The sequence below is a fragment of the Hyla sarda genome, chromosome 5 (genome assembly GCF_029499605.1).
Source record: "Hyla sarda isolate aHylSar1 chromosome 5, aHylSar1.hap1, whole genome shotgun sequence".
Lineage (NCBI taxonomy): Eukaryota > Metazoa > Chordata > Amphibia > Anura > Hylidae > Hyla > Hyla sarda.
Window position 1 is genome coordinate 291,573,709 of NC_079193.1, and position 144,179 is coordinate 291,717,887.

At 44.2% G+C, this 144,179-nt stretch overlaps 2 protein-coding genes and 1 non-coding gene across 5 annotated transcripts; all 3 read right to left on the reverse strand.

The window, feature by feature from the left end:
* Positions 1 to 16,067: 16,067 nt before the first annotated feature.
* On the reverse strand, positions 16,068 to 112,217 carry LOC130272700 (kinesin-like protein KIF20A). 3 transcript variants are annotated; one of them, XM_056518564.1, is made up of 19 exons: positions 112,007 to 112,217; positions 108,193 to 108,319; positions 92,902 to 92,985; positions 92,219 to 92,338; positions 91,996 to 92,134; positions 68,190 to 68,374; positions 67,748 to 67,823; positions 67,474 to 67,632; positions 62,351 to 62,462; positions 61,999 to 62,070; positions 61,706 to 61,852; positions 60,962 to 61,124; positions 55,480 to 55,641; positions 46,863 to 47,002; positions 34,396 to 34,561; positions 31,353 to 31,431; positions 17,901 to 17,956; positions 17,096 to 17,206; positions 16,068 to 16,399 (listed from the first exon to the last, which is right to left on the reverse strand). In XM_056518564.1, exons 2-19 carry the CDS (start codon positions 108,301 to 108,303, stop codon positions 16,142 to 16,144), a joined length of 2,340 nt encoding a protein of 779 aa, XP_056374539.1. In that variant the 5' UTR covers positions 108,304 to 108,319; positions 112,007 to 112,217; the 3' UTR covers positions 16,068 to 16,141. The 3 variants fall into 3 exon arrangements, with proteins under 3 accessions (XP_056374539.1, XP_056374540.1, XP_056374541.1); XM_056518565.1 differs by lacking the exon at positions 112,007 to 112,217 and adding an exon at positions 111,844 to 111,973; XM_056518566.1 differs by lacking the exon at positions 112,007 to 112,217 and adding an exon at positions 110,005 to 110,041.
* Positions 112,218 to 117,461: 5,244 nt separating this feature from the next.
* RPS20 (ribosomal protein S20) lies at positions 117,462 to 122,593 on the reverse strand. The gene is made up of 4 exons (XM_056518567.1): positions 122,437 to 122,593; positions 120,409 to 120,508; positions 119,184 to 119,257; positions 117,462 to 117,679 (listed from the first exon to the last, which is right to left on the reverse strand). Exons 1-4 carry the CDS (start codon positions 122,437 to 122,439, stop codon positions 117,497 to 117,499), a joined length of 360 nt encoding a protein of 119 aa, XP_056374542.1. The 5' UTR covers positions 122,440 to 122,593; the 3' UTR covers positions 117,462 to 117,496.
* LOC130274770 (small nucleolar RNA U54) lies at positions 119,328 to 119,394 on the reverse strand. The gene has a single exon (XR_008844483.1). It is a non-coding gene; the product is annotated as a small nucleolar RNA U54 (small nucleolar RNA).
* Positions 122,594 to 144,179: the final 21,586 nt, after the last annotated feature.

Consider the following 144,179-nt stretch of genomic DNA (forward strand, 5'->3'; position numbering starts at 1 on the left):
CTCTATTGCTTCAGGCTGCCATGGCTTTCTGGGGCATTGGAGCACAGATAGGATGGATGGTGATGAGGCAGGTAAGAGCCCTCCCATAGTCTGCTCTGCTGCAATTTCAACGCGGGTGTGCCAATCAGTTCTGCTGAACAGCCGGGATAAAAATTTTCACATTTTAGACCCAGCAATCTAAAAAGGAGATTTTTTAATGCTTACCGTAAAATCTCTCTCTCGAAGGATCCATTGGGGGACACAGACCATGGGTGTATGCTGCTGTCACTAGGAGACTTGACACTATGGCAATAGAAAAGTCTGCTCCTCCCAGCAGGATATACCCACCTCCAGGTCACTGAGCTAATCAGTTTTAGTACCAGAGCAATAGGAGGAGGAGACCGACATGTCAAGAAAAAAAAAACCTCGAACTGTCCGAGAGCCAGAAGAAAAAAATATAACTGAACACACCCTCGGACAGATAACCAAAGAGAAACCCCAGAAAAGGGTGGGAGCTGAGTCCCCCAATGGATCCTTCGAGAAAGAGATTTTACGGTAAGCATAAAAAAAAAATCTCCTTTTCTCTATCGGCTCCATTGGGGGACACAGACCATGGGACGTACCAAAGCCATCCCTTGGGTGGGCAGAAAAACTGGTTAGGCAGACGGCTGAACCACCACCGCCTGCAGCACTTTACGGCCCAGACCAGCATTGGCTCATGCGAAGGTATGAACCTGGTAGAATCTCGAGAAAGTGTGCAAAGAAGACCAAGTGGCCGCTTTACAGATCTGCGAGGCCGAGGCCTTATTACGGAGAGTCCAGGATGCCCCAACAGAACGGGTAGAATGAGACAAAACCCTGAAGGGAGGGGTCCTCTTCCCCCCAACCCCCACCCACAGCGATAAGCTTCCGCAATGGCAGATCAGATCCACCGAGAAATGGTGGCCTTGGAAGCAGGTTGACCTTTACGACGACCCTCCGTAAGGATGAAAAAGGAATCGCACTGACGAAAGGAAGAGGTAACAGAGAGGTAGGTCCGAACGGCCCACACCACATCCAGCTTGTGGAGCAAACGCTCCCTGGGATGAAAAGGAGCGGGACAAAAAGGAAGGAAGGACAATGTCCTCATTGAGATGAAAGGCCGAAACGACCTTAGGCAAGAAAGAAGGATCTGGTCGGGAAACAACCTTGTCCTGATGAATCACCAGAAAGGGAGAACGGCAGGAGAGAGAGCTGCCAGTTCAGAAACCCTCCTAATGGAGGTGATAGCTATAAGAAATGCCACCTTCCAGGAAAGGAGGCGAAGGGAAACCTCCCTAAGAGGTTCAAAGGGTGCAACTTGGAGGGCACCCAGAACTAGATTCAGGTCCCATGGGGGAGAAGGGGACCGATAAGGAGGGGCAGCATGTGCCACGCCTTGAAGGAAAGTCCGGACATGGGAAATGGATGCTAAAGGACGCTGAAAAAAAATCGCCAGGGACGAAACCTGACCCTTAAGGGAGCTGAGAGCCAGCCCCTGTTCCAACCCCGACTGCAAGAAAGAGAGAAGGCGGGGAACGGAAAAAATAACAGGAGAAAAATCCTGAGATTCGCACCAACGAAAATAAGACCGCCAGGTATGGTGATAAATTTTCGCAGAGGAGGGCTTGCGGGCCCTTAGCATGGTACGAATCACTTGGGAAGAAAAATCGGGGGCTCTTTAAACCGTGGTCTCAACCGCCACGCCGTCAAATGCAGTGACTGTAAATTGGGGTGGCAAAGGGGAACCGAGACAGGAGGTCCGGACGAAGTGGAAGGCACAACGGCACGTCGTCCAGAAGCCTGACCACATCAGTGTACCACGGCCTTCGAGGCCAGTCTGGAGTCACTAGAATGGTGGGGAAGTCCTCCGCTTTGAGCTTCCTCAGAACCCTGGGAAGGATTGGAAGGGGGAGGGAATAGATAGGGCAGAGCAAAGCCCGACCACGGGATCACCAGAGCATCGACCGCTAAAGCCAGAGGGTCCCGGGACTTCGACACAAACGGAGGAATCTTCAGATTGAACCGAGACACGAAAAGGTCCACGTCTGGAACTCCCCAGAGGTCGCAAATCTGTGCAAAGACCTCTGGGTGTAGAGACCACCCGCCGGGGTCTGCTGAGGAAGTCCGCCTTCCAGTTGACCACACCTGGAATGTGAATCGCTGAGATGGCCACAACCTTGCGTTCCGCCCACAGGAGAATCTTTGTCACCTCGGCCATGGCCGCTGAGCTGCGAGTGCCGCCCTGCCGATTGATGTATGCCACGGCCGTGGCGTTGTCTGACTGGACGCGGACAGGGTGGGCCTGAAGTAGGGATTCCCAATGAAGGAGACAAAGATGGATCGCCCTCAGTTCCAAGATGTTTATGGGAAGACGAGCTTCCCGGGGAGACCAGAGGCCTTGAACCGTCCGGTCCCTGAAAACATCCCCTAAAGAAGTAGAGGGGAGCGGAGCCACCAGAGAAGAGGCCGACGGGTCTGAAGAGGGAGAACAATCTTGCGGCCGAGAGACAGGGGAGACCTGTCCCACTGGGAGACAATCTCCAGTTGAAGAGGGCAGTAGTGCTGGGCGATATGACCAAAAATGAGTATCACAGTATTTTTCTAAAGTATCACGGTATTTCACGGTATTTATTTATTTTTTTTACATTGAGACTTGCATAGAGGTGGCGTATCGGAACTAAATGGGCTTTTGGAACTAAATGATCTGAACACTGGGGCAGTGGAGTACCCTTTTAAATAGATGTAACAAACAACCCTACAGCCTCCAGCTGTTGCAAAACTACAACTCCCAGCATGTTGGACTATAGAGTAGTGTATAGTATAGGTCAGTGTTTCCCAACTAGGGGTGCCTCCAGCCGTTGGCTGTCCGGGCATGCTGGGAGTTGTAGTTTTGCAACAGCTGGAGGGCCTATTGTAGGTATACTATATTATACAGATCCCTGTCCATCCCAGAACCCTGACTCACCTTCCCAGTTGCTGCAGGGACAGTCCGGGGAGGGTGGTCCGGGCCATCCATCCTTCCTGTAGTGTCCGGCGGCATTCTGGGTGGAGGGTGAACCGGTCCGGGCTGTCCTTCTCCGGGGGTCCTCTTCTCCACTCCGGGCAGGCTCCGGCCTAGTAACGCTGCATAGACGCCACTGCGCAGTGACGCCCGTGCGCAGCGACGCACCTGACATCACTGCGCAGCGGTATCTATGCAGTGTACTAGGCCGGAGCCTGCCCGGAGTGGAGAAAAGGACCCCCGGAGAAGAAGGACAGCCCGGACCGGTTCACCCTCCACCAAAAACCCATACAGTGGGAGAAAAAAAAACACGGTATCCGATTCATACCGGTATACCGCCCAGCACTAGAGGGCGGTAATGAAACTGGGTGAAGGGCATGGCCTCCATGGCCGCCACCATCCGACCCAGGACTTCCATGCAAAAGCGGATGGAGACTGGGACCTGTGCCCGAAGGGAGTGGACTCCTGACAGGAGAATCAGTCGTTTGTCCGACGGCAGGCAAATCCAAGCAGAGGCAGTGTCGAATTGAAGCCCCAGGAAGACCAGAGATTGGGTGGGGAAGAGGACGGACTTGTCCTGGTTGACCATCCACCCAAAACGGTGCAAGGTCTGGAGAGTGAGAGTCTCATTCTCCAGATTCTGAGCCCTGGTGGGAGCCTTGATGAGAAGGTCGTCCAAGTAAGGGATCACCGAGACCCCTCTTGACCGTAACAGGGCTATCACGGCCGCAAGGATCTTGGTAAAGACCCGAGGAGCCGTGGCCAGACCGAAAAGGGAGGTCTACGAATTGGAAATGCCCCTCCGGAACCGCAAAGTGGAGGTACCGCTGATGGGCGGGAAATATTGGAACATGGAGGTACGCATCCTTGATGTCAACCGAGGAAAGAAACTCCCCTGGATCCATAGATGCCACTACCGAACGAAGTGATTCCATTCGGAAATGGTGGATGAGAAGATGTCGGTTGAGACATTTGAGATCCAAGATTGGCCGCACAGAACAGCCTTTCTTGGGGACCACAAAAAGATTGGAATAGAAACCCCAAAAGCGTTCCTTGTAAGGAACGGGGATAATGACTCCCTGGACAAGAAGGGACTGGAGAGCTTCCCGAAATCCCTTTGCCAGTGAATGAGACCGGGGGGCCCGGGACTGAAAAAATAAAATAGAATAAAAAAAAAATATATAAAAAAATAAAAATCGAATTCGATCTGGTATCCGTTTGATACCACATCCCTGACCCAGGAGTCCTGAATGTACATGGTCCAGATGTTCTGATAGAACAAGAGACGACCTCCCACCCAAGAAAAATCTGCGAGTGGGTGCGCTCCTTCATGCGGAAGTGGGTTTGCGGTTACCCGATTTGGCCGCAAAACAACCGGAGCGGTTGTTATTCGACTTCCAAGAGGGGCGCGCCTGGAATGAGGGAACCTTCTTGTCCCTCGAGGGCTCCTGCCCATACCCTTTATTCTAACCGAAAGTCCGAAAGGAGGAGGACTTCCTATGGGAAGTAGTGCGAGCCTTATTTTGAGGTAACAAGGAACTCTTACCCCCTGTGGCCTCAGAGATAATCTCATCAAGGCGCTTACCAAAGTCGGGAATCGGCAAATGGAAGTTCGGTGAGAGACTTCTTTGAGGCGGCGTCTGCATCCCATGCCTTAAGCCACATGGAGCGACGGAGAGCCGCTAAGTTACCAATGGCAAAAGCAGCACAACAGGCTGATTGCATAGAAGCCGTGCATAGAAAGTCTCCAGCTTTGGAGGGCAAATGCGTAGTAGCTTTAGAGAGGCGGGAAACAGGTGGATCCCCCCCGAAGGAGGGGAAGTCACCTTAGAGACAAAGGTCCTTGGCGAAGGGGTACCGCGCCTGAACTTTCTTTATGCCGGAAACCTTTTTCAGGATGTCTTCAGGCAGTCTCCAGAAGGGTGTTAAATTCAGCGTGAGAGCTGAACATCTGGGGTGCCGGTTTGGCACGATGAAAGGATACTTCAGGAGTCACGTCCGAAGTTCCTGGGTCCTCTAGATGAAAGGTGTCTCTTATTGCCGCAACCAATGAGTTCACTGTGTCCACTGAATCTGAGCGGTCCTCTGAGTCAGATGCCGATTCAGAAACCTCATCCGCAGGTTCTCCTGGAGAGTGTGAACGAGGAGGCAGCCCTGGAAGAAGGAGACATCGATCGGGCACGCAGCTCTGGCGAGGCAGAGTGGCGACCCCTGTGACTAGATGGAGCGGGGGGGCGGGACCTACGAGTAGAGCGCCCATGCCTGCCTGAAGACTTAAGGGAAGAGTCAGAGGAGGCACTCCTAGCACGCTTGTGAGAGCATGAGGCATGAGAAGAGGAGCGGTTCCTTCTAGAGGGCCGGCGTCTTATGGCAGACTTCTCGCAGGCAGACACCACGCCACGGGAGGCCTCAGCCACCGAGCGGGAGACCTGAGTTAATTCAGACATATACTGGGAGAGGGAAGAAACCCAGGCTGGAGGGGCGGCCAAACCCACCGGGTCTGGAGGAGCAATAACAGGGGGTTCTGGGGGAGCAGGCAGAGCAAGAGCCGGGCTTTTTTTAGTTACAGCTGATACAAAAGTAATGAGTAACCAACCCCTTAGCTATCTGTTTAGAGGAAGGAACAGCACTGGGCACGGACATAGACTGGGGTGAGATTGTTCTATTTTTTTTGCCTGTGTCCCCGGCAGCTTCTTTGAGGAGAACTCCGCGCTAGAAACAGAAATGCCGGTCCCAGGAAGAAGAGGGGTGGGCTAGAGTCAGGGACATGTGTGATTGGCTCCTGCTACCATGTGCGCACGCACCACGCTGATTGGAGGTCAGTTAGCGCCCCACAGAAGCTCCGGCGGCCCTAGGTGGGCGGATCTAACGTGCACTGGGCCGCCGCGAACAGCAGACGCTGCCCAAAGTGGAAGTAACAGCGGGCGCTCAGTCCACCCGCAGCGCAGACAAGCCGCGGCTGTCAGCCGCGTTAAGTGTATGAGGCACAAATGGCAAGTGTAAAGGCTAATAATTTAGCCTGTATTTGTGGAAGGGGCGGGGATTCCCTATAAGAACCCGCGGCAGTACCTCTCTCTGACGCCACGGGTTCGTCACGTGACTGGGGATCAGCTGATACACGAGTCAGCTGATGCACAGGAGTTCCGGTTTTCAATGCAATGGTAAGCGGCCAGGGCAGGCCGGGGTGGCGGCGTCCGCTGCAGCCCTCTCTCCGGAGGTAAGCCGGAGCACGGAGGGCACCCTCGGTCAGCCCCGGCTTCAGCACGGGATCCCACGTTCCACGTCAGCTGACCGGATGTTGTGGACGGCGTCGTTGAGGCCGGTGAGTATGCTGTCCTGGTCCTGATTCCCGCAGCCTCGTGGAACGGCGCTCCGAGGCTTGGTTAGTAAAGATGGCGGGGACCGGGAGCAGCCCGGCCTTCTATCTGTACTCTGCTCTGGGTATAGCATACTGCATTTAATCTCGGGGATAGCGGAGGATTACGGGCAGTAACATATTACGGTACCGCAACAGTGAAGGGTAGCGCGGTTTCCCTCAGTTCATGCGGGTCTTGCAGCTCTATGTGCATTTATACCAGGGAGCTGTAAGTAGTATGACGATACCTTTGGTGTTTTTTGCCGCCGGGCATATCGGGTATCTGCAGCATTTCAGCAGTGCATCGTATATGCAGGGTCTGTCTCATGTTATGGGCAGCACGGCACCTAGCACATGGATAAATCAATGGCTGGTGCCATAGCTCAGTAGGGACTTACACAGCATGGATCCCTGCATTTTCAATTTCAGGCATTTATGTTAAGTTCGCTAGTGCAATGCACTGATTTGTCAATAGTTATGGGTTGTGTAAGATATCAAGATAGTTTAGGAGTGTCACCGTCGTGATACGGTCCTCGCTTTTGTCATTTGGTGGTGCAGATAGGTTAGGTTAATCTTATTCACAGTGGGCGTTATTGGCATGCTGGTAGCATTCATTTTGTGCACACGCTCTTGGCGTTTGTGCTGTATACACGTTTGTGGCATTTATACTGTACACACGCTCGTGGCGTTTATACTGTACAGACGCTCGTGGCATTATACTGTACAAACGCTTGTAGCATTTATACTGTTCGTGGCATTTATACTGTACACGCGCTTGTAGCATTTATACTGTTCGTGGCATTTGTGCTGTACACACACTCGTGGCGTTTATACTGTACAGACGTTCATGGCATTTATACTGTACACACGCTTGTAGCATTTATACTGTTCATGGCATTTATACTGTACACACGCTCGTGGCATTTATACTGTACACACGCTTGTAGCATTATACTGTACACACGTTCCTGGCATGTATACTGTAACACAGGCTCGTAGCATTTATACTGGAGCAGGATTTGCTGTATGTACACTCACATAATTTATACTGTACACGCTCGTAGGATTTATACTGCATTTACGCTTGCAAGATTATACTGTACACACGTTTGCAGGATTTATACTGTACACACGTTCATAATATTTATACTGCATTTACGCTCGCAGGGGTACACATGCTTGTAAGATTATACTGTATACACGCTTGTAGGAGTCATAATGAACACATGCTTGTAGGATTCATACTGTACATGCTCGCAGGGTTATATTGTACATACGCTCAGAGTGTTATACTGCACACTCGCTGGTAGTATTTACACGGTACACACGCTTGTAGGATTCACATCGTACATACGCTGGTGGCTTATGGGAGTTGTGCGGTGCTTGTGCTCGTGGCATGTGTGCTGTACTCACGCTTGCAGTGTAGTGCTGGGCACACGCTTGGGGTGCCGCATATGCTTGTACGGCGCATGGAGTGTTCTGTGCGTAGTCATATGATTACTACATGCATGCATATTGTTTGTTCTTTGCAGAAGTTTTTCAGATTTGTTTGGTGCAGACGTTCATATAGTTGTTGGCCATACGAGCATGCACTTGTTGTGCATACGCGCATACAGTTGTCTTGAGTATAGGTTCATCTAGTTTATTGGTACAGTCACTCATAGCTTGTTATACGGCATAGTTCTATACATGCACTTAGTTTGCTCTCTTCCTATGTGCATGTAGTTATCCCGAGCTTACACACATAGTTTGTCTTCATTTCTTCCAGGTTAACTCCGTTGTAGCTTTATAGGGCATATGGTCTCGTAACTTCAGATTACATTATATAGGTTAGGCAGTATGTTATTGTTCATACACTTGTAGCACACTCATACATACGTTCATAAATTCATTGTACTTAAGCTTGTAATTTACATATGCTAGTATTAATTACACTGTTCTTACGCTTGTGCTGTTATATCTTACATCCGCTTGTTACTTTGATACTGTGGATAAGTGTTTATTGCCATGGTAGCATTTACAGTGGGCATTTGTTCATGTAGTTCGCTTGTGTATACGCACACCTAGTTCATTTGGTCTATACGTTTAGGGTTTTATGCTAATGTCAATTCCTATAGTTCTCACATGTTATAGTGTTTAAAGAGCACTTCTCTAGATTCATTGTAGTATCTGCAGTGTATATAATTGCATAGCATTAGGGCTCATGCGTTCTTCACTTAGTGTTTATACAGCTGTTGCGATCGGGGCATCGTATCTACCATGTCAGCAGGGGATGGTACTCAGTTATTACTGACATGTATTCAGAGGTACAGCCTCACGACACATAGGTGGTTTATACCCGTTATACCTGCCACGTCTACAAGGGGATATATTGCAATTGTTATTGACACGCCTTCAGTGCGACAACATCACGACACACAGGTGGTGGTATACCCATTATACCTGCCCCATGTATACATGTATGTATAAAAAAAAAAAATTATAAATAAATAATTTGTGTATAGAAAAGGAAAAATCACTTCAGGTCAGTACTTCTAGTTATTGTACAGTGGGACAGACGTCGTAGGTAGAATTTCATGTGTTGTATCATACATCAGTGCTTAATGTAATTATATAGTCGTACTGGGCATATGTGTTGATAAATTGCTCGGTGCATCTGCTTATATGGTTTGTTCAGTGCATATGTTCGTTCATGCAGTTCATTCTAGCTATACGTTCATAGGTTGTTCGGTGCACGCGCTCAAAGTTTTGTACATATGCCCCATAGTTTGTCTATGTATACGGTCGTGGGTTGTTTGACTCAGTAGTTATTACGGGCATGCTTTAAGAGTATCAGCCTCACAACCCATAGATGGTTTATACCCTTCATACCTACCAAGTCTGCAGGGAGATGCATGGCGTAGTTGTTAATGACATGTCTTCAAAATAACAACGCGATACATACGTGGTGTTGTATACCCATTATGCCTGCCATGTCCAGGGGGGTACGTTGCATAACTGTAGTTACCGACACGTCTTCAGAACTACTATAACACGACACATAGGTGGTGTATACCCATTATACCCGCCACGTCTGCAGGGGGGGTACATTGCATAGTTGTTACTGACACGTCTTCAGTGCAACAATAACACGACACATGGGCAGTGTATACCCATTATACCTGCCACGTCTGCAGGGGGATACATTGGATAATTGTTGTTACTAACACGCCTTTCAAAGCAACAACATTATGACACATAGGAGGTGGTGTAGTTTAAAGTCATGTGTTGTCTTATATCAGTGCTTAATGCAGTTATTTAAGACGTACGGGGCATATGTGTGGTGTATCTGCTTATATAGTTGATTCAGTGCATATGTTCACTCAAGCAGTTCATTCTAGCCATGCGTTCATAAGTTGTTTGGTGCACGCACTCAAAGTTCGTACATACGCCCATATAGTTGTCTGTGTATTACATTGGCTGAGGTTTTAAATTTGGCTGAACCAGTTATGTCTACAGGTTAATCCAGATACAACCTGACACTATTTCAGGTTGGCGACAATATCATCATACGTTATGTTATTCAGCTGTTGAGTTATGCACAGGGATATAGCTTGTTTTCCGTTATTTGCCACATCCATAGGTCTATCATGGTTACAACCTGGTTGGTTCAGGTTGACGGTCATATTATTAGTTACAGATTTGGTTGAGTCTTTCATTTATTTCGACCTGTCACGTCTACAGGTTTATTCAGTTGCAACCTGACACGACTTCTGGTTGGGGGAAAAGTCGTTATATGTCCATATGTTTACTTAGCATTTGGGTTGTGCGTACAGGGACTTAACTTGGCTCTGGGTGGTTTGTTTTGTTGTCTCGGCTTTAGGAATCAGATATTGGTCGAGTCTCATCGTCATGTTTGCTGCATTAGTGGTTTCATTGCCAGTCACGTCCACAGGTTGGTTACAGTGGTAACCTGACACAAGTTAAGGTTGGTGACTAGGTAGTCACATGTGTATACATGTTGGTAGCACTTGGAATTGTGCATACGGGCATAGGGTTGTTCTCTGTTGAGACTTTTTCACGTCTACAGCTCACAGATCTTCCAGCACGCAGACTGGTATACGTTCACAATGTTTACGTCAAATATCCAGAGGAGGTCTCACGTGCAATTTGCATTTATCGGGTTTTGCCACTCTTATTGCATCTAGTATAATACTATCAGAGTATCTGTCAGGTATCCAGCATAGTTTACGTGGTTTAGCCTTGACGGGGCGTCATTGTTTGCATCCCATGCCATCAATCTGCCCTGAAGAGTGCGCGCAGAGGGAGGTTTGCAAGCCCTCCAGCTATCAGCCCTGGCAGCTGGCTTAGTCAGTTGGTTAGTTGACGTTTTAGGTATTTCCCAGTGGGACATCAGCACAGCTTAAATGTCAGAGGCTACGCTGTTCTTGCGTTGTCGTGGTTTCTAAGGTTTAGGGGTATCATATTTAGATGTATGGCCGTAGTTACATTAGTTTTGTTGGGATACAGATAGTTACGCATTGAAATTGTGTAGCAGAAGAAGGTCATTGTCTGGTCAGGTTATCATACAGCATTTTTCCAAGTCACGAGCGATGTTCAGCTTGAGTGTTGCAAGCTTTGCTTCCGCACATCAAGGTTCCAATGGGATCAGCCACGGCCGTTGTTTAGGTGGTAGTACTTACTACGTTGTTTGTCAAACATGTGCGTATTATTGTCAAATACTATTATAGCGAACTGTATTATATCCAGTCTTTCTCTAAGCGTTGGGGCAGCTGCACAGACGTCACAACTTGGAGTGCTAGCATATGTAGTAAGGTAATCGGGTGCTGGGAATTCAGTGTTACATGCACTGTACCCTCATTCCATAGTCAGTAATGCACGATGCATTTCAGTCACTGGTGTGTGTTAATCGCGCTTTGTTCTCATTATGAGTTTTGCCCTCTATTTTTCAGGTGTACTCCTACGCAGCAGTATGTGGCATAACTGCATAGATAGGTTACAGGATTGTGTAGGGATTACGAGCTTAGTAATAGGTTTCGTTAGGTAGGCTCGCTATACGAATGAGCACCGAGCACAAGTGTAAAGGCTAATAATTTAGCCTGTATTTGTGGGAGGGGCGGGGATTCCCTATAAGAACCCGCGGCAGTACCGCTCTGACACTGCGGGTTCGTCACGTCCCACCCAACCCTCCCTTAATATCATTTTCATGACTATCATTATACATCAGGGTATGCCCTCTATTTTTCAAGTGTACTCCTACGTGGCAGTATGTGGCATAACTCTAACTGCATAGATAGGTTACAGGATTGAGTAGGGATTACGAGCTTAGTAAGAGGTTTAGTTAGGTAGGCTCGCTATACGAATGAGCACCGACCACAAGTGTGATAAACTGTACCCTGACCCCACAATAAAAGTAATTTCCACTGCTCACCCCATTAACCCCTTCAGGACGGAGCCCATTTTGGCCTTAAGGACCGGAGCGTTTTTTGCACATCTGACCACTGTCACTTTAAACATTAATAACTCTGGAATGCTTTTAGTTATCATTCTGATTCCGAGATTGTTTTTTCGTGACATATTCTACTTTAACATAGTGGTAAATTTTTGTCGATACTTGCATCTTTTCTTGGTGAAAAATCCGTAAATTTGATGAAAAATTAGAAAATTTAGCATTTTTCTAACTTTGAAGCTCTCTGCTTGTAAGGAAAATGGATATTACGAATACATTTTTTTTTGATTCACATATACAATATGTCTACTTTATGTTTGCATCATAAAATTGACGTGTTTTTACTTTTGGAAGACCCCAGAGGGCTTCAACGGTCAGCAGCAATTTTCCGATTTTTCACAAAATTTTCAAACTCAGTATTTTTCAGGGACCAGTTCAGGTTTGAAGTGGATTTGAAGGGTCTTCATATTAGAAATACCCCATAAATGACCCCATTATAAAAACTACACCCCCCAAAGTATTCAAAATGACATTCAGTCAGCGTTTTAACCCTTTAGGTGTTTCACACGAATAGCAGCAAAGTGAAGGAGAAAATTCACAATCTTAATTTTTTACACTCACATGTTCTTGTAGACCCAATTTTTGCATTTTTACAAGGGGTAAAAGGACAAAATTTTTACTTGTATTTGTAGCCCAAATTCTCTCGAGTAAGGACATACCTCATATGTCTATGTAAAGTGTTCGGCGGGCGCAGTAGAGGGCTCAGAAGGGAAGGAGCGACAAGGGGATTTTGGAGAGTACGTTTTTCTGAAATGGTTTTTGGGGGGCATGTTACCTTTAGGAAGCCCTTATGGTGCCAGAACAGCAAAAAAAAAAACACATGGCATACCATTTTGGAAACTAGACCCCTCGGGGAATGTAACATGGGATAAAGTGAACCTTAATACCCCACAGGTGTTTCACAACTTTTGCAAATGTAAAAAAAAATAAAAAATTTTTACCTAAAATGCTTGTTTTCCCCAAAAAAATTTATTTTTAAAAAGGGTAATAGCAGAAAATACCCCTAAAAATTTGAAGCCCAATTTCTCCCGATTCAGAAAACACCCCATATGGGGGTGAGAAGTGCTCTGCTGGCGCACTACAGGTCTCGGAAGAGAAGGAGTCACATTTGGCTTTTTGAACGCAAATTTTTCTCTTGGGGCATGCCGCATTTAGGAAGCCCCTATGGTGCCAGGACAGCAAAAAAAAAAACCATATGGCATACCATTTTGGAAACTAGACCCCTCGGGGAACGTAACAGGGGGTTAAGTGAACCTTTATACCCCACAGGTGTTTCACGACTTTTGCATATGTAAAAAAAAAAAATTTTTTTTTTTTACCTAAAATGCTTGTTTTCCCCAAAATTTTTAATTTTTAAAAAGGGTAAAAGCAGAAAATACCCCCCAAAATTTGTAACACAATTTCTCCCGAGTACGGCGATACCCCATATGTGACCCTAAACTGTTGCCTTGAAATACGACAGGGCTCCAAAGTGAGAGCGCCATGCGCATTTGAGGCCTAAATTAGGGATTGCATAGGGGTGGACATAGGGGTATTCTACGCCAGTGATTCCCAAACAGGGTGCCTCCAGCTGTTGCAAAACTCCCAGCATGCCTGGACAGTCAACGGCTGTCCGACAATACTGGGAGTTGTTTTGCAACAGCTGGAGGCTCCGTTCTGGAAACAGTGGCGTACCAGACTTTTTCATTTTTATTGGGGAGGGGAGGGGGGCTGTGTAGGGGTATGTGTATATGTAGTGTTTTTTTACTTTTATTTTATTTTTTGTGTTAGTGTAGTGTAGTGTTTTTAGGGTACAGTCGCACGGGCGGGGGGGTTCACAGTAGTTTCTCGCTGGCAATTTGAGCTGCAGCAGAAAGTTTGCGGCAGCTCAAATTTGCAGCCAGATACTTACTGTAATCCTCCGCCAATGTGAGTGTACCCTGTACGTTCACATTGGGGGGGGGGGGGGACATCCAGCTGTTGCATAACTACAACTCCCAGCATGCCCGTTGGCTGTCGGTGACTGCTGAGAGTTGCAGTTTTGCAACAACTGTAGGCACACTGGTTATGTATCACTGAGTTTGTGACCTAACTCAGTGTTTCACAACCAGTGTGCCTCCAGCTGTTGCAAAACTACAACTCCCAGCATGTACGGTGCATGGTGTACGGTGACTGCTGAGAGTTGTAGTTTGCAACAGCTGGAGGCACACCGGTCGTGAAACACTGAGTTAGGTAAAAAAACTGAGTTTCACAACCAGTGTGCCTTCAGCTGTTGCAAAACTACAACTCTCAGCAGTCACCGACAGCCAACGGGCATGCTGGGAGTTGTAGTTATGCAACCAGCAGATGCACCACTACAACTCCCAGCGTGCACTTTAGCTGTTTGTGCAAGCTGGGAGTTGTAGTTATACAACAGCTGAAGGTACACTTTTCCATAGAAAGAATGTGCCTCCAGCTGTTGCAAAACCATAAGTCCCAGCATGCCCATAAGGGAATGCTGGGAGTTGTGGTGGTCTGCCTCCTGCTGTTGCATAACTACAGCTCCCAGCATGCCCTTTTTGCATGCTGGGAGCTGTTGCTAAGCAACAGCAGGAGGCTGTCACTCACCTCCAACGATCCAGACGCTGCAGGTCAGTCCCTCGTCGTCTCCGCCGCCGCAGCTGCTCCTGGGGCCCCGATCCCAACAGGGGCGCCGGGGATCGGGGTCCCCAGCACCCGGGGTGCACGTCCCGCACCCGCTCACGTCCTCCAGAAGAGGGGCGGAGCGGGTGCGGGAGTGACACCCGCAGCAGGCGCCCTGATTGGTCGGCCGGTAATCCGGCCGACGAATCAGGGCGATCGTGAGGTGGCACCAGTGCCACCTCACCCCTGCAGGCTCTGGCTGTTCGGGGCCGTCAGAGACGGCCCCGAACAGCCAGTAATTCCGGGTCATCGGGTCACTGGAGACCCGATTGACCCGGAATCGCCGCAGATCGCTGGACTGAATTGTCCAGCGATCTGCGGTGATCGCTGATATGGGGGGGGCATAATGACCCCCCTGGGCGATATGCCGGGATGCCTGCTGAACGATTTCAGCAGGCATCCGGCTCCGGTCCCCAACCGGCTAGCGGGGGTGGAATTATGGATACGCCCTCGGTCCTTAAGGACTCGGGATGCAGGGCGTATCCATACGCCCTATGTCCTGAAGAGGTTAAAGAAATAAAACCCTGACCAGGCCAGCCCCACTTCCCTGATAACAGTGGGCCAAAACTGAGGGTCTCCAGATGTTGCAAATCTGTACCTGAGGGAAAATACTCACCTCAGTCAGTGGAACTTACCTCATGAAGTCTTCTTATGAAGTCTTCAGTCAGCTTTTGTCACCTGCATCATGCCGGGCTACCATGTGCGAGCGAGGCGAGCAGGGAGGTAGGGGGACCCGGACTCATGAGGTACAACCCCAGGTGCTGACCGTTGGCGAGAGGGGGTCGACAGTACATGACACGATGTCTGTGCCCCCTCAAATCACAATGGGGAAAACAGTGAGCCGCAGTTCCTGAGTCCCCACCTGAAAACGAAATAAAAAAACATCTAACACATCCCTATATCTAGGAAAATAATAAAACAGAAGACCAGGTCTGGGGAGAACACCAGACTGTGTCTACCTCCTTAGACACTAAGCTAAAATGAATTAGCTCAGTGACCTGGAGGCAGGTATATCCTGCTGGGAGGAGCTGACTTTACTGTTGCCATAGCGTCAAGCCTCCTAGTGACAGCAGCATACACCCATGGTCTGTGTCCCCCAATGGAGCCGATAGAGAAAGAGTTAACCACGCGTCCCCGCTGAGTGCATGTGAACAGGAGCAGAGGGTACATTTTCGCTCTGCGGCCTTAAGTGGTTAAGGGTTAATAGCCAGGAATGGAGATCGCCGCATGCTGGCTTTTAGAAGCAGCCCCTGCCTACAATGGAGGGTATTGCATCAGAAGCCCCTCTATAGGTCCTTATTGGCCCCATTAAGTAATAATCTGATCTGTGGGTGCATAGTGCTGCCGATTCTTAATGGGTTAAACACTCTGATAGACAAAGGATTTCACCTTCTTACACTGTTATGGTCATTCAGATCATAGTTAACGGATTTTTTTTTCCCCTCGCATTTTTTAATTTATGTACCCACAGTAATCAGAAGTGCTGTATATTTGCAATGTAAAATGAAGGCAATGATGAGGGTTCAGCAAAGTAGTAAGAAGTAGAAGTGTTTTATTTAAGTTACATAAAATAAATATCCTATTTTTACATACAAATAGTAAAAGTTTTTGCTTCTCACTTACGAAGCAAAGGTTTTTTCCTAGCCAAGCCAGTAGTTTCTTCAATTTTCTCCACACCTTTAGATTTCTTTGGAGTACCAGTCATAGTATTTTTAATACTTGAGAACAAGCCCTTTTTGGGTTTTGGTTCACCGATGGCAACAGAAGACACACGCTTCTTACTTTCATCAAGTTGCACCTGCAGTTCTGTCACTGAAGCCTCCAGCTGTATAGCTCGCTCTGCCAGGTTCTGGAGACCTCGGATTTCCTGTTCCTGTAAAAGGCAATTTGTTTGTTCCCTTATCCTAGCCAAGAACATTTAAATGGATTTTCCAGCAATAGCAAAACTGAGCTAATTTCTTTAAAAAACAGCACCACTCCTGTCTCCAGGTTGTGTGTGGAATTACAACATGGCTGTATTCACTTCAGTGCAACTGAGCTGCAAAACTACACCCAACCTGCAGACAAACATGGTGACTAGAGATGAGCAAACTTACAGTAAATTCGATTCGTCACGAACTTCTCGGCTCAACAGTTTATGACTTTTCCTGCATAAATTAGTTCAGCTTTCAGGTGCTCCCGTGGGCTGGAAAAGGTTGATACAGTCCTAGGAGACTCTTTCCTAGGAATGTATCCACCTTTTCCAGTCCACCGGAGCACCTGAAAGCTGAACTAATTTATGCAGGATAAGTGATCAACTGCCGAGCCGAGAAGTTTGTGACGAATCAAATTTACTGTAAGTTCGCTCATCTCTAATGGTGACGTTTCTTGAAGACATCAGCTCAGGTTTTTTCTAATGTGATTACACCTTAAAGGGGTTATCACACAAGTACAGTATACTGTACATATTTGATGTGCAGGATTTTATACTGCAGATTTCAATGTAACCAAAATGACAACACAGCTTGAACCCTGCACATCAAATCTGCCAAGACTACTGTACGTGTGAATAGCCCCTTAATGTACATACCTTGATTTTTAAATGCTGCTTCAACATGTCATTTTCTTCAGTCAACCTCCTTCCATTCAGATCAGCTTCATCCTTAATGTTCTGTATCTGCACCTTCAAGCCAATTATGATCTGTCAGAAGAAAATGGAAGTGTATTACCTTTACTACTCTAATAGATCCAGTCTTACAATATTGGCTGCTATAAACAGGGCAAGAACAGCAACATCACAGCCATTGTACTGCTCCATTATCCTAGTCTCTCCCACATGGATAGAGAGATTTCTTCAAGATTCTGGTATTTCTTATAATGCCATAAAGCTAAATATTTAGTATAAGTGGAAAAAAAAGTTAAAGCATTCATTTAGGTTCTCTCTTGCTGTGCGGCAGGAATCTAGTTTACAACTTTAGTCAACAACATATAATTCAGTTATGGCTTCAGTTAAATATCCTATAACCTCCCGTTAACCCTTTATGATCCTCCCCCGATCACTAGTTTCAAAAATACATCAGAAGGGCATTGTATGAAGGAACTCCAGTAGTTCACAAAGCTGACATATTGTTAGTGCTTTAGTGAAGGAAACTAACTGTACAGCTGATATGGATGCTTCTGTGCCTGAATGGGATGTTCAAAGAGTCTTTAAGTACTTAATTCTTACAGGAGCATTGTAGAACTAGTAGCAATGCCAAAACAGTACACCTAATTTGTTTTCCACTCCATGTTACATGTAGGCACAGGGAGGGCACAACAGGGATCCAGACAGCCAAGCTGAGGTACTACCAAAAGTTTGAATTTTGAGGATAGAATTTTACTAAAGAGATCTTTACCTTTTCTTTATCTTGACATCGTTTGGTCAATGCCTCCAGGGCTCCAGAGGTAGAATCTAATGAGGGGGAATGGAACAAACCGCATTAGCAAGTCACTCCTGATAATTATACAATGTAATACTATAAAAAAATATATATGTTTTTTCTTCAAATAATTTTTTTTTTTTTAGAGCTTGATCCCTAGAAAATGCAGAGGGCCTCTAGTTGCAGCTTAAAATGTACCCTAACTGGCTAACAATTTCAGAGCTGCCAACGCTGCTGCTTTTTCCAGATTTTGTGCCATGCTGTCCTAACAGATGAGTGACTGATGCAGGACACCTCTGCGGTCACAGATTGTCTGAGTGGGTAGGGGACTGAACAGTACAAAACTTGGAAAGAGCAGAGACAGGAGCATTGGCGCAGCAGCTAGTAAGGGAAGTATAGCATAATTTTATATCAGGCAGGAGGCCTCGCATTATATTGTAATTCCTTGACTGCACATGCTTAGCAGCAAAAATAGTAAAACGTTTCATACATTTAAAGAAAAACTTTTAGATACATAGGCATAACAGTTAGCCAATGAGAGAAAAGCCCAGGTGGTAAAAGGTCCTGAATAACGGTTATAATCTTTCTTTGCTGCTGCTTCGCAGCTTAAGATGAGTATTTAGTCCTCTGTTTTCCTCATTCATTGAGTAAAATATAAATCCCATTCTTATTCATACAAGTATTCTTATATTTTCTGCTATTATATGTTCATTGTCTTATACTCCATATATTTCTTTTCACACTCTTACATCTTTTTACCTTTACCAAGGCTTTCCATTATATACTGTATTTATTTATACCCTTCCGATAATATATTTACCCGTTCTGTCTCCTCTTATCCCCGTTACCTTCGGTGTTTCCTCCTGTGTGTTCCGTCTCTCGCCGCTACCGCCGCCATTGCTGTGACACAGAAATCTTTTCCCCTTCCTCTCCCATGTCACGTGACTTAGTTGGTCATCAACTAAGCCGTTCCCGCCTTCTCCTTTCACTCGTTCTGAGCGCCATCAGCCAGCACTACCTCTAGCTATTAGTCCTCAGTTTTTCTGACTAAAATTCTCTATTACACGGTATTGTACTGCCCTAGTGTTCTTTTTAAGACAGCAGTTTATACTACAATATATTTCTGTTTTAACCTTCCGTGATATATTTTTTTACCTCATAACTCCCTCACATAACGGAGGGAAGTCCTTGCTCTATAAATATTCCTTCTAAATTGATTTTCTTTTATTTATTTATTTATTTAATTTATTTTTACACATACATACATATTATATACATACACAAATACCTAAATTATATATATATACACATACATACACACACATACCTAAATTACACACACACACACTATATAAATTCTATACACACACACACACAAAATTATATAAATTCTATACACACAATTATATATACACATACACACTATAAATTATATATACACACACACACATACTATATAAATAATTATATACACACACACACTATATAATATAAATATTATATATATATATATATATATATATATATATATATATATATACACATATATACATATATACACACACACACACACATACATTATATAATATAATTATATATGCACAATATATAAATATATTTTATGTATACACACACACAATTATATATACACACATATACATAATATAATATAGGAAGGAATATCCGCAGCACACAGGTGTCCGTAAAAATAAATAAAAAAGTGATTTATTTCATCAAAGCAAATGAGTGTCACAGAACTTAAAATATTAGATCTCTCTCGATCTCGCTCTCCTAATTTTATTACTGGTGATCAAATCCATGACCTGGTTGATCAGTAGCCAGATTGGTCAACTCAGCAGTATCATCTGCTATGATCTCCATGTAGGAGACAATTGCCATGTCGGTTGCCCAGACTAACACGCAACTTTCTTCTCAACAAGGGCAAACCGCGCATAAATCTCAGAGTCACTCCAAAAAGAGGCCATATAATAGACGACCCTATTCATAATATTTGGGTCAAGACAATTTTGAAGACGTGCATCCATCATGCAGTCACCATTCAGATGCCCAACTGTTGCATCCTCGACTCTCTACCCGTGAGGAGGAAATAGATATACGGTGTGAAAAAGCCTGTAAACGTGCTAAACCTAACTTTTCATGAATTTTCTGCAGATGACTGAGGAATACTTTGATTTCTCAGAAGTAGATGACCCTTCCTATAATCCAATGGAATCGGAAGGAAGTGATACCAATTTTAAAGAAACCAATGTTTGACTCAGCTGTCCTTGACAGCCCTTTCTTCAATCTATCCCTTATACAAACACCCCAGGTCAGGTGAATGGGCTCCAAGCCCTGAGGTTAAGAAATTTATATTTCATTGGATTAGAAAAGGCCAGAAATAAGCTACGGGCAGAATGCACAATGCCTTCACTCTCCCTCAATGCTTGCTGCTCAGACACCAGAAGTGGGCCCTATTTTGTTAAGATACATACAAACGTCCAGCAAAAAAAAATAAAAAAAAAATAAAAAATCATGCCTGCCAGGACATTTTTATTGTCTAAAATTTTAGATATTACGGAAGCAGCCAACACTTCTAACACACCAATTGATGTTCCTACCCATAGAGGGTGGGCACACAGAGCCATGTGCTTATTTGGCAATGTTAACCAAGCTTTTTATACAGAAAGGAGTTGTTCCATACTCCTGAAACTTGAGCCTCAGCTGACACATTTGGCAGCTTCTGAACCATCAACCCCATCTGAAGGGTTTTTGTTTGGAGAGAGTTTCATAAAAAGGAAATCTCTAAGTATGTTGGATTATTTTCAGGCTCAAACCGTTTAAAAAAAAAAAGTATTTTCTAATCAGGTTTTTGGATGGGCTGAGAAAAGTCAGGGCAGTTTTCCCAGCCGGGCCCCTCAATATAGAAACCAGTATAGAGGCGCCCCCCCAACAACAACAGGACAGACCTGTCTATGTCCCTCCACCACTTTTCTTCCCCTATCGGGGATGCCTTTGGAGGGCAAGATGTTAGAGGGGCGCACCAAGATCCAGACCATCAGGTAAGTCAACTTTCCAGTGGGAGGAAGACTCCTTCATTTTCCCTGAATTGGGAAATAATATCTACCGATCACTGGATTCTTTCTACAGTAAGGGGTTGTCAAATAGAGTTTATGTTCAACCCTATACAAACTCACCTACCCCATCCGATTCAACTTTCAAAAGGAAGACCAATCCTTAGTAAACTCTGAAATAGAAGACCTTTACTCAAAAAATGCCATAATCCAGGTTTTATCAGCAACCTCTTTTTGGTAAAAACAATGGCGGTCACAGACCACTCATAAATTTAGCCCCTTAAGGACTGGGGTTTTTTCCATTTTAGTTTTTTGCTCCTTGCCTTTAAAAAATCATAACTCTCAATTTTGCACCAAAAAATCCATATGAGGGCTTATTTTTTGCACCACCAATTCTACTTTGTAATGAGGTCAGTCATTTTGCCCAAAAATCTATGGTGAAACGCAAAAAAAAAAAAAAATCATTGTGAAACAAAACTGAAAAAAAAACAACAACCCAGTTTTGTAACTTTTGGGGGCTTCCGTTTCTACGTAGTACATTTTTCGGTAAAAAGGACACCTTATTTTAATCGTATGAACCTACAGAATAAAGAGGATACCCTACTTCTACAGTTTTGATTTGGTCGTACTTCTGGAAAAAAAAATCATAACTTCATGCAGGAAAATTAATATGTTTAAAATTGTAATTTCTGATCCCTATAAAAAACTTAATTTTTCCGCGTATGGGGCGGTATGAGAGCAAATTTTTGGCGCCGTGATCTGAAGTTTTTAACGGTACCACTTTTGCATTGATGGGACTTATTGATCGCTTTTTATTCATTTTTTCATGATATAAAATGTGACCAAAAATGCACTATTTTGTACTTTGGAATTTTTTTGCACGTACGCCATTGACCGTGCGGTTTAATTAACGATATATTTTTATAATTCGGACATTTTCGCACGCGGCGCTACCACATGTTTATTTTTATTTACACTTTTTTTATGGGAAAAGGGGGGTGATTCAAACATTTAATAGGGGAGGCGTTAAATGATCTTTATTCACTTTTTTTCCACTTTTGTTTGCAGTGTTATAGATCCCATAGGGACCTATAACACTGCACACACTGATCTTTTACATTGATCACTGGTTTCTCATAAGAAATCAGTGATTGATGATTCTGCCACTTGACTGCTCATGCCTGGATCTCAGGCACTGAGCAGTCATTCGGCGATCGGACAGCGAGGAGGCAGGTAGGGACCCTCCTGCTGTCCTGTAAGCTGTTCGGGATGCCGCCATTTCGCCGCGGCTATCCTGAACAGCCCACTGAGCTAACCAGCATACTTTCACTTTAGACGCGGCGTTCAACTTTAAACGCCTCGTCTAAAGGGTTAATAGCGCGAGGCACCACAATCAATGCCGCGCGCTATTAGCCACGGGTCCCGGCCGTTGTTAGAGGCAGGGCCCGACCTGCTATGACGAGGGGCCACGCCGTGGCCCCGCATTATAGATCGGGAGCGGACACATGACTTTCTAGTAAGTCATGTGTCCTTAAGGGGTTAAGGATTCTGAACAACTTTGCTAATTATCGCCATTTCAAGATGGAAGGCCTCCATCTCCTCAGAGATCTTCTATAACAAGAAGATTGGTTGATCAAGGATGCCTGATCAAGGATGCCTACGGCTCACTGTTCCCATCCACCCATCACAACAACCCTTTCTCCAATTCTATTGGAGAAAAAAAAAAAAAAGTTATATAGATAGAGCTAGAGATATCTATATACCTTTATTTTCTCCAATTGAATTGGAGAAAGGGATCTCTCTCGATCTCTCTATCTGTTCCAAAGAAGAAAGTGGCACTCCTAGAGCTGTGTATAGGTGCTCACTAGCTAGGGTCCCGGCTCCGGATCCTCCACAGATATTCCAAAGATGCAGTGGCACTCAAATAGTGAAAAAAGGTGAATTATTCATCTTGAATGTGCAATAAAGGTGACGTTTCGGCTGCCATTATCAAGCAACTAGTGTTACAGCTTCTGGCTTTTTATGGTCACGCAGGACCTTGTGATCAATTAACCAATTAGATATAAACATTGTAGAAAAGTGCATAAAAATACATAGATGTGAACTACGACATACATGGGTGCTAAAGATGCATACATATGAACCCTGGCATATTCTCAGATAGTCAATGCATGCAATAAATATATAAAAATTACAGTGCATACCATATACAATCTCCGGTGCATGGTGCATGACGTGTAATGAGGTGGGCGGAGGGAGGCGGGACACTCGCCGTAGATAGTTTCGGAATCCATTAGCTGTTCAGCGTGGACGCTAGGATGCTTCCCGGGTCCGTCCGCAGGACTGGAAGTGACGTTACGCTCTGTGTAGTCAGATGACAAGTCATGTGATGCCCGTTACTGTGGAGCAGAGAAGCTCTCCTCAGCGCATGCGCTCTGCGTACCTAGAGGGTCATGGTGCCATCTTAGAAGTGGGAAAACAGTGCCCTTTTCTCAATGCTTATCCCCACAGCATTCTTCTTGCAAGGTGTATTGCACAGCTGGTCCGGGGGGGGGGGGGGGGGGGGATGCTGACTGGTTACTGGAGACCCCTCAAGAGTCCAAAAAACCAGCCATCTCTGTCGTTACCATAGGCAACACACAGAGAATGGCTTTGGTGCTAACCTTATTTCCGAAGAAGTGGTCTTTTGTGGCAAATTAACGGTCAAATTAGGCGGTGTGTTCTTCCATCACCTGGCCCATCTCTATATAAAAGAGAAAGAGAAAAATTTTAAAAACCTTGTTGGTTATAACAATCCTTACACATAAATGACGCTATACCAGAGTCTTATACTTTACAGATTTCATGTGATATCTTGAAAGCCACATTGAGCCCTCGTGGCTTCAAGGTGGTAGATCCACCATAATTCCTTGCGTTTCAATTTGGCAATACGACTGCCACCATGTTTTAATGGTGGTACGTGGTCAACGATCGTAAATTTTAAATCCTTTTCACTGTGCCCCTTTTCTAGAAAATGTTTAGGTACGGGCAGATCAGCACGGCCTTTACGGATAGTGTAGCGGTGCTGATTTATCCGTGTTTTTGCACCATTACTAGTCTCCCCAACATATAATAAATTACATGGACATTGGAGTACATATACAATGAAATCAGTGTTGCACGTAAGATAGAACTTGATAGGGAATCGTTTTTTTTTGTAATAGGATGTACAAATTCGTTACTCTTGTTCATAGAAGAACAATTTATACAAACTCGGCAAGGAAAGGAACCCTTATTCACAGTTGATAAAAATCCTTGTGTTGACTTCTGGACACTGACATCTGCCTTCACTAGGCGGTCTCGTAAATTAGGAGATCTCTTATATGACATAATAGGGGGATTATTAAACTCAGGTATGTAGTTCATCCCTGTACTCAAGATATGCCAATGTTTCCTCATGATATTTGATATGTTGGTAGATCTGTCTGAAAAGGTGGATATGAATGCAAGTGGCCTGTCATCCCTACCCTTTTCTTTCAGTCATAGTAGCGTTTGTCTATCAAGGGTTAAAGCCTTGTCTTTTGCTTGCGTCACCAATTTCTTTGGATAACCTCTATGTCTGAAATTTTCCATCATGTTTTGCAGTGCTGGCAGTACCCGCTCATCCAAGCTGATAATGAGTTTGGCCCTAACCATCTGACTCACGGGTAAGGCTTTAACCATGCTGCGAGGATGGTTACTATCGAATCGCAGCATGGAGTTGCAATCTGTTTGCTTGACAAATAAATCAGTCTCTAAATGATTGTCACTAATGTACACCCTGGTATTCAAAAATTGTATACTGTCACTAGAAGATGTGATGGTGAAATGTATATTGGTGGTCATAGAATTCAGAACAAGGGTGTACATTAGTGACAATCATTAAGAGACCGATTTGTCAAGCAAAATAGATTGCAACAGATTGCAACTCCATGCTGCGATTCGATAGTAGCCATCCTTGCAGCATGGTTAAAGCCTTACCCGCGAGTCAGATGGCTAGGGCCAAACGCATTATCAGCTCGGACAAGCGGGTACTGCCAGCACTGCAAAACATGATGGAAAATTTTAGACAGAGGTTATCCAAAGAAATTGGTGACGCAAGCAAAAGACAAGGTTTTAACCCTTGATAGACAAACCGTACTACGACCGAAAGAAAAAGGGTGGGGATGACAGGCGACTTGCATTCATATCCACCGTTTCAGACAGATCTACCAACATATCAAATATCATGAGGAAACATTGGCATTTTTGGAGTACAGGGATGAGCTACATACCCGAGTTTAATAATCTCCCTATTAGGTCATATAAGAGATCTCCTAATTTATGCGACCGCCTAGTGAAGGCAGATGTCAGTGTCCAGAAGTCAACACAAGGATTTTTATCAACTGTGAATAAGGGTTCCTTTCCTTGCCGAGTTTGTATAAATTGTTCTTCTATGAACAAGAGTAACGAATTTGTACATCCTATTACAAAAAAAAAAACGATTCCCTATCAAGTTCTTACGTGCAACACTGATTTCATTGTATATGTACTCCAATGTCCATGTAATTTATTATATGTTGGGGAGACTATTAATGATGCAAAAACACGGATAAATCAGCACCGCTACACTATCCGTAAAGGCCGTGCTGATCTGCCCGTCCCTAAACATTTTCTAGAAAAGGGGCAAAGTGAAAAGGATTTAAAATTAACGATTGTTGACCACATACCACCATTAAAATGTGGTGACAATCGAATTGCCAAATTGAAAACGCAATGAATTATGGTGGATCTACCACCTCGATACCTTGACGCCATGAGGGCTCAAATGTGGATTTCAAGATATCACATGAAATCTGTAAAGTATAAGACTCCGGTATAGCGTCATTTATGTGTAAGGATTGTTATAACCAATAACAAATTTTTTCTCTTTTATAGAGATGGGCCAGGTGATTGAAGAACACTCCGCCTAATTTGACCGTAAGGAATCCATGTGGACTTTTTCTTCTCCAGTCTAGTGTTGGACCTAATCTGTGGAGCGTTGTACCTGTATCAACAGATGCCCTCTGCCACAAAAAAAACACTTCTTCGGAAATAAGGTTAGCACCAAAGCCACTCTGTGTGTTGCCTATGGTAATGACAGATTGGACTCTGGAGGGGTCCCTGGTAACCAGTCAGCCCCCCCCCCCCGGACCAGCTGTGCAATACACCTTGCAAGAAGAATGCTGTGGGGATAAGCATTGAGAAAAGGGCACTGTTTTCCCACTTCTAAGATGGCGCCATGACCCTCTAGGTACGCAGAGTGCATGCGCTGAGGAGAGCGTCTCTGCTCCACAATAACGGCCATCACATGACTTGTCATCTGATTACACAGAGCGTAACGTCACTTCCGGTCCTGCTGACGGACCCCAGAAGCATCCTAGCATCCACGCTGAACAGCTAATGGATTCCGAAACTATCTACGGCGAGTGTACCGCCTCCCTCCGCCCACCTCATTACACCTCATGCACCTGAGATTGTATATGGTATGCACTGTAATTTTTATATATTTATTGCATGCATTGACGATCGGAGAATATGCCAGGGTTCATATGTATGCATCTTTAGCACCAATGTATGTCGTAGTTCACATATCTGTATTTTTATGCACTTTTCTACAATGTTTATATCTAATTGGTTAATTGATCACAAGGTCCTGCGTGACCATAAAAAGCCAGAAGCTGTAACACTAGTTGCTTGATAATGGCTGAGCGAGTCAGCCGAAACGTCGCCTTTATTGCACATTCAAGATGAATAAATAATTCACCTTTTTTCACCATCTGAGTGCTACTGCATCTTTGGAATATCTCTATCTATCTCTATTCACTCGCCTTCCCTTTGGCCTTTCCTCAGCCCCATGGTGTTTCACAAAATTGATGAAACCCGTAGTGGCTCTTCTTCGCTCTCAAGGAGTTTGTTTAATAATTTAGACAACATACTCATTATGGCCTCCTCAAGTAGTCAAGCTTACCTACATATGATTTGGACGTTATCCCTGTTGACCGATCCCTGTTTTATCGTCAATTACGACAAATCTATCCTAATTCCGTCCCAAGAACTAGAATTCTTGGGATTCCTGGTCAATACCTTCGAAGAAACTAAAAAACTATTCCCAAAGAGATTCGATCCATATTCAAGGATCGGATATCTTTTTGCTATAGCTCAAGTCGTAGGTCTCCTTTCGGCCTCTATTCAGGCCTCTATTTCAGGCTCTTTCCAGCCCCATTGCATTACAGGGCTCCACAATGAATGAAGATTTAACACCTATGAGAAGGTCTAGGATATTCAGAAGAGATAGTCTTTGGTGGCTTCAACATATTCAAGAATGGAATGATCTTCTCCTGTCCAGATGTTATTCTGCAATCAGACGCCAGTCTTTCCGGCTGGGGAGCTCACTACGGTTCCCTCTCCAAGGGGGGGGGGGTCAAATGATCCCCTTCAGAATCATTACTCCACATCAATTGTCTCAAACTCTTAGCAGATTTCTTCGCTCTAAAGAGCTTTTTTTACGAGGGCCATGTCACAATGTCGCATTCTACTTCGCATGGACAACATTTCTGCTGTCCAATATAAATTGCCTGGGAGGAACCAAATCAGAAGTTCTTGCCAACATGACAAAATGTCTAGGCAGAAATGCCAAATATCGAGACATTATTCTAAAGGTAGAATATCTTCCTGGTTTATCCAACATTGTTGCAGACTGGAATTCTTGCTATCGTGTAGATTCCAGCGATTGGAAACTAGATCCTCTAGTTTTCCCAACAAAGATTTCCTCTGGTGTCCCCTACATCTGGACTTATTCACTTTGACTCAATCGTCAACTCCCTCTATTTTTCAGTTGGCGCCCGGATCCGGAAGCCATGGGAATGGACGCTCTTTAATCTTTACCTCCTTAGACGCTGTATGCATTCCCTCCTTTCAATCTCCTTCCCAAAGTCCTACTTGAAACTCTTCCACAGAAATCAACCATTGTTCTCATCACTCCTTGGTGGCCAACCCAATCTTGGTTTCCCCAAGTACTCAGCATAGTCAGATTTTCAGAGAATCCTTCCTCATTCTCCATATCTTCTTCTAGGCCCATTGAACAATACTCACTCTTACTGTCTCGCTTCAACTTCCTTTTTTTAAACTGTAGTTTTTATTAAAGATTTTTCATGTATACAAATCCAAGCATAAACCATGGAAAAAGAACACTACAAGGGTCGAGGCCAAGGAATATTCAGCAGAACAAGTAAAATCAACCAACAAGGAAGGCCAAAACTGTCTAGCAAGGTAGCAGGACAATCCACTTAAACTATGAACGTCAAGAGCATAACATGTAAGCGTCAATCAGTAAAATTGAACATGTCGTCATCTGCTGACTGCAATGCACCAGGAAAGAAACAAAATATAAAACCTGACAGACCACAAACACTGGAAGGGGGAAGACACACAAGGACAAACCGTTTACAATGACACAAGGAGGATTAGGGAAAAGGAGGGAAGAAAAGGAGAAGAAGAAAAAGGCAGAAAACCAGGGCAGCTGCCTATCAGAGAAACTATCCTAGGGTTCCCAGACCAACTGGAAATGAGGGAGAGAGTTATTCAAGGAGGCCGTTAGGAATTCCAGAGAACGGATCTCTCGTATCCTGACAAGCAAATCAGACTCAGGAGGAAGGGTCTTCCAACCCTTAGCGACAAGGGTCTTAGCTGCTAAAACCATATGCATGAAGAGTTTAAATGGCCGCTTAGAGTAGGGTGAGTGATTGAGAAGATAAACTAGAGGATCGAAAGGAACCAATTGACCCAGAACTTAATGCACTAGCCTTTGCACCATAGTCCAGTAAGCCCATATGAGAGGACAGGACCAGAATATATGAAGGACCGTACCCAACTCCACAGCGCCAGCACTGAGGGGGGATATCTGGATTCAGCCTATTCAACAACTCCGGAGTATGATACCAACCCATGAGCAGCTTATATTGGGTTTCTTTGTAAGCAGTACATATAGAGGCCTTAGAGGCTCGGTCCCAAATAACCTTCCACTGAGGAAGGGAGATGGTCGTATTAAGAGCAGTCTCCGAGCGGCCCATGTAACCCTGTGACACATGGACACCCTCAGGGGGCTGGAGTAGTAAAGCATATGTATCAGAGAGTAGGCCCCTCGTCTGAGGTCCACCCTGGCACAATCTCTCGAACCCAGTAGGTTAGGAGACCACTACAGAGCCCAATGTAGTCAACATAAAATGCTGCAACTGCATGTAATGAAGACTCAGACAAGGGGAGCTCCCAGCGAGTGTGCAACTGCTCAAAAAAAAGACAGGAGAGAGCGTGAGAGAGGGTCCACAATGTCAGCCCAATAAAACAACCCCTGTGAGCCCCACTCCCGTACCATAGACAGACCGGAGGGAAAATCAGGATGATAAAGAAAAGAGCGTAGGGGAGAAGAAACAGAAGGCAAGAGGAATTTCACTGAACAATAGCCCCATACATACTTAGAGAAGGCCATTGGACCCAATAAAGGAGGTAAGGCAGGGACAGAAGCAAAAGGGGACCATAGAAAAGTGTTAGTCTCACTTCAACTTCCTCTGGTTGCATGGCTAATTTCGGGTCAATCACACTTTACTCTGAATTTTCTTCAACTAGTGCAATCCTCTCGGAAGCCTGCTCCGATCAGCCTGGAAACTTTGGGTTGATTGGTGCACACAACGGAATTTGGATCCCGTTCTTGCATCTATCCCACACATCTTAAATTATCTCTTAAGCATTACCAGAATCAAGAGAATACCGTACTTTAAACCTCTATCATTCCGCTATCTTTATCATGCTCCTATTAATTTTATCCTTATTGGCAAACATCCATTGGTTTGTAAACTCCTTAAATGAATTCGATTGAAATGCCCACCTTTACCCAGGTATTCTACTTGGCATGTCAATCTTCTCCTTAATTTATTAATTTCTTGGGATAATGATTTATTATCCCTCAAATTACTCTTTTAAACTTACTACCCTTTGTTTAATTTCCATTAAAAGAGTTTCTGATGTCAGAGCTCAAGACATCTCGTAGACACCATTTCCCTTAGGGTGTTTTATTTTCTATTCATAGACGTACTAAAACTAATTTACATGAGGTTTTCTATACCCTGCTTTTCCTAATCATGAAAAGTTATGCATTGTTGGTTGTCTTAAATCTTCTGAAGCCAAACCAGAATCTTAGACTTTCCCCTTTTTCTCAGTTACTTCTTACTGTAAACCTCATTTACCCGTTTCTTCTGCTACTCTGGCTAGATGGCTCAGAAAAGTTGTGTCACACTCTACTAGTGGGGCAGTTTCTACCAAACTTATTCAAGCAGGAGGATCTCTAGCAGACCTTCTTAAAGCTGCTTACTGGTCTTCTGAATCAACCTTTAAGACCTTTTACTTTAGACCTGAATCTCATGTCTGTAGTTGTATTAATTGTCATAATTGTATTAGTTAGTTGTATTATATATATTTAATATTTTGTTTTGATTATGGCATTATTAGCTTTAAACTTGCAATATAATGCAAGGCCTCCTGTCCGATATAAAATTGGAGATTTTCCTAACTGACGGAAAATATAGATTTTATGTAAGACAGGAGGTGAGCATTATCCCTCCCTTTCACCCATCCCTCATCTTAATTTTCTGATTTTCTTTTTCAGCATACTAATTATTCTGGGATGTTATTCATCTTCAATCAGTTTCATCCGGATCTGAATGCTTCATGTTCTTCAGTGACCTGTTCTTCTCTTCATTCACCTCCAGTTTGATTGAAATTATCCTCATCGTCGATTCCAGTTTTCTCCAGTTTAATATCTACCTACTAGAATGGATTCCTCAAAACAGCTTGTTAGCCTATTTTGAGACTTGTTATTGTTATTATTTCTCCTCATCTTATTATTCTACACTAAGAAAGATTATAACCGTTATTCAGGACCTTTTACCACCTAGGCTTCTCTCTCATTGGCTAATTGTTATGCACAGCATGTTTGGTTGTCACTGTACCTGTATACCCATGTATATAAAAGTTTTTCTTTAAATGTATGAAAAGACGTTTTACTATTTTTGCTGCTAAGCATGGGCAGTAAAGAAGGAATTGCAATATAATGTGAGGCCTCCTGTCTTTCTTAAAATCTATATTTTCAGTCACCAAGGATAGTAAAATCTCCAATTATTTTGACAACCCCCAGTCCTAGAGTTTTTGTTTTTTAAAAGGAACTCTAAATTTTTGAGACTAGGATGCACTTTTTGAATGATTCTATACCACCAGGTACACATGGTTATGGCACACAACCCTTTATGGATCCAAGTTATCCACATACCTGTGCCACTTTCAATATCACCTGACTGCTTGTGCAGACCAAGCGCAATCTCCAGTTCTTCTATTCTTCGGTCTCTCTCCTGTAGATATATATAATAGTTTCAGTAATTTTCAGGTTCCCAAACCGGGAAACTCACACCTCTTGTTGCAAAGATAGCCCTGATGTTACAACTAATGTTAAACTGAATAGTCATTGTACCCACTATGGTAGAATATAAAAAATAAAAATAATGCCGTTTTGCAGGTAGACACTCACACTAAAATACATTGAACAGTCTACTAATCAGTGTTTAATCAGGGTTTATTTTGTTGACTGGATTTTCGTGACTAATATGCATTATGAAGAAAACTTGTTTCATTAGAGAGACCACACATTATGACTACTGCAACAAAAAAGTCCTCCCCTGACAACTGGATTACCCACCAATTGCTCTGGGGCAGTTTAAACCACAGGTTACTTGCTGAGACTTGCAGTGCAAGCATCAATTCTTTCCTCCAGCTGTGTGCCCCAAAGTAAGAGGGCCGGAGCTTGAGGAGAATGTTGAAAAGCAGTGTGCCAGGTGAGTATTTTTTGGTTTTAGGTTAGCACTAGAGATGAGCGAAGTTAGTGATTTGATTCGTCAGGAACTTCTCGGCTCAGCAGTTGCTGACTTTTGCCTGCATAAATTAGTTCAGCTTTCAGGTGCTCCGGTGGTCTGGAAAAGGTGGATACAGTCCTAGGAGAGAGTCTCCAGCCCACCCGAGCACCTGAAAGCTGAACAAATTTATGCAGGCTAAAGTCAGCAAACGCCAAGCCGAAAAGTTCGTGGCGAATCGAATCACTAAGTTTGCTCATCTCTAGTTAGCACATATTCGGGACAGTATGGAGGTTCTAACTACAGAATTGAAACAGTGTGGGGGATTTAACTACTATATAAGGAAAACAAAGAGACCACTGTGTAGGACAATACACATGGGGAGTTTGTACAGAGGTGGGAGTTGTGCCAAAGTGAGGAGCCCAACATGTTTGTCTGGCACATTCTGTAAAGACATGTGGCTGGAAAAGGGTCTTTAACCCCTTAAGGACTCAGCGTTTTTCCGTTTTTTTGCATTTTCGTTTTTTCCTCCTTACCTTTAAAAAAATCATAACTCTTTCAATTTTGCACCTAAAAACCCATATGCTGGCTTATTTTTTGCGCCATCAATTCTACTTTGTAATTACATCAGTCACTTTACCCAAAAATCTACGGCGAAACGGAAAAAAAAAAAATCAGTGAGACAAAATTGCTGAAAACCCGCCATTTTGTAACTTTTTGGGGGCTTCCGTTTCTACACAGTACATTTTTCGGTAAAAATGACACCTTATCTTTATTCTGTAGGTCCATACGATTAAAATGATACCCTACTTATATAGGTTTGATTTTGTCGTACTTCTGGAAAAAAATCATAACTACACGCAGGAAAATTTATACGTTTAAAATTGTCCTCTTCTGACCCCTATAACAATTTTTCTGCGAATGGGGCGGTATGAGGGCTAATTTTTTGCGCTGTGATCTGAAAATTTTAGCAGTACCATTTTTGCATTGATAGGACTTATTGATTTTTTCTTGATATAAAAAGGTGACCAAAAATGCACTATTTTGGACTTTGGAATTTTTTTGCGCGCACGCCATTGCCCGTGCGGTTTAATTAACAATATATTTTTAGAATTCGGACATTTCTGCACGCAGCGATACCACATATGTTTATTTTTATTAACACTTTTTTTATGGGAAAAGGGGGGTGATTCAAACTTTTAATAGGGAAGGGGTTAAATGATCTTTATTCACTTTTTTTGCAGTGCTATAGCTCCCATAGGGACCTATAACACTGCACACACTGATCTTTCACATTGATCACTGGTTTCTCATAGGAAACCAGTGATAGATTATTCTGCTGCTTGACTGCTCATGCCTGGATCTCAGGCACTGAGCAGTCATTCGGCGATCGGACAGCGAGGAGGCAGGTAGGGACCCTCCGGCTGTCCTGTAAGCTGTTCGGGATGCCGCGATTTCACCGCAGCTATCCTGAACAGCTCCCTGATCTAACCGGCATGCTTTCACTTTAGACGCGGCGTTCAACTTTGAACGCCGCGTCTAAAGGGTTAATAGCACGTGGCCGCGCGATCAATGCCGCGCGCTATTAGCCGTTAGAAGCCGGGCCCGACCCGCCGTGGCCCCGCGTTATAGATCGGGAGCGGACTCATGACGTACCGGTACGTCATGAATGCTTAAAGGGTTAAGATCCCCAAGCCGGATAGGAAAGGAAAACAAATGGGAACCAGCTAAACAAAGACATCGGGGGAGATTTATCAAAGGATTTAGACTGGTTTTTCCTGTCTAACTTTGTCGCACAGAAAGTCGCAGTCTAAATCTGTGCGACTTTTCTGCGACTTTAGCTGTAGAGGATTTTTAGAACATGATGCATGCAAGTCTATTTTAGATGGAAATGCATTGGAAAATGCATTGGTGCTGAATTTATCAAGTGCGACTTTTGTGCGACAAGTCGCATCTGCCCAAAATACGCTGAAATGTCAGACCATGTTGGAGCAGGTCTAAATGCAGTTTAAGCTGTAGACCCTGAAGTCTGAGCACAGAATTTATCAAGGGCTGTGAGACCTTTGATAAATTAGGAGCACAATAGACAGGAGACTACCACATACGCTGGTCTATAAGCATACCCAGAATAGACTAGATTAGTAAATGTCCCCCATCAACTGTGAATCACTGAATATAAATAATCACTTATACTGTTCTGTAGCACCTGTGTACAGCTGGTATTGATCTCAGTATACAGGATTTGGTCAGTAACAGTATGATGGTAATGCGTATGTGACATTACTCCTTAATTATGGTACCAATGTGTTTTTTTTTTCTAAGTCAAAGGGCCTGCTGCATATACAACAACATATCTTCCCCTTTACAAGTGCTTCAGAACTACTTTGTTTGGACAAAACAAATCCACTTCTGATGCTTGAGATTTGGACGGAAGACTCATTTCTACCTATACCGCCAAGATAGACCAACCTCAACTTTTTCTTGCTCAGCCTGAAATTCCTCTAGAGTAACATAATCCTCTTCAAGTTCTTCCATTGCTTGACGATGCGCATGGTTTTTTATGGCTTTCCTGTACATTTCCAGGCGGCCCTCCAGCTGCTCTTCTGTTGTTTCTCTATAGTCCTCAAATCGCTTACTAGGAACACAGATAAAAATAAAAGATTAAAACAAACTACTAAAGAGCAGGTGTCAGATTTATTGCAGAAGTTTTATACAGTATTAAATGAGCACTCATTAAAACAAATTTTTGCTATTGCACTCCTTATGGTAAGATTTTTAAAATACTTTAGTTAAGAAAAAATAAATAAATGATGTCTTATTTGTGCTTAAAAAAGCTCAAGAGCACATCTTACAGACTTCGGACCAAGGTCCAAACACAAAGTGCAGCCTGGAGTGCTGGGGGGGGGGGGGGGGGGGGGGTCTAACCAACAGCATATTGTAGTTAAGTGTGAGAGGAGCTATGATTGGATTAGGCTGGACACACCCCCTCAGCACTCCAGGCTGCACTTTCTGTGTTTGAACCTAGGTCCTAAGTCTGTGTATAAGATGTGGGAAATGTTCTCTTGAGCTTTTTTAAGCACAAATAAAACATAGAAAACTTCATTTTTTTTTTAAACAAAGTATATTAGAAATATTTTTTATTTACCATAAGGAGTGCAATAGCAAAAAATTTTTTTAATGAGTTACCCGTTAAGTGTTTTCATTAACCTCTTAAGGACCAATGACGTTGTGGAACGTCATGGCACCCTGGGCTTTAAGGACCAATGACGTTCCACAACGTCATGGCTTTTTCCGGTCCCTGCCGCTCGCCGGGCAGAGATCGGAACGGCATGCCTGCTGAAATCCTTCAGCAGGCATGCCGTGCAAATGCCGAGGGGGGTCCCGGGACCCCCGCATGTCGGCGATCGCCGGAGATGGCTTGCGAAATCACGCAAGCGATCTTCGGCGATTCGGGTCACTTGTGACCCGATGACCCGGTAATAAATTGTGATCGGCGGTGTACAATTCACCGCCAATCACCTACCGGTCCTGGGGAGCGGTGACAATTCTGTCACCGCCCCAGCAATGCTGCTATTGGCCGGCGATTGTCCGGCCAATAGCAGAGCGGCAGAGGAGGGGTTAACGGCTCCTTCCCGCTGCTGGACCCGCTGTTTTCATTCAGTCAGCGGGTGCAGCAGTGAGAAGAAGACGTTGATCCACCCTCGGAGCCGGAGCCCCCTCAGGAGCCTTAGATTAGGGAAAGCTGAGTGCAGGGACAGGTAGGAGTCTAAAAGTTACATAAGTTAAAAAAAAGGGAAAAAAAAAAAAAAGTACCCCCCCTCTGACCCCCTAATAGGTCCCCAGGGTCCTATTATGGTCTGATCCCTGACCCCGGGACCTATTAGGGGTTCGGGAGCTGCGTGTGCCCTCCCCTTGTTTTTGGCCACAGCTTTTTTTATTTATTTTTTTATAAAAAAAAAAAAAAATCCCCCCCCTGACCCCCTAATAGGTCCCCCAGGGTCCTATTAGGGTCTGATCCTTTACCCCGGGTCCTATTAGGGGTTCAGGGAGCTGCGTTTGCCACCCCTTTTTTTTGTCCGCAGCTTTTTTCTCTCTTTTTTACTGTTGTACACTTTTTACACCAAGCACCACAGTACATACTTCACCGCCCCCGCCCCCCCCGTCACCGTAGAATAAAGGCGATGGCCCGCCGGACATTTTCGGCAGCGGAGGCTTTGGCTTTTTTAGCCTCCGACTCCGAATCGGTCAGTGAGGACGATGAAGATCCTACATTTTTGTGTTCTTAATCGTCCTCCTCATCATCCAGTAGTGATGATGAGTCCCCTGTACGGCGGCGTTGACGCCGCCAGGCGAGGCCACGCACCCCCCATGAGAGTGACCCAGTGGCCGACACTAGTACGAGTGGCAATGCCGCTCGTAATAGGAGTCTGGCCCCCCAGACAAGTGCACCGGAGCCCCCTTCCGATGACCCTGTCTGGAGCCCCCCAGAGGGTTATCAGCCACGGATTCCTGAGTTTATTGGCGACTCAGGAATCCGGATTGACATGGCTGGGTTCACTGATCTGGACTTTTTAAAGTTTTTTTTCAGTGACAGCCTGGTCAATCTAATGGTGGAGCAAACGAACTTGTACACCCAGCAGTTCATTGCCCACCACCCAGATTCGCTTTTGGCCAGGCCCAATGAATGGCGCGCCATTGATGCAGCGGAAATGAGGACATTTTGGGGCCTCTCGCTGCATATGGGCCTGGTCAAAAAACCAAGTGCTCGTCAGTACTGGAGCGGGGACATCCTCTACCAGACCCCACTTTACAGTATGGCGATGACACGGAGGCGGTTCGAGGCCATTCGGAAATGCCTGCATTATGCAGATAATGCGGCATGTCCACCCCGAGGTGATCCCGCCCATGACCGGCTTTACAAAGTGAGGCCAGTCATCGATCACTTTGGGGCCAAATTTTTGGAGGCCTACATACCCCTCAGGGACCTCTCGGTAGATGAGTCTCATCAGTTTTAAGGGGAGACTCATCTTCCGCCAGTATATTCCTTCAAAGCGGGCGCGGTATGGCGTGAAGCTCTATAAACTTTGTGAGAGTACCTCCGGGTACACTTGCAAGCTTAGAGTATATGAGGGACGAGATTCCCGTATTGAACCCCCAGATTGTTCCCCCACTCTGGGTGTTAGCGGGAAAATCGTTTGGGACCTTATGCACCCATTGCTGGATAAGGGTTACCACGTGTACGTGGACAACTTTTATACCAGCATCCCTCTCTTCACATCCCTTTCCGCCAGATCCACGTCTGCTTGTGGGACCGTGCGGAAAAACCAGAGAGGCCTCCCTCTAAATTTGGTCCAGACGCCTATCCCCAAGGGTGAGTCCCGTGCCCTGACCCATGATAACCTGTTGTTGGTGAAGTATAAGGACAAGAGGGATGTCCTTATACTCCCCACTATTCATGGGAACTGCAGCACCCCTGTCCCTGTGCGAGGTACCGTGGGACCGGTCCTCAAGCCCGATTGTATTCTGGACTACAATCGGTATATGGGGGGAGTTGATCTCTCAGATCAAGTCCTCAAGCCATACAACGCCATGCGGAAAACACGGGCATGGTACAAAAAAGTTGCGGTCTACTTGGTACAGGTTGCCATGTACAACGCTTTTGTACTATCCCAGTGCGCTGGCAACACAGGGACATTCCTTCAGTACCAAGAAGAAGTCCTAAGGTTCCTGATCTTTGTTGACCGGGAAAGATCAGGCCGGACTTCCCAAGGGTCTGTAGTTATAGACGCCAGGATCGTCCCAGGCCAGCACTTTCCAGGTGAGGTCCCCCACAGTGGAAAGAAGGGACGATCCCAGAAAAGATGCAGAGTGTGTTACAGGAGGGGGATTCGGAGGGACACCAGGTATCAATGTGACACTTGCCCAGATAATCCGGGCCTCTGCATAGGCTGCTTCAGGGAGTATCACACTTCCATGGAGCCCTAAATTTTCCCTTTTTATTAGAATTTTCCATAATTTGACCACTGTACCAAGTCCAGAGTACATTCCAAAATATAACCCCCATAAATCACTAAATTGCCCAAAAAAACCTGAAAAAAAAAAAACCTGATAAGACCTCTGGGGGTGTTTTTTCAAAAATGGGTCATAGGTCACTGAGTCACTCTCATCGGGGACTTTTTATGTTGCCTGAAATGTGCAGCGCTCTCTCTCCACCTGAGCGGGTGCGCATTTTAGGCAACAGGTTAGGGACGGCCACACACATTACATTCCCAGAATGATGATTCAGAGCATAGGGTTTGGGGCGGGCATATTTTTTTTTTAGTTTTGGCTGTGCTCTGGGTCATCATTCTGGGAACATATCCTGTTTTATTATGTTTTATAATTTTCTTGCCCACTGTATCCCATATTACGGGCCTCTGTACCCCACCTGTCTAACCCAGTTACGGCCCGTTGTCCCCCATAGTGTTCCCCTATTTTAGGGCTCAGTGCTCGCCCCATTAGCGCTCCTTGAGGGGGGGTCCCACATCCTGGCTCCATATCAGGCTCAAGGTCCCTGACTGCGCTCCCACTCAAGCAAGACCTGCTGTGCACCCGCCAAGCCAAAATCATCAAAAAATAAGGTATGTCCTTACTCCAAAGAAATTTATTTACAAATTGTGGGGGGTCTTTTCTGCTATTAACCCTTGTAAAAATGTAAAATTTGGGGGGAAACACATTTTAGTGAAAAAAATATATATATTTTTTACATATGCAAAAGTTGTGAAACCCCTGTGGGGTATTAAGGTTCACTTTACCCCTTGTTACGTTTCCCAAGGGGTCTAGTTTCCAAAATATAATGCCATGTGTTTTTTTTTTTGCTGTCCTGGCACCATATGGGCTTCCTAAATGCGACATGCCCCCAGAGCAAAATTTGCTTCCAAAAAGCCAAATGTGACTACTCCTCTTCTGAGACCTGTAGTGCGCCAGCAGAGCACTTTTCACCCCCACATGGGGTGTTTTCTGAATCGGGAGAAATTGGGCTTCAAATTTTGGGGGGTATTTTCTGCTTTAACCCTTTGTAAAAATGTAAAATTTTTTGGAAACCAAGCATTTTCGTAAATTATTATAATTTTTTTTTACATATGCAAAAGTCGTGAAACCCCTGTGGGGTATTAAGGTTCACTTTACCCCTTGTTACGTTCCCCAAGGGGTCTAGTTTCCAAAATATAATGCCATGTGTTTTTTTTTTGCTGTCCTGGCACCATATGGGCTTCCTAAATGCGGCATGCCCCCAGAGAAAAATTTGCTTCCAAAAAGCCAAATGTGACTACTCCTCTTCTGAGACCTGTAGTGCGCCAGCAGAGCACTTTTCACCCCCACATGGCGTGTTTTCTGAATCGGTAGAAATTGGGCTTCAAATTTTGGGGGGCATTTTCTGCTTTAACCCTTTGTAAAAATGTAAAATTTTTAGGAAAACAAGCATTTTATGTAAAATTATAATTTTTTTTTTACATTTGCAAAAGTCATGAAACACCTGTGGGGTATTAAGGCTCACTTATTTCCTTGTTACGTTCCTCGAGGGGTCTAGTTTCCAAAATGGTATGCCATGTTTTTTTTTTTTTGCTGTTTTGGCACCCTAGGGGCTTCCTAAAGGTGACATGCCCCCCAAAAACCATTTCAGGAAAATGTTCTCTCCAAAATCCCCTTGTCGCTCCTTCCCTTCTGAGCCCTCTACTGCGCCCACTGAACACTTTACACAGACATATGAGGTATGTGCTTACTCGAGAGAAATTGGGCTAAAAATACCAGTAAAAATTTTCTCCTTTTACTCCTTGCAAATATTCAAAAATTGGGTCTACAAGAACATGCGAATGTAAAAAATGAAGATTTAGAATTTTCTCCTTCACTTTGCTGCTATTCCTGTGAAACACCAAAAGGGTTAAAACACTTACTGAATGTCACTTTGAATACTTTGAGGGGTGCAGTTTTTATAATGGGGTCATTTATGGGGTATTTCTAATATGAAGACCCTTCAAATCCACTTCAAAACTGAACTGGTCACTGAAAAATAGTGAGTGAAAATTTTGTGAAAAATTTGAAAATTGCTGCTGAACTTTGAAGCCCTCTGGTGTCTTCCAAAAGTAAAAACTCATACATTTTATGATGCAAACATAAAGTAGACATATTGTATATGTGATCCAAAAATTTTATTTTGAATATCCATTTTCCTTACAAGCAGAGAGCTTCAAAGTTAGAAAAATGCAAAATTTTCATTTTCTTCATCAAATTTTGGGATTTTTCACCATGAAAGGATGCAAGTTACCACAAAATTTTACCACTATGTTAAAGTGGAATATGTCACGAAAAAACAATCTCGGAATCAGAATGATAAGTAAAAGCATCCCAGAGTTATTAATGCTTAAAGTGACAGTGGTCAGATGTGCAAAAAACGCTCTGGTCCTAAGGTGTAAAATGGCCTGGTCCTTAAGGGGTTAAACAAACTGACAAGCGGGGTTCAGAGTTTCAGTGCTCATTTGGGCATGCATTACATGCCAAAATGAACATTGAGAAAGGCTTTTTTTTTTTTTTAGGAATAGACGCCAAAGTTAACACTGAATTGTAGCATTTCTCTTTTTGGATTGGACTATATAAATATGCGGCTATAAAGGGATTTTTGTCTTACCGTGAAATCCTTTTCTCAGAGGATCCATTGGGGACACCGACCTTGGGTGTATGCTGTTGTTGCTAGGAGACTTGACACTAAGGAAATCAAAAAGTCTGCTCCTCCCAGCAAGATATACCCGCCTACAGAGCCTGAGGTAATCAGTTTAGTCCCCAAGCAGTAGGAGAGGACCAAGAAGGCAGAAAACCAAAACCAGTCCGAAGTAACCAGAACAAAAAACTGAACACACCCTCGGACAGGTAACCAAAACCGGAACACCAAAGAAAGGGCGGGAGCTGTGTCCCCCAATGGATCCTCTGAGAAAAAGATTTTACGCTAAGACAAAAATCCCTTTTTCTCTATTGGCTCCATTGGGGGACACAGACCTTGGGACGTACCAAAGCAGTCCCTAGGGTGGGCACAGAAAACAATCAAGGGGCAGGCTGGGCCACCGCCGCCTGCAACACCTTACGGCCCAGACTAGCAGACTAGCGGATGCAAAAAGTATGAACCTGGTAGAATTTAGTATAAGTGTGCAAGGACGACCAGGTAGCCGCCTTACAGACTTGAGAGGCTGAAGCCCTGTTATGGAGAGCCCAGGAAGCTCCGACAGAACACGTGGAGTGAGCTGAAACCCTGAAAGGAGGAGTCTTCCCCCTGCAACGGTAAGCCTCTGAAATGGCAGACTTGATCCACCGCGAAATGGTTGGCTTGGAAGCAGGTAAACCCTTAGGGTGACCGTCTGTAAGAACAAAAAAGGAATCACATTGACGAAAGGGAGACGTAACAGAGAGGTAGGTACACACTGCCCGTACCACATCAAGCTTATGAAGCAAACGCTCCCCGGAATGAGATGGAGTGGGACAAAAGGACGATATCCTCATTAAAAGGTGGAAAGCAGAAACCACCCTTAAGGTAAAAAAGAAGGAACCGGACAAAACAAAAACTTTGTCCTGATGGACAATTAGAAAGGGAGAGCATCAAGAAAGAGCCGCCAACTCCGAAACCCATCTGATGGAGGTAATTGCCATAAGGAACGCCACCTTCCAGGAAAGGAGACGAAGGGAAACCTCCCTGAAGGGTTCAAAGGGCGCGCCCTGCAGTGTGCCAAGGACCAAATTAATATCACAAGGAGGAGTTGTAAGGAGGAACCTCGTGGGCCACTCCTTGAAGGAAGGCCTGAACATGAGAATCAGATGCCAGAGGGCGTTGGAAAAGAATGGAAAGGGCAGACACTTGACCCTTTAAAGAAGGCTTGCGTGCCTTGAGCGTGGTGCGAATCACCTGTGTTGAGAAGCCACGAGCCTTTAGTACCGCGGTCTCAACCACCACGCCGTCAAATGCAGACACGGTAATTTGGGGTGGCCCATGGGACCCGAGAGAGAAGGTCTGGACGAAGCGGAAGGCGCAGCAGAACGTCGTCCAGGAGCCGGACGACCTTGGCGTACCACACCCTCCGAGGCCAATCTGGAGCCACGAGAATGGCGGGAATGCCCTCCGCTTTGAGCTTCCTCAGGACCCTGGGAAGGCGAGGAAGAGGAGGGAACAGATAAGGTAGGGCGAACCCCGACCAAGGAATTACCAGTGCATCCGCTGCCAGAGCACGGGAGTCCTGCGACTTCGACACAAAGAGGGGAACCTTCTGGTTGTGGCGGGATGCAAAGAGATCCACATCTGGAGTTCCCCAGAGGCCGCAGGTCTCGGCAAACACTTCCGGATGAAGGGACCACTCACCGGGGTCAGGAGAGGACCAGCTTAGGAAGTCCGCTTCCCAATTGTTTACGCCTGGGACGTGAATTGCCGAGATGGCTGGAACCCTGAGCTCTGCTAAGAGAAGGATCTTGGAAACTTCGGCCATCGCCACCAGACTGTGGGAGCCACCCTGGCGATTGATGTATGCCACCGCAGTGGAGTTGTCCGACTGGACACGAACTGGGCGGTCCTGGAGAAGGATCTCCCAATGTAACAGGCAAAGGTAGATTGCCCTCAGCTCTTAGCTGTTGATCAGGAAGTGTCTCCCCCTGGGAGACCAAAAGCTCTGGACTGTCCAGTCTCGGAAGACACCCCTCCAACCCGAAAGGCTGGCATCCATTGTGACAATCAGCCAATGGAGGGGCAGGAAGGAGCAGGGGGGAGCGGAGCCACCGAAGAAGGGAGCGACGAGAAGACCGAGGAAGTACGATCTTGCTATCGAGGGACAATGGAGGAGACCTGTCCCACCGGGATAGAATTGCAAGTTGAAGGAGTCGAAAATGAAATTGAGCGAAGGGAACGGCCTCCATGGCCGGCACCATCCGACCCAGGACTTCCATGCAAAACCGAATGGATACTGGGGATGGGTTCCTGAGTATACGAACCCCCGACAGAAGGGTCAACCGCTTGCCCGGTGGAAGGTGAACCCGGGCGGACCAGGCGTCGAATCGAAGACCTAGAAAAACAAGGGACTGAGTGGGGGATAGGTTGGACTTTTCCCGATTGACCAACCAACCGAAGAGAGACAGGGCCTGAAGTGGGAGACTCTAGATTCTGGTCCTTGGACAGAGCCTTGATCAGAAGGTTGTCCAAGTAAGGGATCACTGAGACCCCCCCCCCCCCCCTTGTCCGTAGCAGACCGATCACCGGTGCAAGGACCTTGGTGAACACCCTTGGAGCTGTGGCTAGGCCGAAGGGGGAGAGCTACAAACTGAAAATGTCCCTCCGGGACAGCAAAGCGGAGGAACCGCTGATGTGCCGGAAAATTCGGAACATAGAGGTAGGCGTCCCTGATGTCCACTGAGGAAAGAATCTCCCCCTGATCCATGGTTGCCACAACCAAATGGAGAGACTCCATTCGGAAGTGGCGCAAGAGGAGATGCCGGTTGAGGAGCTTTAGATCCAAGATGGGGATTACTGGACCCCCTTTTCTTGGGAACTACAAAGACGTTGGAATAAAAACCCAGAAAGCGTTGCCTGGGAGGAACCGGAACAATGACCCCCTGAATGAGGAGGGACTGAAGCGCACCCCGGAAGGCCTAAGCCAGAGATAGAGATCACGGAGCTCGGGAAAGGAAAAAGTGATCCTTTGGAAGAGAGGCAAACTCGATCCGGTAACCGTTGGACACCACATCCCTGACCCAGGAGTCCTGCACATGCGTGGTCCAGACGTCCCGGAAGTGTAACAGACGACCTCCCACCCGAGAAAAATCCACGGGTGGGGCTTCCCTTCAGGCGGAGGTGGGTTTGCGGTTACCCGCCTTGGCGCAAAGCGGCCCGAACGGTTATCCGAATTCCAGGATGTGCGAGTCTGGAAGAAGGGAGCCTTTTTGTCCCGAGAAGGCGCCTGCCTGGTCCCCTTTGTGACTCCGAAGGTCCGAAAGGAGGTAGATGTACAGCGGGAGGTAGTTCTACAGGCCTTATTTTGAGGTAATAAGGAACTCTTCCCTCCCGTGGCTTCAGAGATGATCTCTTCTAGGCGCTTGCTAAAAAAGCCGAGAACCAGTAAAAGGAAGCTCAGTGAGAGACTTCTTAGAGGCTGCGTCCGCATCCCAGGCTTTGAGCCACGCGGATCTACAGAGAGCCACAAGGTTACCCGTGGCAAAAGCAGCACAGCGGGCCGACTGCATGGAAGCAGAACATAGAAAATCTCCTGCTTTAGAAAGCAGGAGAATTAAGTCGGCCAGTTCTTCCGGGGAAGCTCCAGAAGAATTGCCCTGGCGGAGTGAGGAAACCCAGATCGTAAGGGCCCTGGAAACCCAGGCAGAGACAAAGGCAGGGAGAAGAGATGAACCCGCAGCCTCACAGGCAAATTTAGCCAAGGCCTCCCCTTTTTGTCTACTGGATCCATAAAAGATGCAGCATCGGGCAAAGGTAGAGTAGTAGTCTTAGATAGACAGGAGACTGGTAGGTCCAGCGTAGGAGGTGAGGACCACCGGGCAATGAGGTCCGTAGAAAAAAGGGATAACTTGCTTGAACCTTCTTGTCAGGGTGCCTCCAGGCAGACTCTAGCAAGGCTTCAAATTCAGCATGGGAGCTGTGTGCCGGACGGGCACGATGAAAGGAAACTTCGGGGACAGCGTCCGAAGTTACTGGGTCCTCTAGGTGAAAGGTGTCTCTTAAGGCCAAAAGCAATGAGTCCTCCGTATCTGTTATGTCTGCGTGGTCTTCTGAGTCTTGAAACAGAAGCAGCCTCATCAACTAGTTCACCAGGGGAGTGGGAACAGGTGGAGGCAACCTTAGAAAAGGGAGACCCTGCCCTGGCTCGCCGTTCAGCAGACTCAGAACGGTGACTCGGGGAGAGTCTTCTGGAAGAAAGACACTTGCTGGAAGACGTAGCAGAGGGATGATCCCTCTGCTACGTCTTCCAGCAAGTGTCTTTCTTCCAGAAGACGCTCCCCGAGTCGCCGTTCTGAGTCTCCAGAACGGCGAGCCAGGGCAGGGTCTCCCTCTTCTAAGGCTACCTCCACCCGTTCCCACTCCCCTGGTGAACTAGTTGATGAGGCTGCTTCTGTTTCAAGACTCTGAACAGACGTAGGCATGCGTTATGTCTGCGTGGTCTTCTAAGACTCCAGAGAGGAGTCAGAGGAATGGCCACTATTACGCTTGTGAGAGCGTTTAAAATAGGGTGAGAGAGAGCGAGGCTCTATTGGGGAACGGTGTAAGGAGGACCTCTCCAAGGCAGTCACCATGGAACAGGAGACCTGCGCCAAGTCAGAAATAGAGGGGGAAGACGCCCACATTGGAGGGGCAGCAGAGCCCACTGGGTCTGGGAGAGCATCCTGAATAGGAATACCAGGAGGGTCAGGGGGTGCAGGCGGAACAAGTGGGTTCAACAGACCCAGGCATTTTGCATTGCAGCCCTTACAAGTATAGTAGGTGACCAGGGCCCCAGGTACCTGCTTAGAGGGAGGGACAGCAGACGTGGAAAAAATAGGGTAATCTCACCAGCATCCATGTCCCCCACCAGGCAGCTGCTGTGAGAAAAGCAGGGACAGCAGGACCAATCAGAAGAGAGGGGCCGGGTTAGACTGGAGCGCCTCTGATTGGCCTCCAGTCCCCCGCACAGCTCTGATTGGCTGAAGAGATTCAGCCAGCTTTTTGTCACCTGCATCATGCCGGGCTTGAAAAGTGAGACGAGCAGGGAAAAGTGAGGGACCCGGACCCATAAGGTACAACCCCAAGCGCTGGCCGTTGGCGAGAGGGGCTTGACAGTACATCCACGATGTCTGTGCCCCCTGAATCGCAATTGGGGAAACAGTGAACACTTTGTTCCTGAGTCCCCACCTGAAAACAGGAAAACAAAAAGGGAATAAGAAAAACTAAACGTCCCTATTCTGCAAAAAATAAAAAAAATGTTAGACCAAGTCTGGGGAGAACCCCAGACTAGTGTCCATCTCCTGCGACACTAAGCTTAAACTGATTACCTCAGGCTCTGTAGGCGGGTATATCCTGCTGGGAGGAGCAGACTTTTTGATTTCCTTAGTGTCAAGTCTCCTAGCAACAACAGCATACACCTAAGGTCTGTTTCCCCCAATGGAGCAGATAGAGAAAAGTGCCATTAAACTTATTTCAAGCCACAAAAGAAAGAATGGAGGATGGCACTCACTTGCTCTCAGTGTACACTGAACTTTATTAAAACAGACGAGTCACTGATCCAGAGATGGATCGGTGACCAGACTGTTTTAATAACCTTCACTGTACGTGGAGAAAAAGTGAGTGCCAACCTCCATTCATGTGTGGCTTGGATAAATGTTTTATGGATTGAGCACCACATTGGTACAGCACAGCTGAAATTTACAAGGTGTGTTAGCTGTGGACTTATTGTATCTCCATTGAATGCAGGGCAGTGCCAACTTCTCTTTGGACTGTGTTCACATTTAAAGTGTCTTTAGAAAGACCACTGATAATTCCCATTAAATGGTGCTTACCTGTGTCCACAACAGCATGTAAAATACTTGGCAGAATTCTGAGGCTATGCCTGAAACATGTGAAGTTATCTTAGCTTAGAATACTAAAGGTATTTTCCAGAGAAGAGAGCAGCAGAGGCTCTTTAGTTTTACATACAGTGTAAGGCACTTTAACTGATACCTAGCTACTATTCGACTTGCCTACCTGACTACTCTGGCAGGGCAGTATCTTATCAGAAAGGAACACATACAGTAGGTATTGCCTCAACAATGCAATACATCTTTATTCATGTTCACATAACCACCTTTGTCTCATTGCATGTATCATTGTGAAAAAAAAAAAAAATAATTTTGAGGGGGGCTGCAACACACACACACACACACACACACACACACACACACACACAAAGTACCTCCAAGTCTCATCAAGTTGAACCATCTGCTGATACATTGCTTCCCCCATCTCTTTTCTTATCTGCATTTCAAGTAGTAGTTTGTTTTGCCTTTCAGACATCAGCTTTTCTTTAAGCTCTTCAATTTTTCTCAATAGATCCTATGAGATCAACAGGAATGTACAAAATACAAATTTATAGACCTTAGACTGATTTCTGAACCTAGGAGCTAGAGATGAGCAAAGTTACAGCGATTCGATTTGTCGGCGGTTGCTGACTTTAGCCTGCATGAATTAGTTCAGCTTTCATGAGCTCCGGTGGGCTGGAAAAGGTGGATACAGGCTAAAGTCAGCAACAGCCGAGCCCAGAAGATTGTGACAAATTGCTGTAACTTCCCTCATCTCTACTAGAAGCATACCCTTAGGAGATTACCCAGACAGAAAGGTCTACAGCAAATCTGACATGTACCTGTAGAAAATTAACAATTCTACTGTGAGCAGCACACTAATGTCACTAGGCTATAGAAAAGTATTAATACTGAGGTCACACACACAAAAAAAAAAAAAAAACTACAACCATGGATGAAAATTTTTGGGGAAAAAAAAAGTTCTCATTTATGTCAAGGAAAATTTTAATTAGAATAAATCAAACTAATTTATTTAAAATTAACAAAATTGCCAGTTAATATAATAAGGGTAAACGAAAAACTTTACTGCCCTTGCAGCTACAGAAATCTTCCCTGCCGGGGAAGAAGATGAAGATGCCGGCTCATAAGGATTTCCTCGCTACAGAAATCTTAACAATTGCCAGTTTAAATAAAACCTCTATAAAATATGTAGAGGAAATCTCTAAAACGATACTAGGTCCTGTTGTAAGAAATAGGCACAGAAGTGATAGAAAGTGTACTAGAAGAGAAGCTAATGCTTGTCCGTTGCTCAACTTCTAAAAGCCCATATAGCAACACAGATTGCGCTCGATAAAGAGCAGTTTTATGTGACAATATGCTCAGTAGATAGGTGTTTTGTATGCTAAGATTTACAGAATGTAACTTTTAATGGAATCTTGATTTATGGAGGAGGTATATGTCCATATAAGTATTCATTAGTTCCAATGTTTAGAGATTAGCAAGATAGTTCTAGTTGTGCTGTCCCGATGTGTTTATTTCAATTAGAAAACGGAAACAGTCTGTAGTGATGTGAAGCAATTGTCTCAAATGTGTGCCACAAGCCACTAAATCCAAAAAGTCCTGTGTTAAGAGTACAGTACACAGAGTTATTCTCCAAAATGTAGTCTAGATGGCGACTCTGGGCAAGAGTGAAGGTATATAGAGCACATTTGAGGGTTTGATCTGTCTGAGGCAGAGGGTTTGTATCAGTAGTTAGATGCCGACAAGACCTGTTGAACTATCCCAATATGGCTTTTGCGGTGTAAGAACCTCTGTATGAGATCTCTGTCACTAACCACAGATAAAAACCCTCTACACAGACCGATCAAACCTCAAAAAAGCTCCATGTACCTTCACTATTGCAGGAATCAGAAGATTTGAGTCAGAGTCACCACCAACTTTCAGAAAATACCGTACTGTAGTTGGTTAAGGGGTGTACTTACCAACTGATCCTATTCCTATATAACTTTTTTAGATTAAAGGGTAACTCATCAAAAAAAAAACTTTTGATATATTTAGATTAATGTATGAAGAATAACTGTACAATTGCATGTTAAAAAATATGCTTTTCTCTATTTAATTTTCCACTTTGAAGAAATGACCACTAGGGGTCTCCCTACCAGTCCTGGCAGCAAGCATTTCAGACTCCTGCTGGAGTCCTAAACACTACCAGCTGCCAGTCTGCTTTGTTCACAAAGGAGAACACTCAGAGCTGCCAGCCTGCTTTGTTCACAGCCTGTTTGGCTGTGAACAAAGCAGTCTGGCAGCTCTGAGTGTTTAGGACTCCAGCATGAGTCAGAAATGCTTGCTGACAGGACTGATCGGGAAAAATACAATAGAAAGAAGCATATTTTTCATTAACATGCTATTGGAAAGTTATTCAACATTCATTAATCTAAAATATATCAAAAGTTTATTTGATGAGAGGTACCCTTTAAGTTGCTTGTGGCAAACATTTCAGACCAGTGCTGACTATACATACACAAAAATCACAAAATGCAGACTGTTGCCAGTTACTTATCAAAGATTCGATACATACAATCAGGACAACACAATTGGAATCTTAGTCATCTCTACACATTGGGACTAATCCTTGTATGTACTTACCTCCTCCAAAAATAAAGATTCCATTTACAGTGATCCCTTGATGGCCCCAACATATGATCATTTCAACATATGATGGCCTCTCAGAGCCCATCGTATGTTGAAGGCAGCCTCGACATATGATGCTGCTGTGTGTCGGGGCCATCGTACAAACAGCTATCTGACAGCGCTGACAACTTCAGCAAATGACAGATAGTTGTATAATGTGCCCAGTTCTGCCTCCTGTTACTCACATGCTGTCCTGCTAGCTCACGCAGGCTTCCACTGTGAGCTGTGTAAGCCCCGCCCCCCCAGTGCAGCCATAGCCAATAGCCTGCAGCATCTTGCTGCAGGCATCCAATGAGCTGCTCCCCTTCCTTTCCTATAGAGCTGTAGTCGGCAGGATCGTAATGGAGGACATTCTGTCCCCCCCTGAAGGTATTTAAAGAACTGTACAGTACTGTATGCAATGTTGCACATCACATACAATACATAGACACACAATACACCCCATACATCAATGTTTCCCTATCAGTGTGCCTCCAGCTGTTGCAAAACTATAACTCCCAGCATGCCCAGACAGTCAATGGCTGTACATGCATGCTGGGAGTTGTAGTTGTGCAACAGCTGGCGGCACCCTGGTTTGTTTAACACTCCCCATACACTCCACATACAATGGTCATCCCAGAACCAATTGGCAGTTTCCCATAGAGATATGTATTCAACATACAATGGTTCCGAGGCCCCAGAACCAATTACTATTTTTACATAGACATATGTACTCGACATATGATGGTTTCAACATATGATGGTTCTCCTGGAACCAATTAATATCATATGTTGAGGGACCACTGTATATGGTCATTTGCCTTAGATCGTAGCATACAAAACACTCTTGATAGAGCTCAACTTGTGTTGCTATATCTGTTTTTTTTAAGTTAAACAACTTGCTCAATTTACTCATGATTAATGTGAGTAATTGCTAATTTCATTAACTATGCTTTTCTTTTAGCACACACATATACATATACACACATATATATAATCAGTGCTGTGTCCGTTCCTTACAACAGAACCTGGTCTCTAGATATTAAATTTTTTTTTTTTAGATGTTGCCTTATATTAACAAGTAAACATCTTAGAAATCGAGGGGGGGGGGGGGGCGTGGCTAGCGCCGGACATGAGCGGTCGCATAGAGCTGTAGCTCCCGCTCCTACGCCCGTAGTTGGATAAATCCTGCAGATATTTCGGCCCGCTTTCTACTCTGGAACTGACCCTAGTGCCCCGGGATATCTCCCAGACAGTATCCTTCTTGGAACAAGGGCGGCGTGGCTGCTGAGAAACTCTGCGAGTTTGCACGAGCCTCAGCCCAAGATGGTGCCCGCACCTCACACATACCCACAAGGCTGCACCCTGCTTCCTCTCCTCACAGCCCTGAGTCATCGGCGGACGGAGAGCCTGTACCGGAGCTAACCCTGAGAGGTATCTGCACAGCTGCTGGCCGCCATAACCTCCTGCCAGACGGCTCTCACGGGCAAGATTGAGGTGGTAAAGATTGATGTGGGACTACTCCGACAGGATATGCAGGCCCTGCGAGAGAGGGTTACTAACACTGAGGGGAGAATTTCTGCCATTGAAGATACCCTGGCCCCAGTTCTTACCTCTATTTCTGATCTAACTTCTCAACTTGAACTGTGCAGGCAGAAAAATGATGATTTGGAAAATAGACTGAGGAGAAATAATATCCGCATTATTGGTATGCCAGAAAGATCTGAGGGCTCGGTGCCCGGGGATTTTGTGGAGCAATGGCTCAAGGACATTTTTCCTGATGCTTCCTACTCAGTTGCTTTTACTGTGGAGAGAGCGCACACTGTCCCTGCTAAGCCTCCTCCTCCAGGGGCCCCTCCACGGCCCTTGCTTGCCAGAATATTGAATTGCAATGACCGGGACCTTATTCTCCGTTTGGCCAGGAGGGCTCCTGACATCACCTATGACAACGCCAAGATTTCTATTTTCCCCCCGATTTTTCGGCGGACCTCCAACGACGCAGGGCTACATTTGTGGAGGTCAAACGCAAGCTGAGAGACCTGGGAGTCGTTTACTCTATGGCTTACCCTGCATGTCTCAGGGTTGTGGATGGTGATCGTGCAATATTTTTCACAGATCATGGGGAAGCTGCTGAATGGGCCAGACGCCGCAGAGGATCTCCTAGACGTTGAATCTCCCTTTTGTTGCTCCGTGTTTGAATCTGGACCTGGACACTATTTCTCTGGGACTGATGAGTATTACTTCTCCACCTTGCCGGGACTATGTCTTCTTCCACCTGCAGTTTGCTAGTCTTTTCCATTTTTCCTGAGGCTTCCCCTTTAAATATTCTTCACCCCCCCCCTTTTTTTGTGTTTTTCTTTTCTCTTGCCCCTCTTTTTCCCTTCCCCTCCCTCCTATACTCGATTTATTTTTGTTTTTCCTCCTTTGATTGTATCTTAGAGTATTGAGAGCTGCTGCGGACTCTGGGGCTGACATCCCATGGTTTTCCGTTTCCCTTGTTTGATATGGTGGGGGCCGGAGGGTCAGCGGGCCTTCATTTCATAGAACTTACACGGGCTCCCCCCACATGGCCTAGAGCCACTATGCTGATTCAACCATATCCACTGTTGGACTCGTTTGCTTTCTTTATGTTTATGTGTTCTTTGCGCCTTTGATTGTGTGGGTGCCCTATTATACTTACTGTTAGTGGGACACACTTTATTCTATGTTTTCAGGTACAAGCGCTCTTTTATTTACTTCATAGTCTGTTGCCTCCTCCTCCTGCGTGCCCATGTTTCTATTCTATATGTATGGCTAACATAAGGTTTCTTACTTGGAATGTCAGGGGATTGGGGACGCCGAAAAAGAGAGCCCTGGTCTTCTCACATTTACGGGATCATAACCCCCATATTATATGCCTCCAAGAAACCCATATAGTTCCTGATAATTTGAGTATTTTTAATAAGTCATGGGTTCAGTGGGCGAGCCACTCTTGCTATTCCACATACTCAAGGGGTGTTTCTCTGCTGGTACATAGATCGTTGAGGTGGGAGGTGGACCATGTCCGCGTGGACGCAGCGGGCAGATATGTTTTTGTGCACAAATTTATTAACAATACCCCGTTCGTCCGGATTGGTGTGTATATTCCAACCCCCCCCCCCCCGCGCTACACTGGAGGTGCTGCATTTGGCAGCTGTTTGCTGCAGGCTTCCCCCATGCCCGAGTGTTCTACTTGGGCGATTTTAAATATTGCCCCTGACCCTCTTATGGACCGTTTCCATGCAACACCTCCATTGTCCAGGCCACATACTCCTACTCCTTTAGCCTCCTTCTTGCTAGAGGTGGGCTGGCTGGATGTTTTTAGATGCAGGTTTCCCCGTCTAATCCAACATTCCTGTTACTCTATTGGTAGTAATGCCCTGTCACGGATAGATTTGGCCTGTTGCAACTCCTTATTTTACACCCTGGTGCAAAATGTGTCTTTTGGGCCACGTGCCATCTCTGACCACTCCCCTTTGGTGGTGGATATCGGGCTGTCCCAGGAGATTGGTGCTCGGAGGTGGAAGGTGCATTCTTTCTGGTTGCAGCTTTTAGGCCCTAAGGACATAATACCTGATCAGCTACAGACATTCTTTGCTGTGCATCATCAGGTATCTGATGCTTTATTGTTATGGGAGACTCTCAAGGCCTACCTGAGAGGCTGTTTGAAATCCTCCATTTCTTCTATTAAAAGGGAGTAGTCTATCAGGGAGGTGGAGCTGGCACGCTCGTGTATGGAACTGGAGGCCACCTATATAGCGGACCCTACTGAATTGAATAAGCATGCATGGCTATCCACTAGCAGGCAATACAGGCTTCACCTTAATGAAAAGCACAACCGTAAATTATTTTTCACTAAACAATTCTATTTTGAACACGGAAACCAATCTAGCAAGTTATTGGCTCACCTGGTTAATCAAAACCGGGCCATGCCCCCTATTCTTAAAATTGCTTCTGAGTCAGGCCAATTGTTCATGTCTAACGAGCTTATAGCTCAGCGGTTTGAGCCATATTACGCCTCTCTGTATGCATCTCGGGTGACATACTCGGATGCTGACCTCATCTCCTACTTTAACGCTATACAGTTCCCTGCACTGTCCTCTGACTGTTTCCCTGCTGGACGCTCCCATGAGATGAGATGAGATTTCGGAGGCTTTGTCTGACATGCAGAGGGGTAAGGCGCCTGGGCATGATGGCCTCCCTGTAGAGGTGTTTGTTAAATATGCTGAGCTGGTGAAGGCCCCTTTGAAAGCTATGTACGACTCAGCATATGATTTGGGTCACCTCCCTCCCTCTTTGTATGATGCTAACATAGTGGTTTTGCTTAAGCCTGATAAAGATCCCTTCCTGTGTAGTTCATATCGACCCATTTCCCTGGTCAATGTTGACTATAAAATACTGACGAAAATTCTTGCCAATTGATTGAACAGGGCGATACTGTCCATTGTCCATAAGGACCAATCAGGTTTCATGCCCAGTAAATGTACCTCTGAAAACATCAGACGTCTGCAGGTAGCGATTCAATTGGGGGTGGCACTGCAGGAGAATTGGGCCTTGGTCTCACTAGATGCAGCCAAGGCGTTCGATTCGGTGGAGTGGGGGTATTTGCTAGCAGTTCTGGGCCGTTTCGGCTTTGGCCCAGGATTTACTCGTTGGGTGTCTATTTTATATTCTTCCCCTACTGCCCGTGTGATGGTGAATGGTTTTAGGTCTGGCTCCTTTGTTTTGGGTAGGGGCACACGTCCCTTGCATAAACTTGCTTTGCAGGTGTGGCGACAATCGCAGTCAACTGTTTCCTATTCCGACATCAAGGCCGATCTCCCTTTATGGCATAATCCCCACTTTACGAACTTGGCTGATGCCGTAGACCCCCCCTTTCAGGACTGCACACTGGGTTAGTAGACTGGGTGACTTGTATAGTGAGGATACTCTTAAGACCTTTTCTCAGGTACAGCAAGACTTTCAGGTACCTCGCACTGCATTCTATAAGTATCTTCAAATCTGCCACGCACTGAATGCAGTTTCCATCCCCTAGACCTATTTCTGACTATCCACTTATAGGTGTTCTACGATTGCAAGGCCCGAGGGGTTTGATCTCTATTCTTTACACCCACCTCACTAGAACTAAAATTGCCAAACTTCGTGACACCTCTGAGGAGTATTAGAGGGAGCATATTCCCTCTTTGACTGCGGAGGACTGGACGGAGGTGCTGTCCTCCCATATCTCTGTATCTTCGGCTGCCAATAATAAGCTTATTCAGTTGTATATACATCATTGTTACCTTACTCCGGTAAGATTATGTAGAATGGGGCGTGTACCCTCTCTGGTGAATGCCTTAGGTGCCATGCCCTGGATGCGGACTTTTGGCATATGTTGTGGCAGTGTCCCTTCCTTCAATCGTTTTGGCAAGAGGTTATCAGTTTTTTATCCTCCCTTATCTCTATTCCGGTACCCTTGGAGCCCCTGATTTGCCGCTTTGGAGTGTTACCAGAGGAGTCCTGGCAGCATCACGTGAGAATATTCCTTCGTGAGGTGCTGTTCCTTGTAGGAAAGCCACTGCCTTGCGGTGGATGGCTCCTAGACCCCCCATCTCTTTCACAATGGAAGAACTTGGTTAATAACATTATCCCCTATGAACAGTTGGTCTATAAGCATAGAAACTGCCCTGAAAAGTTTAATAAGGTGTGGGGCCTTTGGTGTGGATCCCCTCTTACCCGTTATTCTCCCTCGGCATATACATCTATGATGACCTCTGGTTCCTTTGGCTCCCCCTTTTAAATACTGTACCTTCGCTCTAAGTGTCTCATAATAACTTTATGCCATACCGACCTGGTCACGCTGGCCGGTTGGTTATTATAGAGTGCTTGCCTGATGTTTTTGATTACTCATTTGATTTCTATCCCACGTGCAGTCAAGTATATTGCTATGCTACAGTGCTTGAGAAGGAGTATGTTCCGGTTAGTCTATACAAGTTTGTATTGTTTGGTATGCTTTATCCAGTGACATTTTCTTTTGTCTGCTACACACTCCGATGTTCCATTTGGATGAAATTGTACTATATTGCCGTACGTGGAATAATTTTGCGACTGTGCTGTTTTTGTAAATTTGTAATTCCTTTTCAATAAAAACGAGTTTAAAAAAAAAAAAAAACATTTCTTAGAAATCTGTATCTGGCACTTAGATTCCTTAGATGAATATTTACTTGTATTGTAATTAATTAGCAAATTTTATAAGGACTAAGGCATAGAATCCTTGTCATAAGGAACTTGTGAGAGGGGCATAAAAAGAGACATGTTGGAGACATTATTCCACAGAATGGTTACCTCGGCACTTGCAACTGAAATATCCATTTCCTCATCTTCATCCTCAGAAAGAAGATCCTCCATCGACAGATTTGCATCAATTTCTGTTATAATCTTGCCATCTTTCCCAACAATTCTTGGGTTTATGAAATCAAAGTTCCGTGGCTGAATTGTCTGAACAACCTAAAAATTGAACACAAAATTGTAGCTCCAGGAACACAAAAAGCATTCTAATCATTCACAACATTAATGTTTTGGCCAAAGCTTCTTAAATGTTTGTATACATCAAGTTAACCCTTTTCAAGCAAATTATCTTTTTGCTAAGAAAACACAGACTGTGGCACTATCCAGAGCACCACATACCCCTTTAAAGGGGTACTCCACTGGAAAGATTTTTTTTACTCACCGTAAAATCTCTCGTAGCCATCATTGGGGGGGGGGGGACACCTATACTGATGGGTATATGTTCTTCCCACTAGGAAAAAAAAAAAAAAAAAAAAAAAGTCGGCTCCTCCCTGGCAGGATATACCCGCCCACTGGAAGTGAGGTAATCAGTTGTCACAAAGCAGTAGGAGAAGCCTTGTCCCAAGGAAAAGAATCCCGGATTATAAATAAAGAAATGGGTGGGTGCGGTGTCCCCCAATGAAGGCTACGAGAAATATTTTACGTTGAGCACAAAAAAAAAAAATATATAGATATCTCCTTTTCTTGGGCACACACCTATACTGATTGGATGTACCAAAGCAGTCCCGTAGGGTGGGAAGAACCACCACTAGCAAGGGGGGGGGGGCGGGGGAAAATCAGTCCCGAGACAGAACCCACTTGTCCATAAGGCCTGCGGATGAGACCCCAGGCCAGAGATAACCAAGGCCCAGAAACTGAGCTCCCGGAAGATCCCCCGCCATGGAGATTGACTAGGACGCCAAGGAAGGGACCGTGCTTCGCAGAGACTCTAAACCTACTGTCCATATAGGATAGACAAGAAGATGTCGATTCGGAAGCCAGATGGGCCAGAACAACCCTGGAGGAAGTAGGAACACAATGCCAAGGAAAAAAGAACCAGACAAAGGTCTAGCCCGACTGGAAATCAAAGATGGAAGAGGGCACAACAAGAGAACCCCATCCATAGTCAGATTCCAAGGAACATGGCAAAAAAATAAAAATAAATAAAAATAAAAAAAACGCCAGAGAGCAGAGTACACCTGAGCAGAAGGAGAGCACAGAAGGTGGAGACCAGAAAACCACTTGAAAAAAAGAAAGACAAACCAGCTCTAGGGAAGCCTGGTGCAGAAGATCAATGACCGGAACATCTGCAGACTCAAAACCCCTATCCCAGGGGCCCGCCGCGAGCACCCGGGAGACTAAAAAGTCGCTCCACTGGTAGAATCCGGATGACCGGAACACTCTTCATCTAGGGAGTACAAGGACCCCAAAGCAGGCGGAAGGAAGAATCCTAGGATAGTGTCCACGACAAGGAGACTAACTGGCCTTGGAGTCTAGGGGTCCGAGTGGACCAGAGCACTCTGAAGGAACATCCAGTCATGATGGGAACTGAGGGGGAAACTAAAAGGGAACCCAGCTGGAACTCCCAGTTTATGGGCACTGGAAGGTTATTCCAAAAGACTGTGCATAGAAAATGAATTTGAGCAATCACCCAGTCACTTCTGGTTCTGGTAACTTCCGAGATGTTGTCCTCTTCGGATGTTAGCGGGGAAGCAGTAGATGGCCCGTTACCATGTACCACCTCTCAGTTACCATCCAAAGACAACAACATCTTGGAAGTTACCGGAACCAGGAGTGATTGGGCGAGTGCTCCGATTCATATTCTATGCACAGTATTACTACCTCAATGGACTTTTTTTCACGTGAGCACCATGCATTGTTCCAGTTGCGATTATACTAGTGCATCCCAGGTGCGTGGACATTTCTCTTAGTGCAGTTTTTGCAGTGCCGGTTTTCTTGCTGTCTTTGGATTGTTTATTCCAAAAGACTGTGGTGTCAGTGCAGCACAACAGACAATGTCAAGGGGAAGGATGAACACAGCTTCCAGGGAGATTGCACCGAGTGAGGAGGAGAGTAAAGGCAGGGCCCAAAAAAGGTGGTGCTAGATAGGCACTGACCAGCCAAACTCCCTGATCCCCGTACCCCGAGGAAGGGGGATGTCAAAGTGTGCCAAGCACTGAAGGAACAAGGTAAATGACACCCTACGGCAATGGAACAAAAGGAACAAAAGCCCCCAGGAACTCCGACCACACATCAAGGTATGGAGGAGCCAATGAGCATCCAGAGGGATTGGAATTCTGGACACCGGAGCTGGGCAAAGATACAAAGAAGTGACTACGAATGCAAGGTAGGAGCACGCACAGATACACAGCAACCAACAGCATTGAGAAACACCCCCTCAGGGTGAAACCCTGGACCAGAAGGGCACCAATGGAGCCAACACTGCCGTCTAAGGCAACAGAACAGGCGCCTGAGCCAGCCTGAGCAGGAACCCAGGGAAGAGACATGGAGGGGGGCCCCCACCAGGCCCCATGCCAGAACAGAGGTACTCAACTACCGCAGAGCTACGGAAACAAGACCACAGGAAGGCCTGAGGCACATCCCACGAACAGAAGGGAAGGTTGGCTGAACACGTGCAGGGGGCCTTAGACGCAGGGACACAGTTACCTCATGAGTAGTGGGGTACCAAGACTGCAGACCACCAAAAATCCGTCAGTACGGGAGACAGGCTCAGTACCCTATGGTAGGTCACAACCATGTCCCTAGCAGACCAACGTTGCACCCATAGAAAGGGGAACAGAGTACTGCTGTTTCTGTGAAAGGCCATGAAACCTGCAGGAGATGCCCACACCCCATTTCCTAAAGGTATTACACACCAAGACTGCCATCGCAGATGCAAGATATGAAGCATGTATGTGGAGCAGGAACAATGCAGACAGTCTGACATATGGCCCAATGAACCGACAGAGACACTATGTGAAGCTTCACATTGAAGGGAGTCACCGGATTGCAGTCACAGGAGCGGCAGGAATGGGGAAGAGGCCATGGGAGCAGCAGGCATGTAAAGTGGGACCTGGTAAGGTAGGGAACCTCACCAACCAGCCTTTGGCACGATCTATAGGGCCCTTGGAGCAACAAGGGGTGACTCACTCAGAACTACTCCTTGGCAGTGGGATACCTGAACTTCTGACTAGCTGACTGGAGAGGATTCCTGAACAAATAGTCACTCCTTCAAACCCTCCCCCAGAAAGTGGGGCACAGGAGTGTGGCCGATCTGATGGGCGACCCGGTGGAATAGGAGACCATGCAGACAATGTCTGGCTTACTGGCATCAGTAACTCCTACAGATTCCTAACACCAACAGTGAGGTATGGGGAAAAAAAAACAGCCAAGCAAGCGGTAGCCCTGAGATGGGAGACTGAGGGTGGCAAGACAGTGCAGACAGCGGTCTGATGGGATGAGTGCCCCTTCAGGTGCTGGAGATAAGGGACAGTCAGATAGGCAATAACTGTGCCCCTTTGACACATGTGGAAGGGCAGGAAACCCCATTATCCTGAGAGATTGGGGGGAGGCTAAGGAGCCGTGGATTGTATCCGCTTCACCCTGCAGAGGGTCCATGAGAACACGCCAGGTTACCCCTCCAGACACCGCTCATTAGCAGTGAGCTACCGGAACTCCAGCCGCAGATATATCAGCTCCTTGGATAAGTGACAGGTTGTAGAAAAAAAACCATACAGACCACTGTCTGGCCTACTGGTATGGGTCCATAGTAGACAACGGGTCAGTCCAGCAGACACCTTGCACTAGTAGTGGGGTACTGCAACCAGCCGCGGAGGTGGCAGCTGCGAAATTAGAGACAGATGAGACTACTGTCCGTCATCATATTAGGTCCAGTCCCTGCCCACGCAGGAATACTTCCAGGGAGACCACACACACTGAACGTGGGGATCCGAGGCGCTAGCCACAGATGTGAAAGAGAGAAAATGGTATGCACAAGCCAAGAAACCCAGATGGGTCACCGGACATGACAGATATGTCATGGTGCTCAGTGGTACAGGACAGTCACTGACCGTAACCCAGGTGAAATCCCTGGCAAGGACCCGCCACGGCGGGTCAAATACACAGCCTGACAGTGAGAACCCTTCTGAAATTAGGTATGCCAGAGGCATACCTCAACCGACTCAAAGTAAATTGCCATGTCAGAGCCCATACAGGGCGACAGAAAACAAAAACAACCCCCCCGAACAGATATTAAGCTGAAAACAACCCCCCCCAATAGATATTAAGCTGAAAAGGCCAAGGCTGTAATAGTGAATGGATGTCACAAGTAGAAATGGAAAATAAGAGCAGAATTTACTCATTGGCCACAAGAAGGCGTCAGACGCAGAAGGAGTTTTTTTTTTTTTTTTTTTTAATCAAAAACAGTGAATGGCCTAGCTCCCCACGTTTCCCTTAGATATTACACCTGGCACTGATACAGTCCGCAAGATCTCCCAAGTTAGAAGGGCGAGGATGCCAGCACCACGCACCTTCTGCAGGGACACAGGAAAATGGACGCACTGGAGCCCGAGAAGCAGTGACTGCCAGGAATAGCGCGCAAAGAAGCACAGCGCCACTCAGCTCAGATACCAAGGAACAAGAGCGGGAGGGAGCTCAGGGAGACCACGGAGCCACCAACCCTCGCCATGGTGGAGGGGTGGAGCTAATGCCGCTGGAGGCGTACCTCAGCATGGCCGCGGGTAAGCACCCGCCGGTCGCAGCAAGATCCGTGGGGCGTGCAAACCTGGAGAGGGGGAGCTGCCTGACCTCCCGGTCAGTGCGCTGTTCAGAGGGAGAAGGACATCGCTACTGCTGCCACAACCCCCTGAATATTAGGAGGTGCTGCTTGGCCTCCGGTTAGCGCAGTGGTTCAGGGGGAGAAAAAGGGCGGAGCCATGTGCCGCCATAACCCCCAGAACTCTGTCGGCTGAACACCCAGCGAGCTGCCGACCCCCACAGTGGGGAAAGTACAGAACGGAGTGACAGAAAGGCTGTTAGAGGTGAGCCAGAAAGGAACTCCTGCAGAGGCAGCCGCTACCAATGAAGAGTGACCGAGAATTTATTTTTTTTTTTTTAATCAACTGGTTCCAGAAAATTAAAACAGATTTGTAAATTAATTCTATTAAAAAATCTTTATCCTTACAGTACTTAGCTGCTGTATACTACAGAGGAAGTTTTCTGTCACCTCTCTCCATGTCAGGAACTATGCAGAGCAGGAGCAAATCCCCACAGAAAACCTATCCTGCTCTGGACAGTTCCCGACATGGATAGGGGTGTCCGAGAGCAGTGTGGTCAGACAAATTAAAAAAGAAAAGAACTTTGTAGTATACAGCAGCTAATAAGTACTGGAAGGATTAAAAAAAAGTTCTCTAGTGGAGTACCCCTTAAAAACAGTTGATTTTTTTTTTTTTTTTAAACAATTGCTACATTAAGTAATCCACGCTTCTGCCATTATACTTACTTGTTTAGCAACAGCAGAGAACTTCATGACATGCAGTGTTTCATCATAAGTAGAAGCACACTGGTTAATGTTCACAATCATACAGGCTTTTCCCTTTCCACAGAAAAAGGGCTGAAATAGCCTGGTGAGTTTGCTTTCCCTGAATGGAACATAGCTAGCTTTCCTGGAGGTAAGAAAACACTGTATTTATAGAAGATCCCAAGCTTACAGATAAACACAACAAACAATTGTATAGTTCTTTAATCACAGAGAAAGAATGTTTTTCCCCGCACCAGCTCACGTAGTACCTATGTATATAGGATGAACCGAGACCGAATCCAGCAATCCCGTGCTCAGCAGAAAGCAGCAACAGCTAATAATTCTTAAAGGAAGAAGAAGACTCCGCGGCACTGGAATGTGATGCAATAAAAGGGTTCTTTATTGCGGCATAGCAGTAACAGAGGTGTATATAAGCAGCCAAGCGCAAGTTTTGCGTCAGAAGACACTTTCTCGAGGCATGCCACACAAGAAAGCGTCTGACACGAAACTTGCGCTTGGCTGCTTGTATACACCTCTGTTACTGCTATGCCACAATAAAGAACCCTTTAATTGCATCACATTCCAGTGCCGCGGAGTCTTCTTCCTTTAAGAATTGTATAGTTCTGTTCACACATCACATCAATAGACACAGCTGCCAAGAGGCTACCTACTGCCAAGCATATGCACCTTGCAATACTGTGCAGCCAGGTATGTTCATAAACTCACTTTGGGTTCTGGCTCTGCTTCAGAGCTGCAATGCATTTGCCAAGGATGAGCAGAGAGTTATTTATGTTTCCAGCCTCCTTCAGACGGTCGCCAACAGTTTGTGTTTTATTACAACGTTCTGATCCAGCCAAATCACACAAAGACATCCTGCACAAAAACACAGGAAGGCATGATGTCAATAGTGTCAGCTGAAGCTGTTACAATACTGATCCTGAAATACTACTAAAAAGATTGTGGGTAATACGTAGTAAAACTAAGAAAGATCAAAGAGTAACCTCCGATTTATTACTTACTCTGACACACCAAGAACACTGGGGTCATCACCAGGGCCTAATTTGAGAAGTCGAATGGTAAAAATACTGTGACTAAAAATACAAAGAAATATTAGAGCAAAAACCAGAGCAATTTCCGTAGTTAACCATCACAGGGACTGCAAAACAAAAACCAGGAGCACGTACTCCCCTGCTGACAATGCATTCAGAGACAGTGTAAAAATATATTCAAAGAAAAAAAAGGGGGGGGGGGGGAAACAGCAAACACACAAAGCTCTGTAAGTAGGAGATTTGTCCAATATACAGTAGGAGACTGACCATGAATGCAACATAACTATAAAGCGCACAGCCACAAGTCTTGGTAACTTCTTACCTTCTACTAGACTGTTGATTCATTTTAGTAGATGCTAAACTTCTATTCTTGTTGCCAATCTGCAGTATCTTGCACGCTTCCTCTGTGCTAGTGATATTAAACCACTTCAAATCTAAAGACATGCAAGATATTTTACCATATGTAAAAACAGCTATACTACTAAATCTGCATCTATATACAGTTAATCAAAATGACACGATGTTATGTGAAGCAGGTATTGTGTTGTCTGTACAAATAACTGAACAAAAACAACTTAAAGGAAACAAAGGAAGGAAGGTAACCCAAACTAACCTGAATATACAGGTAGATCATGCAGGTGAGCCCCATTTCTTACGCTTCTTACTGGGTGAATATAGAATCCATCTTACTTTGTACAGCTTGCTCCATGTTTGTGTTATGGGCATGGAGCCGACTCTCACCACACCAGACAGGTTCTTGATTTTTATCTTTACTATACAAGGCACAGCATATTGCACACCTTTACACCTCTGAGAAAGTCACATGAAGTGTGTGATGCATATACCCTTACCACACACAGTCCCATTTTTAGACTGGTTTGATCTATATTCCTTTAATTGCCACTGCACCTTCACCATTGTAACTTTTTACCTGGTTCATTTTACTTTTACTATGTATGTGCAACTGTAGACTTTTGCTATATGATCCTATGCTGGGGTATCCCTCATTAAAAGGTTATTCTGCATTTTTGTACATCAGTTTTTTTTTGTATTTCAGCATTTGGATTACCAGGTCATTGCAGATTCATAGTGATTATAGTTCACATCTGAGTTGAGGGTCATCACTTGGTAGTGTAAGGACGTGTACAATGGTATATAGAATAGTCTGAGGAAGACCATTATTTGCTCCCCTCTTGTTATAGTGTGGTTCCTTTGAGCCTTTTAAGTGTTTTTATTCTTGTGTTTTGGTGTCTTTTTTTCAATTATCTGGGTGTGCATTATCTTCGTGATTAGTCTGTTTCTGTCTTACATTGTTACATTCTGGCACTTGATAGGAGTCTATCATTAAGGGTGCGTTCCCACAGGGCATATACGCAGCGTATTTGATGCTGCGCAAAATTTATGACAGCAGCGGGAAATACGCTGCGTATTCCTTGCTCACTATACACACAGGGCTTTCCGGCGGCAGCCCTATGTGTGTAGTGAGTTTTAGAGGCGGGGCCGTGTGCCGGCGTGTCTGACGCGCGGCTCCGCCTCCAAAACTCACTGCACACATAGGGCTGCTGCCGGAAAGCCCTGTGTGTATAGTGAGCAAGGAATACGCAGCGCATTTCCCGCTGCTGCCGTAAATTTTATGCAGCGTTAAATACGCTGCGTATACAACCTGTGGGAACGCACCCTAAATCACATTTTTGCTAAGCCCCTTTGTGGTTTTGTTCCAGAGATTAGTCATCTTGTTGCTAATATGGTTAAAAAAAAAAAAAATGTTATTAAGTGCAATTGTTTTCCACCAACATCACTCCTCACTTTTCTGCAGGATAGGTGACTGATTGAACCACTGGGACCCCCCCCACAATTTTAAGAACAAGGAGTCCCTTGTCACTGTTTTACTGAAGTGGCAGTAAGACTTTCACATTGCTGCTCTAATTCAACTATGGACCTGATATCAGAATTAGAGATGAGCGAACTTACAGTAAATTCGATTTGTCACGAACTTCTCGGCTCGGCAGTTGATTACTTTTCCTGCGTAAATTAGTTCAGCCTTCAGGTGCTCCGGTGGGCTGGAAAAGGTGGATACATTCCTAGGAAAGAGTCTCCTAGGACTGTATCCACCTTTTCCAGCCCACCGGAAAGCTGAACTAATTTATGCAGGAAAAGTCATCAACTGCCGAGCAGTTCGTGATGAATCGAATTTACTGTAAGTTCGCTCATCTCTAATCAGAATGCTGTATTTATAGCCATCTTCAGCCCTATACAGTTGCCTAGAGCAACAGCGCACATGTCCGACTCCATTAATTCAAATGGTGAATACAGGACCGTTATTGTGGTAAGTGGGGGTCCCATAAGTTATACCCACATAGATTACATGGTCATCACCTATCCTGCAGATAGATGACAAGTGTTTATGATGGGAAAACCCCTTTAACCCCTTAAGGACCGAGCCCTTTTTCACCTTAAGGACCGGAGCGTTTTTTGCAATTCTGACCACTGTCACTTTAAACATTTATAACTCTGGAATGCTTTTAGTTATCATTCTGATTCAGAGATTGTTTTTTCGTGACATATTCTACTTTAACTTGGTGGTAAAATTTTATGGTAACTTGCATCCTTTCTTGGTGAAAAATCCCCAAATTTGATGAAAAAAAATGAAAATTTAGCATTTTTCTAACTTTGAAGCTCTCTGCTTGTAAGGAAAATGGATATTCAAAATAATTTTTTTTTGGGTTCACATATACAATATGTCTACTTTATGTTTGCATCATAAAATTTATGAGTTTTTACTTTTGGAAGACACCAGAGGGCTTCAAAGTTCAGCAGCAATTTTGAAATTTTTCACAAAATTTTCAAACTCGCTATTTTTCATGGACCAGTTCAGGTTTGAAGTGGATTTGAAGGGTCTTCATATTAGAAATACCCCATTATAAAAACTACACCCCCCCAAAGTATTCAAAATGACATTCAGTAAGTGTAGTAACCCTTTAGGTGTTTCACAGGAATAGCAGCAAAGTGAAGGAGAAAATTCAAAATCTTCATTTTTTACACTCGCATGTTCTTGTAGACCCAATTTTTGAATTTTTGCAATTGGTAGAAAGGAGAAAATTTTTACTTTTATTTGAAACCCAATTTCTCTCGAGTAAGCACATACCTCATATGTCTATGTTAATTGTTCGGCGGGCGCAGTAGAGGGCTCAGAAGGGAAGGAGCGACAAATTTTTTTGGGGGGCATGTCACCTTTAGGAAGCCCCTATGGTGCCAGGACAGCAAAAAAAACACACATGGCATACCATTTTGGAAACTAGACCCCTCAGGGAACGTAACAAGGGGTAAAGTGAACCTTAATACCCCACAGGTGTTTCACGACTTTTTTCATATGTAAAAAAAATATATATTTTTTTTTACCTAAAATGCTTGATTTCCCAAAAATTTTACATTTTTAAAAAGGGTAATAGCAGAAAATACCCCCCAAAATTTGAAGCCCAATTTCTCCCGAGTACGGCGATACCCCATATGTGGCCCTAAACTGTTGCCTTGAAATACGACAGGGCTCCAAAGTGAGAGCGCCATGCGCATTTGAGGCCTAAATTAGGGATTGCATAGGGGTGGACATTGGGAATCACTGGCGTAGAATACCCCTAACAGGGTGCCTCCAGCTGTTATAAAACTCCCAGCATGCCTGGACAGTTAGTGGCTATCTGGCAATACTGGGAGTAGTAGTTTTGCAACAGCTGGAGGCTCCGTTCTGGAAACAGTGGCGTACCAGACGTTTTTCATTTTTACTGGGGAGGGGAGGGGGGCTGGGTAGGGGTATGTGTATATGTAGTGTTTTTTTACTTTTTATTTTATTTTGTGTTAGTGTAGTGTAGTGTTTTTAGGGTACAGTCGCACGGGCGGGGGTTCACAGTAGTTTCTCGCTGGCAGCTTGAGCAGCGGCAGAAAATCTGCCGCAGCTCAAATTTGCAGCCGGATACTTACTGTAATCCTCCGCCCATGTGAGTGTACCCTGTACGTTCACATTGGGAGGGGGGGGGGGGGGGGGAGGAACATCCAGCTGTTGCAAAACTACAACTCCCAGCATGGACGGTCTATCAGTGCATGCTGGGAGTTGTAGTTTTGCAACAGCTGGAGACACACAGGTTGTGAAACACCGAGTTTGGTAACAAACTCAGTGTTTTGCAACCAGTGTGCCTTCAGCTGTTGCAAAAGCTACAACCCCCAGCATGTACGGACAGCGGAAGGGCATGCTGGGTCTTGTAGTTATGCAACAGCCGGAGGCATACTACATTGGCTGGGGATGCTGGGGATTGTAGTTATGCAACAGCTGGAGACACACTGGTTTACTACTTAACTCAGTGTGCCTTCAGCTGTTGCAAAACTACAACTCAGCAGTCACCGACAGCCAACGGGCATGCTGGGAGTTGTAGTTATGCAACCACCAGATGCACCACTACAACTCCCAGCATGCACTTTAGCTGATTGTGCAAGCTGGGAGTTGTAGTTACACAACAGCTGAAGGTACACTTTTCCATAGAAAGAATGTGCCTCCAGCTGTTGCAAAACTACAAGTCCCAGCATGCCCATAAGGGCATGCTGGGAGTTGTGGTGGTCTGCCTACTGCTGTTGCATAACTACAGCTCCCAGCATGCCCTTGTTGCATGCTGGGAGCTGTTGCTAAGCAACAGCAGGAGGCTGTCACTCACCTCCAACGATCCACACTGCAGGACTGTCCCTCGCCGCCGCCGCTCCTGAGGCCCCGATCCCAACAGGGGGCTGGGGATCGGGGTCCCCAGCACCCGGGGTCGTCTTCCCGCACCCGCTCACGTCCTCCGGAAGAGGGGCGGAGCGGGTTGCGGGAGTGACACCCGCAGCAGGCGCCCTGATTGGTCGGCCGGTAATCCGGCCGACGAATCAGGGCTATCGTGAGGTGGCACAAGTGCCACCTCACTCCTGCAGGCTCTGGCTGTTCGGGTCCGTCTCTGACGGCCCCGATCAGCCAGTAATTCCGGGTCATCGGGTCACTGGAGACCCGATTGACCCGGAATCCGCCGCAGATCGCTGGACTGAATTGTCCAGCGATCTGCGGCAATCGCCGACATGGGGGGACATAATGACCCCCCTGGGCGATATGCCGGGATGCCTGCTGAACGATTTCAGCAGGCATCCGGCCCCGACTCCCCTCCGGCTAGCAGTGGGGGCCGGAAATGCTCAGGGCATATCCATACGCCCTCGGTCCTTAAGGACTTGGAAACGGGGGCTTATGGATACGCCCTATGTCCTTAAGGGGTTAAATGTGAAGAAACTAATCTCATTATGACCCTTAAAAGTTACAAGTAGGCTAACTGGGACAACAAGTGTCAGCTGTAGGGATAATATGTTATGACTTTACACAATTATCCATAGAGTTATATTAAAAAAAAAAAAATTATATATCCCCCCCCCCCCCATTACCTTTCACATAGGAGGTGCCTAACTGGTCATCACAGATCTTTAGCGCGGGCCTCTTTTGGTTCTTTGATGTAGGGAACTGGTCGAGTAGGTCATACACATACTCATTGTAGATTTCAAAGAAGGACACCCAAGCAGAAAATTGATTTTGGTCAGTAACTCCTATAAATATATCAGAGTATTATGTATAGAACTGAAGACATCTAGCAGTCCTAAGGCTCAGTCAAAACTAAGAGTCTCAATATGTAAAAGTATAACCCACATTTTAATCATTCACCTTGATCAGATGGAGAGTCTTCACAAGCAGTCAGACTTAGCAGCTTGTTGGAACTTACAACAGTCTTCATACCATCCTGGAATGAATTAAAAATAAAAATAAATGAAAATAGCCTGTTTCTGTGATCAGTTACTGCTGATTGGAAGCATCTAAAATAGTATATAAATCAATAAAAATACAGAAACAAACCCTTCAATGATCTCACATAAAAGCTTCATGTATAGGTTCTTAGATATAAAGTGTTACCAACAGATGGGATTTTAATGCTCACTCCATCTGTTCTCTCACCTAAATACTGTGCTGTACTAAAGTCTATATCCTGTAAAATGTATCTGGCTAAATGCTCAATAACTCTGCTGCATCCAGAATTCCTTTGCTGCCATCTAGTGCGCACCTAAATAAAAGATGTTGAATGCAAAGCTTTTGGTTTTAAAGTACAAACCTCTTTAAGGCTGGAAAAGAGTGACCCTTTCATGGCTTCTTCTTGCTTTACTTGAGCAGGATCCAGTTTCATAACATCATTGCCAAGATAAGGCTTGAGATTCATCTTGACGTACTGCCGACCCCTAATATGATCAAAGACAACGTCCAGTGATCTGGGCAAGATTCCTCCATCTTTTGGTGTTCCTAAGAATATAATTTTTATTTTTTTTTTTAAATATTTTCCCAAGACTGTAAGGCCCAGATAACAAGCCAGTTACACTGTATTAACCCCTGCATGTGCACTAATAACAGATTCATATTTACATGAAGACTCCAATTATGCATTCTCTTCCCGGGAGTTATAACTTATGAAATTTTTAGTGTGTGTTTGGAAAGAGGGTGGGATATTAAGGAGGAGTGATGCAACGCCCTCCCTGTGTGCTGATCTATGGAGATGGAAACTCCTGACCTGCCCCCTGCTGGATTCATAAACATTCGTAAAATCTATGTTACAAGTTGGGGACCCATTCTGAATGGACTTGTGGACCACATTTCTTCTCTGCTCCAAAACCAGATTTGGCTACCAAAAAAAAAAAAAAAGTACACATTTGGGAAGTATTCTGTTTTTACCTACCGTATATTTTACTATTCTACTACTGGTTGCACAATCTTGTCTGTTATTTTTCTATATTCATCTCTTACTGTAATTTGTATATCAACTCAAAAGCTTTAATATATAGTTGCCTTGTGGTTCTAATGAATCTACAATCTTAAAGTATAAGTTGTGGCTTGTGCATGCTACAGTGTTAGTGCTAGAGAGCAGTGAGTGTGGAGACTGTGGCATCCTGTCTGCCGGAAGTGACGGGTGGTGGCAGCGTTTCATGTGTGGGTTCCCCACCACCCTCATTTTACAGAAAATTCTCAGTTTAGCTTTTTATGCAGAATGAAAACAATGTAAAATCCCTCCTGCACACCTACAAAATACCAATGACTGTCTAGCTGCTGTCCCAAACACCATTGGGGGGGGGGGTTGGGGGTGCGGGAATTATTTTCCGTGCATCAAATTTATGAAGTGGCACACTGCATGATAAGTCTGTCTGAGCAACTAGGAAAAAATTACCTTGCTGACTCCCTATAAAACTTTCTTATTTTTTGATACATGGGGCTGTATGAGGGCTCATTTTTTCCACTTTAGTCAAAAATCTTTAGTCATTAGCGGTTCCCTTTTGCGTATATGTGACTTTTTAAATCACTTTATTGCTGTTCCTTTGGGATGTGATGAGAAAAATCTGTAATTTTGGACTTTGCTATTTTATTAATTTTTTTTAACATTTGCTGCGCAAGATTAACATTTTTATTTAATAGTTCGGACATTTCCACACGTGGCAATACCAGATATTTTGATATATTTGTTTTAATTTGTAAAAATAAGAAAAATAAGGCAATTTTTTGGAAGGGCAGGGGGCTTATTCACATTTATTAAAGCTTAAGTGGTGCTGGTAGTTTTAGTTGTGTTCCATATAGAGACATGTAAGGGCAGTGATCCCAAACCTATAGATCTCCAGCTGTTTCAAAACTACAACTCCCAGCATGTCCTCATTGTCAGGGCATGCTGGGAGTTGTAGTTTTGTATCAAAGCGTTTTTTTCCCCCACACACCCTTTTGTATGGTTCCTACTTTGTAACTTTGTGTGAATTTTTCAACCAGTTGCCCCAAAGTGTGCGACTTTTTAACCCCTTGCGACGACCTTCCGTAAGGACGAAAAAAGAATCACACTGATGAAACGAAGCAGTGATTGAGAGATAAGACCGAACAGCCCGAACTACATCCAGCTTGTGTAGTAAGCGCTCCTTAGGATGAGAAGGAGCAGGACAAAAGGACGAGAGGACAATGTCCTCATTGAGATAAAAGGCCGAAACCACCTTAGACAAAAAGGAAGGATCTGGCCGGAAAACAACCTTGTCCTGGTGGATCACCAGAAACGGAGAACTTACCTACTAATGAGGTCTTCAGTGAAGTCTTCTGTCATCTTTAGTTACCTGCATCACACCTGGCTGCTATGCACTAGCGAAGCGAGCAGGGAAATAGGGGACCCGGACCCATGAGGTACCAACCCAGGCGCTGACCGTTGGCGAGGGGGGTGAACAGCGCATATATGCAACGTCTGTGCCCCCTTACTTGCAATGGGGAAACAGGGAATCTGAGTCCGAGTCCCCACCTGAAAACAGGAAAGAAAAAAGGTATATATATTTTAGCTCAGGGCCTGAAGGCGGGTATATCCTGCTGGGAGGAGCCGACTTTTTTTTTTTATTTTTTTATTTTTTTTTATTATCATAGTGTCTCACCTCCTAGAGACAGCAGCATACACCCACGGTCTGTGTGCCCCAATGGAGCCAATAGAGAAAAGGAGATTTTTTTACATTTACCGTAAAATCTCTCTCGAAGGATCCATTGGGGGGACACAGCCCATGGGTGTATGCTGCTGTCACTAGGAGGCTCGACACAATGGCAACAAGAGAAGTCTGCTCCTCCTAGCAGGGTATACCCGCCCACAGGCACCTGAGGTAATCAGTTTAAGTCCCAGAGCAATAGGAGAAGAAGATCGACAGGTCAAGAGAAAACCACAAACTGTCCAGAAGAAAAGGCAACTGAACACACCTTCGGACAGATAACTGAAATAGGAACACCAGAAAAAAGGGTGGGAGCTGTGTCCCCCAATGGATCCTTCGAGAAAGATTTTACGGTAAGCATAAAAAAAATAAAAAAATAAATCTCCTCTTCATCGGCTCCATTGGGGGACACAGACCATGGGACGTACCAAAGCAGTCCCTTGGGTGGGTAAGGAATCAGACGGGTGGACGGTTGGACCCCTGCCATCTGCAACATCTTACAGCCCAGAGTAGCATCAACTGATGCAAAGGCATGAATCTGGTAGCACCTTGAGAAAGTGCGGACGCCGTACAGAACTGCAAGGCCAAAGCCACGTAGCGGAGGGCCCAGGATGCCCTAAAAAAAACAGGTGGAATGAGCCAAACCCCTGAAGGGTGGGATCTTCCCCTTGCAATGGTAAGCTCCCAAAAAGAGCAGACCGGATACACCGAAAAATGGTGGTCGTAGAAGCAGGTTGTCCTATACAACGACCTTCTGGAAAAACAAAAGAAAGGAAAGCGTGACAGACAAGTCCGAACAGCCCTCACCACAACCAGGTTGTGGAACAAACGCTTCCAGGGATGAGAAGGGGCCGGACAAGAGGACGAAGTATTCATTGAGATGAAAAAGTCAAAAGCCATCTCAGGTAAGAAGGACGGACCTGGACAGAAAACAACTTGTCCTGGTATACCACCAGGAAGGGAGAATGGCAGGAGAGAGCTACCAGCTCTGACACCCTCCTAACAGAGGTAAGAGCAATAAGGAACGCCACCTTCAGGGGAAGGAGGCGAAGAGAAATGTCCCCGAGAGGGTAAAAAAAGGGGCGTCTTGCAGAGCACCTAAGACCAAGTGTAAGTCCCAAGGGAAAAAAGGGGACTGATAGAGGGGCAGCTTGTGCCAATCCCTGAACTAGGTTCGGACATGATAATTAAACGCCAAAGAACGTTGAAAAAGAATGGAAACGGCCGAACCTTTGACCCCTAAGGGAGCTGAAAGTCAACCACGACGGGAGAAAAAGGTTGAGTTTCACACCAACAGAAATAAGACCGTCCGGTATGATGGTAAATCTTTGCAGAGGAAGGCTCGTGAGCCCTCTGCATGGTGTGAACCACTTGGGAAGAGAAACCGCGGGTCCTCAGAACTGCTGTCTCAACCGCCACGCCGTCAAAAGCAGAGACGGTACATAGGGGTGGCACAGGAGACCTGATATAGGAGGTCTGGACGATAGGGAAAGTGCAGAGGTTAGTACAGGAGGAGTCTGAGCACGACAACGTACCATGCCCGCCGGGGCCAGTCTGGGCCATGAGAATGGCGGGAACGCCCTCTGCTGTGAGTTTCCTCAGGACCCCGAAAAGAGGAAGGGGAGGAAACAAAGTAGGGCAAAGCCCGACCAAGAAAGAGGAGCGCTTGGTTGTGGCGGGACGTGCAGGGTTCCACGTCTGGAGCTCCCCAGAGGTTGCAGATCACTGCAAACACCTCCGGATATAAGGACCACTCGCCGTGGACGGCTGAGAAAGCCCACATCACAAAAATGCCCGGAATGAAAAGCGCTGACCTGAGTTCCGCCCAGAAGGGAATTTCCCAAGAAGCAAGCAAAGAAAGGATTGCCCTAGGCCCCAACGTGAAGGGAAAAAGGGCTTCTCGAGGGACCAAGGCCCCAGACCGGCCGGTCCTTGAAAACACCTCCCCAGCCCAACAGACTGGCAGGGAGGGGCAGGAAGGAGCACCCCCGAAAAAGCAGGGGGGAAACAAAGCCACCATAGAAGGGACCGACAAGACTGTCGAGTGACAATGGAGACCTGTCCCACCGGAAGAGACTCACCAATTGAAGAGGTCAGTGTTGAAACTGGGCAAAATGGCACGGCCTCCACGGCCGCCGCTAACCGACCCAGGACATCCATGCAAAAGCGAATGGAAACTGGAGCAGAGTGCCGAAGTCATCGGACTCTTGATAAGAGTCAGCCGATTGGTCGGCGCAGTTGAGAGTGGGCAGAGGCTGCGTTGAACTGGAGCCCCAGGAAAGCGGCATGACTTGTCCCGAATGACTATCCAACCGAAGAGAGACAAGGTCTGGAGGTTGAGACTAAGACTCTCCAGGATCTGGGCCCTGGATGGCGCTCTGATCAGAAGGTCGTCCAAGTAAGGAATCACGGAAACTGTTGTCCGTAAAAGGGGGCTATCACAGGCGCCAAGACTTAGTTAAAGGTCTGCGGAGAAGTGGCCAGACCGAAATGGAGAGCCACAATAGAAAATGACCGTCCGGAACTGCAAAGCGGAGGTACCGCTGATGACCGGAACAATGAGATGTGGAGGCAGGCATCCTTGATGTCCACCGAGGAACGAAAATTCCCCATGAACCAGGGACACCAGCACTGAACGGAGAGACTCCATTCGGGATGGGAAGCAGAAGATGCTGGCTGAGATACTTGAGAACCAAGATTGGGCGAACAGAAACACCTTTCTTGTGGACCACAAAGAGGTTGGAATAAACCTCGAAAACGTTCCCCTGAAGGAACCGGGATAATGAATGTGCGTGGTCCAGGCATCCCGGAAGAGTAAGAGGCGACCAACCACCCCATAAAGGTCGGCGGGTGGGGGCGACCCATCAGATCGAGGAAGGCCTACGGGTGCCTGATGGGGCGGCAAAACTGCCTGAACGAATAGCCGACCTCCGGGAGGGACAGGACCGGAAGGAGGGAGCCCTCTTCCTGTGAAGGCGCCCGGCTGGACCCTTTGTTGGTACCCTGTGTGACACCAAAGGTCCGCAGAACCCGAAGGAGGACTTACGACGGAAAGCGGTTCTGTGAGCCGTATCCAGAGGTAATAAAGAACTCTTTTCCGCCCGACGCCTCACTTCCTGAAGGCGGCGTCCACATTCCAGGCTTTAAGCCACATGGAGGGACACTGGCTACCAGGTAGCTTGTGGCAAAGGCAGCACAGTGGCTGCGCATGGAACAGAAAATCTCCAGCTGCGGAGCATCGGGAGCTAGATTAAATAAATCCTCCAGAGGGATCTTGAAGACTACCCTGGCGGAGATGGGAGACCATACTGAAAGGGCCCTTGACCCCCAGGCTGAAGCAAAAGTAGGAAGATCCTGCTGTCTCAAAGGCAACGTTTGCCAAAGTCTCCACCTTCATGTCGGCTGGATCTTGAAGGCAGCCGCATCAGCCAAAGGCCCTCCAGGCGGATACCAGCAGGGCGTAAAATTCAGCGTGAGTTGAAAGTCTTGGGTGCTGGTCGGGCATGAAGAAAAGGAGACTTCTGGAGCCACGTCCGAAGTCCCTGGGTCCTTTAGATGGAAGGTGTATCTTATGGCCGAAACCAATGAGTACACCACATCAGGCATCCGTGCGTTCCCTTAAGTCGGAGGCTGAATCAGCAACCTCATCAGCAAGTTCTCCAGGTGAATGGGAACGAGGTGAGGCAGCCCTGAAAGAGGTCAGGCACAGTGGGCACAGTGAGAGGAAACTTCTGGACAACGTCCGAAGTTCCTGGGTCCTTTAGCTGGAAGGTGGGTCTTATGGCCGAAACCAATGAGTACACCACATCAGGCATATACGTGCGGTCCTCTGAGTCGGAGGCCGAATCAGAAACCTCATCCACAAGTTCTCCAGGTGAATGGGAACGAGGTGAGGCAGCCCTGGAGGTTGGGCACGATTAAAGGAAACTTCTGTAGCCACGTCCGAAGTTCCTGGGTCCTCTAGATGGAAGGAGTCTCTTGTGGCCGGGACCAGTGAGTGCACCATGTCCGACATATCCGTGTGGTCCTTTGAATCAGAGGCCGAATCGGAAACTGCATCCACAAGTTCTCCAGGTAAATGGGAACGTGTGAGGTGGCCCTGGTCTGGAGTGCCAGAGCGGCGACCATGGGAGAGTCCTCTAGGGGAGCGACGCTTGCTACAGGGCGGAGTAACGGAGCGATGCCTGTGAGGGGAGCGCCCGTGCCTGCCAGAAGACTCGGAGGATGAGTCAGATGAAAAGAAAACACCCCCATGACGCTGCGAGAGCATCAGTATAGGGGGAGAGTGGGACCCTCCGGAGGGCCTCTCCAATGCAGTCACCACATAACGGGAGACCTGAGCCAATATAGTCGGATATAGACTGGGGGAGGGAGAGAACCCTGGCTGGAGGGGCGGCCGAACCCACCGGGTCTGGTAGACAACCGGGGTAGAATAGCAGGGTGGTGGTGCAGGCAGAACAAGTGGTTCAGCAGAACCAGGACATTTTTGAGATACAGCTTTTACAGATGAAATGAGTGGCTAACACTCCAGTTAACTGTTTAGAGGGAGCAAATGGGTTAAGCAGAACAAGGCATTTTAGAATTACAGCTTTTACGACAAAATGATGAACTAACGTTCCAGTTGTCTGTGCAGCCCAAGTATGTAACCCCAGGGCAGCTGCTGTGAGGAGAACTCAGTTCTAGTGGAGAAATGCTGGCCAATAGCAAAAGAGGGGCGGCCAGGAGCAGGGGCACTCCTGATTGGAGGCTAATTCGCGCCTCTTAGAAGCCCTGACAGAGGGGGCGAAGCTATAGTGCCCTCAGCTTCTGACAAGAAGGTCAGTAATGGTGCCCACGCCCGCTCCTCTCCCCGAGCCCACTGTCATTCGCATATGCGCTTGCGGGGAAGAGCGCGAGCGAGACGCCGCCGGCAGCTGACTGCTGCCGAAAGCAAGCCGGCGCGTCATGCGCCCGCATAGTAAGAACGCTGCGGCTCTCAGCCGCTTAAAGAAACACACACACCATTCAGGAAAGTGAAAAGTATGAATAAAGCTGTGCCCCAGTCCAAAAATGCTCCTGCTCACCCCAGCAATAAATATAGAAAAAACCCAAGAAAAAATGGGCAAAAAGTGAGGGTCTCCAGAGGTTGACAGGCTGTACCTAAGGAGAAAGGGAATATACTCACCTCAGTCAGAAGAACTTACCCAATGAAGTCTTCAGTCAGCTTTCTGTCACCTGCATTATGCCGAGCTACCATGTGCGAGCGAGGCGAGCAGGGAAATAGGGGGACCCGGACCCATGATTTACAACCGCAGGCGCTGACCGTTGGCGAGAGGGGGTTAACAGCACATATACGCAAAGTCTGTGCCCCCTCAATCGCAATGGGGAGACAGTGAACCGCAGTTCCTGAATCCCCACCTGAAAACATGAAAGAAAAAGGAATAAAAAACTAACATCCCTAACCAGGAAAATAATAAAACATAAGAACTGGTCTGGAGAGAACTCCAGACCATGTCCACCTCCTTAAGACACTAAGTTAAAACTGATTACCTCAGGTGCCTGTGGGCGGGTATACCCTGCTGGGAGGAGCTGACTTCTCTTGTTGCCATAGTGTCGAGCCTCCTAGTGACAGCAGCATACACCCATGGTCTGTGTCCCCCAATGGAGCCGATAGAGAGAAGAAAAATTGGCATTTTTCTAGATTGGAAACTATCTACTTGTAGGAGAAATAGTTATGCCAAATAAATTTAGTTATCAATTCACATCTACAATATGTCTCCATGTTTGCATCATTTCTTATACATTCTTTTACTTTTTTAGGGCATTAGAATGCTTATAAAATACTATGGAGCATTTTTTCACATTTTCATGGTAATTTCTAAATTACATTTTTAGTGACCACTTCAACTATGAAGGGGATTTGAGGAGCCTGTATGCTAGAAACACCCCCACCCCCCCCCCCCCCCCAAAAAAAAAAAAAAAAGCCCTATTTTAAAAACTTCACCCTTCAAAGTATTCAGAATTACCCTTTAGGCAGTTCTCAAGAATAAAGCAAAGCGAAGGGACAATTTTTAAATTTAAAATTTTCTTTTGCATTTTTCTTGTTTCAATTTTTTTTCGGTGACATGGAAGGTATTAAAAAAAATAAAAATAAAAAAGAAATAAAAACCTCAAATGTATATGTATTACCCCAATTCTAAAGATTTTAGAAATCTCTCATGTCGTTCTAGTGTGCTCCTTGACTCACACAAAGACCTAAGACATGATGCAGCACATTTTGGATTTTGACACCCCCTTTTTCTTAGGATATTTAGCAGTGCCCACCGTGGTACCAGTACAGTGGAAAAACCCCACAAGTAACCCCATTTTAGAATCTACACCCCTCAGAGAATTCATTTAGGGCGGGGGGGGGGGGGGGGGTAGTGAGCATTTTGACCCCACAGGGGATTGAGGATAGTTTTTAACATTTGAAGTCTCTCGACAGCTCCAATCTCCCGGAGGCGGGCTGGCAGGAAACAGAAGATAGTCGGTACGAGCTGAGATCATCATCGATGAAGTAAGTCTCTCTTGGTCCTGTGTAATGATATAACTGGATAAATTGACAACAGAAAGTGTATTAAATTGGGGACTTGGATTTGTGCCCACATGTAATTTTGATTTGTTTGCTACAATTTTAGATGTTAACAAATGGGCCAGAAACCTGACGGTACAGAGAAATTTTTTGATGTGTAATGATTCGCCGGACATTGCAGAAAATGTGTCCACAGGATGATCCTGAAATTTGTACAGACTTTACAGAACAATGTAACCTTCTTGCCTTGCATACGTTAAATATGGAATCCAATATTGTTAATGATCAAGTAAAACAATTTTGCATACCAAATCCAAGGTTTTACCCTTTAATGTCTAGAACGCCAGCCCTGGACAAGTTCCAGGACCTGGTAGAGAAGGAATTGGTTGCATTATATGAAAAAGTTAAAACTCAAATCTAACAATTTGAGTTTGGCAGAGAGACCGGCTATAAAAGAATTAAAAGATAACAAAACACTAATAATAAGAAATGCGGACAAGGGGGGCGCAATTGTCCTCCTTGACGCTAGTCTTTATGCCAAACTCTATTTGGAACTTCTTGGGGATTCCTCTACTTACAGAAAGCTGGAAAATGACCCCACAAAAATGTGTCGAATAGCACTAGGGAAACTCCTAGATGAGGGTCAAACTATGGGAGTTATTGATGAAAAAATGAAAAATTACTTTTATGTGGAGCACCCCGTCATGCCCGTCTTCCACTCCCTCCCCAAGTTACATAAGGGGGGCTTCCCGCCCCCATTAAGACCTATTGTAGCCGGCATCGGCTCACTTGGGGAGAGACTGGCTTGACAGGTATCTCAAACCTTTAGTCAAGGTGACACCTACGTATTTACAAGACACGAGACACGTCTTACAAGTGATGGATCAGATGGAGTGGTCGGACAATTTTTCTTGGGCCACCTGTGATGCCACTGCTCTTTACCCCTCCATACCATGGCAATTGGGTCTAGAGGCTCTCTCCCGACATTTAAATCTGCACAGTTCTTACTCCCCTAACCTGAAGGAATTATGGCTACACAATTTTTATTATCACATCATTTTTCCATGTTTAATGGTAGCTTTTTCCTTCAGGTTAGGGGAGCGCCAATGGGTGCCAAATACTCTCCATCTTTTGCGAATATTTTTATGATTTTTTGGGAGGAGACTTTCATCTTCACACTAATCCATTTTTTTCTTCCATAAAATACATTGGACGGTATATAGACGATCTTGCCATGGTGTGGAGGGGTACTGAGGAGGAGTTCTGGAGCTTTGTGACATACATAAATGATAATCCTCTCAATTTGAAATTCACTGCAAGTTTTTCTAAAGATAAGCTTCCCTTTCTACACATAGAATTATGTGCTGGTAGAGATTCTAATAGGTCTAGTATAGTGATTCAGCCATATAGAAAGGACACTGCAGGGAATACCATTCTCAAAGCGGACTCATGCCATCCCCATCACGTAGTTAATAACATTCCGTATGGGGAATGGGTGCGTCTAAGACGGAATTGTTCAGAGGAGTCCACATTTGAGCAGGAGTCCCTCCTTTTACATAGAAGGTTAAAGCAGAGGGGATATAGAGAGTATATTAGAAAATGCATATAATAAAAGTAAAAAACTAGAACGCAACACACTATTGAAAAATAGCAATAGAAGTAGAAATCATTCCCAGCACCGGAATAATAACTTGCCCATATTTGTTACGGGGTTTAGTAAACAATTTAATGCAATAAGAAGTATTATAAATAAGTTTCTTCCAGTGCTAGAGAACGATCCTGTTCTCTCCGAGGTTAATAAAACAAAAGTGAAAATAGTGTCAAGACGTGGCCCATCACTAGGATCTATGCCATCTCCCAGTTTATTTTTGGAAAAAGAAAAGAACTCTAGAACTTGGTTAAACCATCCAGGGACGTGGAGATGCGGACATGCGCAATGCATAACATGCAAATTTATTGATAGATCCAACTTTTTTCAATCATACAACACTGGAAAAATATATTATAACAAAACTAATGTAAACTGCAATACATCCTATGTTGTATATTTAGCCTCATGCACCCACTGTCATTTACAATACATAGACTGCACAACAAATACACTTAAACGCATTCGTAGACATGTTTCTGATATAAATAATGACAAATGTTAATGTATTGGCTTTATCCAGGCATTTTAGATCCATCCATAATAGGAACACATCCACACTACGCGTTAATGCCATTAAGAGGGTGTTTAGAAATGCCAGAGGAGGAGATATTAAGAGGATGCTATTTAACAGAGAATCCTATTGGATTTTTGTGCTGAATACGAGAGAACCGAATGGGATCAAAACAAAGACACGATCTTATTTGCACATATTAAATTTCAATGCAGATACATATAGTTTTTATTTACATTTTGTTTTGCATTGTCGCAACCGCATCTCTTAAATTATATGCATTGTACATGTTTAATAACCCGTCTTGCAATTAAGTGTCTTGTTTCCGGAGCTTACCTTGAGCTGTCTACTTCCAGCGGTATCTCCAGGTTTTTAAAATTACCTGTTTCTATGCATGATGTCATGTGGTCATGTGATGTAAAGTACTACTATATATGTGATCCTGACAGTGTTGATGCCATGACCAAGGATCGCACAGTCCGAAACGCATCAGCATTCTTGTCCCTATGCTGTATGGTTTTATGACTTAATAAAGCCGAAGAATTTTGCATCCCAAAGCGCTGGACATTTCCATTTTTTCACTTGCAGTTTTTAACATTAGGCCATGAAAAGAAAATTTGTCATTTTGTATGCACAAATTGCACATTTAGCACAAGTTGGCTCATTTTCACAAGGAACACTGAAATAATAGCACCCCAAATTTTATTACCCAACTTCTCCTAAACATGACAGTACCCCATTTTCAGCATGTTATCTTCTGACTGCGCAGACGGCAGGGCTCAGGAGAGAGATCGCACCAAGCCCAAGTTCAGGTCTACTGTGGTCACATTTATTGCATTGTGCTTTTATTGCAGAGGCTTAGAGGTGTAAAAATTGTGGAAACTTCAAAGAAATGACCCCATTTTAAAATCTACACCCTTCAAGGAATTCATAAAAGGGGGTATTGAGCATTTTGATCCAACAGAGGTTTTCCAAAAGCTAAAGCTCTTAGGGATTGTGCAAAAGGAAAATTGTGATTACGTCAGAGATATGCCATTTAAGTTCCAAATATGTTGTGCTCATCTTACACAGATTTTGCTGGAATGGTTTTGGTGTAAAATTTAAAGGATTACTGAATGGGTTATGGGTGCCAAATTGAGGTTGGATTTTAGATGTTGGGACGTATAGAAACTGCAGAGAATGGGGATGAAAAGGTGATAGGGTTAATAAAAGATAAATTTTCTTGCAAGAGCCCAGAGACTTGCCGTTTTTCCTATCCTCACTGGGATTGCCGCCCTTGTCTCTGCCGGAGTGGGACAATTTCCTGAAGGACCCTTATGCTGCACCCCCGGTCATTAGACCCTCCCAGAGACTGCCTGCTAGACGACCCAACCCGGGCTGGCCACTGCCACAGGAGATCTAGGCGTAACTCCTCGGGACTCGCTCCAGAAGACTGAGAGGAGCAGCTTCCTTTTTTGAGGGACACTTTTTCTATTATTTAACTGTCTCCATCACACATGAAGAGTGGTACATTGCACCAGACTATTCCCTCCCACTAGATGCCTCCGCTCAAATCCCCTCCCTTCCATCTACCCCCCTCCTTTCCCTGACCCTGCCGTGCCCTCATCCCTTGCCCAGCTTAGCATCCTCCATTGACCCTCCTCCTTCCTTTCCCTCTCAGTCCTTACTACTCCCCCTCACCTCCCCTGTCCCCCTTAATAGTCTTGGCAACCTGGTACAGCCCTCTAGCCCCCCCCCCCCCACCATATTTCTAGCCATTCCTTGTGCGGTTTACATCTCCCGCAAGATTGCCTCCCCTTCCCGACCATTGACCCCGCCACTGCTTTCCCTTCTGGTCACCACCCCCTCCTACCCCCACCCTCCATATCGACTAATACAGTTGTGTCACACTCTCTTCCTCTCTTACTCCCTGTCCAGTTCTCATCTACTCTTATTACCACATGACCGTAGTGCCCTGTATTTGGGTCACTGTCTCACCACGGCCGTGGATGGACATTTGCATACACTTCAATTCTACCTAACTCAGCGTTGCTGAGCCCACTGACCTAGGTGCCCTTTTACTACAAGCATAGCCTTACCCCACTTAGGGCTGGTGTATGTTTCATACACCTGTTAGGCAGACAGATTTTGTCTGCCACTAGTACTACCTTGAAGGCACTTGAGCTTGCTTTTTTGGTTACTTGTTTTTTGTGTTGTTTCCCTGTTCCTAATCCCCGTTTTTCTCTTCCTTCCCACAGGACTGGTGACTCACATCCCACCAAGCCCCTGTTGCTGTGTCCTTTTGATCTACCCAGCTATCACCCAGAAAGCCTAATGGCAGAGGTGAAGATGGTCCCCCTGACTGTTCAGGGATTCAATGTTCGGGAGAAGAGGTTGCAAATTCTCTATCATATGCACAAACTCAAGGTCAGGCTTCTAGGTTTACAGGAGGCTCACTTTAAAAACAGGTCATGTTCCAGATAGACTTAGCAGATACTTCACCACCTGGTTCCATAGCTCCAACCCAGATTCCCACTCAAAGGGAGTATCTATTGGTAACACCAATCACTACCATTTATGTGTACAGGCAGTCCGGGTGGATCCGAATGCTCGATCTCTCTTTATTCGTGGAACCATATTGGACTAGGTGGCAACGGTCTATGCCCCTAATAGCGGTCAGGTGGCCTTCCTAGTGGAGACTCTAGAGGACCTATCCTCATTTGCCCAGGGTATGGTGTTGCTGGGTGGGGACTTTAACGTCACGATTCACCCACTGCTGGATGCATCCACAAGTCGCTCGGCAATCTCTTTTCGCCAACTGAGCAGACTCAAAAAGCAATTTCATTTCCTCCAGCTGTGTGACGTGTGGCGCCTCCAGCATCCGGGTGATCGGGACTACACACACACACACACACACAACTTTTCCTCCCCACATGGTTCATATAGCAGACTGGACTATGTATTCCTATCACACTACCACCTACCCAGATTGTCCTCCTCGCAGATCGGCAGCCTCTTTCTTTCCGATCACGCCCCGGTTTATTGTACAGTGACGATCCTCTCCTTGAACACCCCACGGTTTTCAGGGCATTTGAACGAGTCCCTTCTCCTGGACACCCTTTGCCTGACTGATCTGAAGATGGCGATCACACACTTTCAGTCCGACCACGCAAACGACCAGACCTCTTTGCTTGTCCAATAGGAAGCTATTAAAAGGACAACTGCAGCGGTATGACCCTTACCCTCTATCCACAGGATAGGGGATAAGCGTTTGATTGCGGGGGGTCCGACCGCTGGGACCCCCCCGCGATCTCCCTAACGGGGCGCCGCCATTAGCGCTCATGGTGAGCGCTAAGGCGCGTAGCGTCGACCTAGAGGTCGACGGTGACACCCCGTCTCCTCCCCGTCCCCATACAGTTCTATGGAGGAGACGGGAAGGCACGAACGCTGCCTCCCCCGCCTCTCCCATAGAGATTTATGGAGGAGGCGTGCCGGCTGCAACGTCATACTGCGGCCGGCATGCAGCCGCGGCCCCGTACAGGAGATCACAGGGGGTCCCAGCGGTCGGATCCCCCGCGATCAAACAATTATCCCCTATCCTGTGGATAGGGGATAAGTGTTAATCATGCTGCAGATGTCCTTTAAGAGTGTTGCGAGGTATTCTGATCAGCCATGGCTCTCGCCTTAAGAGGGAGAGGGCAGCCAAACTAAAGCGCCTCCTTGAGATGCTCCATGACTTTGAGGCCTTACATAAACGAACCCTATTGGAGTCCACGTTGAGGGAACTCACCAAAATTAGTCATGAAATCCGCTCCCTTTTGAACGACTTTCAGACAGTACAGCCAGAGATGTGCCAAGGCCTTTTATGAATGGGGCAATAAGTCAGGCAGACAATTGGCCAGAGCACACAGAGAAAGAAGGTCGGCTATATTTGTCCAGTCCATAAATACTCCGGGTGGTGGAAAATCGTACCTCACTACTGACATACTAAAGGCCTTTGAAAAAATACTACCATGACCTCTACAATCTTCCCACCCCGTCGTCGTCGTCGTCGTCGTCCCCCCCCCCCCCCCATCCACCGTCTCTCTCTCTCTCTGGAAGACTATATTCAGCGAACAGCCCTCCCGCGCCTGTCGGGGGATGACATAGCAGTCTTAGAGGCCCCGTTCTCCGAAGATGAGATTGCACATGCGATCTCAGACCTGCCCTCGGGCAAGAGCCCGGGGACGGATGGGTACACGGCCAAATTCTTTAAAACCTTGAAAGATAAACCTTCTACCGAGTACAGGGAGTAGGCTAATAGTATTACCCCGGACCTGGGATTTCCCACCACATCCCTCAGTGCCTATATAACGGTCATCCCTAAAGAGGGACGAGACCCAAACTTCTGCGCTAGTTACCGCCCCATATCTCTCCTGAACGCAGATATCAAACAGTTTGCCAAATTACTGGCAGATTGTCTGGCTTTGGTCCTTGGCCCCCTAGTCCATCCTGATCAGACCGGATTTATGCGTGTTTCTAAACAGTGGGTGATGCTGGAATCGTATGGAGCAACCATGAATGTAGCCCTGTATCCTTGGCTACCCCCGAGCACGTACTCGCCACGTGTGTTGGAGACACTGCCTTGGGTATCTAGAGAATTGATTGTTACTCTGAACAGATACTTGCGTAGGTCTCAGGTTATTTCGGCTGATGGCCCGCTGACCCCAATACTCGGCAACCCTAGTTTACCGCCGGGTATGACGACTGACTCTTTCCTGGGCCTTTCCTCACCCCCAGCCCTCCCATACGATGTTTCCTCAATGGGACACAGTTGAAGCCATACACTGACTTAGTTCCGACACATCTTCAGACATCAGACAGATTCAATACCTTCAGCTAAGACACTTCATTGACACTGCTGGGCATTCCTTTAAGTTAGACAGACCCCTTCTTCCTTTTGAAGAGCTGTGCGTTTCCTCCTCCCCGGTGAGAAAAGCTGTTTCCCAAGTTTATGGCCTTTTACTGGACAAGGTGGCTCAGCAACCCCCCAAATTTGAAGCGTCCTGGGGGGAGGAACTACACACCACTGTTGCTCGCTCTGATTGGATGACTGCTTAGGAAATGTGTCATAAGATCTCTATATCTTGCAGGGCACAGGAGACCAACTTTAAGATCTTGTCTAGGTGGTATAGGGTACTGGCCTTATTGCACAAATTCTACCCTTCTGTATCGGACCTCTGTTGGCGCTGCGGTACTGATAAGGGGACCATGTCCCATATCTGGTGGTCCTGTCCCTCCCTCACAACCTTTTGGTCGACGGTAATCTCACAGATTGCCCTAGTAACCGGTGTGACATACCCTAATGACCCGAAGGGGCTACTCCTGTCCATATTACCTACTTCCGGAAAATCACCCTCTAGACTTTTGGCTAAGATGATACTAATTGCTGCTAGGTCAGTGATTCCGAAGAAATGGAAAGACTGCAATCCCCCCAACTATTACTGAATGGTATAAGGAAATCCTGTTTGTTAATCGTATGGAGGAACTAATGGCTGATTCAAGCGGTCGCACTGCTAGGTACACTCTGATATGGGGTCCGTGGCTTAGTTTTATTGAAACCCAGCTTTACAGGGATGACTAGCGAGACTGTCTCAGTTCCCCCTCCTACCTCCCCCCCCCCCCCCCCCCCCTCAGTGTAAGGGACCTCTCCTCCGGAATTGACTGATACATTACGGACCTACAAGATTGCTTTGGGACACAGGGCCCTGGCGGTGATTGCGACACTGGTCTCAAGTAAGTGAATTCCCAATTCCGTCGACCCCCCCCCCTTAATTCTTTATCCTTTTTACTATCTCTCCACTTCCTACTTCCCCCACTCTTTTCCCCGCTTGAAACTGCCCATCCTGTCCCTATGTTGACTCCCCGAATTTTGTTTCTCTATTTTTTGTAATTGCTATGAGTTGCCTTCAAATGCTTACAAGCTCAGCTATGCTCTTTAGTGATTGCTGACCAGAAGTATTACTCTTTGTTTGTTCTCTCATACTTATGGAAACAATGGATATCTTTGCTGCTTCCTTCCAATACACTGTTGTTACTACTACTATACTCATGGCTTGTATTTGTGTTTTTTCAATAAAGCTTTGTTTGAAATTAAAAAGATAAATTTAGTAATCTAGGGACTGGTGGAACTCTTTGAAACAATCTTTTATGCACAGGCCAGGGTTATCGAGGCACGTTTCACAGTGGAAAGTGGTTTCCTTTCTGATGCTTTTTTGTAGCAGATTCTACATCTCTTTTGGGTCCTTCCTTTTTTTCCCCGCTAGAGAGGATAACATTGGGAAAATGTTGGCCAGGTACAATACGGTTGTACCCCGCTGATTAGGTACTGGGGCGCTGCTCCTCTGTGTCCACAAATGAGGGCCTTAACAATTTCTTAACACTCAAGAAAAGTCCCTGTCCCGCCTGCATTATGTGATAGCATGTATGCATTGTACAGTTCCATCTGCACAATGTGCACCACAAGCTTTTTATACCAGGTCTTAGTTTTTTCTCATGGCACTGTACGGTTTTAGGACTTGATCGGATAAGTCCACGCCTCCCATGTATTTGTTATAATCCAGAATGCAGTCTGGCTTTGAGAGGGTGGAACTTGTGCCTCATACTGGGGCAGTGGTGGAGCCGCTGAAATGTATGGATGTCCTTATAAGGACATTTTTTATCTTTATTGTTCCACAATAGAGTAACAGATAAAGATATCCGGCACTGTTATGATTTCTTCCTAAAGTGTGAGCATATGCTGCTGATTTATTGCTATGAGTCCAAAGATCAATGTAGGTGGTGCTTCACGCTGAGATAAGACAAGTGAATAACTGAACACATAAGAAAAAGAATTACGGAGCAGCTCACCAGTTCCAGGAGATCAGACATGTAACATCGCGGTCAGGCGGTGCGAGGACGGGGAGGCTGAGATGTTACGGGGGGAATCAGATTTCAGGGCCACAGCCGTATCGCACCCTTTGGTGCTTCATCAGGTACCTGACAAAGCACCAAAGGGTGCGATACGGCTGTGGCCCTGACGTCTGTTTCCCCCCGTAACATCTCATCCTCCCCGTCCTCCCACCGCCTGACCGCGATGTTACATGTCTGATCTCTTGGAACTGGTGAGCTGCTCCGTAATTCTTTTTCTTATGTGTTCAGTCTTTAATCTTTATATTTTAGCAGCAAGAGGTTATTGCTGTAAAGTGCCCTGCTCTCGCCTCTTGGCAATGGTTGCGCAATGTGTTTTGGGGAGGCTTTGGTGGTTCTTACGAACAGTGCCACAGGCAACAGTAACCCTGGCAGCAAGGCACTGTAAGAGGCAGGCTTGAATAAAAGTTGTCCATGTATAGGCGATACTCTTTGTCTAAATGTGGGTTCCCCATGTCCCAGACAATTTTTCCACTTACTCCTAGAGATAGGGGGCATTCAGGGGGCACTATAACGCTGTATTTTCCTTCGTACACTCTAAATTTCAGGTGTGTACCCCGAAATGCTTTCGCACAACTTGTACAATTTAAATCCGTACCTGTCCCTCTTATTGGGCAGGAACTGACGGAATTTAAGCCGGCCTTTGAAGTGGACTAGGGATTCATCCACACAAAATGTCCTTTTCTGGGATGTATGCCTCTGAAAACTTGGCACTGAAATGGTCAATTATTGGCCGAAGTTTGTAGAGGCGATCAAATGAAGGGTCATTTGGGGGTGGGCACTGAGTGTTGTCACTGTAGTGGAGGAATTTGAGGATTGCCTCAAATCTTTTGCGGAGCATAGCAATACTGTACAGTGGGGTGTGGTACAGAATGTCTGCACTCCAATACCACCTCGTTTTCAGCTTTTTCACTATGCCCATGTGGAGAACAAGGCCCCAAAATGTCATAATTTCATCAGTAGTGACGGGGTCCATTTTGAATATGATGAAGTGGGGTTCTGGGTCAAAAAATTATTGGCCATGTAAATTAACACACTCTAACACACTCTAACACACTCTAACACACTCTAACACACTCTAACACACTCTAACACACTCTAACACACTCTAACACACTCTAACACACTCTAACACACTCTAACACACTCTAACACACTCTAACACACTCTAACACACTCTAACACACTCTAACACACTCTAACACACTCTAACACACTCTAACACACTCTAACACACTCTAACACACTCTAACACACTCTAACACACTCTAACACACTCTAACACACTCTAACACACTCTAACACACTCTAACACACTCTAACACACTCTAACACACTCTAACACACTCTAACACACTCTAACACACTCTAACACACTCTAACACACTCTAACACACTCTAACACACTCTAACACACTCTAACACACTCTAACACACTCTAACACACTCTAACACACTCTAACACACTCTAACACACTCTAACACACTCTAACACACTCTAACACACTCTAACACACTCTAACACACTCTAACACACTCTAACACACTCTAACACACTCTAACACACTCTAACACACTCTAACACACTCTAACACACTCTAACACACTCTAACACACTCTAACACACTCTAACACACTCTAACACACTCTAACACACTCTAACACACTCTAACACACTCTAACACACTCTAACACACTCTAACACACTCTAACACACTCTAACACACTCTAACACACTCTAACACACTCTAACACACTCTAACACACTCTAACACACTCTAACACACTCTAACACACTCTAACACACTCTAACACACTCTAACACACTCTAACACACTCTAACACACTCTAACACACTCTAACACACTCTAACACACTCTAACACACTCTAACACACTCTAACACACTCTAACACACTCTAACACACTCTAACACACTCTAACACACTCTAACACACTCTAACACACTCTAACACACTCTAACACACTCTAACACACTCTAACACACTCTAACACACTCTAACACACTCTAACACACTCTAACACACTCTAACACACTCTAACGGCAGCGATCGCGGTGTGGCTGGCCATCAGTGATAGCCATCATCTTTCTGGGCGCAGCGTTGTACTGTCAGCGGCGGCAGAAATGTACATGACGTACATGTACGTCACAGGTTAGGAAAACCTTCCCTTCCATGACGTACATGTATGTCATGGCTCGGGAAGGGGTTACTTCCCACTCCATGACATATATTTACGTAATTAACATGACCACGAGCACCGATGCTATCAACAGCCAGGGACCTGCCGGTAATAGCAGACATCAGCGATTGTGCCGATATCTGCCATTATCCCCTCAGATGCCATGATCAAGACAGATCACAGCATCTGCGGCAGTGCAGTTGGTAAAATGGATGATCGGATCACCCACAGCACTGCCCCGGGAATCCCATCATCCATAATGGTGGCTGGAGGTCCCCTCACCTGCCTCAGTCTCCAGGGGGCTTCTGCTCTGGTCTGAGATTGAGCAGAGCAGAAGATCACAGATAACACTGATCAGTGCTATGCCCTATGCATAGCACTGAACAGTATTAGCAATCAACCGAGTTATATAAATATATAGTCCCCTATGGGACTATTTATAGGACTCAAGTTAAAATGTTCCAAAAGGCATAACCGAATACATAAATGTCCGATCAAAATATAATAATTATCACGTATGGTGAACGACTTAAAAAAATAAAAAAATTGCTGCTTTATCACAAAATTTTATAAAAATTTTATTAAAGGAGTAGTCCAGTGGTGACCAAGTGGTAAACAACTTATCCCCTATCCTAAGGATAGGGGATAAGTTTGAGATCGTGGGGGGTCTGACCGCTGGGGCCCCCTGCGATCTCCTGTACGGAGCCCCGACAGCCCGCGGGAAGGGGGAGTGTCAACCTCCGCACGAAGCGGAGGCCGACACGCCCCCTCAATACAACTCTATGGCAGAGCCGAAGCGCTGCCTTCGGCAATCTCCGGCTCTGCCACAGAGATGTATTGAGGGGGCGTGTCGGCCGCCGCTTCGTGCGGAGGTCGACACCCGCTATCTGGCCGGAGAGCCTGGCCCCCGTACAGAGAGATCGCAGGGGGCCCCAGCGGTCGGACCCCCCGCGATCTCAAACATATCCCCTATCCTTAGGATAGGGGATAAGTTTTTCACCACTGGACTACCCCTTTAACCCCTTAAGGACCGGAGGTTTTTCCGTTTTTGCATTTTCGTTTTTTGCTCCTTGCCTTTAAAAAATCATAACTCTTTCAAATTTACACCTAAAAATCCATATGATGGCTTATTTTTTGCGCCACCAATTCTACTTTGTAATGACGTCAGTCATTTTGCCCAAAAATCTATGGTGAAGCGGGAAAAAAAATCATTGTGCGACAAAATTGAAAAAAAAAACGCTGTTTTGTAACTTTTGGGGGCTTCCGTTTCTACGTAGTACATTTTTCGGTAAAAATGACACCTGATATGTATTCTGTAGGTCCATACAATTAAAATGATACCCTACTTATATAGGTTTGATTTTGTCGGACTTTTGGAAAAAATCATAACTACATGCAGGAAAATTAATACGTTTAAAATTGTCATCTTCTGACCCCTATAACTTTTTTATTTTTCCGTGTATGGGGCGGTATGAGGGCTCATTTTTTGCGCCGTGATCTGAAGTTTTTAACGGTACCATTTTTGCATTGATAGGACTTATTGATCACTTTTTATTCATTTTTAAATGATATAAAAAGTGACCAAAAATGCACTATTTTGGACTTTGGAATTTTTTTGCGCGCACGCCATTGACCGAGCGGTTTAATTAATGATATATTTTTATAATTCGGACATTTCCGCACGCGGTGATACCACATATGTTTATTTTTATTTACACTGTGTTTTTTTTTTTATTGGAAAAGGGGGGTGATTCAAACTTTTAATAGGGGAGGAGTTAAATGATCTTTATTCACTTTTTTTTTTCACTTTTTTTTGCAGTGTTATAGGTCCCATAGGGACCTATAACACTGCACACACTGATCTTCTATGTTGATCACTGGTTTCTCATAAGAAACCAGTGATCAACGATTCTGCCGCATGACTGCTCATGCCTGGATCTCAGGCACTGAGCAGTCATTCGGCGATCGGACAGCGAGGAGGCAGGTAGGGGCCCTCCCGCTGTCCTGTCAGCTGTTCGGGATGCCGCGATTAGCCGCGGCTATCCCGAACAGCCCGACTGAGCTAGCCGGCAACTTTCACTTTCACTTTTAGCCGCGCGGCTCAGCTTTGAGCGCGCGGCTAAAGGGTTAATAGCGCGCGGCGCCGCGATCGGCGCTGCGCGCTATTAGAGGCGGGTCCCGGCTTCACTATGACGCCGGGCCCGCCATGATATGACGCGGGGTTACTGTGTAACCCCGCGTTATATCAGAAGAGCAGGACCAATGACGTACCGGTACGTCATTGGTCCTTAAGGGGTTAAGTCAAATATAAACAAAAGTGGTATCGATTAAAACTACAGATCACGGCGCCCCGTATACGGAAAAATTATAAGATATAGGTGGGCAAAATAGGGCAATTTCAAAGCTACAAATTTTGTTAAAATAGTTTGAGACTTTAAAAAATAAATAAAAATTTAGCAGTACCATAATAAAAAAAAGCATACTGGGTCAAAACATTTTAATCGAATTGACCCACAGAATAAAGAAATCATGCAATTTTTAAAGTGTACAGCGTGAAAACAAAACATTCCAAAATTTGCTAAAAATTGTGTTCTTTTCAGTTTCCACATAAATTAAAAAATTTAGGTTGCACTGTACATTTTATGGTAAAGAGTGATGTCATTAAAGTAAAATTGGTCACGCAAAAATAAAAAACAAGCCCAAATATGGGTCAGTGGATGAAAATATATGATTTTTAGAAAGGGAGGAGGAAAAAACAAAAATGCAAAAATGAAGTTGGCTTGGTCCTTAAATCGTACCCATCAGATCACTGTTATATGTTGCTCAGTATCTCATCCTGATCATGTACTTTGTGTCTGACCTACATTTCTCTCAGAATTCGCTTTATTTCTGAAATACCTTAATTTTGTCCCCCAGAAGCAGAGGGGGGGGGGGGGGTACTCACTGTGATAACCACTCCCCCTCCTTCACTAAGTCCAGTGATTCCCAACCAGGGTGCCTCCAGTTGTTGCAAAACTGCAGATCCCAGCATGCCCACACATCATTTGGCTGTGCAGGCATGCTGGGAGTTTTAGTTTTGCAACAGCGGGAGCCATATGATTGTAGTCCCCTTTATCGCGCGCGTACACACACACACACACACACACACACACACACACACACACACTAGATAGACACACACATACATACATGCAGGGACACTTTTTGTCTGCAATGAGATGTTTCTGCCTCTCACACAGCAGACATCAGTGAGAGCCCGGCCGCAGTCTCCCTTCACATAAGTCTGCAGTGTGTACAGCCCCTCCCCCCTCCAAAACGTCCAGGACTGAATGCATTCCAGAAGGCAGGGGGGGGGGGGGCAGTTCTTTGACTGGCTTTTTCAGTATGAAATACTGAAAATCTTTTAATGAAAACAATTGCAAAACCTATTGGTTTTGCATGCTTTACAACATATCAAAAACATTTTTATATCTGACAGTGCCTATTTAAGGCCAAAATGGGCTTGGTTCTTAAGGGTTAATAAAATTTAAAAACAAACCGTAACGGCATCAAAAGTATTAGTGAGTATAATTCTTCTTAGAGGTCATACCAATACCTTGGATTGTAAAGGTTTTCCCAGCATTTGTGACCCCATAATTGAAGACAAGTCCATTCTGCCCATTAGCAAAAGAGACCACCAAGTCTTTCACAGTGCCTTCAAAAAAATCTGCCTGCGTTGTGTCTTCACCAAATATCTAGAGAGTAAAGAGCATTCATGTAAAAGTCATGTAGGAATATATAGGACTCCTTATTCTGTCACGTGCAATGGCACCACCTACCCTGGTGAAAGTAAATTTATGCACTGACTGCCCGATACCTCGTTCACAATTTTTCATTGTAGAGGAGTCTTTAGGAGCACGCAGGGACACAATCTCAGCATTTTCAGTAGTTACACATTCCTAAAGAAACATACAATGACACATTGAAAAAAGCCACGCTTGCATTCACTACCTAGAGAAGTTAGGGAAGCGCTCTTATTTCATGTAAGCTGTAGCCTGCAACTATACATCCTAATCATTCCTTAGAACAAACATTTAATGGTTCAAAGTACATCAAGTAAGGTTGCATCCACATCTAGGATTTTTGCATACAGCAGAATTTCTAAAGTGCCTCCTGCTGTATTGCTGCAGTATCCACGCAATATCCTATTGATTTAAGTGAGTCGCTTGGAGTCAAGAAGTGCAGTGTCTTGTTTTCCACCTATTGCTGGTTTAACTGGACTGAAAAACATTTTCAGGTTGTTCAAAATGACCCATCTGGAGAATTAGGAGTATGGATTTAGCAGCGATAAGGCAGGAGGCTTTGAAAAATTCTCCCACCATATCTGGCTGCCGAATCCTGGATGTGAATGCACCCTTAAAAGGATCCATAAAAACCTGCTGAAGAATGGATCTGTCACTGTCAGTCCAGAAATGCCAGTGTAAGATGGGCCTTCCAATGAAGTGTAATGTTTGAAACCAACCTGGGATTCATTGTTCGTAAGCTCAGACTTTGAGAAAGGTCGCACTCTCAGGTATACTTTCAGTGGATGCGATGCTTCAGTGTTCTGTGAAAAAGGCATAACAAACAAATACGTTTATGGGCAAGTCTGAGAATTTTTAACTTTTGTAGAAAATCTACATACTGCCATGACAAATTCCCCTTGTATGTAATCAGATCCTGCGGTTATCTGTCCAGCTGACCTCTTTTCCTAGAGCTCACACTACGGAATAGCAAGGAGAAGTAATTCCGCCTTGCATTACACTTCCATTGACTGTAGTGGGTTTTCTACTGTGTTTACATAGCTTTAAGTTCTGCAACGGAACTTCTGGTGAGGATTCAGATTCCAGAAAATAGAACAGTCTTCCACTGGAATTCAGTAGCAAAAGCCCATAATTACCATATAACACGCATTTTTTTATAGTCAAAAATGTTTAGCCTAAAGTCTATCTGCGTGTTATATGCCAATAAGCCGCTGCAGTTCAATTATTTAAAGCGGGCATTTTAAATCAATGAACTGCAGCGGCTTTTGCAGGTCCTGAGACCTGCCGTCGCTGCCTGATTCTCTGCCCCTGCCTATCCTGGGGTCCAGAGACTGCCGGCGCCGCTGCCCCATTGCCTCCCCCATCCCCGGTTTTTCTGACCCCACAGAAGCCCCCAGGAAAGGCAGGGTGAGAGGCCGTCGCTGCCTGCTTCTCTTTCCCTGCCTTTCGTTGGGTCTAGAGCCATGCTGCCGCCGCTTATCTCTCCCGGCTATCGTCGCGCCTGCCCCATTGCCTCCCCCATCCCCGGTTTTATAATTACCTGTTGCCGGGGTCGGGTCCGCGCTGCTTCTGGCTCCGATGTGGCGTCTCCTGCGTCGTTGCTATGCGCTGCGCAATGACGAGTGACGTCGCGTGTGCGTGTGTGTGTGTGTGTGTGTGTGTGTGTGTGTGTGTGTGTGTGTGTGTGTGTGTGTGTGTGTGTGTATATACACACACGTGCCGTATTGCGTGTCTGGGATGACTAGATATGGCATGGCTAGGACAAGGCTGTCATAAGTATGCGGCAGGTCTAGAATGGAGTGGCGCCGAACGCCAGATGCGGTTATAAATAGATGCTGGATGTGAGCCTAGGACAGGGTGAATTTCCGCGATATTCCTGTGACCTGTCCCATTGCAACTGATGGTATATGTGGTATGTGTGTCCATGGACTCATGTTAAGCTAGCTAATTTTAGACGAAGAGGGGGTAAATTTCCTCCTTTCTAATACTAGATATGGGTAAAAATGGGTTTGAGGTGTTGGTATTAATTGAACTCTAATGTATTAGTGTATTAAAGATATCTCCTAAAAGTAAAGGAGGGTTTTGAGAGTTTTAGTTGGCAACAGCTGGAGGCCCACCAGGGAAGGGGGGCTTGTGGGCTATGAGACAGAGGGGGCTATGGAGTTTGCAGATGTAACCAGACCTCACTGATAGAATTGCTGACAGGAAGTGTGGGGGGGGGGGGGGGGGAAGAGAATTGCACAGAGTTGTACAGGGGGGGAAAAAAAATATGAAGTTTTGATGGAAAACATGAATTCAGAATGGAATTGAGGAATTATAGATATTAAGGCAGTTGCAAGTTTGAAATATATTGATGGTTGCTAGAGATAAATACATGCATACCTTCTTATCCTATCAGGGTAATATAGAGTTCTATACACAACAGTGTGATGTGGATATAGATAGGCAGAAGATGTTGGCTGAAAGTATGATGAAAATATTTAGGTAATGAAATGGAAATTGGAAACTGGAGATTGAGGGGGGGGGGGGGGAGGGAGTGTGAAAATAGAACTGTCTGTATAATGCTATCATTATGGATCTAAGAATGCCTTATGGCGTAACACCCTAAAATCACAACCCCAGACATTGTTAAGATTTTACCTTTCTTCATCCCATGCTCTCTCTCTTTTTCTGGAGATAGCCATGAGGCTGCTAGTCTCTGCCACATGCTTACTCCGTATGGGGAGCAGCCATGTTACCACCTCCCCCGAAGTGAAGTTCCTCCCCCAGCCACCATTTTAGCTCACCCAATTAGTTCCCACCTCCACTCACCAGCAGCCATTTTAACACACCTAGTCTAGTGAAGCCTGTATGATGAATTAAGAATACATGACCAATGAATGGTTTCTGGTGAAGCTGTGTATGTACATGTTTATGTCATAATGAACCTATTTGATGATATTTTATTAATTTCTTAAGTTTGTTTTCGCAGGAGTGCAGGATGGATGGAAAAAAAATGGAATTTATAAAAGGAAATGCTATTAATTGTCTGATTATATTATATTATATTATAGGTGTAACTAGAGAAGTGTGGCCAAGGAGAATAAAAAAAAATGTAAAATAAATTAAAAAAAAGAGTGATCACTAATTATTGATTACCTTTAAGCATTTAAAATCAGCTAATGGTTTATTGATTATAAATAATGCGCATTGAAGGTTATTTTTTTCCCCAATTTTTGAAAGAGCTCTGTATATTTCTATTCTTTTACATTTTGTTTTTGGTGAGAATGTGGGCCCTGTGTGTTGTATGTTGAGTATTTGTAAATGTTGGTATTGTTACACGTTACATGTGCATGGTATGTCTCCATGTAAAGTAAGGCAGAAATCCAGTGAGACACTGGTTGCTCAGAAGTTGTTGAGGAATGACCAAACCGAAACTAGGAAAAAAAAAAGCCAGACTCAAAAGGGGTGGTGACCAGTGATAGGAGTGGGAGGAGAAAGGTGGGGCTTATATGAAGATTGACAGAACAGCCTTGGTCTACTGAAACAGTCACATTAAATTGAGGTAACTACATTTCTACTGTTTAAATTCGAATGTGTTTATAGTACCTGCATACACCATGTGATACCTATACATTCTACATTGCATCTATTTGAACAACATAAATTCTGAGTGAATAACTTTATAATGATATTTAGTGTAATACGAAGATGCTGATTGTCTTAAGCTTATAAGGTTAAAAATTCAAGAGCCATGACAAGGATATCAGAGAATCCATGGATGATGCTGAGCTATAAATTGTAAGCTTGTTCCAAGTAATGTAAAAATGTAATACATAAGACAGGATATATGGTGACCACATGAAGAATGAAGTTCTACTACAATAAAACCACTCGATCTGAGATGGTGGTTCAGAGAAGTAGAGTTGAAGGTATTCACCGAGATGTGCAAGATATCTAAAAGGTAGGACACAATGAGTATGGGTACACTTTAATTACCGCTCACAAGTATGGGCCTATTGAAGTAAAAGTGTTCTTGAATCATTGAGCGAACCAATCTGTAGTTTGTAATTCAAGTGTTCAAAGTCTGAGAGCGGCCAGAGAAAGGGCCATCGTAAAGATCAGAGACATGAAGGAAACAGCCCCAGAAGCCAAGGGGACTAAATGAGGAAGGAGGCTGCCAAGACTGCAGCACTCCTGTTCCCCCACAGTTATGGTACAACGTTTACAGGTGGATGGGCAATGTGGAATTTTCTGGTTAGGTCTCTTGCAGGAACCAGCAATGCAAGCTGAGAGAGACCAATGGAAGAAGAAAGAGGTGGTACAGAGAGTTAAAAAAAAAAAAAAAAAAAAAAAAAAATGCATGTGCCAGCAGTCATGTACCCCATGGTAACATATATGACCCCATACACTAAGCAGAGGGGAGCTATGTGTGTAGTAATGTCCATACATTGGGTGGCCTCAGGATTCAACAATGCAGAAAGAAGGTTTGTACAGACTTCATTATTTACATCTGTTATGACCTAGTTAAAACAATAAAGGTACCTGACCAACACACTCCATAATCATCTTACTTTTTCAGAGAATATGAGTAGACTTCATCTAACTGCCTGGGGTAGGCCAATATCAGTATCTCCTTGTCTGATTGTACTGATCCCTAATTATAGATACAGTAAAGTATACAATTAAGAACCTTTTGTAAAATTGTACCTAGTTCAGATTCTGTAATTGTCACGCATTTCTTCAAAACCTATGCAGTAAATAAGTGAGGAAAGAGACGATTACATATGATGATCCCGTATAGATGTATCACAACGGATTGTTAGGAGGTGACGTATGAGGAGAATCAGTAGGTGAACATGTACAAATAGCAGGGTGAAGTAAGTATTTCAATGGATGATAAGGTTATAAAGAAAAAGAATACTTGGTGTAAGATTATAGAAAGGATAGACCTAGCTAGCAGGATGAGTAAATGGTAACTATCGTAAAGTATGGGATACTTGGATATGAAGCTTAGAGTCAAATTAGAAGGGAATTAAACTGGGGAATGCACATTAGTCAAGACACACCTGCCCATACACACTTCCATTACCGAACCTATAAAGGAATCCAAACCACACTTTAGAAATAAATGTGCAGACCCTGCTGGGAGTTTTGATCCCTCTGTATATATTGATGTTATAGGAGTCCCAAGGGGGGTCCCAGATGAGTAGAGCTATAGATCAAGTAAAAAGCTGGAGTTGAGTCAATGATATCTCAGATTTCTATGAGTAAAATTAAATCATATCTATTATAGCCAATAAAGATTAATACATTTCTTTGTAAATGCTCTTAGAGTTCAGGCCGAACAACTAAGAGCCACATCCGCTATAACATTCCAAAATGGTACGGCATTAGATATGATGTATGGTGTAAGAGGAAAAGGGGGGGGTATGCATGATGTTGGGGAGACCTGTTGCACATCCCAGCCAATACAGGACCGGTAAAATAACCACACTCATAATTCTAATAATCTTACTTGGTTGTGTGTTGTGTTTTGCCTTGCCTAAAGAAGAAGTGTGAGACGACCGTCGAGAATGCCACGCCAGTGAAGGCAAATGTGGACTTTGAGATTACAGATGAAGCCTATACCCCATTACAGAGCTTCAATGCCATCTATAACACCAGTGACCCATAGGGACAGCATCTGACTCCATATGTGTAAAGTCTGAGGCTAAGGGGGTCCATGGACAAGCCATGGGTCGTCTAAAGTACAGTGAAGCGTTCGAGAAAACACATTGGGGCAGATGAGTTAGGATGATGGAAATTAGGGAAAATGGTCATTTTAGGGGGGCTTGTGATCGATGTATATGTGTATATATACATTTTATATACTGTATATGTAAAATGTCCATTTAGGATGAAGACTCCATACTTCTGTTACTTGTCCACTCCTTCCCCATCTGCTCTCTCCCTCCCCGCCCCACCTTTTGAACAAAGAAGCCCGGGAAAGGCATAGTAGGGGGGTGGGAACTTATGCTAATTATAGAGGTAATATAACCAAGGACTGAATAAAGGCAGAGAAGCATTTGAAACCGACATGGCTCTGTTTGATTTACTTTGGTATACAAATGCTGTATACGGATTTGGCCGGGAGTAAGATAACTACAAGAGCACTGATAAAAATCCATATCACCTATATCCAAGGAAAAAAAAAAAAAAAAAAAAAAAAAAAAAAAAAAACACATCACACCTAAGTGTAAAGTGCAATTCAGTGGAGTTTATTCCCTTCCAAACAGAGTTACAGAGCAGGCTACAATTTGTCGCTTCTAATGCTTGACAAACGCAAAGACAGGTCACTGAAAGGCAGCCTTCTCTGTAACACTTTTTGGAATGGAATAAACTCCACTGAATTCTGCACTTCTTGGGACTGCACTGGAAAAATGTAGAACCTAAGATGTTTGTCTTGCAGATGCTGCAGTGATGGGTTTTGGCTGGAAGAAGTCATCATGTTGGTCTGAGCCAGATGGAGAACAGAAGGAAAGAGAACGACGCTGACCCTAAAAGACGTGAATTGTGAGTCAGTTAATGTAACTATGTATCTTATTGCGCAACACAACGGGTCTGTATTATGGCGGGTGGTGATTCTGGGGTCTGTATTATGGCAGGTGGTGATTCTGGGGTCTGTATTGATGTGTGGACTGATTCTGGGGTTTGTATTATACAGGTCTGAGTTAAAATTGTTGTTCTCACTGTAAGGTCCTTACAGCATGAACAATATATAGGGACAATTCTGTTAAAAAAAATTAAAAAAAATAAAAAAATAAAAAAACACCGTGACCGGCACACCAAGAGTCTTCGGAAAAAATTTGGGCACATGTTATGCATTATGTGAACCCCAAAAGTGAATCACTATGTTTAATATGCTTTATAGCATAAGAGCATGATGTCAGCCATTTTGTGTATGTTCTGACATAGACCAAAATTAATTCTAAAGTCCTTTTCTGTATAAATGCCAGTCGGAGCAGAATACTTCTTAGCTCTTGATATTTATGGTGTTTAGAGAAGAGACTGATAAGGGGTCTGGTTACACTCTAGACAACACTACTATCATTCATCCAAGGGAGAGAAAGGGGGGGTTGAGATAAGAAAATAACTATGTCTCATCTGAATGAACATTAGTTCTTTATATATAAGGTAATCAGTACATATGATTGTCATATACTGTTAATATTGAAAAGGGCATCAGTACATATCTATCTTCTTATATATGATTCTCATAGGCAACATTGCTCCATGCTCTATATTCCTAAGACCTGGAGAAATATTCCTAAGACTAACAATCAATCACCAAGACTGGACAAACAGGGAGATTCACATGTGTGAAAGAGGCCTACATCAAACTTATCGTTCCAATAAATTTAAATGTCATATTGGAGACACTGTCTATGAGAATCGAGGGTTTAATTACTTATAGATGTCAAAAGTAAGACCTGTTTGTTAATTATGGCTCCACATTTCAAATGTGGAATGTTGGTTTAAGACAAATTATTGACAAGTTAACCCTTAATGGTAATGATGCTAATTGCTTATGCAATAGCAACCCCTAATGGATGGGTAGACATTACACTGACAGGAAAGGCATTATGGGTAATGTGCTCAATGCATTCTGGGTAGTAAAGTGATGTCAGTCATTACCATATGTACACGCCCAACCTACATTCATTGGGGAATTGCAATTTAGGAGGGTGTGTCTAAAAAATAAAAATAAAAAGTCTGGTAAACCAGATGTTAGGGAGAGCTGACACGGAATACTGAAGGCTGATACTGAACTGGAGGCTGAACTGCTCTAACTGAGAACACAAAGACAAAGGAAAGAGTAGGGCTAGGCGGTATACCGGTTCATACCGAATACAGAATTTTTTTGGGCTGCACGATATGAATTTTCCCCCATACCGCAATACCGGTTGGGCCCCTCCCCCTCGGGAATGCATCATCAGCCCAGCGCTGTCCCTACATCGGGGAACTAATTCTATGTGACCCGCCAGAGCTGCCCTCCTCTTTGTTGGGGGCTGCCAGAAATTTATACTGTACGCCAGTGGTCTCCAACCTGCAGACTTCCAGATGTTGCAAAACTACAACTCCCAGCATGCTGGGAGTTGTAGTTTTGCAACAGCTGGAGGTCTGCAGGTTTGAGTCCACTGCTGTCCACTGTATCCCTATGCCCGGGCTGCAAAAAAGAAAATAAACAAACTCACCTACGTCGGGGCCTTACGCTGGGGATGGGAATATGGGACAGCAGTCAGCCTATCACCGGCCGGATCGATGTCCCGCCCCGGCCAGTGATAGGCTGAGCCCACTGTCAATGTAAGGAGCTCTGGCCGGCTTCTTACATGACAGTGGGCTCAGCCTATCACTTGCCAGAGCGGGACATTGCTGCGGCTGGTGATAGGCTGACGGCTTTCCGACTTTCCAGTCCCAAGAAACAGCGTGTGGCCGACGTAGGCGAGTTAAAGCTTATTTTCTGTATCTTTTGCAGCCCGGGCATAGGGATACAGCGGACAGCAGTGGTCTCCAACCTGCGGACCTCCAGCTGTTGCAAAACTACAACTCCCAGCATGCCCGGACAGCCATTGGCTGTCTGGGCATGATGGGAGTTGTAATTTTGCAACAACTGGAGTTCCGCAGGTTGGAGACCACTGGCATACAGTGAGTTCCGGCGCCGGTGTAGGCCCCTAACAAAGAGGAGGAGGGCAGTGCTTGGGGTGACATATGCGAGTAGTACCCCGCTGGGCTGATCATTAATTGGGGGAGCAGAACAGTACTGGCGGGTCACATGGGGGGGGGGGGGGGGCGCGCGCTTAGCCGAACACTGCGCGGGTCACATGATTGGGGGCGCGCAGAACAGTGCTGGCGGGACACATGATTTGGGGGGGGGGGGGGGGATGAAATTACTGTTATATACCGTGGAACTGCCGTAAGTTTAAAAAAAAATACTGTGATACACATATTTGGTCATACCGCCCAGCCCTAGGAAAGAGGTCCACAAGATGGAAGCCATGAAAGCCATGTGAGATTCCAGATGCCGGACTGATCACACAGTACCAACCCAATGGCTGTCCCCGACGATGAGATGGACCGTTCAGTGTTCCTCAGAGCAGAAGTAAGGTTCTTACAAAAGTTTTGGTAAGTGACACAAAAATGGTATTCCATTTAATTAAGACTAATTGGGAAAATGTGGATGGAATTATACCATTTAGATTGGCGAATTAATTAAATTAATTATCTCGGTATTGAGATTATAGTTTTAGGATACTGTGGGACTTCATTCTACCTGCAGAAGAATCAAGACTCAATCTATCAAAGCATTAAATAATTACTTATACATACTGATTGAATTCCTACTCGCCAAGCTAAGCGTTTTAAATATATTTTCCACACAGGAAACTTGTTTCAAGATCTTCCTCCTAAAATATAGAGCAAGATCATATATCTCTGCTAATTGTCTTAATAATCTTACCAAGATAATGTATATATTTATATCTTAGATGGATTTCCCCATTCTTGGAATTGTGTGATCTGTAGTGGTTAGAAGGGGGCAGGGAGTGAATTTAGCATTCCATATTGATGTCTAATTATTAGATATTGCCCACCTTAATATCATGAGGTTTCTCTGAATAGAGTGATATGTAACCTTTTTATATGATATTTCTAACCTAGTGGCTTTTGTTTATTGTAACGAGTTACTAACTACTCACATGTATTGTTCTACTAAATGTAGTCAATTAATCTTATACTGTTTACTAATATCTAATTGATATTCATTTGCATATATAATTGTTTATTACTCATTTATGTTTATTATCTTATAACCAATAAATCTGCGTACATTATAATACCTGTGTATTATTGTATATTGCAAAACTACATCTTTAAGCGTTACTGTCATCCCATCATAAAAAGAACTTGTTGATATCTGAGGAAATAGTCGGACTCAGATGTGAATTGTATTGATTAGCTTTGTCTACAATTAACCAGGTCATAAGTGAGATTTTTAATAAATAATTTTTATGACTATAATTCATAATTGAGTTATTACCGCACGACACACATCACTACCAAAAGGTTGCCTACCCCTGCTTTAGGCGTTTCACAGGAATAGCTGCAAAGTGAAAGAAAATTCAATATCTCAATATAAAATTCTTTTTACACTAACATGTTCTTGTAGACCCAGTTTTAGAATTTTTACAAAGGGGTAAAAGGAGAAAAATCCCACCTAAAATCTGTAACCCAATTTTTTGGGATTTTGGAGAGTGAATTTTGCTGAAATGGTTTCTGGGGGGGGGGGGGGGGGGGAATATTGCATTTAGGAAACCCCTATTGTGCCATAACAGAAAAAAAAAAGAAAAATAAATAAAACACACATGTCATACTATTTTGGAAACTAGACCCTTCATGGCACGTAACAAGGGGTACAGTGAGCCTTAAAGGGTTTATCCAGGAAAACAAAAAAATGTTATATATCAACTGGCTCTTGAAAGTTCAACAGATTTGTAAACTACTATAAAAAAAATCTTAATCCTTTCAGTACTTATGAGCTTCTGAAGTTAAGGTTGTTCTTTTCTGTCTCTGGAAACGCCCAGTTTAGAAGAGGTTTGCTATAGGGATTTGCTTCTAAACTGGGTGTTTCCCGAGACAGTTTTCCTGGATAACCTCTTTAACACCCTACAGGTGTTTGACGACATTAAGTCAGATGTGTAAACGAAAAAAAAGTTATATTTATTTTCACTAAAATGCATTTTTTTCTCCAAATTTACAATTTTTACAAAAGGTATTAGAAGAAATGGGGTGACAACTTTTGGGGGGCATTTTCTCTGGGGGAGTATGGAAATACCCCATGTGAGGACGTAAAGTGCACTGTGGGCGCACTACAATGCTCAGAAGAGAAGGAGCCACATTTGGCTTCCTGAAAGCAAATTTAGCTGAAATGGTTTTTAGGGGGGCATGTCACATTTATGAAGCCCCTGTGGCGACATAGCTAAAAAATTTTAAAAAAAATTAAAACACATGAGATACTACACCCCTCAAGGAACATAAGGGGTACATTGAGCCTTTACACACCACAGGTGTTTGACAAATTTCTGGACGCGAAAATGAAGAATTGCATATTTTTCACTAAAATGCTGGTGTTACCCCAAATTTCTCATGGTCACAATAGGTAGAGTAATGAGACAAAAAGCCTCCCCAAATTTTTTACCCCAAGTATGGAAATACCCCATATGTGTATGTAAAGTGCTCTGCGGGCGAACTACAACTTTTTGTTGGAATTAAAGTCGAGAGCCATGTGAGTTTACAAAGCCCCCATGGTGCCAGAACAGTGGACCCCCCCCCCCCCCCCCCCATGTGACCCCATTTTGGAAGCTACACCCCTCACAGAATGTAATGTAAGACACCAGTGGGGTGTAAATGCTCACTGTACCTCTTATTACATTCCGTGAGGGGTGTAGTTTTCAAAATGGGATCACATGTGGGGGTCCACTGTTCTGGCACCACAGGGAGGGGGGGGCGCGCTTTGTAAACACACACGGCCTTCAATTCCAGACACATTCTGTCTCCAAAATCCCATTGGCGCTCCTTCTCGTTGAGCATTGTAGTGCGGTGCAGAGCACTTTACATCCACAAATGGGGTATTTATATACTCAAGAGATCGTGTTACAAGTTTTGGGGGGCTGGGGGTTGTAGTTATGTAACAGCTGTTGCCTAACTACAACCCCAGCATGCACAAACTACCAAAGTGCATAATGGGAGTTGTAATTGTGCCTTCTGCTGTTGCATAACAACTCCCAGCATGCCTTTGTGCATGCTGGGGTTGTTGCTAGGCAACTGCAGGAGGCACGGAATTACCGCCTGCTGCTGCGCACGTCCTGCCCATCATCCTGCTGCAGTTGTCCCCGCTCCGATCCCGCCACCAATGCCGGGGATAAGGGGCTACCACTACAGGTACACACCCCTGGCACCCACCATCTCACCCTCCGGAGTAGGGGCGGAGCGGGTGCCATTAGGGACACCCCCACAGCAGCCGTCCTGATTAGTTGGCCACTCCTGCTGCTAAAGGGTGAAAGGTGCTGTGTCGGATGGCAACTATCACCCTTTTTTTCCGGATCACCGGGGACCCGATATCGCCAATCTGATTTCCCACGGGCGTACAAGTACACACTGGGTCTTTAAAGGGTTGATCTCCCTCATAAAGGTCAGGGGTTACCACCTTTAAAATGGGTACTCCGGTGGAAATATGTATTTTTTTTGTTTTTTTGTTTTTTTTAAATCAACTGGAGCCAGAAAGTTAAACAGATTTGTAAATGACATCTATTGAAAAAATCTTTACCCTTCCAGCACTTTTTAGCAGCTGTATGCTACAGAGAAATATATGTATTTTTTTTAAATCTTGTCCACAGAGCTCTTTGCTGACACGTGCTGCACGTGTCAGGAACTGTCCAGAGCAGCATAGGTTTGCAATGGGGATTTTCTCCTGTTCTGGATAGTTCCTGATACGGAAGAAATAGTTTTCCACCAGAGTACCTCTAACTAAATTAGCCAATATCTTTTATTTTTTTATTTTTTTTTTTAACTACACATATCAGTTTTTTTGGGAAGAAACAACTCAGCCTTTATTACACAAAAATATTTCTCAGCATGTTTAGGGACAGTAACAGCCTTTTCTACATGAAATAAAAACAAGGGAGGAAAGGATCAGAAAAACAACTGTAGATAGGCTTCGATAAAGACCATGTAGCCCTCAGTACTCCCAGATCTCGGATTCTTCAGCGTCTCACCCTCTGGGACTGTCACTGGAGTAAACATCAAGGGCTCAGGAAGCTCCATACAGAGAGCTGAATGAAGCACAGGACGCTAGACTAAGGATCCTATAATAGAGGACCTTGTCTGCGCTCCGGAAGTGATCGTGCGTCATTGAAATACTTTTCATTCATAGCGCTGCTATCAGAATGCCCCATATTCACTGTCATAGGTCAGGACCCTGGTGAATTTAATACATTGAGCCGCTGCATATACTGACAGCGACACCTATGTATTCACTACAGGATGGCCGTGCTGGATGCGCGAAGCGTTAGCACATGCGCAGTATAATATTAATGAGATATGGATAGCGAGGCTAGACGGAGGTACACACGTACTTCGCGCAGTGGCAGCTTCTTTGTTTACAACAAAGGAGCGAGGAAACGGAGATCCTGATACACAAGATCGGCTAAAAGACATCGACAATCAGAAGACTGGAAAAGGATTGTGGAACCCCGCTGGCTTCATCGCTCCACGTGGGGAGGTTATTATATAATTATTTTCATAGATTATAATATTGAATAAGTTTTGACAGATCTAAAATCACATGACCGCCAGTCCATCCAATCATGGACTGGGGGTGGATACTATGCTTAATGATTTATGTAATGCACTTGTGTTTTCACCAATCATGTCTTTTCACTATGGATTTAAGTTTGTTCCATTGTCATTTGCACTATGCTTGAGAAAGGCTTACTTTTAGCCGAAACGTTGCTGCTTTACTAGCTTTGATGCAATAAAAAATGAGTTTGCTAATATACGGGACCTGGCGATTGCTGCTGTTTCCTACAGAGGGATAGCAAGGGTATATGTATATAGAAGCGCTGGGGGGTGCAGACATCTAACGTTATCTGCCCCCACAGCGCTTCTATAGTCATATGCCGCTGCGGCTGCTGCTAGAACGCTTTTCATTCATAGCGCAGCAATGACTTATCTATAGATGCTGCGTGGGTACATATACTTGCGCCAGCGGGGGGGGGGGGGGGGGGTGGTGTTTATATGTGCTGCAGGGGGCATATTATAAATGCACTGGGGGGGGGGGGGCTAGATATAGGCTATATGTCTGTCCCCCTGTGCAGCACAATATATCTTGCCCCCCAAAGAGCTTTTAATATAGATATGGCCCCCCTGCTACTCCCAATGTTAATTTTTAAATCTCCCGCTGAGAGCCCTGAATGGCTCCTCAGTACTGACCATTCAGGGCCCTTACAGGGGATTCAAAAATGAAAGTTAAAACACACTGATACATTGCAGTGCATGCTGCCCGCTCCCCTGCTTTATAACCTCTGATCGCATTGTGTCTCAAGTGAAACCCGGTGAGATCAATCCCTCAGCCCCTATACTACAACCCCCATCATGGAACAGACTGTTCCATGATGGGGGTAGTAGTACAAACACTAATGTAGCCTCCCCAGCTGTCTGCAGACTCCCGCAGGCAGGGAATTACTACTCCCATCATGGAAACAAGTCTGTTACATGATGGGAGTAGTAGTCCTTCAGCACTGCAGGAGTCTGCTGATGTCAGCTCTTCAGAGCATTCTCAGAAGTAATAACGGATATTGTAAACCATGTGCAAACGGATGACAAAGGCCATAGACTTCAATGTTAAAAATAACAGCCGTTAATTTACCCGTTTCTTGTGACGGAAGAAAAATTAGTGCATGTCCGTTATTTCTCCAGTCACAACTTACGGCCGTTATTCATGACGGGCCATAACGGGTAATAAAAAAAATTCCATAGACTTGAATGGGATTGTTTAACGGCCGTCTAACAAGGGTTTTCTGACGGACGTTTGTAACGGATGAATTTTTATAGCAGGAAAGCAGCCCAAGAGATATTCTCTGATAACAAATCTGTCTTTACATAACCATGGTTGTTCCAGAGGAAAAGATAATCACAACAGATTGTTAGGATGTGACATTGTATGAGGAGAATCAGTGGGTGAACATGTACAAATAGTGGGATGAAAGAAGCACCTCAGTGGGTGATTATGTTATAAGGAAAAGGAATACTTGGTGCAAAAATATAGAAAGGATAAGCCTAGCTAGTGGGATGAGTAAATGTTAACTACTGTAAGGTATGGGATACTTGGGGATATGAAGCTCAGAACCAGATTAGAAGGGAATCTGACTGTAGAATGCACATTAGAAAAGACTCTTATGCCCATACACATTTTCACTACCGAACCTACAGAGGAACCCGAACCACACTCCAAAAGAAAACGTGCAGCCCCTGCTGGGAGCCTAGACCCCCCGGTGTATATTGATGCTATAGGAGTCCCCCTGCTACTCCCAATGAGTCCCAGATGAATTTAAAGATAAAGTAAAAGCTGGGGTTGAGTCTATAATACCCCACATTTCTATAAACTAGAATGTAGACTGGATTATATCCAGCAGAGATTCAAATTACTTAAAGGTCAGGCCGAACAACTAAGTGCCACATCCACTATGACATTCCAAAATCATATAGCATTAGATATGGTGTTAGCGGAAAAAGGGGGGGGGTATGTAAAAATGTTTAGAGAGACCTGTTGCCCATATCTCAGCCAACACAGGACCCAATGGTAAAATAACCATAAATAAACTAGAAAAAGAAAAAAAAAAACTTTAAAATTCTGGAATCTCAGACCCTAGAGATCAGTACTTTGGATGGGAGGGTAGAAAAAGACTTGGGTCCAAACAGGAATAACCATACTTCTAATCTTGATAATCTTGCTTTTGTTGTGTGCGGTGTTTTGCCTTAAAATGAGTGAGAAGGCCATCGAGAATGCCACACCAGTGATGACGAACGTGGAGACTACTGATGAAGCCTATACCCCATTACAGAGCTTCAATGCCATCTAACACCAGCAAACCATAGGGACAGCATCCGACTCCATATGTGTGAAGTCTGAGGCTAAGGGGATCCATGGACAAGCCATCGGTCGTCTAAAGTACAGTGAAGCATTTGAGAAGACAAATTGGGGCAGATGAGTTAGGATGATGGAAATTAGGGAAAGGTAAAATAGTCATTTCAAGGGGGATTGTAATTGATGTAAAAAAAAAAAAAAAAAACAACTTCAGGATGCCTAGTGTGGTGTAAATAATAGTTAAAATTGACAAATTTTCTATATTACTTATATTGTAGGAAAAGAAAGCGTATATAGATTTCAGTCCTTTGCAACACCTTACCTTTCAGTCATACAGAAAGTGACTTACCAGGACTGAGGAATTTGAGGTAGTAGTGTCCCCGGCAGCACTGCACATGGAGGGATCCAGCAGAGAGCTCTGCTCCGCAGACACCATGGTACTTTCATCTCTGGTGTCCATTAGGAAAGGATTTAGACTAAAAAGAAAACCCACAGTTATGTAAAGGTGATAATGTAATGTTGTCACATCATTAGAATATATAGAGCCATCACTACATACTGAACCTCCTATTTCCCAGAACACATGCATCAAGTGATCATATAAAATGTTTTTTACACAGCACCCACTGAAATCACTCAAATTCTCTGTGGCGAACTATCAGAGGGATGTGTGCTTGAGACATACATAGCTCAAAGCAGTGTTTCCCCAACCAGGGTGCCTCCAGCTGTCGCAAAACTACAACTCCTGGCATGACTGGACAGCCTTTGGCTGTCCAGTTTGTTGGGAGTTGTAGTTTTGCAACAGCTGGAGTCATCCTATTGGAAAATACTGGCTCAGGATTGTCTACACAGAGTAGTATACCACGGTTTTAAGTCCATTCACAAAACCAGATACGGGGCAAAAAATTAGCCAGAGTCACTAGCCGAGTCTGGTTTGCTCATTAAAGTGAATTAGAAGCTGCGCGCCCGATGTTTACATTTCTCAGCAGGACCCGGCAGCCGTAGGATTCAAACAGTGTGAATGCAACCTTAGGGTATGTTCACACGAGTGGACCCACAGCGTATTTTACGCTGCAGATCTGCCACTGAAGGACCGCTGCATGGTGGCTTTACATGTGCCTGCTCGGAGCAGCAATACGCCGCTCCGAGCAGACATACTGCGAGAGTTGCCGCACAAGCCCAGTGTACTCACACACATCGTGGCCGCTCCCCCTGCTCCATGAGGTAGGCCGAGAGCTGCCACGATGCGAGTATACTGCACATCGTAGTGTGTCTGCTCGTAGCGTATTGCCGCTCCGAGCAGGCACATGTAAAGCCACCGTGCAGGGGTCCTTCAGCGGCAGATCTGCAGCGTAAAATAAGCTCTGGGTCCACTAGTGCGAACGTACCCTTATACAGGCTGTACTACAGCTCGGCCCACTTCAAGTGACTGAGTTGTAGGACCATAGGGGGAGATTTATCAAAACCTGTGCAGAGGCAAAGTTGCCCATAGCAACCAGCTTGCTTCTTACATTCTTAACAAGACTGCTGAAAAATGTAAGTAGTAAGCTGTGACAACTTTGCTTCTGCACAGGTTTTGATAAATCTCCCCCTATTAGGGTTCACTCAAGTGCTACAGCTCCTGTCAAACGCTCAGTGACAGATCACAAGACGATCTAATATTGATGATCAATTCTAAGCCATCAATAGTGAAGTCCAAGAAAGCCTCTTTATCCCAAACAGCACAATGGAGCAAATATACAAATCCCACCTAACACTTTGTTATATGATCAATTCAGTGCGTATTCAGACATGAACGGCTATATCCAAGTGTATTTTTATTTTTTTATTTTTTTATGTTAAACCCATTTATTGTATGTCAATTTGCCCCCTAATAATTTGCATCAAATTCAACAGGAACACGATAATTTAATCCCTTCCCTAATAAAAGTTTGAATCACCCCCTTTCCCCCCCCCCCATAAAAAAAAAAAAATTAAAATTAAAAGAGTAAAAATAAGCACACATGTGGCATCACTGCGTGCGGCAATGTCTGAATTATAAAAGTGTGTTAATTAAACCGCACATCAATGGTGTATGCGCAAAAAAAAATCTAAAGTCCCAAAAATTGCATATTTGGCAGTTTTTATATCATGAAAAAAATAAAAATGAATCAATCAATACCGTGAAAAACTTCAGATCATGGTGCAAAAAATGAGCCCTCATACAGCCCCCTAGACTGAAAATTAAAAAAAAGAGTTATAGGGGTCAGAAGATGACAATTTTAAACATATACATTTTCCTGCATGTAGTTATGATTTTTTTCAGAAGTACGACAAACTCAAACCTATATAAGTAGGATATCATTTTAATCGTATGGACCTACAGAATAAAGATAAGATGTCATTTTTACCAAAAAATGTACAGTGTAGAAACGGAAGCCCCCAAAATTTACAAAATTGTGTTTTCTCCAACTTTATCGAACAATGATTTTTTTTTCCCATTTCGCAGTCGGTTTTTAGGTAAAATTTCTGATGTCATTACAAAGTAGAATTGGTGGCGCAAAAAATAATCCATCAAATGGATTTTCAGGTGCAAAATGGAAGTTTTTTTTTTTAGGGCACGTTCACACGCTAGTAACTAGCAGCAGGTTTCCCACTGCGAGTTACGCTACCATTCATTTGAATGGGTCCGCGGACAGTCCGCAAATCTGTCACTATTGCGGACCGATTTAAGTCAATGGTAGCGTAACTCACAATGGGATTCCCGCTGCTAGTAATAGCATGTGAACGCACCCTAAAGGTAAGGGGGGAAAAACGAAAGTGCATAAAAAAAACTGAAAAAATCCTGGATCCTTAAGGGGCTAAGACAGACTGATCAAACCTTTTGATATTTCAAGACATGTGGAATTTATAAGCTTAGACAAATCACATAAAAGCCCAAACACAAGTGTAAAAAATAAAAACCATGAACCTCATTTTACAATAAGATTTTAAGGCTGGATTCACATCACGATTTGAGTGTCCGATGCACAGATACGATTTCAGAAGCTCACATCACCTGAAATCGCATCTGTGCAGGGACAGGTACTGACAGATATGGAGCCATTAACTATTATGGGGCTGCGGACCCGATTGTAGTCTGATAGTGACTACGATCTGGTCATTTTCTCAGCAGGTCAGATTTTTGACAGGGACTGAAAATCATGGCAGACCATCTGTGTCAAAAATCTGACCTGCTGAGAAAAATGACCAGATCATAGTTACTAGCAGACTACGATCGGGTCCACAGCCCCATAATAGTTAATGGCTCCGTATCTGTCAGTACCTGTCCCTGCACAGATACGATTTCAGGTGATGTGAGCTTCTGAAATCGTATCTGTGCATCGGACACTCAAATCGTGATGTGAATCCAGCCTAAAACTAAGCCTTAAAAAAAATACACCATGGAATCACAGCCTTTTTTTTTTTTTTTTATACCAACTAGTAAGTAGTCACACCCTTTCAGATGTCAGAGCACCATGGGAGCTGTAGTTATGATAGGAGTTGTAGTTCTGCAACAGCTGGAGAGGGGTACAGATTGTATCTATATAAATGTTCTCCAAAAGGGGAAGATTTATTAAAACCTGTGCAGAGGAAAAGTTGGCCAGTTGTCCATAGCAACCAGGTTGCTTCTTTCATTTTGAAATGGGCCTCTGAAAATTTTAAGCGCTCTGATTGGTTGCTATGGGCAACTGGTCGACTTTTCCCTCTGGACAGGTTTTGATAAATCTCCACAAAAGTAACTACAGCAGTGATTCCCAACCAGTGTCTCTACAGCTGTTTCAAAACTACAACTCCCAGCATGCCCGGACAGCCAAAGGCTGTCCGGGCATGCTGGGAGTTGTAGTTTTGCAGCAGATGGAGGAACACTGGCTGGAAATGGTAAAGAATAAGGCAGCATTAGATCACACATGAGGCTCATGTGCAGGGGATTGCCACCACTAGGGGGCAGAATTACTGTGCCTCAGCCGTACACACTTACCGCACACCTGACACATTTTAGGGAAAAGAAAAAGTCACATGAAAACCAGCAATTCCTCACATGTAGCACAAAGGATGCGACTTTTTAACACTTAGCGACACATTGCAAAGCTAAAAAAAAGCCGCCAAACTTTAAAGTCACAAGCAGCCCGAGTAGAACATACATTGTAATGTCGGCAGAGGACACAGGACGCTGCTCACACACGACCGCACAATCACTGAGCGATTACCGACCCCGCCCGTCAGCTTCATATTTCCCGCCATTCATGTGACCTCAGTTCCTATTGGACACCGATACAGCCAATAGGAATTCTGGGATGGTCCCCGCCCAGGTTCGGACGATGACGGCTCAAATGTTTCCCGCCTGTTTGTTGTAGACGTTGTATCATTCAGCAGATGTGAATCCAGAGCGGCCCCTGCTGGCCGTGTTTATAGTAACATCCCATCGCAGCGCAATTGACTTATAGTCCTCTGTATTGTAACCTGAAAAATGAACACTGCAATCTCTGCTGTAGTTTTTCCCTATTTTTAGCCAACCTTCCAGAATTTATTGATGGGCCCCAATAAGGGTCCCCCAGAAGTGCCTGCATATCCCCAATAAAGCCAGTGTAGTGGACACATTGTGGCCACCATGAGGTCAAACCACCGGGCTGTTGCTATTTGTTTTAGTTTCTATTCAGATGCAGCAGATTTTTTTGTTAAATTTTATGACTGAAAATCAGTTTAATTCATCTATCAGGCATATAGATTAGTGCAAGTCCCATTCAGAGGAGTGTGATGGGAGACATTTCTGCAACAAGCCTGTGGTGAAAAACAGCTTATTCCCAATCCACAGGGTAGTGCAGTGTTTTCCAACCAGGGTGCCTCCAGCTGCTGCAAAACTACAACTCCCAGCATGCCTGGACAGCCTTTGGCTGTCCAGGCATGCTAGGAGTTGAAGTTTTGCAACAGCTGGAGGCACCCTGGTAGGGAAATACTGGGGTAGAGGATAGGGCCGGCATTTATCATTGTAGGTGTAAGTGAAGCATTTATCATTGTAGGTGGAAGTGAAGCATTTTTCGACACCTTTTTTGTGTACTGGTAATGTGTAGGAGCACCAGATTTATTAAATTATCACAGAGCATTTGATAAAATGTGTGCAGGTCACATTTTCTGAAATTTCTCTCTTCACATAAAAGCCAAGCTAAGTCTGGGCTGGTGTAGTTTTAGAGACTTTTCATTGGCTTTGCACCTTTTTTGCGCCTTTTGAGTAGATAGTGGGATAATTCTAGAGCCTGACCCGTCACCACTGTCAGGCCATGTTCATATGACGTGGAGACATTCCACACATTTGAATAATCCGACAGTCCCTAGGACCGCTCGGTAATGCACCATCTCATAGACAGCAATGTGTTTCTGAGAGAAATACGCAAAAAGAATAGACAAGTCTATTCTTTTCGCGGACACTGGAATCGGGATTTCCATGGCAAACAACTGCCACGTAAATTCCACCATATAAACAGTGCAGAAGAATCTCATTGAAATCAATGGAACTCTGCTGCAGCGGGATGTCCATGCAGAATATTCCTGCAGAATTCCATAAGGACATCCCTAGCCTACATAGGACACATTTTCACTGAGCCCATTTTTGCTAATGCAGATCAATTATGGAAACTGCAGCAACCTGCAAGACTTCGTGCCCATGCACACCACGGAAATTCAAAGAATTTCCTCTCTAAATTCAGCCAGTGGATCTGTTGCCCAGAATCACACTTATTTGGGGTGAATTTTACAGTGGAAATAAGCATCGGCAAAACTAATGGGTCCTAATTGGCTTTTCCAAGTGGATAGATTGCAAGAAAAGTAAGAAAAGTAAAATAAACATGTTCATTCTTTTGGCAGAATGCAGATTGATAGGTCCCACTACAGAACATCCATAGGGTGTGATCAATGGGATTCTGCTGCTAGTGGATGCCTCTCAGAATTAATTTCAAGCAGAATATTCCTAGTGTGTATATGGACACCTAACAGATCCTTTCACTTTTTCACATTTTGTTATGTTGAGGTCTTGTGCTAAAATAAATTAGGTGCCCCATCATTCTGCACTCAATACCCTATAATGATTAAGTGAAAACTGAATTTTAGGAATTCTTGCAAAAAAAAAAAAGGCATAGATATAAGTATTCAGACCCTTTGCTAAGATGCTTGAAATTTTGCTCTGGAGCCTCCCATTTTTTCTTGATCATCTGTGAGATGTTTCTATACTCTGACTGGAGTCACTTGTGCTAAATTCAGTTAAAGGGGTACTCCACTGCTCAGCATTTGGAACAAACTATTCCGAACGCTGGAGCATGTGACGTCATAGCCCCGCCCCCTCGATGCAAGTCTATGGGAGGGGACGTGACAGCTGTCCCATAGACTTGCATTGAGGGGGCGTGGCATTACATCATGAGGGGGCAGGGCTATGACATCACGAGCTCCCAGCGCCGACTCCAGCATTCGGAACAGTTTTTTCCAAATGCTGAGCAGCAGAGTACCCCTTTAATTGGACATGATTTGGAAAGACACAGCCCTTTTTGTAGGTCTCACAGCTGACAATGCATATCAGAGCAAAAACCAAGCCATGAGGAGGAACTACTGCCAATAAAGCTCAGAGACAGGATTGTGGGGAGGCACAGATCTGGAGAAGACACAAAGAAAATTAGCCTAAAAACTAAACATAACTCATTAATTCACATGGACTGGACAGTGCAATTAGTAAAAATGTCAGTCTTTACACCAATAGCTTATTAATGGTTAACATAGCGAAATTGCCATCTACTGTACTATTTTGAACTGGGGTTTGCAGGTCACAAGTACAGTATTTCCAGGCCTATCACTTGTTTTCCCTCTTGATGAATTGTTTTGTAACTCAATTGGAGCAGAAATATTCCAAGTCCATTCTCTAAAGCCTGCAAACATAACCAAGATATGAGATGTGAGATGTGTCAGATTAGAGGGGTCCTGACCACAGACAATCCCCCAACCCCTTTGAGAGAGACTACGGACCAGAGTCTTAGGAATGGAGCAGGAGATTGGAGGATCATCAGATATAGTGGAGTACAACTACCTTCAGCACTACCATGGGCTAGGAAAATGCAGTACACCCAAAAAACTTCCCACTCCATTCTGAAGTGCCACCAATCACCTAGTATAAGACTGCAGGAATCCCCATGATCCGATACTCCTCTATCCTTTGGTTAGGGGATAAGTGTTTTAAGTTGAAATACCCCCCTTAAGGGTGGGGTCACATAGAATTGATCTGCTGGATATTTTACACTGCGGCTCTGTTAATGATGGACCCTAAAGTGTGTCTCCAGCTGTGCCTGCCCGTATCGGCAGTTCACCACTACGAGCGGAGACCGTGATCTGCAAGTCACCATGCGCAGTGTACTCCTATCCAGAATGCTCCTGGCCTAGCTCAGAGAGCTGTCGCAATGTATGCGAGTACAACGCACATGCGCACAGTACATTGCAGATCACTGTCCAATTGCCACTATGAGCAGGCACAATTTGAGGCACTGTAAAATATGTTGATCCGTTCCGTGACCCTAACCTTAAGGGAAGCCTGTTACTACATTTTGGGCCAAACAAACCACCATTACATATTTATGCAGCTGTGTGTCAAACCTGCCTAAATTTGTGTTGTAATTAACCAGCCGGAAGGGGACTTCGTCCACAAAAGAAAAATGTCACATGTTCGCACCCGCACTAACCACAGGTACTGATTGATAGTGCCGGAGACGCTGATTCCTACGATCCCTACCTTAGCCGGATCCAGCCGCCCGCACTCTTAGTTTTATTATATCTGGAAATGTGGCTGTAACTGGCACAGGCGGGGTTTCTGTAGCTTAACACTGACTTCAGCACTGCCAGCTTATGAATATTAATCCCCCTCACTTTGGCTCTCCCTCTCTTCGCTGCTCCCAACTGATCTTCACTCCACATGTGCCGCTTCCTGACATGTGCAGTGAAGTCCAGTTAGGAACAGCGAAGAGCTGGAGGGGGGTGAATATTCATAAGCGGGCTGCGTTGACATTAGTGCCAGTTAAGCTACAGAAAAACTGCCAGTGCCAGTTACAGCCACATTTCGATATCAAACTAAGATTGCGGGCAAAGGGCAAGATGGAGCCAGCCAAGGTAGGGACCATAGGAATCAGTCTTCACACTATCCATCAGTACCTGTGGTTAGTGCGGGAGCAAACATGTGAATTATCCTTAACCTTCCTGCTGCAATCCTTTCAGATAGTGAAGATTAGGCCCAGTGGCATCAGGGTTCAGCGTTCCATACTAAGCCAATTAGTGCAGCATTGATTTCCCACCATGGCCAGTGGTGGGCATAAATATAACCAGCTCAAGCACCACAGATTCTGTTAAGTGGCCAAGGTTCTAACCTGTCCTGCTGGATAACCCCATTATTTTACTTAAAGTTCAAGACTCTTCAGCTTTGGGCACATGTGCACTGTTTCAGAGCAGGTATTGACCATACACCTTGCTGTGCTGCCCAAGGGCAATAAAATCTCACCTGAAGCTGCCAAGACAAGTCCTGACTGGAAGTAGTTCACTCTGCTCCTACTAAAGTTAGTAAGATCAGAGGCTGCAGTAAGTGTACTGCTGCTACACAGTAGGAAACTGCTTCCGGCTATGACCGGGAATAAATGTCATTGTGGAGGGTCTGACTGCTGGGACCCTCACGATCTGTAGCCCAGCACTCATGCACAGAGCACTAACCACTGCACAATGGTCGGCACCTCCATACATCTATGGGCGAGCCAAAGATTAGTACAGCCTTTGTACCTCTGGTTCTCCCATAGACAGTGCATGGAGGGGACAGGTAGACTACCTCAGAGGAAAGCTGGCCATTGGGGAAGAAAAAAGTGCCCCTGCAGCTGAATCTCCCAGCCTCTCCCACCAGCTGTTGCAAGACTACAACCCCCAGCATGTCACTGTAAGGGCATGCTGGGAGTTGTTGTCTTGCAACAGGTAGCAGGTGGGTGCTACATGTGCAGAGAAACTGTCCCTGTGAGGCTAGCAGGGATGCAGATAATGTGCATGAATGCTGAGAACTGCCCCTGTAGGGTGTTAGGGGTGTGTACACCTGAGCCACTCATAGGCTGGCTCATCACAACACCAATGTTATGAGAAGTGTCCCTGTAGCCTAATGTGACCCTGGCTGTGATTGGCTAAGGCCCCTGGCAACAGGGACCCTTCATTACGCTTGTGTTCTGAACAAAACTATTCCGAACACTATGGGCACGGGGTTTGCAGTTGCACCTGCAGCAATTTGTACTAAACCACTATACACAGGATAGGGGCAAGTGTCTGGAATTCTCCTTTATGTAAAAATTATTGTAGCCAGCTTCATCCCCAAGCTGCAGGGGGTTCATGGCCCAAACCCACTAAACACCTACTTTACAAAGTCACAAGAATGGCATAAACTCCAGCTTTGTGTAACTTTTGCAAATTTGCAGCTTTTCACTTGTATTAAGAGCATACATGGCTTCATAACACTCTTCAATACTCCAGTCTGTACAGCATATATATTTTCTAATGTTGCTGCCAAAGCCAGTTCTTTTTACCCATTAAATCTGAAATGAACAATTGTTTCAAGATCTTTTATTCAGGAAACATGGCATTTATGCATCAGCAATGGTGACTTCAACTTCTACACCAGGCTCAATACTGATGGAAGTGATCTGTTTCACAATCTCAGAGGGGCTGTGCAGATCGATCAGACGCTTGTGGATACGCATCTGGAAGCGATCCCATGTCTTGGATCCCTCACCACAAGGGGTTTTTCTTGTTGTGATGCGCAGAGTCTAAAATAAAAAGATATATTTGTTAGAGATCAACTTCACAGTATATAAAAAAAAACTAAACCCAAAACTGATCAGTTGCAGTTTTACACCTGCTGGAACAATGCACTAGAGCAGTGGTCTTCAACCTGTGGACCTCCAGATGTTGCAAAACTACAATTCCCAGCATGCCCGGACAGCCAACGGCTGTCCTGGCATGCTGGGAGTTGTAGTTTTGCAACATCTGGAGGTCCACAGGTTGAAGACCACTGCCCTAGGGCATGTGATGGGCTGGTTTAAAATTCCATTATTTATATTTACACTAATTTATATTTCAATCTATGGTGCTGCTTGAAGGCTCATTTCTGCATCATGATAGCTTTTATTGCTACCATTTTGGTTTAGATGAGGCTTTGGACTATTTCAGACATGTGATCAAAATTAAATGCAAACTTTGTTTACTGTACAGGATTAACATTATGGTGAGAATCAAAACCTGTCCAGACAATAAGTTGCCCATAGCAATCAGATTGCTTCTAGAGATGAGCGAACTTACAGTAGATTCGGTTTGTCATGAACTTCTCGGCAGTTGATGACTTATCCTGCATAAATTCAGCTTTCAGGTGCTCCCGTGGGCTGGAAAAGGTGGATGCAGTCCTAGGAGACTCTTTCCTAGGATTGTATCCACCTTTTCCAGCCCACCGGAGCACCTGAAAGCTGAATTTATGCAGGATAAGTCATCAACTGCTGAGCCGAGAAGTTTGTGATGAATCAAATTTACTGTAAGTTCGCTCATCTCCAATTGCTTCTTTCATTTTTGATTTAAATTAAAGCGATCCGATTGGTTGCTATGGGCAACTGGACAACTTTCCCTCTGCACAGGTTTTGATAAATCTTCCCCTATATTCTTATAGATTAGACAATTCTGTTGCAGCGATACAAAATTCTTAAACCACTTATGGGTTGCCTGTGGGCAGCCCAGAAAATCCCTAATTTCCCAAATACCTAACATTTAAAAGTGCGATTTTTATTGTGTAATTTCTGCACATATGTGCAGAAATTACACAATAAAAATTGCACTTTTAAATACAAGTTAGGTATTTGGAAAATTGGTTTTTTTCTGGGCTGCCCACAGGCAACCCATAAGTGGTTTAAGTTTCCACCCTCCATATACCAGTCTCCACTTGTATCTTAATACAAAATTCTTAATCTAACTCCTTGGGGCGCTATTTAAAAATATATTAACACTTTAGTGCAGTGTCTTTAAAACAGTATTCAGCTGTAGCAAAACTATAACTCCCAGCATGCTCTGAAAGCAAAATTTTAAAAGGTTAATGACCAAGTGATTGCCTGTCCCATTTAACTTCATCCTCCCGGACAAGCCATTATAATGCAATTTGGTGCTGTAAATTGGATTTTAAATTGCAAGCAGGATTATGTGACATCTAGACTGGCACTAACCACAATGCCAAATTCTTATGGCTCCATGTATATTACTGAAAGTATCTGAAGGTTAAGCGTCACTTACCTTGGTGGGCATACGGACAGGTCCCTTCACTTTCAGGTTCTTCTCCTTAGCTCCACGGATCAGGTCGGCACAGACTAGAAGCCAAATGTAGATTTCATTAGAAACCCTCATAGCATTTGTGTGTATGTCACTATGAAGTGCGGAGGTCGGCTCAGAATAGCGTATAAATCAATCACTTTGAATCATTGAAAAAAGATCATCCTCATTGCCAACCAAATTCAATGTGTTTTCATTTGTGGGCCAGTTTTCTACATATCGCAGGATATCTGCTTAAATTTTTTGTGTGAACCTAGTGACATTTCAAAAGTAAAGTTACTATACCATACATTTGGCCAATATTGACCTATGTTTGACTTGCATAAATTAGCTGCTGTTCCAAATTGATCTTAAAAGGGATTTGCTACGCTAAATTTAGTGACCCATCCTCAGGAGCCATTAATATGAGATCTGCGCTCCAACAATCAGCTTTGTGTATATGGGTGTTGCAGCTTTGTCAGAATGACTGGAGGGGCCATGCTGTACAGGGGCCATTTACTTATGGAAGACAAACTGCAGTAGCTAGCAAAGCCACTATACTGGGTATAAAGCTGTCTGCTTCGAGCCCTGTTCTCTGTAAGTGGGCACTGCCTTTAGTTATCAGGTGACCAATTTTTTTGGCCTCTTGAGGCTAGGTCATCAATAGGTTTAGCCTTAAAATCCCCTTTAAAGGGGTACTGCAATGGAAAAAATTGTAAATCAACTGGTGCCAGAACATTAAAAAGATTTGAAAATGACTTCTATAAAAAAGATTTAACCTTCCAGTACTTCTTAGCAGCTGTATGCTACAGAGGAAATTGGTTTTTTTTTTATTTCTTTTTGTCTTGCCCAGTGCTCTCTGCCAACACCTCAGTCTGTCAGGAACGTCCAGAGAAGCATAGGTATGCAATGGGGATTCTCTCCTGCTCGGCAGTTCCTGACACAGGCATCAGGTGTCAGCAGAGAACACTCTGGGCAAGTCAAAAAAGAAATTCAAAAATAAAATTTCCTCTGTAGCGTACATCTGCTAAAAAGTACTGGATGGATAAAGTTTTTTTTAAATAAAAGTCATTTACAAATCTGTTTAACTTTCTGGCACCAGCTGATAAGTGTTTTCCATCAGAGTACCTGTTTAAGACCAAACTTTGGGGTACAACACCCCCTGCTACAGAACAGCAAGTATAGTATATTAAGCCAAGTATAACAATACCTTTCTCCAGAGATTTAACATTGCGACTTGTGAGTGTAATTCTGATGCGATGGATGGCCACTTCCTGCTCAACAGGTGCTTTGCCTGTGTCTTTAAAAGCCTGGGGGAACAAGTGTGAAAACACCAAAATCAGTATTGTCAAACACACCATTGTGCACCTCAGATGTGCCAACACTCCATAAGTATTACATTTTAGCAACCAGCACTAGCATTACAATCTCCAACTTTTGCAAAACTACAACTCAGCATGCCCGGACATCCAAAGGCTGTCCAGGCATGCTGGGAGTTGTAGTTTTGCAAAAGCTGGAGGCATACTGTGGGGATACACTGGTCTACAGAGATAAGGTCTCAAATGCAATAGCAACTTCAGAAATCAATGACTGAATGTCCTAGAGTGTATACAACTCCAATACAAGCCTATGTCTCCATTGTTGCACTACACTATATAACCTGCAGACAGTGTAGGAGAGGGATTGAGAGTAAACAGTGTAAGGGTGCATGCACACTAGGTTTCTTAAGATACGGGACCGTATACAGCTGGGAAGAGAGGGCGGAGAGTCAGGGGCGGGGTAACCACATGCTGCCGTATGCAGTCCCGTATGTAATGTATTTCAATGAGCGACTGGAGTGAAACGCTGCCTCCGTTTTGCCCTGTATACAGTTTCCCGACCAGACCTAACGCTGTTGACTGTTTTTAGGTCCTGTCGGGAAACCGTATACGGGCCAAATGGAGGCAGCATTTCACTCTGGTCGCTCATTGAAATACATTAGCAACGGGACCGCATATGGTAGCCCCCCTCTCCCCAGCCGTATACGGTCCCGTATCTTAAGAAACGTAGTGTGCATGCACCCTGAAGATGATGGAAGCTGCTGGGGATGGAGTGATAAAGTGCTTTGATAGAAGCAGACTGCCCATTTACAAGTGCTGCCCAACTACATGGTCCCAGATTGTCTACTCGGGTGCCCACTTGTTGGCAGCACAGACACATTCAGCTGATGACCATTCATTGAGGAGATTTATGAACCCTTGTGCAGAGCAAAAGTTGCCCATCGCAGTCACATTGTGACTTATTCAGAGCAATATGCGGTGGGTAACTACACCACTTCCTCTGAGGGATTTGTTAAATCTCCCCATTGGCCAACTGATAGTCCTTTAAGTTGAAAAACTTGACATTTCTACAGTAATGGAGCATAACAGGGCAGAGACCACCATGAACCCATGGGGAGAGCTGGGAGAAGTGTGAGGCCGTGCGCTTCACTCTGATCCAACCTATTGCAGGAAACAGGCCCCAATGTATGGATCATGTCCCCGACAAGTCAGGCAAAACGGAGTGAAGTGCACACCCCCAGGCTTCTCCCACCTACACCAAGCCATGTGTTGTCTGAAGACCCAGGCTCCTTCCAGACAAGAGTTAATACATCACATGACTAACCCTTTAGTGACCACATGGTAATACAAAAAGTATTCATGTAAAGAAACCAATAAAGCTGTGTCTCCTGATAAGCAAAACTACAAATCCCTGCATGCCCATAAAGCCTTTCAGCTGGCCAGGCTTGATGGAAGTTGTAGTTTTGCAACAGCTGGAGTCACCCAATTAGGAGACACTGCCATAGAGCCTAAAGTCTGGTCCTGTAGCAGAAGGGCAGTGGTCTTCAACCTGTGGACCTCCAGATGTTGCAAAACTACAACTCCCAGCATGCCCGGACAGCCATTGGCTGTCCGGGCATGCTGGGAGTTGTAGTTTTGCAACATCTGGAGGTCCACAGGTTGAAGACCACTGTACTAGGGCAACAGTCAAACCTAGAAGTACTACTACATTTTGTTATACCCCAGCAGGGCATCAGGCAGACTACACACCTGCACCACGTTTAAGGTGTGAACACAGCCCTACACGGACAGAACTGCAGCCCCTAAGATAAGATTTTAGTCAAAACAACTTTAACGCAGGAGCGCAGCAGAGGAGAGATACACGGCAAAGGCCGTCCAACATTGTCCCTTAACCCGATGCGGCACCGCAGCACACTCACCATGTCTGATCACCGTCCTGACCGACTTATTCGTGTACGAAGAGCGCGAACAGCGGTGAGCCAGGAGCAGATGGTCAGCAACGTGTACACACCACAACGGCGCGAGTCAAAGAGGCCGAACACGCCCGCCTGCCTGCTATTTATACCACCCGGGCTCCCGGCCTACCGGAAATACGTCATCACTACAGGGACGCTGTGTTACGCCCCGCCATCTTTAATCAGGGCGCCCGACCCTCACTGTAGTAGAATAGGCAAATATGATATACGGACGAGGAGTGGGGTCGGTGTGGAAACGTTCAGTAACGGGGTGGGGGAGCCCAACGTGGATACGTCATTACGTTGACAAGACTGTTCCATGCTATTAGGAGTCTTGACTATTCGGCTCCTGTTTATAACCAGTTGTTTGCTGTGTTTTATGCTCGTCTACATGAAGCTCCGCCCATAAGTTGTACCCGCCTTTTCATGTAGATATATATATTTAACTTATTATGTGGGAAGTGACACTTTATATACAGCGATTAAAAAAATTAAAAATTTTGTATCAAAATTAGTATTCTTATAAGTGTCTTCTACTAAGCCAAAAAAAAGTTTTTATTTTTTTTAAGTATTATGTGGCTGTCGCACTGTATCTACAGTTATCTATTAACCCCTTAAATGGGCACTGTCACATACAAAAACATCTGTTATGTTGTAAAGCATGCAAAACCAATAGCTTCCAATAGCAATTGCTTTCATTAGAACATTTTCAGTACTTCATACTGAAAAAGCCAGTCAAACAACTGCCCCCCCCCCTGCCTGCTTGCACACATACTAGTCCTGCTGTGTCCATGTGTCATCACCTATGTCATGGACACACTTCCTTGATTGACAGCTGTGAGCGCAGGGCTCACAGATAGAGGAAAAACCCTCTCACTGTCAGCTTGTGTCCCGCTACTGTCAGTGAGGACAAGCTGGGAGTTGTAGTTTTGCTTATGCTAGTAAACTGAGGGAGGGGGCGGAGACCTGCACAGTGAGGCCACGCCCCTCCCTTTGTGAGGAATTCAGACTAGTGAGCTAAATTAACCCCTTAAGGACACATGATGTACTGGAACGTCATGTGTCCGCTCCCGATCTATAACGCGGGGCCACGGCGATCAATAAGTCCTATCAATGCAAAAATGGTACCGCTAAAAACTTCAGATCACGGCTCAAAAAATGAGCCCTCATACCGCCCCATACGCGTAAAAGTAAAAAAGCTATAGGGGTCAGAAGATGACAATTTTAAACGTATTAATTTTCCTGCATGTAGGTATGATTTTTTCCAGAAGTACAACATAATCAAATCTATATAAGTAGGGTATCATTTTAATCGTATGGACCTACAGAATAAATATCAGGTGTCATTTTTACCGAACTATGCACTGCGTAGAAACGGAAGCCCCCAAAAGTTACAAAACAGCGGGTTTTTTTTCAATTTTGTCTCACAATGATTTTTTTTCCGTTTCACCGTAGATTTTTGGGCAAAATGACTGACGTCATTACAAAGTAGAATTGGTGGCACTAAAAATAAGCCATCATATGGATTTTTAGGTGCAAAATTGAAAGAGTTATGATTTTTTAAAGGCAAGGAGGAAAAAGCGAAAATGCAAAAATGGAAAAACCCTCGGTCCTTAAGGGGTTAAAAGTATAATTAAAAAAATAAATAAAGGTGCTAGACACATATAAATTAGATGTACATGGTCAGGATTAGGTACTGAGTGATATATTTAAAAAAAAGTTTTTTTTTTTGTTGGATCTGACGGGTACGCTTTAAGGATGGAGGGATTTTTCATTTTTGGACTTTCACTTTTTCCTCCTTGCCTTCTAATAGCCATAATACTTTTCATTTCCCACCTACAGACCCATATGATGCTTGTTTTTTGCGCCACCAATTGTACTTTGTAATGACATCACTAATTTTACCACAAAATCTACGATAAAACCCCCAAAAAATATTTATGAGGTAAAATTGGGGGAAAAAACTCCATGTTGCAAATGTTAGGGGCTTTTGTTTCCACACAGCACACTTTTTGGTAAAAATGACACCTTATCTTTATTCTGTAGATCCATATGGCTACAATGATATGCAATTTATAAAGGTTGTGTTTTACTTTGGTACTTTTATTTAAAAAAAAAAAAAATAATTACCCTTTGTAAGAAAATAAATATGCTTAAAATTGTCCTCTTCTTACCCCAACAACTGTATTTTTCTTATATGAGGCTGTATGAGGGCAATTTTTTGTGCCTTTATGTGTAATTTTTATCAGCACCATTTTTTTTTGGGTGGGACTTTTTAAAACATTTTCTGGTAAATGAAGTGACTAAAATCAGTTATTCTTGGCTTTGGACTTTTTTTTTACATTTAGGTCATTCACCATGCAGTTTCATTAACATTTTCATACTTTAGACATTTCCGCACGTGGCAATATCACATTTTTATTTTATGTGGTGGAAAGGGGGGGGGGGGATTTAAACTTTTATTAGGGAAAGGGCTTATTCGCATTTTTTCACATGCATATTACATGCAATCTTTCGGTTGCATACATTGAACAGTGCTGTGCCACAGCGCATGATCTGTGTCTATGGTATATACTCTCTTTTTTCAGGCTATAGAAAAAAAAACGAGGAAAAAACAAAGGGGCGTTCCTTAGTGTAGTAGTCCTAGGATATGAAATGGTTATGCGATTGCCACCACCAGCACCCAAGGTGTCGCACTGACCTTAAGTGGATAAACAAAAGGATCAGAAGGGCCACTGTCGTGTGGTCGGGGGCATGCAAAGATAGGATTGTGACAGCCTGCTGTTCTCACCCATTTTTTTCCATTTTCCCAAGGGAGACGGACCACAAGAGTAATGTAAAGAGTACAAAAAGATGGGGTTTCTTGTGAGAGCGCTACTGTGTGACGAAGATGATGAAATAAAACAGCAATATGAGCCAGCACTTACACAGGACTAACTTTTATTGAAAGAAAAGGAAGTCAAATGTAAAACATGGCAACGCGTTTCGGCACACTCTCGCGCCTTCCCGCAGGAACCCCGGCCAGGACGACATAAAATTATATTTGTGGACCTGAGGAAGGCGCGAGAGTGCGCCGAAACGCGTTGTCCTGTTTTACTTTTGACTTCCTTTTCTTTCAATAAAAGTTAGTCCTGTGTAAGTGCTGGCTCATATTGCTGTTTTATTTCATCATCTTCGTCACACAGTAGCGCTCTGACAAGAAACCCCATCTTTTTGTACTCTTTACATTACTTTTTTCAGGCTAGTAATTTTGTGCTCTCTTCATGACAGTTCTCTGTTTAGTTTATGGTTTGTCTGATAAAATAAAATACTGGTGGTGCAGTTTTCCAGGTTAGTGAAATCCTGCATTATCTGCCATTTAGAGGTCTCCGTAAAGCCAGACCACAATCTTATGGCTGCCATTGTTACAGAAGCCATAGCGGGTCCCATTGATTTATAATGGATTTGTACTGGAAATGATCATACTGTGTGGTGCACATGAGGTTGTCCCACCACTAGAACTTATCCCCTATCTACAGGATAAGGGCTTGATCATAAGTGGTCTGACTGCTGAGACCCCACAATCCTGAGATCTGTACCAAAGCCACTTATAAGAGCGGGAGCGGTGGTCATGTTCTGTTCCATTCATTCTCAAACTGATGCTCCATTCATTCTCTATGGTAGCTGCTTAAGATAGCAGATCCCCCCAGCCATCTCTTGCACTTATCACACAGGATATCACTAAAAAAAAGAGCCGGGTAGTTGTCACAGAGCCTGTCAAACATCTATAACTGACTTGTGAAACTGCATTAAATTTAGGGTTTATTAGATATGCATTAAAAAAGTTTGAGAACAAGAGATCCTCAAAAAACAGTCATAGAAACTAAGGATGTTAAAGGGGTACTCCGCTGGAAACACATTTTTTTTAAATCAACTGGTGCCAGAAAGTTAAACAGATTTGTAAATTACTTCTATTTAAAAATCTTTCAGTATGACCACAGTGCTCTCTGCTGACACCTCTGTCCATGTCAGGAACTGTCCAGAGTACAAGCAAATCCCAATAGCAAACCTCACAGTTCCAGATGCGGACAGAGGTGTCAGCAGAGAGCACTGTGGTCTGACAAAAGAATTCCAGAAAGAAATACAATTTCATGTGAAGCATACAGCAGCTGATAAGTACTGGAAGGATTAAGATTTTTAAATAGAAGTAATTTACAAACCTCAGAAGGAAATATATAATATGAAATAATTATATAACCAGTCCTCAAGAAGTAGTGAAAAAAGGAGAAAGAAAAGGAAAGAATGAATACAAAGAGAGAAGTAATAGTGATTTTGAATAAAAAATGTACAGTGATATGTGAGTAAAAATAAAAATAAAAATGGAAAGAAAAAAGAAGAAAAAAAAAAGAGAAAAAATAAAAGTGAGTATGAAAGTTCTCAGTATCAAAGAAAAGTGGATAAGTGCAAAGTAATAATCAGAAAAAATGAGGGTAATGTGAATATTAATAATTATTAGACATCAAAAAAACAAAAAATATGAGAATAATAAGAATGCCTGCAGAAAATGATAATTCTTAAACAATCATATGCATTTATTAAAAATAATAATTGATGCCTGGGCAGGGCCCTTGCTCAGGCATGCAATATAAATATTCCAATAGAATAATTTAAAAAATGCCAACTATCTCAAAATATAAAAATTAAAAAATTGTCCTTTGTAGCCGAAAAAATGTATCAAGTGGTTTGAATAGCAACAGTATTGAATATAATATCCAGCGATCAGAGAAACTGTGTACTCCAGTGATACTCCAATGTGAAACACAGTCACCTTAAACTGTAGTAAATGTTTCAATATTTCATTCAGAAGATATAATGTAATTGCTCACTGTTATCCACTTGTGTCCCACAACAGGTGTTTGTAGAATAGCAATATTAATAGCAAGATATAGTTACAGTTGCTTATATGAAGTCAGGCACAGTACCTTATGGTTTTGTTCACCGTAATGATCGGCAGCTGAATATCTCCAGAGTTGCAGGCTCCGGGGACTGTGGGAGCCCAGTGCCCGCACGGACCGGATCAATCACTACCCTGGTATGGGTAGGGAGGTACTTTTCGTGCCGTGGTTGGGAAGATGTGATGATCCCGATTACGATGATGTAGAGCACTGGGTAATAGATTGTAGCCAAGCAGGAGTATCGTGCTTTGCACAGCTCAGTGGCCGGTCTGTGGAGAAATCGGCAGCGGCTACCCGGCGTCCTCGTGGCGTGTGAATAGCGCGCTAATTCACAGTGGTCCACTAGTCCGGGTCCTACAGCGCTGTCTAGGCAGTATCGGCTGATACAGGTATAAAACCAGATTTGAGATAGGGATGGCTGATAGATATGAGACAAGGCTAGACGCGTTTCACGACTTAATGTCGCATTCTTCAGTAGCCTGATTAAATTAAAAAGGCCAGTACATATGAGGCAGGCTTATATAAGAAAAAACCAATAATGTCACTAACCGGTAAATGGAATAGAAAGACATAGGGAAAACCTGGAATCGGATCTAACAGATGATATATGGATAGTACAGAGGTATAAAGTGTGGATGAATTATATTACTCATCTAGTGTAATTGTGTATAAATGAATAAATAGATATATATGTAAAAATTATGATAAAATATAAATTTTATATAGTTAAAAAATGGGAGTGAGAATATAAAGATGTTAAATTGGTAGATGCATATGTACACATGTATACACATGCATAGATATATATAGATGTGTACATACATATAAAATAAAATCATATCAGGAAAATTGTGTGTAAGACATCATAGGCATAAATTACACTAAATTTGATCAATCAGTAGATGAATGAGCAATGAGACACTAACAGTAAAACAAGTAAAATTAACCCCTTAAGGACCAGGCCATTTTATACCTTAAGGACCGGAGCGTTTTTTGCAATTCTGACCACTGTCACTTTAAACATTAATAACTCTGGAATGCTTTTAGTTATCATTCTGATTCCGAGATTGTTTTTTCGTGACATATTCTACTTTAACTTAGTGGTAAAATTTTATGGTAACTTGCATCCTTTCTTGGTGAAAAATCCCAAAATTTGATGAAAAAAATGAAAATTTTGCATTTTTCTAACTTTGAAGCTCTCTGTTTGTAAGGAAAATGGATATTCAAAATAAAACATTTTTGGGTTCACATATACAATATGTCTACTTTATGTTTGCATCATAAAATTTATGAGTTTTTACTTTTGGAAGACACCAGAGGGCTTCAAAGTTCAGTAGCAATTTTGAAATTTTTCACAAAATTTTCAAACTCACTATTTTTCAGGGACCAGTTCAGTTTTGAAGTGGATTTGAAGGGTCTTCACATTAGAAATACCCCATAAAAGACCCCATTATAAAAACTACACCCCCTAAAGTATTCAAAAAAACATTCAGTAAGTGTATTAACCCTTTAGGTGTTTCACAGGAATAGCAGCAAAGTGAAGGAGAAAATTCAAAATCTTCATTTTTTACACTCGCATGTTCTTGTAGACCCAATTTTTGAATTTTTATAAGGGGTAAAAAGGAGAAAATTTTTACTTGTATTTGAAACCCAATTTCTCTCGAGTAAGCACATACCTCATATGTCTATGTTAATTGTTCGGCGGGCGCAGTAGAGGGCTCAGAAGTGAAGGAGCGACAAATGGTTTTTGGGGGGCATGCCGCATTTAGGAAGCCCCTATGGTGCCAGGACAGCAAAAAAAAACACATGGCATACCATTTTGGAAACTAGACCCCTCAGGGAACGTAACAAGGGGTAAAGTGAACCTTAATATCCTACAGGTGATTCACGACTTTTGCATATGTAAAAAAAATATATTTTTTTTTTACCTAAAATGCTTGGTTTCCCAAAAATTTTACATTTTTAAAAAGGGTAATAGCAGAAAATACCCCCCAAAATTTGAAGCCCAATTTCTCCCGATACAGAAAACACCTCGCATGGGGGTGAAAAGTGCTCTGCTGGTGCACTACAGGTCTCAGAAGAGAAGGAGTCACATTTGGCTTTTTGAAAGCAAATTTTGCTCTGGGGGCATGCCGCATTTAGGAAGCCCCTATGGTGCCAGAACAGCAAAAAAAAAACACATGGCATACCATTTTGGAAACTAGACCCCTCGGGGAACGTAACAAGGGGTAACGTGAACCTTAATGCCCTACAGGTGTTTCACGACTTTTGCATATGTAAAAAAATATACATTTTTTTTACCTAAAATGCTTGGTTTCCCAAAATGTTTACATTTTTAAAAAGGGTAATAGCGGAAAATACCCCCCAAAATTTGAAGCCCAATTTCTCCCGATTCAGAAAACACCCCATATGGGGGTGAAAAGTGCTCTGCTGGCGCACTACAGGTCTCAGAAGAGAAGGAGTAACATTTGGCTTTTTGAAAGCAAATTTTGCTCTGGGGGCATGCCGCATTTAGGAAGCCCCTATGGTGCCAGAACAGCAAAAAAAAAAACACATGGCATACCATTTTGGAAACTAGACCCCTCGGGGAACGTAACAAGGGGTAATGTGAACCTTAATACCCTACAGGTGTTTCACGACTTTTGCATATGTAAAAAAATATATATTTTTTTTACCTAAAATGCTTGGTTTCCCAAAATTTTTACAATTTTAAAAAGGGTTATAGCAGAAAATACCCCCCAAAATTTGAAGCCCAATTTCTCCCGATTCAGAAAACACCCCATTTGGGTGTGAAAAGTGCTCTGCTGGCGCACTACAGGTCTCAGAAAAGAAGGAGTCACATTTGGCTTTTTGAAAGCGAATTTTGCTCTGGGGGCATGCCGCATTTAGGAAGCCCCTATGGTGCCAGGACAGCAAAAAAAAAACACATGGCATACCATTTTGGAAACTAGACCCCTCGGGGAACGTAACAAGGGGTAATTTGAACCTTAATACCCTACAGGTGTTTCACGACTTTTGCATATGTAAAAAAATATATATTTTTTTTACCTAAAATGCTTGTTTTCCCAAAAATTTTACATTTTTTAAAAGGGTAATAGCAGAAAATACCCCCCAAAATTTGAAGCCCAATTTCTCCCGAGTACGGCGATACCCCATATGTGGCCCTAAACTGTTGCCTTGAAATACGACAGCGCTCCAAAGTGAGAGCGCCATACGCATTTGAGGCCTAAATTAGGGATTGCATAGGGGTGGACATAGGGGAATTCTACGCCAGTGATTCCCAAACAGGGTGCCTCCAGCTGTTGTAAAACTCCCAGCATGCCTGGACAGTCAACGGCTATCTGGCAATACTGGGAGTAGTTGTTTTGCAACAGCTGGAGGCTCCGTTTTGGAAACAGTGGCGTACCAGACGTTTTTCATTTTTATTGGGGAGGGGAGGGGGGCTGTGTAGGGGTATGTGTATACGTAGTGTTTTTTACTTTTTATTTTATTGTGTGTTAGTGTAGTGTAGTGTTTTTAGGGTACAGTCACACGGGCGGGGGTTCACAGTAGTTTCTCGCTGGCAGTTTGAGCTACGGCAGAAAATTTGACGCAGCTCAAACTTGCAGCCGGATACTTACTGTAATCCTCCGCCCATGTGAGTGTACCCTGTACGTTCACATTGGGGGGGACATCCAGCTGTTGCAAAACTACAACTCCCAGCATGTACGGTCTATCAGTGCATGCTGGGAGTTGTAGTTTTGCAACCGCTGGAGGCTCCGTTTTGGAAACAGTAGCGTACCAGACGTTTTTCATTTTTATTGGGGAGGGGAGGGGGGCTGTGTAGGGGTATGTGTATATGTGGTGTTTTTTACTTTTTATTTTATTGTGTGTCAGTGTAGTGTAGTGTTTTTAGGGTACAGTCGCACGGGCAGGGGGTTCACAGTAGTTTCTCGCTGGCAGTTTGAGCTGCGGCAGAAATTTTGCCGCACCTCAAACTTGCAGCCGGATACTTACTGTAATCCTCCGCCCATGTGAGTGTACCCTGTACATTCACATTGGGGGGGGGGGGGGGAACATCCAGCTGTTGCAAAACTACAACTCCCAGCATGTACGGTCTATCAGTGCATGCTGGGAGTTGTAGTTTTGCAACAGCTGGATGCACACTGGTTGTGAAACACCGAGTTTGGTAACAAACTCAGTGTTTTGCAACCAGTGTGCCTTCAGCTGTTGCAAAAGCTACAACCCCCAGCATGTACGGACAGCGGAAGGGCATGCTGGGTGTTGTAGTTATGCAACAGCTGGAGGCATACTACTTTGGCTGGGGATGCTGGGGATTGTAGTTATGCAACAGCTGGAGACACACTGGTTTACTACTTAACTCAGTGTGCCTTCAGCTGTTGCAAAACTACAACTCTCAGCAGTCACCGACAGCCAACGGGCATGCTGGGAGTTGTAGTTATGCAACCACCAGATGCACCACTACAACTCCCAGCATGCACTTTAGCTGATTGTGCAAGCTGGGAGTTGTAGTTACACAACAGCTGAAGGTGCACTTTTCCATAGAAAGAATGTGCCTCCAGCTGTTGCAAAACTACAAGTCCCAGCATGCCCATAAGGGCATGCTGGGAGTTGTGGTGGTCTGCCTCCTGCTGTTGCATAACTACAACTCCCAGCATGCCCTTTTTGCATGCTGGGAGCTGTTGCTAAGCAACAACAGGAGGCTGTCACTCACCTCCAACGATCCTCGCCGCACAGGTCAGTCCCTCGTCGTCTCCGCCGCCGCCGCTGCTCCTGGGGCCCCGATCCCAACAGGGGCGCCGGGGATCGGGGTCCCCAGCACCCGGGGTGCACGTCCCGCACCCGCTCACGTCCTCCGGAAGAGGGGCGGAGCGGGTTGCGGGAGTGACACCCGCAGCAGGCGCCCTGATTGGTCGGCCGGTAATCCGGCCGACGAATCAGGGCGATCGCGAGGTGGCACCAATGCCACCTCACCCCTGCTGCCTCTGGCTGTTCGGGGCCGTCTCTGACGGCCCCGATCAGCCAATAATTCCGGGTCACCGGGTCAATGGAGACCCGATTGACCCGGAATCTGCCGCAGATCGCTGGACTGAATTGTCCAGCGATCTGCGGCCATCGCCGACATGGGGGGTCATAATGACCCCCCTGGGCGATATGCCCCGATGCCTGCTGAACGATTTCAGCAGGCATCGGGGACCGGCTCCGCTCCAGATGGTTGCGGGGGGCCGGTAAAACACATGACGTTCTCATACGTCATGTGTCCTTAAGGACTCGGAAATGGAGACGTATGAGAACGTCATGTGTCCTTAAGGGGTTAATATATGAGAAGGGAAAAAGGAAAGAAAAAGATGAAAAGAAAAAAGAAGAAAACAGACAGACAAATGTGTAATAGAACATGGTGAAAAAACTATATTAAAATGTATACTAAAATATGACATGGTACTCAGGCAAAATGTAACAATCTCACAGTTTGACAGTAAAAGACACAGTCAAGGATAAGAATATATATGTTAGTCGCACATTGTGTCGATAAACGACCAGACAATGACGGGTCATGGAAAAGGACCCAGCGGGCGTGTCAAAGAAATCCAAAAAGTTCCATCTCTGCATTGAGTCCTTTAGGGACTAGAGAATCAAATTCAAAGATCTTCCTTGCTTCTGCCCTAGATAGACGAGAATCGAGATCACTACCTCTCCAACATTTTCTAACTAACTGTAGCGCCACAAAAGACAGTTCAGGGGGGTTATTATTGTGTGATTCAAAAAAAATGAAGTGATAATGGGTGGGATTTATTACCTTTTTTGAAATTATAAATGTGTTCAGATATTCTGATTTTCAATTGACGTTTGGTCCGACCTATGTATTGTTTGCCACAATTGCATTCTATGAGATATATGACACTTTTACTGTTACAAGTTAGACATTCTTAAATTTTATGGATATAACCATTGGATGTAGAAGTTACTTCCAAAGTCTTTCTTGGAAATTTGGTGGTTCTGCAACCTACACATGTGCCGCATCTGTGGAAGCCGTTCGATTGTAACCAGTTAGATGACATTTTATTTGGGGGGGGGGGGTTATTGTGGGGGCTATTTGTATCCCCAAATTAGCCGCCTTTGTATAAACAATAGGGGGATTCAATGGTAGGTATTGGCTAATGATTTTGTCATTTTTTTAAAAATGCCAGTGTTTTTTTTAGAATTCTCTCAATTGACTTATAGTCTTTACTAAATGGTATAGTAATTTTTGCTTCAGATTCTACCAGCACTGAATCTCTTGTACTGGTAAAAAAAGAGGACCTATCTAGATTTTTAGTTTTTAAAAGGGATTTGTTTAAAACTTGTTGTGGATAACCTTTATCTAAAAATTGTTTAGTTAATTTGACAGCTTCATCTTCAAATTGTGTATCTAAAGTGCAATTACGTTTGAGCCTTCTATATTGACTGAATGGAACATTTAAAAGCCATCTAGAAAGATGGCAACTATTAAAACGTATGAAACCATTCTTGGATACAGGCTTGTAGTATGTGCTACATATTAATTTTGGAGAATTGACTGAAATTAAGAGATCTAAAAATTCGAGAGATTCAGTGCTGATATGCGGGGTAAAATTTAAATTGAGAGAATTAATATTAAGATTTTGAATAAAAGTGTTTAAAGAATCCCTGGGTCCCTTCCATAAAAATAAAATGTCATCTATGTACCTACGCCAGAGCACGAGATCCGCGCAAATCCTGGGAGAGATGGTGCTGTCCTCCCAGGCTGCCATAAAAAGATTGGCATAGCTGGGCGCGAATCTCGTGCCCATGGCAGTACCGGTCAGCTGTAAATAGAAAGCATCATCAAAATAAAAATAATTGTGAGTGAGTATAAAATTGATAGAATCAAGAATAAAATCAATTTGGTTTGGTAAAATGTCTCCTTTTGTTAAAAAGTACTTGATGGCTTCCAGGCCGGTATTATGTTGAATAATGGTATATAGGGAACTCACATCCAGAGAAGTCAATATAAAATCAGGTTCCCATGTGACATTCTCTAAAATATGAATAATTTGAGTTGTATCTTTGAAATAAAAATTTGTAGATTGTACAAAAGGTTGTAAAAACCGGTCTATATATTGGGATAAATTGGAGGTAATTGAATAAATGCCAGATACGATTGGCCGGGTTCAAGTTATCTTTATGAATTTTTGGGAGACAATAAAAAACGGGTAATCTGGCTTGTGTACCTAAAATAAAATCGTGTTCTTTGGAAGTAAGAATACTAGATGAAAGTGCTTCGTCACAAAGTGTCTTAAGTGCTTTAATAAACTCTTGGGTAGGGTCAGATTTAAGTAGCATATAGGTTTTGGTGTCGGCTAATTGCCTATGGCATTCCTTGTTGTATTTGTCTGTGTCTAAAAGAACAATACCTCCTCCTTTGTCTGCAGGACGAATGGTCACATTTTTGCTTTTTTGGAATTCAGAAATGGCAATTCTTTCTTTATGAGTAATATTGTTATATTTCGATGTAGTTTTAATTTTTCTCAAATCTTCTACAGATTTTTTAAAAGCCAGAATATCTGGACCTATTTCATGTTTTGGATAAAAATTGGATTTTAAAGTGCACGAAGTATGTTTGTATGGATCAGTCTGGATGGGGGGAGAAATTTAAGGTTGTTTTAAAAAATATTTTTTAAGTATCAAATTTACTAATAGGTTTGCTAGGGGCAAATTTTAAGCCTTTATTGAGTAGAGTCAATTGTGGTTGTGTAAGAGAGATGGAACTTAGATTAAAAATAATATCATTGTCTTTTAGTGTGTTTTCCCCAGTTTTTGGGGAGGTTGTGTTTCTTCTTGAATCTCGTTTATTTCTTCTGCGTACCCTCTTTTTTTGGGGGTGGACATGTGATGTGTGGTCTGTAAAACAGGAATTTTGTGACTTTCTGCTTGTATTGTGCGTGTTCTGAGTGGAAGTGGTTCTGGTTTCAAAAATTGGGGAATGTGATTTTTGTCGGTGGTTATGGGGTTTTGATGTGATTGTTGGTGAAAAGGTCTGCGGTGATGATAATAATTTTGATATGGTGTCTGAGAAGGGTATCTGTGTGGGGATTGATACCTGTGTGGAGATGAATATCTGTGAGGAGATTGGTGTCTGTGATAATATCTGGGGGTTGGTGAGTGGTAGTTTGAGTAATGTGGACGGTGTCGTGTGTGGGGTGGTGGGTTGTGGTTTCTCCATGTGTGGGTTTTGCCTAAAAAATGCTGATCCTTTGTATTCTCAGTTAGTGGTGTAAATCTATTATTGGTAGGAATATTGTATACTGGCATTAGCTGAAGTTGATCATTGATCTTAGTCTGATTATCTATTGTCTGCGATACTATAGTTCCTTTATTATTTTTTAGAAGTTGCCAAGATATCTTTTTGGATTTCTTTTGAGTAATCTCCCTCTCTAGACTGATTTTTTCATAGTGAATTCTTCATATCTTTTGTATTCGTCATTAATAGGTAATGTATTCAAATTATCTCTAATTTTGGATATTTCTTTATCTAGTTCTGAGACCAATTCTTTTCTCCTCTCAATTACCAATTTAACGATATTAATAGATTGCTCTTTTAATAAAGATTCCCATTTGAGATTAAATTTATCACTGCTAAGATCACTAGCAGCTATTTTATGGACGGATAGTCCTTTCGGTGTAATTCCTAGATTAAGATAATGTTCTAAACTTTTCACTTCCCACTGTTGTCTAAGCCTCTTACAGAGGATGTTCTCTAATTGTCTAAATACCTGGGCTATAGATATATCATTTTTTTGATTATTGGTAGATTGCGATGGATCCAAGAACTGGTCATCAGAAAAACAAAATTCATCAATAGTTTTTTTTCTTATTTTCTAGATGTGTCCAGATATTCATTGTGAAAAAAGAGAGAAATAGATAAGATAGAGAGATGAGCACTAGAGGTCACTAGGGGTAACAAAAGTGCAAAAAATGACAAAGAGGCAGTGCAGCTCAATCTACCATCTACTCCGAGGTTAACTGGTAGGTCTGAAAACCCCAAAAGACCCAGTAATCAACAGAAGGAAATATATAATAAGAAATAATTATATAACCAGTCCTCAAGAAGTAGTGAAAAAAGGAGAAAGAAAAGGAAAGAAGGAATACAAAGAGAGAAGTAATAGTGATTTCGAATAAAAAATGTAAAAAATGTAAAAAATGTACAGTGATATGTGAGTAAAAATAAAAATAAAAATGGAAAGAAAAAAGAAAAAAAAAAAAAAGAAAAGAGAAAAAATAAAAATAAAAGTGAGTATGAAAGTTCACAGTATCAAAGAAAAGTGGATAAGTGCAAAGTAATAATCAGAAAAAATGAGGGTAATGTGAATATTAATAATTATTAGACATAAAAAAAAACTAAAAATATGAGAATAATAAGAATGCCTGCAGAAAATGATAATTCTTAAACAATCATATGCATTTATTAAAAAATAATAATTGATGCCTGGGCAGGGCCCTTGCTCAGGCATGCGATATAAATATTCCAATAGAATAATTAAATAAATGCCAACTATCTCAAAATATAAAAATTAGGACCCGGACTAGTGGACCACTGTGAATTAGCGCGCTATTCACACGCCACGAGGACGCCGGGCAGCCGCTGCCGATTTCTCCACAGACCGGCCACTGAGCTGTGCAAAGCACGATACTCCTGCTTGGCTACGATCTATTACCCAGCGCTCTACATCATCGTAATCGGGATCATCACATCTTCCCAACCACGGCACGAGAAGTACCTCCCTACCCATACCAGGGTAGTGATTGATCCGGTCCGTGCGGGCACTGGGCTCCCACAGTCCCCGGAGCCTGCAACTCTGGAGATATTCAGCTGCCGATCATCATGGTGAACAAAACCATAAGGTACTGTGCCTGACTTCATATAAGCAACTGTAACTATATCTTGCTATTAATATTGCTATTCTACAAACACCTGTTGTGGGACACAAGTGGATAACAGTGAGCAATCACATTATATCTTCTGAATGAAATATTGAAACATTTACTACAGTTTAAGGTGACTGTGTTTCACATTGGAGTATCACTGGAGTACACAGTTTCTCCGATCGCTGGATATTACATTCAATACTGTTGCTATTCACACCACTTGATACATTTTTTCGGCTACAAAGGACAATTTTTTAATTTTTATATTTTGAGATAGTTGGCATTTTTTTAATTATTCTATTGGAATATTTATATTGCATGCCTGAGCAAGGGCCCTGCCCAGGCATCAATTATTATTTTTAATAAATGCATATGATTGTTTAAGAATTATCATTTTCTGCAGGCATTCTTATTATTCTCATATTTTTAGTTTTTTTGATGTCTAATAATTATTAATATTCACATTACCCTCATTTTTTCTGATTATTACTTTGCACTTATCCACTTTTCTTTGATACTGAGAACTTTCATACTCACTTTTCTTTTTCTTTTTTCTCTTTTCTTTTTTCTTTCCATTTTTATTTTAATTTTTACTCACATATCACTGTACATTTTTTATTCGAAATCACTATTACTTCTCTCTTTGTATTCATTCTTTCCTTTTCTTTCTCCTTTTTTCACTACTTCTTGAGGACTGGTTATATAATTATTTCTTATTATATATTTCCTTCTGTTGATTACTGGGTCTTTTGGGGTTTTCAGACCTACCAGTTAACCTCGGAGTAGATGGTAGATTGAGCTGCACTGCCTCTTTGTCATAATTTACAAACCTGTTGAAAGAAAATGGGGCTCAAAGGTCAAAGATATTTGGTTTAAATAATAATTAATATTGAATAATAATAGATTAAATAGGGAATGTACAGGGCCCTTGTACTCCCCTAAATCATTTTAATTAATACAAAATATAAGATATAAAAAACAACAATAAATATATCAACTATAAACATATTCTGCGACTTGAGCCTGTACTATCAATATAGCAGTCTAATAATCAATATAATTATGTGGAACAACAATTCTCAATGCAAATGTTCATTCAATTGTTCCTGTTGTCAGTGATCTTCAATATAAGGCAGATACAGTGTAGCAGCTACAGCTGCACAGTTAATCAATTGATGTAATTATACAATGTATCTTTCCAGACAGTGATAACTCAATCCAACAGATGCAAAGTAGCACTTGGTGATCAGTAGCCAACGGCTGTCCGGGCATGCTGGGAGTTGTAGTTTTGCAACATCTGGAGGTCCACAGGTTGAAGACCACTGGTAGAGGAAGTTGTACTCACCTGTCTCCGCTGCTCTGGACTGTCACCGCTGCCCGGGATGTCACCTTCCATCGCTGTCGCCACGTCCCCGGGGTGTCCCCGACGCTCCGGCAAGGCCTCTGCTTCCCCGGCATCCTCACTCTCCATCGCCGCCATCACGTTGCTACGCAGGCCTCTCCTATTGGATGACGGGACGGCGTGCGCAGCGATGTGATGACGACAATGGAGAGCGCCGACGATGCAGGGGATCCGAAGAGGACGCGCTGGAGCCCTGAGGACAGGTAAGTGATCATCAGCGGACCACATGGGGCACCGTAAACGGCTATCCGGTGACAGCTGAAGCAGTCTGCACTGCCGGATAGCCGTTTATGCGATGGCCCCGACATACAAAAGCATCGTATGTTGATGCTGCCTTCAACATGCGATGGCCTCTGAGAGGCCATCGTATGTTGAAATGATCGTATGTTGGGGCCAACGTAGGTCGGGGGTCACTGTAGGAGTTTATTAGAGTATTATGCATACAGGATTGCTCTGAAAATACCATAGGTCCAAACTGGACGATTCACTCAGGTCCTACTGGTATGGGATGATATGGATAGATTTCCCACTCTAGAGTTCCATTATGACAGATCAGGAATTAACCCTTTCTCAGTTGTTCCTGCAATGACTAAAGAATGAATAGAGCAGTAATGTGCACAGTGTCCTCCTCTGACGGGAGATTCAGGTAACCATTCATGGGCAAAGCAATCAGTCTCTTTGCCATCAGACACTTATACTATGGGGAATATAAATATAATCTATAAAAAGAGAGCAGAGCTCCTCATAGGGCAGTATCATTTAGAACCACAGTATGAACAGAGGGTAAAACAAAAAAATTTGGGGACCTTGCTCACTAGAGATGAGCGAAGTTACAGTAATTTGATTCGTCACAAACTTCTCGGCTCAGCATTTGCTGACTTTAACCTGCATAAATGTGTTCAGCTTTCAGGTGCTCCGGTGGGCTGGAGACTCTCTCCTAGGACTGTATCCACCTTTTTCAGCCCACCGGAGCACCTGAAAGCTGAACTCATTTATGCAGGATAAAGTGATCAACAGCCGAGCTGAGAAGTTCGTGACAAATCTAATTACTGTAACTTCGCTCATCTCTATTGCTCACCGTGTTCCGTTGTGTAAAATCACACAACAGCAATAGGCTTAATTCCAGAATATACAGGGTGGTGCAGCTTCCTGGAGTTGGCTGCAGAGTCCTCTGCCCTATGGTAAATGTGAAGAAGTGGAGAAAAAGAATGATCCAGGTGTACCAGAGCGATCCACCAGTCAGTAAAATTCATGCAACAAATGTTATTAGCCACAACATTACACGTTGTGAGGTTTTGGACCCCACTTCCTCAATTCTTCAATTCCTTCCTCCAAAATTTGCTAATACATGTGAGGAAGAGGTTCCACAACCTTGCAACGCATAATGTTGTGGCCAATAAAATTTGTTGCATGAAGTTTACTGACTGGCGGATCGCTCTGGTATACCCGGATAGTTCTTTTTCTCCACTTCTTGACATCCCCTTTAAAAGGGATCAGTCCTGTCCTTCAGTACACAGACAACACAATTACAGTGACCCCCCCGACCTACGATGGCCCCAACATACGATAATTTCAACATGCGATGGCCTCTCAGAGCATCAACATACGATGCTTTTGTATGTCGGGGCCATCGCATAAACAGCTATCCGGCAGTGCTGACTGCTTCAGCTGCCGCCGGATAGCCGTTTACGGTGCCCCGTGTGGTCCGCTGACTATCACTTACCTGTCCTAGGGGCTCCGGCGCGTCCTCTTCAGGATCCCCTGCATCGTCGGCGCTCTCCATCGACGTCATCATGTCGCTGCGCACACCGTCCCGTCATCCAGTAGGAGCGGCGTGCGTAAGGACGTGATGGCGGCGACGGAGAGCGCGGATGCCGGGGAAGCAGAGGCCTTGCCGGAGCGTCGGGGACACCTCGGGGACGTGGCGACAGCAATGGACGGTGACATCCCGGGCAGCGGTGACGAGCGGTGACAGTCCGGAGCGGCGGGGACAGGTGAGTACAACTTCCTATACCAGTGGTCTTCAACCTGCGGCCCTCCAGATGTTGCAAAACTACAACACCCAGCATGCCCGGACAGCCGTTGGCTGTCCGGGCATGCTGGGTATTGTAGTTTTGCAACATCTGGAGGTCCGCAGGTTGTAGACCACTGTCCTATACTTTACATTGCACGGATCCCTCGACATGCGATGGTTTCAACAAACGATGGTCCATTTGGAACGGATTACCATCGTATGTTGAGGGACCACTGTATTTAAATAAGTGTAATGGTGCAGTAGGGAATTTAAAAACTTACTGCCAGGTTTCCATAGATTACTACTGATCACTAGAGATTCCAGTGGGCAGACACTGTGATCAGATTATTGTCAAGAGAACTTTCTAATAAGTAGGAATTGCCTAAAGCAGAAAACCCCTTTAAGAACATTTGATTAGTTATAATGCCATACTAACCCCACATTGTGTTTGTCCACATGGAGAGACTATAATGGAGCAAGGTGGGGAATCTGGTTGTGATTTTTGTATTTTCTCACGTAACGATTTGTGCATTTTACATAAGGTAAATAAAAGTTACATTTTAGTATGTATAGCTAATCAGTTTAATTAAAATAAATCTCAAATAAAATATATATAAAAAAAATAGACACTGATTAAAAGTATGCAGTAGTTTGTGTAACCATAATCATATCTGTGCAAGCTACTGAAGAAGGATTACGAGGAAGTTCCAAAGCATGTTTAGAATACCTCAGATAATAGTTATTTTTATAAGATATTTATTGGAATACTTATGTTGTGTTTCATGCATTGATTGTAGCAGAGAAGGTTATGTTTGTCCTCTCACATGGGCTCTGCAGTGTAAATTGTGCCACTACAGTGGTCCCTCAAGTTACAATATTAATTGGTTCTGGGACGACCATTGTATGTTGAAACCGTTGTATGTTGAGTCCAGAACTCTATGGAAACCTGGTAATTGGTTCTAAAGGCACCAAAATGTCATCCAAAAATAGGAAAAAGTGAGAATTAAAGAAAAATAAGTAGATAACTAATACAGATAAAGCAAATCCTTACATATAAAAGTAAGAAAGAGCTCCTGGGAGCTGTAATCACTGTCTATGTCAGTGTTTACCAAGCAGGGAGCCTCCAGCTGTTGCAAAACTACAACTCCTAGCATGCCCGGACAACCTTTGGCTGTCCGGGCATGCTGGGAGTTGTAGTTTTGCAACAGCTGGGGGCACCCTGCTTGGGAAACACTGGTCTATGTAGAGGACAGGAGCTTCTTCGGGGTCCTGTACAGTACACATAATGTCCTAAAAAAGGAAATGGAGTCGCCCTCACCTGGTGTCCAAAGGAGCAGCTAACGCTGGTACAGGTAAAGAGTACAGAACATGTAATACCTCCCTGTACTGTAGGGGGCGCTACCAGACACCAGTCAGTGCATACGCTTCAGTAATACAGGTAAAGAGTACAGTACATGTAATACCTCCCTGTACTGTAGGAGGCGCTACCAGACACCAGTCAGTGCATACGCTTCAGTAATACAGGGGTTTTACTAGTGAATGCCCATTCTGATTGGTCGGTTCTTCCAGCCATTGACATGTCTCACAGATCTGGACCGTCTGTACATTGTATGTTGAATCTGGTTTCAACTTACAATGGTCCAGAAAAGACCATTGTATGTTGAAACTATTGTATGTTGAGGCCATTGTAAGTTGAGGGATCACTGTATAAATATCATTAATAGTATAAAGGACTCATCACCTTTTAACCAGTATCTCTTTTCTAGATATTTGGTTAGTGATTTATTTTAATTAAATTATTATAGCTATGCATATCCTATTTTGTCCTGAGAGCCTGGAGTATTGTATTTTTTTTTTTTTTTTTTACTCATGGATTTTTCCTCCTAGTGTTTTTTCTTCCTTAGCACTTTACATAACTATAAAAAAAATAAAAAATTATGTTTTAGAAAGCACTGCTGTTTAAGGTTATGTTTACAGTATGTTACATAGTTACATAGTTAGTACGGTCGAAAAAAGACATATGTCCATCACAATTAAAGAATATTTAGCCGTTAAACAAATATTGTTTTATGTCATATCTGTAACTTTCGTTTATTTGCTACAATGTAAACAATCTGGGTGTGGGGATTTTATATATATTTTTTTTATATATATAAGTTACCATGCAGGCTCTAGTTCAACACAAAAGGAAAGCATGGGTCAGATTTAGGCTGGTGGAAAATGTGGCTTTAAAAGAAAATATGGTAAAATTCTGGATTAAATATATAAACGTGATTAAAATGGCTTCTCATGTGAAATTACAGCTCTACTGCATTTGCCACATTTAATCAATTAGCCCTCGACACTTGGCAGTTCAAATGAAAATAAATGAAGTAACGGATACATAAAAAATCATTTTGTTTTAATTAGCCTCAAAATACTGGTCTTTAAATAAAGTGCGCCTCTAAAGAAATTTTATTAAAATCTCTCCTGGTAAAATCAAAACTTCATGTATATGAATGTGTGTAATGAACACCACATGCTTGACCATGGTTACTACCATGTACCTGACAATATTAAAGGGGTACTCCGGTGGAAAACATTTTATTTTTTTTTAAATCAACTGGTGCCAGAATTTAAACAGATTGGTAAATTACTTCTATTAAAAAATCTTAATCCTTACAGTAATTATTAGCTGCTGAATACTACAGAGGAAATTATTTTCTTTTTTGAACACAGAGCTCTCTGCTGACATCACAAGCACAGTGCTCTCTGCTGACATCTCTGTCCATTTTAAGAACTGTCCAGAGTAGGAGAAAATCCTTATAGCAAACATTAGCAAACATATGCTTCTCTGGACAGTTCTTAAAATGGACACAGATTTCAGCAGAGAGCACTGTGTCCCAAAAAGAAAAGTATTTCCTCTGTGAGGGGGAGTGTTGGCCGACACATCCCTCCCATAGACATGAATGGAGGGGCTGTGACGTGACGTCATGACCACTACTGCAGAAACCTGGTGTTTGTTTAAAATGCCGGGTGCTACAGGAGAATTGCGGGGGCCCTGCAGCAGGACCCCCGCAATCAGACATCTGATCCCCTATCCTTTGGATAGGGGATAAGATGTCTAGCAGCGGAGTACCCCGTTAATAATATAATTCTGTATTATGATGAAAACTTTTTCAGCTCATGTCATTTCCATCTTTCGAAAGTGAAGGAGTAACCCCTTCCTGACTACAGAACATGAATTAACAGGCGAATAGCCTGACCACTGTGCCAGGAGCTTGGTCATTTACATGCCTGCCGCACTCAGATCAGGCTTTTACACTGACAGCCCAATCTTGTTCTGTGAGAGGGAACAGAGATAAATGGTTCCCTGTCATGGAAAACCACTGGCCACCTATTGAGCGCTGCGCACAGTTCAGCATTCATGCGTTTGCTAGGGAATCCCATGCAG

Excerpts from the sequence above, each read along its gene's own strand:
- LOC130272700 (XM_056518564.1), bottom strand. The coding sequence starts at position 108,303 with ATGGACACCAGAGATGAAAGTACCATGGTGTCTGCGGAGCAGAGCTCT. Across the intron at positions 92,339-92,901 it reads TTACGAACAATGAATCCCAG|GAATGTGTAACTACTGAAAA; the intron begins GTTGGTTTCAAA and ends ATGTTTCTTTAG. Across the intron at positions 17,957-31,352 it reads TGATATTGAAAGTGGCACAG|ATTCTACCTCTGGAGCCCTG; the intron begins GTATGTGGATAA and ends CCCCCTCATTAG.
- RPS20 (XM_056518567.1), bottom strand. Across the intron at positions 119,258-120,408 it reads TGTTAAATCTCTGGAGAAAG|TCTGTGCCGACCTGATCCGT; the intron begins GTATTGTTATAC and ends TTTGGCTTCTAG. Across the intron at positions 117,680-119,183 it reads CTGTCCGTATGCCCACCAAG|ACTCTGCGCATCACAACAAG; the intron begins GTAAGTGACGCT and ends TTTTTATTTTAG.